The following is a 144179-nucleotide window of genomic DNA, read 5'->3' as shown; positions in this document are numbered from 1 at the left end:
GCATGATTTATGAATTGTCATATGTATCATAACCTAACACCTGTTGATCAGATAAGCAGCACAAAGGACACACTCTCCCCAAAACCTCTCTGGCACCTTAGACTGAATGTACAATGCTCTTGCTGTTTCTAGTAAATGCTTGTGTTTCCTTTCTACAACACCATTCTGTTGTGGAGTATGACTACAGCTAGTTTGAGTCAAAATACCAAGAGTCTGATATAATCTTTTCATGTCACCTTCACAAAACTCTTTAGCATTGTCTGATCTGATGCATTTCACTGTCATTCCAAACTGTGTTTTCACCATGTTTAAGAAATTGCTCATGACAGTAACACAATCACTTTTCTGTTTCAGAAAATGTAACCAAGTAAATCTGGTATAATCATCCACAATTGTCAGAAATTGATTACATCCAGTAGGAGTTTTTACAGAATGAGGGCCCCAAATATCTATGTGTATAAGATCAAAAGGACTAGTTGACTTAATGCTACTAGAACGAAAGCTAAGTCTAGTCTGTTTGGCAGCAGGACATACTTGACAGATAGTATCCTGTAAACAAGGTGTGATCACACAGCTAGGGTTTATTAGTTTCAACCTATTGAAAGGTAAATAACCAAGTCTTAAGTGCCACAACTTGGCATTGTCTACAGTAGAAAGACAAGCTACACTACATGTGTGTGTCTGCACAGAATTAGCTTCTCCCAACTTCTTTTCTGCCAAATTGTATAAGCCTGACTTCACATCACCAAGAGGAATCAACTTCCCTTGCTGACAGCAAACAAAACACTTGTCATGAGTAAAGTGAATCTCACAATCCAAATCTTGACACAATTTGTGCACAGATATTAAGTTGTACTTAAAATCTGGTACATACAGCACATTATTTAGGGTTATGTCATCATTAAGAGTTACTGAACCAATATGAGTGACAGCTATTTTACTCCCTTCAGGTATAGTTATGTAGGTGTTTTGTTTCTTAACAGCTTCATAACTAGTAAATTGTGTCAGGTCATAGCAATAATGGTCAGAAGCACCACTGTCTAAAAGCCACTTAGAGTTTGTGTGAGACAGTAAACAGATATTACCTGCCATCATATCTGAGTTTGTTCCAGTCCCTGCACTCTGCTGTTGCTTAGCCAACATATCCATGAGCTGCTGATATTGTTCCATAGTAATCACTGGATTAGTTTCAGATTGTGGCATTGTTGTTTCTCCTTCATTAGAATCACCTCCAAAAGAAATAGCAGCTGTTTTGTTGTCCCTAGTCTTAAAACCAGGTGGATAACCATGGATCTTGAAGCATCTCTCCACACTGTGACCCTGGATTTGGCAATGAGTGCAATAATAGTTGGATCCTGGTTTACCATATCTTGTATTAGTTCCAGTTTTTTGAAAACCAGATTGAAATCCTGTCTGCTGAGTCTTGTAGCTCTTGTTGTTATTGTTCCAGTGATCTCCATTGAATCTTCTCTTTTCAGCTGCAAATGCCAACGTTTCCACTTGATTACTAGCCTGAGACACCTCTTTGTGTCTTTCTTCTTGAGCAAACAACCTGTAGGCTTCAGAAACTTTTGGCAAAGTAGGCACCATAAGTACATTGCCTCTAATTGTAGCAAACTGATCATTGAGCTTCATCATGAACTGCATGACCATTTTTTCTTGTTGTCTTTGGAAAAATTTCTTGGTCACATTGCAAGTACAATTGTTGCAGGTGCAATATGGCAAGGGATGAGCCTCTTCAATTGCATCCCATATAGACTTGATTTCAGTAAAAAATTCAGACACAGACTTGTTTCCCTGTGCTATCTCAGCTAATTTTTGTTCGAGTGAATAAATTTGTGCCAAAGAAGCAAATCCAAATCTATCCTCTAAATCAAGCCAAACATCTCTTGCAGATTTGAGAAACATAACACTCTTAGCAATTACCTCATTCAGATTGCCTAGGATCAGATAGCATACCAAATCATTGCACCTTTCCCAAGCTTTGCATTCTACTGTTCCAGCATCTGGCTTCATGTAGCTTCCATCAACAAATCCAATTTTGTTCTTTTCTGATAAAGCTAATAGCATCGATCTTTTCCAGCTAGTGAATCCTTCTTCACCATTGAACTTGAATGAAACCAGTTGTACTGAATTAGCATCAGATGGATGTATGTAATATATGCTAGTTGGATCTTGATTTGGTGGAAGATCTTTGTGTGAATTGGTGTTAACATTCTCATCACCAGCAGCCATTTTCAGCAGTTTTGTTCAATATGATCAAGACAAATTCAGAAACCAATGGAAACACAAATCCAGAATCAGAAAGAATACCACAAATTCCAGTGAACAATCACCAGAATCGATTGATCAATTTGACAACAAACAAAGACAGAACTGATAACAGTTTTGTGGAATTTTTCAGAAAAATTGAGCCAAGGATCCTTGATCCTGCTCTGATACCATGAAGAAAAACGAAACAGAATGAAAAGTATTGATTGAGAGAAGAAGAAGAAAGCAGAATCTTATTTCTGATTTTTTGTATTAGATGATCAAATAATTATTACAGCAATGAAGTATATATAGTACAGCTTAGGGATCTAGATTGTTCTAAAGTTTGTTATAACAAACTTATAACTAACTTGCTGACTGTGTGCTGACAAAGCAGCATCAGCAGTAAAACAACAACATTAGGAAAGCAGCAACACTACAGCATTAGGAAAGCAACATCACTAAACTACTAGTATGCATAGAATGATGATGCTATAATCAACAATAAGTGATACAATTAGGTAATTAGGCCTTGTTCTGTTCACCTTATTTCCACTTATTTCAGGAAAAATAAGTTCAGATAAGTTCAGATAAGTTCAGTTAAGTTCAGATCAGTTCAGATAAGATAAGTTCATGAAAAATAAGGGTTGGCCAAGTACAATTTATAACTAAAATAAGTTTTGATAAGTTCTAATAAGTTCAGATAAGTTCAGTTAAGTTTAGATAAGATCAGATAAGTTCAGATAAGATAAGTTCAGAAAAAATAAGTGGAAATCAGGTGAATAGAACGCAGCCTTAGAATGTACCCGATCTAATGCATGTATTGGGTAGTCCTTTCCGATCTTGCACTTTCCCAGGCCCTATACTCCGTTTTTTCTTTTCCAAAATATTTGTCGTATGAAAGAATACATACGGTTATGTGAACTAGAATGTACCTGAGCTGACGCATTTTAGTTAATATGATTGAATTTATCAAGTGGTTTGAATTATATTGTTTTCTTTATTAAACTTGGAAATAAGTTTGTATGCACTTTTCTAAGACCCTAAAATTTCTTCTTTTTTCTAAAATACTTGTCATATGAATGAATAGTTAATGCTGTTATGTAAGTTAGAGTTGAAATATTCTTCTTTAAAACTGAAACTACTCCGTTTAATGTTTGTGGACATGGGGTCTATCAGTGCCGGGGCTACGATTCCAACATGATAATAGGCCCTGTGCAATTTTCCAAAATAGGGCCCTATATTTATTACTTTAATGAATATTCAGTTTTTATTAAACAAAAAACCTTCACTAGATTAATAAAATTTGCGGAAATGATAAACATAAAAAAGAAAAACACTAATGAAAATTTCAACAATAAATTAAGAAAAATATGGATAAAAGCTAATGAAAATTTGCATAATTTAATTAAAATTTTGGCAAAATTAAATTGAAAATACAATGAAATTAGAGAGAGAAACAACTCTATAATATTATCAACATATCAGGGTAACATTAAAAATTTAGTCGTTGAAAACGAGATTTGATAAGCAATTTGAATATGAAAGGTTTTTCGATATTTGGATGAGAAATAATGAAGAATGGATGAATCATGAATGTATTGGTGGTTTTTGTATTCCATTGTACATGGGAATCTTAAAAATAATTTACTGTAAAAAAACCAAAAACAAAAGTAGTCGAAGCAAGCTGTCATATTTGGGAAAATCAAAATAGAATTTATTAGTTATGGGATTCGAACCATAGTTGTTGCCATATTTGCTCATCACCTTAACCAATACTCCAATTTTAGTATTTGTATACATTTAGGAAGCTAAATACCCTATATTTAAAATTTAAATTTGGGGGCCCTGTTCCGTCGCTCACCCCGCACACCCCCAGAACCGGCCCTGGGGTCTATAGAAGATGATCATTTTCAATGTCATATGGAAGGTCAAACTTTACAAAATTCCACATTTTCTTTGAACTAGTATAAAGCTAGTCATAAGACTAAATTGAATTGAGCTGAATTTTATTGACTTGTACATAATTGAATTAAAAAAATAAAAAAAATAAGTCTAAAAAAAGGGTTTATTTCTCGCGGTAAAAGATGAAAAATTACGAGCCAACATCAAAACATTATGTTAATAAAATTTCTTTTAGGGAAAACTATTTTTTTTTTTTTTGACATAGGATAAAGTTACAAAGTAACAAAGTAACAAAGTAAAAACACAAAAAAGAAAAACAAATTAACTATTAAACCCATCACCACTTGCCGAAGAAAATTGCAATCCATATGTAGAAGCCCTCTTTGCCAATTCATGAGCTGGCTGAACCTGGTCACGATGCACTTTGTAGATAATGCAATTCTTAAAACTCTTGCCGATGTCGAGAATCGCCTCTATTGTCCAATGAATCTGAATAATAGGTTTAACTCTTCTCTGCAAGTGGGAAACCAAAATAGCAGAATCAGTGTACACCACAATGTCCTCATACGATGAATCCACATCCCATTGCAAAGCTCGGAGACAAGCCATAACTTCAACATGAAGCGCTGATTGGCCTAAACCATAGTCACAACCTCCAATAATCTCCGTGCCATTTGTATATTGTTGCTGAAGAACCCAACCCATTCCCGCTCTTCGGTTTCTTTTATTCCAAGCTCCATCTATTTGAATGACTGTTTTAGATATTTGCAAACTTTCCACACCTATATTTGCAAAGTAAAATCCTGGAGGGTAATCAGGTGTATGATCTGTCGAATGAATAGATCCCAAATTTCCTTTGTCCTTACCCCTGAACACCTTGTGTTGCTCTAAAGCTAGCTGAAGCTGAATCTGAAACGTACTTAAATCTCCAGTATGAGAATTAAACAGTCTTTCATTTCGTGTAAGCCAAATGGCCCACGAGGTTGCGATAAAAGTAACTATTCTGTCAGTGTTCGTTCCATCCACGCTTTTAAAAAGCTGGATATAATTGAGAATCCAATCTTGCATAGAAAGATTCTCATTAAGATTTGAGAGTATGGCTAGCATACTACTTCTCCACACATCTTGAGCCAATTTACAAAGGCGGAATATATGTTGAGAGTCTTCATCGTGGTCCCCACAAAAGTCACAAGTGATATCCAAATTAACTCCGCGTCTAAACAAGCTTGTTTTGACTGGAATCCCTTCGACAATCAGCTTCCAAATAAACAATTTCCACTTTGGGAGAATTTTTAGCGCCCAAAGTAATTTAAAGAAAGGAAGGAACCTTTTAGTATCCAGGTTATTTAGATGATGTCTTTGGTCATCAATTTCCCGAAGAAAGGCATACCCAGTTTTAAGCGTGAAATTCCCTGTATTATGCTTAGTCCAATATAAGAAATCCGGTGAAGTAGAACACGGCAATTCAGCCGAGAGAATATCAGATGCATCCTTATATTCAAAAGATTTTATAACAAGTGTAGCATTCCATTGAAGTGTTTGGCTTTGTATAAAATGACTAACCTTCCATAACTTAGAATCCATTAGTCGAATGTGGGAAGCAAAAATGGGCACCCTACCATGAACCCATTTATCCTTTGAAGCAACGACATTACTCCCATTCCCAATTTTCCAAGCACACCCAGTTTGTAAAACATTTTCAGCTCGTCGAAGACCTCGCATTCCCCATGAAATAGGACGGTGACAAATGTTAGGGGAACCAACAGATAATGAAAACTTTGATTGGCAGCATAAACTCTTGATATTAAAAGTTGAGGATTCTTATGCATTCTCCAGACTTGTTTCATTACAAAAGCTGTATTAAGCGTAGACAAACAGCGAATTCCCAGACCTCCCATTCCACGAGGTAAATGTAAAATATCTCTACGAACCCAATGCATTCCCTTTTGACCTTGCTTAGCCCAGAAGAAAGTTGCAATCATTGAATTAATCTTATTTGCAATTTCTCCAGGTAGTTCCAAACTCATCATTACATGGGAAACCGTTGCAACAAGGACAAAATTTATCAGAACCAGTTTTTGTACTTGGGATAACAAAACCCCATTCCATGAAGTAATTAATTAACTCAGCAACCTTGTCAACCAAGAAAGTAAAATGTGAACGCTTTGTACCAATAAAATCAATAGGAACCCCCAAATGACACCCAAACTTTGCAACCTGAGGCATGCTTAAGATAGACTTGAAGAGTTGTTGTTGTGGAAGAGAGGTGTTCGGACTGAACTTGATAAAAGACTTTGCAAGGTTCAATTGTTGACCAGAAATTCGACAATAACGATCCAGAATACCCCCAATGCTTGTACATGAATTTCTGTTGAACGGAAAAAAACAATCGCATCATCAGCGAAGAACAGATGTGTAATTTTTGGGGCCATCCTTGTCAGCCTAATACCTTGAAATAGCTTAATATCCTGTCCTAACGTTAGCATGCGTCCTAGGATGTCCATGCAGAAAAGGAATAAATAAGGTGACAACGGATCTCCTTGTCTTAGCCCACACTTAGGTCTAAAAGGCGTTGAAGTTTTCCCATTAATCAAAACCTTGTAGGACACGGTTGAAATACACTGATAAATCAAATGAATCCACTTTGAAGGGAAACCATAAGCTTGAAGGACCCGCAACAGGAAACCCCAGTGTATTCGGTCATAAGCTTTACTCATATCAATCTTAACTGCTGCCAAAGTTGGGCCACTAAACTTCCTTCCATTAATCAAATGCAGAATATCATGACTCAGTAAAATATTATCACTCATATACCTCCCAGGTATAAATGCATGTTGTTTTTCATCAATTAGAGCATTAAGGTTAACCTTCAGCCTATTAACCAGATATTTTGAAATGCATTTGTAAACAGTATTACACAAACTTATAGGACGAAGATGATGTACCTCTTCCGGAGAAGCAAGTTTAGGGATCATTACCAGCAAAGAGTGATTCCACTCTTTAAGCAAATAACCACTGGAAAAGAAACTCTGAATTCCATCAATAACCGAATCACCCACTATGTCCCAGTGCTTCTTGAAAAAGTCAACTGTTATTCCGTCTGGACCAGGAGATTTAGAATCTTTCATTTGAAACATCAAAAATTTAATTTCCGCAACAGAAAAAGGAAGTGAAAGTCTAGAAATGTCTTGAGTAGAAAGCTGAGGAAGATCCATTTCACGTAAGACATTATCCACTTCGTTATAGTCAATATCAGGATCATTCGTCTTGAAAACAATTTTTAAATTGTCCACCACAATTTGTTGAATTTTATCCTGACCTTCCTGAAAAATACCTTGCGAATCTTTCAATGAAATTATTTCATTTCTCTTCTGTCTTTTCTTGACCTTAGAAAAGAGTACTTTCGAAGGGCAATCACCCTTAGACACCCACAATTCCTTCATTCTTTGAGACCAGTACTGAAAATGTAACTGCGCTTGCTCCTTTGACTGGTGAATAACAGAATTGTAATGAATACCACTTTGCAAATTATGAACCCCTACTCCTGCAATTTCAAGATCCTTTGAAAATTGGCGCCAATTAATGCCCCAAAGTTTTTTATTCTTCAAACTCCATTTTCTTAAAACCTTACGAACTGAGTCCATTTTTCGAGACAAAGTATACATAGGTGAACCAAAAATGACCAAGTTCCACACTTCCTCAATCGATTGAACAACCTCAGGGAAGGAAAGGCACCAATTCTCTAACTGGTAAGGTCGGTTCTTATTGAAAGTTGGTTCTTCAGTTTGTAAAACAATGGCTGCATGGTCTGACACTAAAATTGGTTGATTACTAAGTCGAGTGCCTGGGTAATCTGTGAACCAATCATCTGTCATGTAAGAACGGTCTAACCTTTCCATAATTAACTTATTAGACTCTCTTTTATTAGTCCAAGTATAGGGTGGTCCAGAAAAATTAACCTCATGCAAATTGGATGCAACTCACCAATGAACAAATTCATCCCACCCTCTAATAATTGATGACCCTCCTAATTTGTCCGAATACAACTCTACTTGATTAAAATCTCCAATTAATAAACAAGTAGGAGAAGAAATCAAAAGGTTAAGAATTTGAATCCAAACATTATCCCTATCCTCAACATTAGGCGCACCATAAATAAACATTACTTTCCATATTTTTCCATTAGGTTCCACTACTTTACAAAGTACAATATTAGGAGAAACATACAAGCAACTAACGTCAAAAGCTGTCCAACCATAAACAACTAAACCGCCACTCGAACCTACGGCATCTATACCAAAAACAAAATTAGGGTTACAACCCCCTAAGAAATTAGTCATGTTAGCAAGAGTGGTTTTTGTTTCTGAAATAAACATAAACATAGGCAAAAAGTTTTTAAATAACCAAGTAGCATAAGGGCGAACTAAGGAACTTGGACTATTAGCTCCTCTACAATTCCAGGAGATGAACTTCATTTACCACTTGGGAGCTGTGATGGGCCAGCTGCCGAACCTTTTGTATCTTTCACAAAATCATGAGTGACAGACGAACTTGAGTGAGATTTCTGCTTCTTTGAAACTGAGAACACACAGCTGGGTTGAAGACGCTTCTTACCAACATCAAACTGATTCTTAGAATTATTTGCAAACTGATGCAGAAACACGGAAGGAATTTGATGCATAACATCTGAAACAGGAGTGGACAACAGTCTAACATCCTCAAAGCTTCTATGCCTTTTATGAGTCCAAGAGCAACCCGAATATCCTAGCTTAGGCATAACCTCATATGATCTCGAACGCACAAAAGTATTAGGTTGTTTGCGTTTCTTGCACACATGATGAGTTGTTGTTTGTGATGCAAATACCATAACTGGAAAAGTTTTTAGCTCTTCTTGTAAATCATTTTCACCCCGTGGAGACTGAAACTCGTGAACTGAAGGTGTTGATGGATCATTAGATAATCCATTAAGTGAATCTCCAATATTTGAAATTCCTGGAAGTAACAACCTCGAAGGAGGTTTGACTGCAGAAGAACGTTTCAGAAAAGAATCTGAAAAACCTCGAGAAGGTATATAAGTCTTAGCACGATCTGAAATTCCAAATTTCCCACCTGAATAAGCTTCAACATCTCTTAACTCATCATTTATTTTTCCTGAACCAGAAGAATGCACAAAAGCAGAACCAAACAAACCAATCGGATGAACTGGTATGGGTGAGAATTTATTGTCCCTATGCACCTGAGGCCTACCTTCGACAAAAGCACCTGAACTAAGAGGCGCTGCTGCAACAGAATCCACCTGAACAGGCTGGACCGAATTAGAAAACTGTGGTACTGAATGAGATGGTTCCCCTTCTTCACCATTGGACCTAAATTCAGACTGTTTTTCCTTGAACTTGCCACCTAAGTCAGCCTCAGAAATATTGCTTTCACTACTATCACTATGAATTGAAGGAGCTCGCATATAAAAGCTTGGAGTAAAGTGTTGATTGTGAGAAGAGTAATATGGCTGGATTGGGTCTCCATGAAAAGAAGAGTGAACTGATGTGTGCCTGGTCACATTAAAACGCACTGGATGATGATAATTCTCAGGCGTTAGAGGGTCTGATTCTTCAGAAATAGGAACACCATTCCCTAAATCAATTTCATGTTCATCTTCAGTTGAATTATCTTGAGCACTAGCATAACTTCCCGAGCCAGAACTGTCATTGGAATCATCTGTCGAATTATTAGACACAACCTGAATAAAATCATTCTCAAGAGGACCGTTCTGAGCTTCCCCCAAATTCATGTCATTTAACCCATCATTAACATCATTTTGACCATGATCATGAGGGTAATTTACATCTCCATTCTGATACACTACATTCTGCAAATTACCCCCACCTCCATCATTATTATCATCCGAAGAGCTATCACCCGAAGAGCTACCACTACCTTGATTGTCATCACCAACCTCAGGCTCTCCTTCATCATCCTCATCTTCATTCCCTAACTCCGCATCTAACCCAAGTAATAACAAATTAACTCTGACATTCCTATTCCTATATCTGTCTGAAAGACCTTCTATCATGTTCGAGTATAAGGGAGTTTCCATAGGGCCATGAATAACAGATAAACCAGCATATCATATTCAAAACCCTCCATTCTATCATTAATAAGACGAAAAGCATGATATGCTGAATAATCACAGTTACACGTATAATGCCCCACTAAACCACATTTCTTACAGAATTTGTAAATCCCCTCATAACAAAAATAAACCCACACAAGTTGACCCCCAGGAACAGGAACAAAGCAACCAGGAATTAATGGTTTTGTTAAATCCAACCATACCTTTGCTCTGAATTCTGGGGTTGAGGGAAGAACATCACCATTCTGCTCCATTAACTCAACATAGCCAATGAGATTAAGGCATTTCAAAGCCCACTCAGGGTCCAGCAACCCAAGTGGTAGCCCTACAACTCGAATCCATAGCCAAGCCTTGCTGAAATCAATATTGGCCAGAATGGTGCTCACACTTCCTCTTCGGAAAGTGATTACTCTACCGTCAATTATAGTAGAATGGAGCTCAATTAGGGCTTCGACATCAGCCTGATGAGAGCAAACAAAGACATAGAACTCTCCTGTATGGTAAACAGAAATATTTTCTCTTTTCACCCAATTTGAGTCCACCAGATGTTGCACCATGCCTTGACTTGGAGGATTGGTGTCAAAGAAATGTCCCACAACTGATTTATCCCAATTTATTTCCCCCATATTAAACTCATGAGGAGGGTCAACACGGGGACCCGTCCTTTGAGTTTGCCAAGGATACACTTGATTCATGAAGGAGCAAACAAAAGGAAACTTTTGAGAGTAATTTAGAATTTGCAGAAAAGAACGAAAGAAATTAAGAAAAGAACAGAGAAGAGAATAAAGAAAGGTAGTTTGAAAGAGACAGAGAAGAGGAAAAGGTAGAGAAGAGTATCCAAGAAACTAAAACACTGAGGGAGAATTTTAATCGGTTGTTATTAAAAACCTAGGAAAAGACAAGTGTTAAAGAATTAACAAAAGATTAACAACTATCAAGGGTTTTAAAAGGACAAATGTCAAAAAAGAAAATAAATCATGCAAACCAGGTGTTAAAACAAGAATTAATCAAAGGATTTCTTAAAAAGTTAACAGAAGAAACGGTGGATTAAAGAAAATTAATAAAAAGGTAAAGAAAAACTAAGGAGATCATAAGAACAAAAAGAAGAACTGGCGAAGGAAACCCTAATCGCTTAGGGAGAATTTCACTCTCTTTCTTTGAGAGGTTTTGGAGCTGCGTGCTTAAATTTGAGCTGCTTGCTTCTTTCAAATGTAGTTCTAGGGAAAACTATTATTGATTATTAAATGGGGATAAATAGGTAAATTTAAATGTAATTTTACAAGGAAAATGCAACCTCATATCTACCTTATATATTTCTTTGCATTAATTTTCATTACCAATTAATACCAATTACCACCCTCAACTGGTATTTTAATTATATGGAGTAGTAATGAAATTATAAAGGAAAGAACCGGAATATATTTTTTTTTTTTTTTACAAGTATACTTCGTTTATACATAACACTTCCTATTAACGGATTTACCACCATTTATTACTCCTTTTCAGTTTCCACTACAAGAATCTGTATCTTTAACGACAACCTAATTACGACGGGTCAAATATCCCGTCGTAAAAGCCTTTTGCGGCGGGGCTAACAACCAAACAAAGACGGGAACAACCGTCGCAAATGTCTTTTACGACGGGTTAACGACGGAATTTTCCATTAACGACGACCCCCTTTTATGACGAGTTCACGACATGAAATCCCGTCATTAATCAACAATTATAGACCTTTAGCGACGGGATTTCCCGTCGTTAATGGTATAACTTTTTGTAATGTTCCAAACATTGTTTATTTCATAAATTGCAAGCATGCATGGAAAGAACCTATACCTTCTCAAACCAAAAGAACCTATACCCTTCTCAAAAAAAAGAAGTCATCCTATGTATATGGTCTCATTTGGTTCCCTATACTCACTAAATTTCAAAAAAAAATCCTGTTTTTTTTTTTGTTTTTTTTGTTTTTGTTTTTATCATAACTTTCAATTTCATCCTCTTTGACAATGCGCAAGTGCACCATAAAATCCTTTACAAAAAAAAAAAAAAAAAACTAATGTACTACGTATATTAAGAAATTAAGTATTTTTTAACATGTATTTTAAATAAACCAAAAGCATGAAAGCTTGTACACCAAGAAGTTGTCAACAAATTAGAAATAAGAAGAGTGATTAATTATAGATTTTGGTATTATTATTCTTGTAGTAATATCACTTTCAAAGTATTTTGCGCATATTTAATTACGGGACATCTTAACTACTAACCATAAGTGTGATTAGCCATATCTCAAGACTCAATATCCTAAAGATAAGCATACATATCAACAACTTGTTTGTTTTTTTAAAGTATAAGAAAGTTAAATAATGTTATTATAACCAGTCTTCTTCACTTAATTAATTTTGGCAGCCAATTGTGTGTATTAATGGAGAGTTGTTATTCTTGTTAAATATGGGCTTTTGCTATGCCTATAAAAAGTAGAGAGCGGAAAAGTGGGGGAGTACACTTCACAAGACCAAAAGATATTTCGCCTTCTAATTTAAGTTAGAATCTTATAAATAAAAGGAGTAGACGAGTATCAATTGTATGTGTATGATACAAAGTGCTTGTTGAGTACACCCTCCGTATTTATTTAAGAGATATACTTGTCCGGGCACGTGTATTAAGAAAAAGAATTGAATGAATTAAAATAATAAAGCAAGTGGGGTTGGGTAGATATTTTAATAAGTAAACAAGTGGGACTATGTCATTTTGGGGGGTGGGAGGTGGGGTGGGTAAATTAGATGTATTATTTACGGATATTTCATGAAATACCCCCGAGTTTTGCCATAATTCACCAAACGCCCATCAAGTTTCAATAATTCATAAAATACCCCTCACAAATGACTTAATACCCCAAATACCCCTTCATGATGTCATCATCCTCATAATCATCAAATTACGATCTAATTACCCGCCTAATCCCTAATTAATCCCCCTAATCCCTAATTACACACCTAATTCCCCATTAACCCACCCTTTAACCCTTTAACCCACCCATTTCTATTTCTTTTCTCTCTCCCCTTCCTTCTTCCATTAACCCACCACCCACCTCAAAGATTCCACCGGAGTTTGATTTTCCGGCGAGGGAGAGGGCTTTTTTCATGGCTGCCCCCCTTGCTCACTGTCATCCTCGTCTCATTCTCACCTCCCCTACAACCCACCACCGCCCCAATTCCTCTGGTTTAACCCACAGCTCGCTCTCCTCTCTTCCTTTCCTCCTCACCCCTTCTCTTCCTCACCACCGACACCCCACACCCCTTCTCTTCCTCACCACCCCACACACCGCCACTTACCGAAAACCCCCAAATTGCAAAATTAATTAATTACCAATTACATATCAAATTGAATTGAATTGCTAGTTCATCAATTTAGGGAAAATGGAAAGCAAGGGGCTGATTAAAATCAAATTTTCCTCTGATTTTTTGAAGCAAAAACGCCAAAATAGTAGCAACAACAATGGTGGTGATAATTTCATGAATTACCTACCCCACGATGAAGTTGTGGACTTGTGGGTATTGGTTTGGTTCGAAGGAAGTAAAATTGGGGATTTATTTCACTCATTCTCTCTCCTGTAAAAGCTGATCTTAGTTTTTTTTCTTTTTAATTGTGCGGTGGTCACTGGTGCAACAGAAGAGAGGGGAAATGAGCTGGTGGTGCAGCTGTACCCAGAATTTGGGCGGTGCAAGGTGGGTAGCTGTTAGTGTCACAGAGTTCCTCAAGAGGGGGGGTGAATTGATATTTTACGGTTTTACAAAAATTAAACTACTAGGAACAGAAACAGTAAAATATGCAAGCGAGATTTAGCGTGGAAAACTCTCTAGGCCCAATAGAGAGGAAAAAACCACGGCCCCTTTGGGGACTTAAACACATTCACTAATTAGGCAAAACAACTCAGTTTCTTTACAAGCCTAATCTACTCGGGCCACAATCTGTTAGTCGCCTCTGACTATAGATGACCAGGAACAACCCCTCATTGTTCCTTCCCTTACAGAAACAGTCCCTCAACTACTTCTCCTCACAGATCTCTTGTGAGATCTTCTCTCTTGCTCAATTAAGCCTGACTCAGTCTTATCATACAATAACTCAACACTTTAGACTTTAAACAAAGTAATATTAAACTTAATACTAAATACAAGATATAAGACCACGTAACAAATACTGCTCTATATGGGAACAGGAACAGACTCTTTTAAAGATTAAGACTTTAAGGGTAATACCTGAAAGCTTCCGGTTAATGTAAATAAGTCTGATAAAAAACTTTCGCAGAGAACTTAAGGTGTATATATAAGAAACTAAGAGTTTACCCTAGATTCTAATTCAACACAATTTAGGACTCTTTTCAAAAGATATATTTTCGCAAATAACATCTTTAAAACGCGTTTAGATAAAATCAATCTTTACGGATTTGAGAGTTGTGAATTAAATCAAAACGTTTAAGAGTTTAACCTTAAGTAAAATAGTAAAATCGATTTTGTATATCGACACTTATCTTTTATAAAATAAAACTGATTTAGGACTCTATGAAATATTCTGTTCCCATACTAAGCTGTATTTGTATCTACTGATCTTATACCTTTCTGGACTCTAATTGACTTGCTGGGCTTCATACTCCTTGGCCCATGATTCAATCTGTCCATACTCTTTAGACTTGTACTCTTCATAATGTTGGACTTAATTTCCGTGCTGCTTCACAGCTTGCCTCGTTGTGTACTTGTCCTAGCTTATAGTGACTTGCTCCTGTCAATCCTTATTTCAACAATCAGTAGAGTGTAAGCTTGTCATCATCAAAACCCAGGAATCAACAATTTCCCCCTTTTTGATGATGACAACCTTACAGCTTAATAAAACTAAAATATATAAGAATGACTGAGGAATGGAACATGTAACCTGACAGTCAAGTACCAAGATCAATCTTAGCCAGGCACAGAAGAGTCACTGAGGTGTCGAACCTATGTATACCAATAGTTTTGAACACAAGTTGCCCCTCTTAATATCTTCCCCCTTTGGAATTATCAAAAAGGGTGCAAGGGAAAAACGGTTTCTCGAAGGAGAAGAAAGAACATATGTGAATTATGTTACCCTTCCAATCAGATTGACATCATGCAGCTCAAGTCGGTAACGAGTTTGACCGCACCCCTGCAAGCAAAACAAGGAAAACGCAACAAAGAGCACAATACAAGCAAACAATTCTACAAGTCAATGTGGGTCAACTATCAGAACGTAGGAAAAGCGCACTAATGATCATTAGTCATAAACTTGACGCATCAAAACCAACCAAAAAAATTGTTTAGAGAGCAAGCAAAGATAAAATTGTTTGTGAGATAGCAGAAATATAGGGGGTGGGGTAAGGTCTGGTTGTAGCAGGGTCAGGGTTGGGGTGCATCATCATCAGCAGGAGCCACCTCTTCTATCACCATGTCAGCTAGGCGCTCCGTCATGTCATTGAAGAACTCAGCCTGGTCCTGCTGCATCTTGTGTATCAGCTCCTGTAAAGATGTGACAGCAGACAGCAGAACAACATTGTCTAGCTGCAGTTGATCTACCTTGGTCATTAGGAGCTGAATTGAGCCATCTAGTGAGGGAGCAGCAGACTGAGTTTCCCCTTCCTTGTCCGAGTCATAATCCTCAACCCGGTACACCGGAGGTGCGCCCTTGGAGGAACTGGCGAGACGGTTGCTTCGACAAATAGGCTGAGTGGACACAGGGGAGAGATGAGGTTGTTGAATAGGTGAGGCAGATGGTTTTGGACTTTGTTGTTTTGGACCCGCATTGTGAGACACATCCTCGGATTGACCCTCTTCGTCTTGACAGGGAAAGGCTACCTCTCCCTCTTCCTCAGAAAATTCCTCCTCATCATCGACATCTTCTTCTCCCTCTTCTTCCTGAGGTGTAGTATCTCCCACATTCGTCTTACCAACACAGACGACTCCATCAACTACACTCAAGCTAATCCCATTCAAGCAAGCTTTGTTAAGGATATGGGCAGGAGTAAGAGGTTCAGCTGTGTAACGAGTAAGGTCAACTCCAACCTTTCTCATGATGAAGGTAAGAAGAGACCCATACCCAATCATATTGTTCTGGGAGATGGAGTGAGTGAGATGGGAGATAAAAACGACAGGAAAGTTTATTTGGCGTTGGGATTCTAGGAGAAAAATGTAGATCAGATCTAACCTGCTTGCCAAAGCACGTTTGTCATGACGCGGAACAATACCCCTTCGTACCACATTAAAAAGGACCTTTTGAAATGGAGTGAGGACAGACTGGTTGAGATCTTTTGGGTGCTTCCCTTAACCACCAAAATAAGAGTAAACTTCCTTCATTGTTGCACCCCCGAGCTCATTTGGACCCTTACCCTTGTGATAGACTTCCTCTCCTAACACAGGGACTTTGAACCAAGACCCTAATTTCTCAGCATCGAAGCTAAATTGCTTCCCATTAACTTCAGAACTACAAACCCCCTTTTGATTGACAAAGTTTGAGCAAAATTCCCCCATTGCTTCTGGATACATGCAAGCTTTAGAACAAACCTCAAAAAGATAAGTCCAACCTTGAGACTCGATCGACTCCAACAACTCTACAAACCCTACTTCCCGACACCAACCAAAATCTATGCTAAGACCAGGGAGCATACGATCTGGGGGAAAATAGAAAAATTTTGTGGGTTCGAGTTTTACCTTCTTCTCAGCTGGAAGATGAGGTTCCCCCTGAGTCAAAGCAGCGACTTCCTTCTTCAAGACCAGCTTTCGTTTGGTGGTGAGTTTTGCAGTTGATTTTGTGGCTGGTGGTTTGGGAGTTGGTTGTTTGGGAGGCATTGTTTCTGGATGAATGGTTTGAAGAGGTATGACGGTGATGATGGGTGTAGAAGGAGAAGATGAATTTGTAGGGTTTGGGAATTGAAGTTTGTAGAGGGTCATGATTTTATAGGGAAGGCTGTTGCGATTTACTAGGAGAGATAAGTTAATTTTGAATTTTAAAAATTGGGGATTTGATAAGAAGGAGGGGATGTTCCGAGAATTTTATAGGCGGAATGATTGGAATGGGAAGAGTTTTGGTGTTGGGAATCGGAGTGTGGGAAGCGTGTTTGAGTGAATAAAAATGGAATAGTAATGCATGCACCGGGTTTTGTAAGATTCGATGAATCAAATTAAATGCTTTCCATTCATTTTTAGTATTCCCACTTAGACCTCGAATTGAAAGCAAGTATTGGAAACAAGTGCGATTACCTTAATAGTGTGCAGACGTGGCTGTGGTAATGCACACAGCTGGATTTTGCAATCTGAGTCTGATTGTTAGTCCATTCATGAAGAAAAAAATTCATAAATAAAAGCAAAGAAAAAAAAAACGTAATAATAATATATTTTTTTTATTTTTTTTTTTTAATAAAATCCAGTGAAGTTAGAAAGTAAGTAAGGGTAACAGTTATCATTGTATTCGTATCATACCAAGTTCTAACCTTAGCTTGTCGTGTCTGTCCCTGTTAAGTGGTTTGGTCAAGATGTCAGCTATTTGATCTTCTGTGGGACAGAATTCAAGTTTGACCAGTTCCTTTTCCACATAGTCTTTTAGAAAGTGATGTCGAATGTGAATGTGTTTGACTCTTGAGTGGTGGACTGGATCTTTTGATATGCAGATGGCACTAGTGTTGTCACACAGGATAGGAACACATTTTAATTTCATACCAAAGTCTCTAAGTTGTTGCTTGATCCATAACATTTGGGAACAACATGAGGCAGCAGCTACATATTCGGCTTCTGTTGTGGATAATGCCACAGTGTTTTGTTTCTTGGAAGCCCAGGAGACTGCACATGCTCCTAGGAACTGCACCATCCCTGATGTGCTTTTTCTGTTTACTAAATCACCTGCATAGTCAGCATCTGTATATCCTTTGAGATCAAAGTGATCATAGTTAGGGTACCATAGGCATAAGTCATCTGTTCCTTTTAGGTATCTTAGAATTCTTTTGACTGCTGTGAGATGGGATTCCTTTGGATTAGATTGAAAGCGGGCACAGACACCTACACTGAATGCAATGTCTGGTCTGCTTGCTGTGAGATAAAGTAAAGAGCCTATCATACCTCTGTATCTTGTTTGATCAACACTTTTACCTTCTTGATCCTCATCTAGTCTTGTAGTTGTTCCCATTGGTGTGTGGTTGCTTTTAGCAGACTCCATTCCATATTTCTTGATGGGGTCCTTTATGTATTTCTGTTGATGTATCATGATGCCTTGTTCCGTTTGTTTGATTTGAAGACCTATGAAGAAGTTAAGTTCTCCCATCATGCTCATTTGAAATTCTTGCTGCATTAAGTCAGAGAATTCCTTGCAAAGATCTTCGTTAGTAGCACCAAATATAATATCATCAACATAAACTTGAACTATTAGTATGTCTGTATTTCTTGACTTAAGGAACAGGGTTCTATCAACTTTACCTTGATTAAATTTATTGTCTAGTAGGAAGTGAGAAAGTCGTTCATACCATGCTCTTTAAGCTTGTTTTAATCCATATAGTGCTTTGTCCAGCTTGTACACATGTGAGGGGTATTCTGGATCTTCAAATCCTGGCGGTTGTTCCACGTAGACTTCTTCCTTGAGATGTCCGTTTAGGAACGCACATTTTACATCCATTTGATAGAGTTTGAACCCAATGTATGATGCAAACGCTATAAGTATACGTATTGCTTCCATTCTGGCAACTGGAGCAAATGTCTCTTCAAAATCTATCCCTTCTAGCTGATTGTACCCTTTGACGACCAATCTGGGTTTGTTCCTAGTGATGGTTGCATGCTCGTCTTGTTTGTTTCGGAATACCCACTTTAGGCCTATTACTCTGTTGGCTAAAGGTGTGGGCTCAAGATGCCATACTTTATTTCTTTCGAATTCATTGAGTTCCTCCTGCATGGCAATGATCCAATCAGAGTCAGTTAGTGCCTCTTTATAATTTTTAGGTTCAATCATTGATAAATAAGCATAAAAAGCGCAAAAGTTTTTGAGTTGTGATCTCGTTGTTGTTCCTCGTCCAAGATCACTAATTATTTGGTCAAGTGGATGTGAGCTTTGATGTTTCCAAGGTCTGGGTTGGAATGGTGTAGTGGCTTCTTCAGCATGCTGTTCTACTTGAGCATTTGGTTCTTTATGATTCTCAATTTGCGTTTGTTCCACTTCAACTGTGCCTCCTTCGGGTGTTTCAACATCCTGTGTCTGTTCTTCTATTTGAAAAGTCCTTCTTACTTCTTCGTCTTCAGATTTTCTTGTGAGTCCTAGTTCGAAGTTTCCTTCAGGGGTTGTACCTGCAACAGAGTATTGGGAGTCAGTTTCATCAAATATAATATGTATGCTTTCTTCCATGCGTAGGGTCCTTTTGTTGAATACTCGATATGCTTTGCTTTTTGAAGCATATCCCAAGAATATAGCTTCATCACTTCGTGCATCAAATTTTCCCAGTTGATCTTTTCCATTGTTGTGGACGAAGCACTTGCATCCAAAGATTCTGAGATGTGTTATGGAGGGTTTTCTTCCTCTATATAATTCATATGGGGTTTTGTTTTTGATTGCTCTAATCAACACTCGATTGAGCACATAGCATGCTGTGTTTAGAGCTTCGGCCCAGAAACTTTTTGGAAGTCCACTAGCAATCAGCATTGTCCTTGTCATGTCTTCAAGAGTTCGATTCTTTCTTTCTACCACACCATTCTGTTGAGGAGTTCTAGGTGCAGATAAGTTATGATCTATTCCTGATTCTTTACATAGGTCATCAAATTTCTTATTTTGGAATTCAGTACCATGATCTGATCTGATGTGGACCAGTTTGTGATTGCTTTGTCGTTGGACCCTAGAGGCAAATGCTACAAATTCTTCAAATGTTTCTTCCTTGCTAGCTAGGAAAATTACCCATGTGTACCTTGAGAAGTCATCTACAATTACAAGCACATATCTTTTTCCACTTCTGCTTTGAGTTCTCATTGGTCCGCATAAGTCCATGTGGATCAGCTCCAGTGGTCTTGTTGTACTGATTATTCCCTTTGACTTGAAAGAAGTCCTTACTTGTTTTCCTTTGATACAGGCATCACATACTGATAATTTTGCGAACTTGGTATTCGGAAGACCTGTGACTAAATTTTTTGAATTCAACTTGTTCATTAGAGAGAAACTAGCATGACCAAATCTTTTATGCCACAATAATGGATCATCTTCAATAACACTGAGACAGGTCAGATTGGAGTGAGGAACAGAGTTAAGGTTAACCACATATGTGTTCCCTATCCTCTGTCCCTCTAAGATCACTGTATCAGTGTTGCTGTTGATAATCAGACATTTATTCGAGAAGAATTTAGCATAATTTCCTTTGTCACAGAATTGAGAGATGCTTAATAAGCTATGTCCTAGACCTTCAACTAAAAATACATTATCGATGGAGTGAGACTTTGACTTACCGACCTTACCAATTCCAATGATGTTACCTTTTTTATTATCGCCAAAAGTCACAGTTCCACCTTCATAGGTCGTGAGTGAGAGAAATCTGTTTCTGTCTCCTGTCATGTGCTTGGAACAACCGCTGTCTAGGTACCATGTGTTGTTCCCCCTCACTTCGACCTGCATGAGAATTTTTAGTTAGAGTTTTTAGGAACCCAGCATAGCTTGGGTTCCTTGCTTGGAATCAAATCGCTTTTCTTTACCCATTTAGTTCTGGTGTGTTCTATGTTCTTTTCCAAGCCTCTTTGGTTTTTGGGACATGAGATTCTGTAATGACCAATTAGACCACAGAAGGAGCATACTATGTCACTGTAGAGATCTACTCTAGTCTTCCTAGGGTGACGTTTCTTATAATTGAAACCCAGTCCTTCTATGCGTTTGGTTCTAGCTTCTTCTATCCATTTAGGTGTTCCTTCTATTCTGTGTCTAGTCTTTCTAGCTAGTTCATCTTCTAGGTTGGTCTTTTCTTGGTGAATCTTGACTAGTTCCAGTTGAGTTCTTTCTAGTTCACCTTTGTAAAGGCTTTTAGTCTTGGCTACTTCTAGATCAATCAATTCTTGTTTTAGCCAGGTGTTTTCACTTCGTAAGGCTTCACAGATTTCTTTTATGTGGAGGTTCTGATCAAAGAGGTTAAAGAACCGTTTGTCTATATCTATGTTAGTATTTTTTGTCCATTCTAGCTCATTACTAAGTTCCTTTATGGTAGTCTGGTGTTCTTTATCAGAGTCTAACTTTTCTTTTAGGAGATCCTCATAATCACTAGTGAGACAGGAAAGTAGGTCAAACAATTCTAATTTGGAAAGAGATTCAAGTTTATTTTTAATTTGAGCAAGACTTGCCTGGAATTTTTCAGATTCTGAGTCAGATCCATCTTCTTCATGTTCAGCTACAAGGCACAGGTGAGCTGTTCCTGTTCCTCATCCGAAGAAGTGTCTCCCCATGCAGCAATCATGGCCTTTCTCACCTCAGTTTTGGAGAATGAGTTCCTGTTATCTTTGAATCTGTCTCTGGTTGTTTCCTTTCCTTTTCCTCGTTCTTGATCCCAGAGAGGACATTCCCTAATGCGATGTTCCAAGTTTCCACACTTATGGCATCCAATATCAGTTTTGGAGAATTTCCGGTTAGGTTTCCCTCGGTGATCTCCATCTTTATAGTTTCTGAACATTCTTCTGAATCTCCTAGCAAATAGGGCTGTTTCCTCATCCTCTTCAGAGTTTTCGTCATTTTCAGTTTTTAGAGCGAGAGCCCTATTTTTGTTATTCTCTGAAGGTCGTGCATTTAGTTGCAGTTCATGAGTCAGGAGGGATCCAGCTAGTTGTTCCAGGTTAAACTTGGTGAAGTCTTTAGTTTCCTGGAGAGCAGTTACCTTGGCCATCCAGGGATCCTGTGGAAGACTTCTTAGAACTTTTCTAACTTGTTCCCAAATTTGCTTCGCATTCTTGCATCCCATTACTCTATTGTGCTCGTATGGACCTAGTCCACAGTGAAGAATTTTGACAGCCATGGCATTAAGCTCGAGCTTTTCATAGTCGACTTTGTCAAATTCAGCAATCGGTTTAGGAACGGTTTCACCAGAGGTGTTTAGCTTAGTGACTTGGAAGTCTCCAACTTCAATGACTCTCCATACTTGATAGTTCTCAGCCTTGATAAAGATCTCCATCCTATTTCTCCAGTATGAATATTATTTGCCACTAAACATTGGAGGTCGTTGAGTTGAGTATCCCTCTTCGAGTTTCTCAGTGGTGTTCATAGCTTCAGAATCGTTTTTCCCGACAGAATTACCTGTAGTTAAAGGGTTCTGGCTCTGATACCAATTGTTAGTGTCACAGAGTTCCTCAAGAGGGGGGGGGGGGGTGAATTGATATTTTACGGTTTTACAAAAATTAAACTACTAGGAACAGAAACAGTAAAATATGCAAGCGAGATTTAGCGTGGAAAACTCTCTAGGCCCAATAGAGAGGAAAAAACCACGGTCCCTTTGGGGACTTAAACACATTCACTAATTAGGCAAAACAACTCAGTTTCTTTACAAGCCTAATCTACTCGGGCCACAATCTGTTAGTCGCCTCTGACTACAGATGACCAGGAACAACCCCTCGTTGTTCCTTCCCTTACAGAAACAGTCCCTCAACTGCTTCTCCTCACAGATCTCTTGTGAGATCTTCTCTCTTGCTCAAGTAAGCCTGACTCAGTCTTATCATACAATAACTCAACACTTTAGACTTTAGGAAAATTTGGTAATATTAATCCAACCTTTGGCCGATTTTCTTTTATTAATCCTACCTACGACATATTTTTTAATAATCCCACTTTTACCACCCAACGACTTTTATTGAAACTTGATGGGCGTTTGGTGAATTATGGTAAAACTCGGGGGTATTTCATGAAATTTCCGTATTATTTAATTAGATGGTGGAGTTGATAAATTACTAAAAATGGCAAGTGTATCTCTTAAAGAAATACGATCGGAAAAAGCAAGTGTATCTCTTAAATAAATACGGAGGGAGTATATATTATCATACGGAGTATTTCATATCAAGTTTTTAATTGTTGATGACACATACAAGTGTACATTGATACTTGTATATATCATGTTTGTGTGATGTGTGACTGTGTGTGATACACATGCAGGTGGGTAACCAAATATCGGAAAATGTATAAGTGCGATTTCAATGTTTAATGTTGCTAATGTAGACATATTAGTGATAATCATGTTACCAATTCAGCAGACTAGCATTCGAGAGTATATGGGCTCATTGGTGGATATCTTTTTAATACCATAACATTTGGGCTATGTTAGTTGTAATTAATGGGCCATAGTTTGGGGTTATTGGCCTTGTTTGATAGATAGAGTTTTGGAGGAAAATTAGAGGTTTGGATCACTATTAGAGGTTTGACTAGTCAAACCATCTAATAGTGGTGTTTGGTAAAAGGAGGATTGAAAGAGTGGATTGGACTTAATCCTCCAATTTCAAATACGTTGCTATGAGCAGCGTTTTCAAAAGAGGATTGAAGTTGAAAAGTGAAAAGTCACTTTTATCCCCATCTTCATTCTCTTTTCCTCTACCTTGTATCCTCCATTAATAGATCTTGATTTCTTTTTCTTTATCCTTCTTATATATACTTCTCTTAATATGTTTTTGTAAATTTTCTTCAATGTAAGTTTTAATTGTGAGTTTAGATTAATAATTGTTTTTAACATTGAAACAAAGAGGGTATAGATGAACAAAGCGTTGAAGATTGAGAGATAAATTAGATGGTACTTCGTATTAAAAGTGACCTTTAAAAAAAATTGGGTGGAGCAAAGGAGAGGTAGAAGGACGTTGGTTTTTGTCCTTTCGGAGATTTTTTTTTGGAGTTTTTGATATTTTGTTATTTATTTTTCTTTGCTTTCAATTAATACAGAGAAGTACTACTATAAATTACTAAATGCTACAAATACAATTAACTAGTTGCACATCATGTAATCATTTTCTGTATTACCGGTTTTCCACTAGCTTTTTTTTTTGCCCAAAATTACACTCCGTAAATTACAATTCACGAGTAAAATATTTATCTTAATTATTAAGAAAATGTTAATGTTATTGAAAATCAATGTCTATAAATGTCATTTAATACAATAAAATAGTTATCAGCTTTTAGCAATCAGCTAAGTGTTACCAAACATGTTTATACAAATAGCTAGTCAAATCTGCTAAACAAAAAGGTAATCAGCTAACTGCTAATCCAAAGAGTAAACAGCTAACCGCTAAACTCTAATTACCAAACGGTGCCATTACTTATTTAGTACTCGGTAGCAAGTTTGAGTAATCTTTCTTTGTGGGAATACCAATACTACAAAATACATTAAAAAATAAAAAATAAAACTTAGATTTTTTATATGCCCGTATGTATTAGTATGAACATACTTAAAGAAAATAATTTTGATTTTTTGTATATCCGTAAAAAAAAACCAAAAAAAGAACAAAGGAATTTAGATTTTTTGTATGTTTTCTTAAATACATAAAATAAATGTTTGATCATTAGTCTAGTACATATCAGGTGTAGTACCAATTGAGATTGGCATGAGTAAGGGTCTCTTGCTCCTTAACTAAGGTATGGGGTTTGAGCCTTGGATATGGAAAAAATCTCAAATGGGAAGGATGCTGCCCATCGAAGTACTAATGCGAACTCCCGCGGGATATTAGTCCACTCGCAGATCGATTCGTATATAATATTGGCTTATGCAGGCCAGTGTACCTGTATGTATTACATGAGTCAAGTCACTTTTTAGTAGCTCTACTAATAAAAAAAGTGATTATAATGTACACAACCTTAATCCTAGCCTAAATAATTTTATCCTTGACTATTTCACAATTTTTAAACACTCGTACTTCTAAAGATTAATTTAACACCCACTTAGCTAAGAAAAAGAGTTGTTTAACAGCAATTAAAACTCCGGAGCATTTGAAAATTTAGTTTCCAAAAAAAAAATCTACTACTCGGCTTACACCTGTCAATTAATGATTTAATTTTATACCTATCTACTACTCGGCTTACCCTAAAACAAAATTTAATTTCCTAAAATAATCTAATAGAATCAATATTATCCTCTCAAAAAAAATTTAAATAAATAAATAGTAATTGGGAAAAGGATAGTTTTATAAAAGCCCTAAACCTTATAAACACCACTAACACTATTATAAATAATAATTAATAATAATTGAGAAAAGGATAGTTTTATAGAACCCTAAACCTTCCTAAACTCTACTAAATTACAGCTGTTTACTTGTTTTTAGTTTTTACGGGCGATTGAGAAGCCAGAGGTACAGTGGTTTCCTTGTGAAAAGGTTTACTTATCTTTTTATAAGTACCCACATTGCACGGCTCAGAGAGTAATCCCTAGAACATAAACTCAAACAAAAACATAAACTCAAGCAAAGAATTTGTGATGGAAAATCGAGAGAAATCAATGGAAGATGAGAAGAAACTCAAACATCTTCCACAAGTGTTGCAAGACTTGATCAATGCGAATTTCGATTCGACACGCGGTGCCGGTGCCAGAGATGATCATCCCTACTTCTGTGTAGACTGTAAAGGGAGGAGTTTGAGAGAGGCGGAGGTCATCGAAACTTGTCGACCAAAACACCATCGTGTTTTAAGGGCAAGAAAGTGTTCGAACGTATATGGTTTTCGAGTGAAAGAATTGGCTCCGATCAATATAGTAGACCTAAGGGGAGTTGATAGGTATTCAATCAACTCCGAAGATATTGTTTATCCGAGGAGAAGAAACAAACATAACCCTAATTCATCTAAAAGTAAGCGGTGTGTTTATTGTATGGAAAGTTTGAAGAACCCGATTGAGGATGATATTTTATTCTGTTCGATTATGTGTAAGCTTCTTTGTTCTAATGATCAAATAGAACAATATGAGTCGATGGTACAGGATATTCAACTCGGGTTGCAGCCTTTCGCGACGAAGAAGAAGAAGAAGAAGAACAAGAAAAAGAAGGAGAAGAAGAGGAAATTAGTGACAGAGAATGATACGCAGAAGAACAAGAGGCAGAATGTATCAGATGTTAGTAAATTTTTTGAAGAATTGGTTACAATTGCAGAGGTTAGGGTGGAGGAGACTGATCAGATAAACAATTTCAGGAAGAGAAGTAGGAAAGGAGTTGACCGAATTCCTTGCAGAGCTCCTATGTTCTGATTCTGATTATGCCCTAATTAAACCACGTACTAACTTTTTGGTCCAAGAAATTAAGATTGATCAATATGACTACGGAGTATTATGTTGTTTTATTTTCTAACTATTCAATATTTCAATTAGTAGTATAATTCGATCAAGTTATTCTCAATCCAATTTGTATAAACTTTTATTGATCGATATAAAGTACATGTTCTTTCTTCTTTGTTTTGTTTACAATTATATTACAAGTAGATGATTACTAAATAATGAAATTGAGATTTTCAGTAACCTGTTTATTGACAAATCCAACACTCATATCCTTCAGTTCTAAAGTTTCCAGATTCAATTCGAAGCCTAATATCTTATCAATAGAATATTGCTGTAAACCAATCGAGCTACATGGACGTCGATTTTCAGATAATCTAAATCTTTCAGTGTTTACCTCTTTTCGCAGATAAATTAGTCCAAGCTAGCTACCAATCAATATTCATTTAGATACACCATTTTTTTTCTTGTATCATCAATTACAACTCCACTAACTCCTAAATGCATGTAGTATATATTTTACCTAAATGCAGAATAACTTAATTTTATTTAAATACTAGTATTGAAGCCCGTGCGATGCACGGTTTGTCAATTTTCGTACATATTTGTCTTATTATATCATCGTATACAAATAGTTGTTTTTATAAAGTATACGTACAATAGTAAGTTAAAATATGTCCCATTTCAAGTTGGAGTATAAATGTGTTCTTAATATTTAAAATGTTTATGAATAAGACATTTATAGGAAAATTGAGTTATGAAATGGTTAGTTCAATAATGGTAAAACTCGAGTTAGTTATTCATGTGTTCTCTACAAAATTATTACATATACTTTGTATAAGTATAGACTCACTCTGTCCTTATTTTTTTCGCCCCATATTTTGTTTAGTCAATTCCTTAAAGATTGCTTCATTTTTGTATGATATATTAAATTTACCCTATAAACGCCATTTACTTTGCATTCAGTTTCCTTCAATATAACGTCAAAAAAAATATGGGAAAAGTAAAAGTAGGATAAATTTATGTTGAAATCTACTCTCCTTTTCTTTGTTATCATCTTTTTAAATATTTATCTTATCACTATGGGTAATATACATAGAGTATAAAACATGGTAGAGATATTCGTATGGAGTGTTTTAAAGTAATAATAATTCTGTGTTATTTATCATCTTTTTAAAAATTTATCTTATAATTATGGTTAATATATTATAGAGTATAAAACATGAAAATATAGAATATTAAACAATGCAAGTAGAATTCTGTTATAATATAAATTAATCCAAATATCAAAGGTTTAATAAAATAAAACTCTACTATATATTTCAGTAAAAATTTGCAAAAAAGAATAAAATAAATTAGAATAGTGTTTGACTATTTGGTACGGAGTATAACAATCTCAATGATCTTTTTGTGTACGTATTGATATTTTCCATCATTCCATGTTATTTTGTAGCAATTAAAACCATGGCCCTTAATCCTTATCGCATAATGAAAATGATATGTACAAAATATGGGAAAAATAAAAGTAGGATAAATTTACGTTGAAATCTACTATCCTTTTGTTCGTTATCATCTTTTTAAATATTTATCTTAATATGGGAAAAGTAAAAGTAGGATAAATTTACGTTGAAATCTACTATCCTTTTGTTCGTTATCATCTTTTTAAATATTTATCTTATCATTATGGGTAATATACACAGATAAATTTACGTTGAAATCTACTATCCTTTTCTTCGTTATCATCTTTTTTTTAGTATTGCGGCCTAATAAAAGGTCGTAGCTGATCATACAAAGTAATCTTAATATTCATCAAAATGACACTAAAGATTTACTTAATACTTAAATTAGGATGATGAGTTCGATTGGACAATTGAATATTTTCATATGTTAATCATATTATCATATCTTTCAAACTCTAAAGAATTGAGAATAGGTTAGTACTTAATTTGCATTTAGATGGTCTTCGATTTCTTGAGAGATTAGAGTTTGTCTAGTTGGATTTCGTTGCTGACTGTGTTTGTTGGTGGGGGTTGAATATTAAAAGAGAATAAAAAGGGAATGTAATCGTTATTATTAAGGTAATTGAAATTACAATCACCACTAATTTTTTTTAATAACATCTAACTTTCAAAATTCTTGATGCAGGGCGATCTTGCGAGGCTGGTGTAATTTTCACACCTATATTGTGGTTTGTTGTGCCGGATATAAGACAACCTACTGGCACAAAATCGTTTTAAAATCGAACAAATACAAATCGATTCCATAATAGACCTGAATTGAAATTGCCCGATCGAATTAAAACTGACTCGAACCTAAAATGAAAAATGATCAGATTTGACCCGAATTAAAAAGTGATATGAACATAAATAATGGCCCGACATTAACCATTCTCAACATGAACTGACCTGTCCATAATCGATCTGAACCCAAGCCAATGGCCCAATTTAACAACCCTACATATAATTAAGGTTACAATGTGTTATCAATCTGAAATCTCAATTTAACAGATAGTCAACTGTTGCCACTCCAGTTTTGATCCCCAAGCTAAGATAAAGGCGTGCAAAAAACATAAAATACTCCACTTGAATCGTTAAGAAGTACTCCGTACAAATTTCCAACAACCAATTCGATCTCGATCCTCATCCCACCTGTTAGATTACAAAACTCCCGCAAGTAAACATTTAATAAACAAATTTGTTTGATAAGTGCTGGAAACATATTGGAAATAAATATAAAAATTCTAAAGTTAAGCACTTATTCCGGAATTAATGTTGGTGAGTTACTCAATTACGAAAGGTTATGATGCTTTAAGCTATACACCATATTTTTATCCGATAAGAAACGCAAGCAAATTATAGTACTCCGTACATGCTAACAACAACGACATATTAGAGTAATATAAAAAATTCGAAGACTACCTATCACACCGGAATTATTCTATTTTGTTTCGTGAAGTTTATATGTATATATATATACAAAAGGGTAGAATAAGTTTGTGGAATCTATGTTTATCATATTAAGTAGTCAATTATGTCAAGACTCTAATATATTTATCTAATATTATTTATTTAATTAATTAATAATTTAATTATATGCGATGATGTGGAAATCCTACGTGGACGCTCCGAAATCTCTCCAAAAAACTCCCCTATATATATATATATATATATTAGATTATTATTCTTATATTGTCCTTGTTCTAATCTATCCTTTTTTTCCATCCTAAAACTAAATAAACACTTTAATAATCTGATTCAATAACACAAAACTTATAAAATAACTCTCACCTTGTACTAAAAAATCAATGGACAACAATGATGAATTACGCAATTAATTACGACTATTTTACGGTACGTAATTGAATTTATTATGGTCAAATCATAAAGTAGAACGAACACCCTAACAGAACCGTTGTAAAGATGTTGCGGAACCTATATTGGACTACTGGAATAATTAATCGGCACTGTATCTAAAAGGCTAGCTGGAAGGTTATTACGGCAAGTAGACTAGACCGCCGTATAACTTTTCCGGCACATTAATTGTACTGTTAGATAACTTCTCCGACACTTTAACTGTACCGCCGGATAATTTATCCGGCACCTTAACTGTACCGCCGGAATTTGGCCGGAGACGAAGGTCTTGTGTAACCTCCGTTTGTATTTGCCGGCACCACTGTTCTGTATCTGGAAATTAATTCCGGAGCCATGTTGATATGTTTACTTATTATTGTTTTTAGTGGTGCTTGTTTATGCTTTTTTATTATTAATTTAATTATTGATATGTTTTGTTTTTTTAGGGGAAAATCGTTAATATATGTTTACTTATTATTGTTTTTTTGGTCAAATTAAATTGCAAGATTATCATTTTATTCCCGATGAAAACAATCAACAATTTTCTGATTTTTCTTATGTTTTTATGATGAATGCAACATTTGATGATCGCCAAAAATTGTTAGATTGGGTTAAGTATGTTGGTACGGAGAATTACATGTATTTTATTATTCAATTTCTATATGACCCAATGGGTTGAAAAATGGGCAGTGTATATTGGTTGTGAAAAATTTGGTCCATATAGGTATAATGTTCCCCCACCCGAAAAAAAGTTCAAACATCGAAACAATACTAGTACAAAAAAGGATCATTGCCCCTTTCAGCTTGTTAGAGTTGAACAAGTGGGAGGATCTTGGAAACTAATGGTTGATTTGAATAGAAGTGAACACAACCACAAATTGGCGAAATACTAGTAAGGGCATAGACAACCTAGCTTCTAAGTTGAGTGTAGAAGAATTTGATAAAGTTGCACAATATAGACGTAGTAACATGAAGCCAAATCAAATGTTAAAGCAATTGAAAATAGAAAATTCAGAAAATGTGAGCGGAAAGGACATGTCGACAATGCACTACAGAAGATCAAAAGAAAAGAGATGGGCGGTATTACTCCTATGTAGACCTGGTTATTGGACAGGGTAGTCCAATGGATATAGGGTTAGGGTCAAGTTAATAGGGCTTTTATTGGGCAGGGCTCTTATTGGACAGGGCCTTTATTGGACAGGGTCATTGTAGGGTCAAACTTATACTACAATTATTTTGAAAATTAAAATAGTAATGATACAAAAAATTACGTGTATAGCTTCGTATTTACTTGTACTTGCACATGGCTCTTTTGTTTTTCATTTTTCATTGCTCGTTTATTGACCCGCCCACTAATGACCCGCTACTGACCCGCAACCCGATTTTGACCCGCCCATTATCGACCCGCTAAAAATGACCCTTTCAATACCCGGCCCTCTTTTGACCCGCACCGACCCTGACCCGCCCCGCCCGATAACCAGGTCTACTCCTATGCAATATTTCTTTAAATTATTGAAGGATCATGGCTATTACCATTGACATAGAAGAGAAGAAGGGACCGATGTTGTAGGGGATGTGTTATGTGCACATCCTAAAGCAACCGATTTCCGTTTGTTTCCTTATGTTCTATTTGTTAATTATGTTCACATCGTATGGTTGAATCCTTACAAAGAAATGTTTGTATCTACATGGACTAAAAAAACTTCATTTTGGAGGGCGTGCAACAAACATGTACATTTTGAACACTTATATTAATATTTTTATAATAGATATACAATTGTATAATTAAAGTTTTTTCACATTGAAAAGGTGAAATAAAGAGCTAAAAGACATCTTACTTAAACTATATGCAATCCGCCAATTTTTAAAACGGATTTTTCATGAAATGACCCCGAGGTTTGCGTTAATGCACCAAATACCCCTAATGTTTCCCGAATGCACCAAATACCCCTGACGTTTTAAAAAATAACACAAATGTCCTTAATGACCATTTTCCGTCCATTCCGTTAACTTTTCCGTTAACATTATTTATTTATTTATTTATTCCTTTTTTTTTTCTCTCCTCCTCTTCCTCTTCTTCTTCTTCTTCTTCTTCTTCCTCCTCCTCCATTCCGTACCCAACTTCTTGTTCTTCATATTGTTCATCTTCATCCCACAAACTCGTCACAAAAAATTGAAAACTTCCTCATAATTCCCTAATTTCAGCTTCTAATCTCTCCCACCAATGTTACTAACCAAGTAACCAAAACCAACAAACAAACAACATGAATCATAGTTCCCAAATTGGAAATAAAATTCAAATATATCATTATACAAATGGGTTTACACTGAAACAAAAACCATTTAGATTTATCTCAATCAAATAAGTGTAACAAAAACATAATCAAGCAAAATTTTTCCAGAAAAACAAACATTCTAAATAGAAAAATTGGAAAAACCCAAACACAAATTGCATTTCCTAAAATTAATTTAAAAGATTAGACCTTTAATTTGCAGTCACGAAGAGCAACAATGCCAGTGGAACGCCAACGAGAAACTCTCTTAGCTTTAGAATCCGCATTTTTACTGGAAGCACAACCCATTATCTCTCTCCTCCTTTCCTCTTCTCTATCTCATTAACCAATCAAAAGAGTAAGTTTGCAGCAAAAATAAAGAATACCCAGATGACAAAATCGAAAGAAAAATTGAGATGATGATTAATTTATAGCAAAGATGAAAAAATTGAATGTTGAATTTCTGGGTTTTTGAAGAAGATGATACAAGGGGTTTTTTTTAAAGAAATTTCCCTGATTTGGAAAACCCATCTCTCAAATTTCTGTTCTCACGTCGCGATTTCCCTAAACTCACGAATCGGACTCTAACTTGTTCATCGTCGCTGTCCATCAGATCATTATTGTTGTTAATGTTGTGGTTGATATTGTAGTTGTTGTTGGTGTTGTTGTTTGGTGGCGCGATGGCGGAGATGGGAAGAGGGTCGCGCTCGAGCCAATCCATGAGTGAAAAATAGATCCAAGGATGATTGTGGTGAGAGATGAGAAAGAATAAGATGAAGATGAAGATGATGATGAATGATGATGGTGAATTGATGTGAATTGAAGATCAAAAGTGAAGAAGAATTCCCCAGTAAAAGTTTTGGGGTTAATCAATTTTCTTGGGTTAATGGTTATTTTTTGGGTTTAATTACTTAAATTAAGGGTTAATATTATAATTAATAGATAAAATGGTTGATTAGGGGTAAAAGAGTAAACATACGCTAACGGAGACTTAACGTCCGTTAGCCTTAAGGGCATTTTGTGTTATTTTTTAAAACGTCAGGGGTATTTGGTGCATTTGGGAAACATTAGGGGTATTTGGTGCATTAACGCAAACCCCGGGGTCATTTCATGAAAAATCCGTTTTTAAAATTATATACAATTCGTCACTTTGTAAACGAAAGAGTTAGATTATATCACTCATTCAAATTATTTTGTTTAAAACATTAGTACGAATTATAAATTTATAAATCGGTGATATTGTATGGATTCTATACTAGTTTTGTTAATAAAATCATCAATTATTTACGAAAATACTCGTACCATTTAATTGGGAAAAATTTATGAATCACTAGGATTAACTTGGAATACTCCCTCTGTATTTATTTAAGGGATACACTTGTCTTTTCCGGCCGTATTTATTTAAGAGATACACTTGCCATTTTTAGTAACTTATCAACCCCACCATCTAATTAAATGATATATCTACACCCCACCCCCACCCCAACTCCCTAAAATGACATGGTCCCCACTTATTTTTCTTATTAAAATATCTATTCAACCCCACTTATTTTATTACTTTATTTCATTCCATTCTTTTTTTTTAATACCCGTGCCCGACCAAGTGTATCTGTTAAATAAATACGGAGGGAGTAGTTCATATGAAAACGGTGTTCACTTCACGGTAACATAAGTACTGTACATTAACTCCGTAAATAAAGTACTGAGCATAACTTGTTGTAGTGGGCCCACATTAAATTTTCATTTATGAGAGATGAGACCTCGACTGTACGCTCTAAAGAGCATAAACTGAGTTTTGTGAAGACTCGCATCCGCTCTTTCTCTTTTTTTTTCCTAGGGTTTGCTCAAAGTTTCAATGGAATCCCCAATTATAGGCGCCATTTCTTTTCTGAAATCCTGTCTCTCCCCATCCAAGTATGAGGAAGCAAAACAAGCTTTGATCTACGTTGAGTCGAGTTTGAAACGCGATGAGGCGGAAATTACTCGGAAGCTCGACAATGCAATCAAGGAGTCCCACATCCTCTCAAAGCAGCTGAAACATTACAAGGATGACCATGCCGAGTCGCTACTCGCTAGCCGCTACTCTGAGCACGAACTCGATAAGTCCAGAAACGAGTGCGCTCAATTACAAGCTGGACTCCTTGCTGCGAGACAAGAGGTGCAGAGGCTGAAAGATGAGGAGGTGAAATTCGGGAATTTATCGACGGAGGCGAAGATGTTGAAAAAGCAAAACATGTATTTGAGGGAAGAGAATGTGGGTTTGGAGGCGGCCGTGGCGAAGAGTGAAGAAAAACTGAGGGATTGTCGGTTGGTATGTGAGGGTTTGAAAGGGAAAATCAAGGAGTTGGAGGAGGAAATGGCGGAGAAGGTAAAACAAGCAGAAATTGACGGAGCTGAAAATCTTAAGCTTAAGATGAAGAATTCTAAGTTAAAGGCAGATTTAGAGGGTGTTATTGAAGCTGCAACCGCCCGATTTAGGTCGTTTGAGACACGGTTGTTGGACTTGGAGCACAATGTAGCCATTTTGAATCACGACGACGCGGGTTCCGATTCAGGTATATTTAATCTTCTAAAACATGATTTTGGACTTTTTGATATGTTTTTATGTTTCAATGTGGTGTTCATAATTTAATTATAGTTGTAATGAATTGGGGGTTTGTTTGAATTACAAATGTTGGTGTTTTTTACTTCTGAATTCTGTTTTGGTGAGAAAAGTTCAATTTCCTGGGTTTGGATATTACACTTGGTTCTCCCTTTATTTTGTTAGTGTGAGGAACCATAATTTCAGTAGGTATTTGAGTTTCAACACTATGAAAGCAATTGTTCTTGATGTTTTGTTGATTTTTTGGAAAGGAGATTTAATCCAACAGATGGTATTGGGTTGGATTGTTGTTGGGTTTGGATAACACTGTGTTTTTGTTCTTGTTGGTGAGTTTGATTTATGGGTCTTATTCTAGTGCTCTTGGTCAAGTTCCCAGATAGGCAATTGTTGCAGAGAAGCAGTCCTTTAAAATTAAAAACCTGCATTTTTATTTACACTAAGATTATTGCTGTTGTGTTGTTTATATTCTTCTCTTAGTTACAAAATTGTATCAAATTGTTGTATACTTTTGGAATTATTGAGCTGAAGGTAGTTTTGTTCTATATTGATGTTCGGATATAAATAAATAAAGTTAGAATTAAGGAATTGCCCTTTGGTTGAATTGTTGGTGCATTGTATGAATTATGCATTTATGTTTTGCTTGAAATTTTGACATTAAAAAACAGGGACTGAGTTATGGCCCTAGTGTTTCATACATGGTCAGCACTTTGCATAGTGAGCTAGATTAGAGGCTGTATTGCCTCATTGCCTGTATACCCTGCATTGGCTGCATATAACTTTTATAGTTTTATGTTAGTGGGGATTGCATCAATTGCTAGCATACTGCATGCTAGTAAGAGCCGATTCTATCCGATTTTGCAAGCCTGTGGCTGTCTTGTTATGGTGTTTGGTTCACAAGTTTGAGGTGATGTACTATGCAGTTCTATACTTCTATGGTATGGAAGTACTAGGGCATGAACTGTGAAGTTTCCAAAAAGCATCATTCAGTGGAGCTTTACTAAGTAAGAACATAAATAAAACCTAACCCTAAACCTTGACTAGTTATCAATCTCATCAACTGCATTAACACTAACTCGATGCCTCTGATGAGGGTTCCATGTGAGGCAGAAGGAGGAATTCATACTGCATTACTGATTACCCCTATTATTGATCTGAAAAGGAACGCTATTTGCTGTTTCCTTTAGACTGTTGATCTGAAAAGGAACGTTGTTTGCTTCCTTTAGACTGTTGATCTGAAATGGAACAATATATGAGCACAAGCAATTAGTTTGGGTCATTTTATTTTAACAGTGATAATCATAAGCCAATTGTAAGTGGATCATTTAACGGCTCTGGAAATGGACTTGTATAAATCCCTTTGTAAATCTGCTAAACTGTGGCAGTTAACCTTGAAACTTACCAGAAACGAATCTTCCTTGTGCATTGGAAGAGGAGCTTGTCGGAAAGGGGTATTCTTTGAGGAGAGGAAATAAGAGATAAGCTTCAGCTCAATGTAGAATATTTGTCATCATTTATTATAAGTTAACCAATCAGAAACTACTTATTACAACCAAACTTGATGCTGACATGTCAGAGTCTGCTCACTACGGAGTAACTTCCAGCGTTTTATTACGCGATCTCCCATTCTCTGATTGCTGGTGCATGACCTATTGGGTGAATTTGTGTTCAGCCTATCAAGTTTACTTGTCCTTTATTTTACTGAAGTGATGCTTACTCTCTTTTTTTATACTTTTTAGATTCTCAAGTATCTCAACTAGCTGATGCAACTCAAGATGTGCAAGAGCATGGTAGTTTTGGGCTTGAGGCAAAATGTGAAGGGCAATCTGGTCATGAAACAGCAACTGTCGAAGAGAAGAAAGCTACAACATTGCCAAGTATTCTCAATTTCAAATATCTGTTGGCAATATCTGTCTCACTTACTAAGTTTATATTTCTTTTTCTTGGCATTTAAATGATAATTACTCTTTTCTTTTAGGCCAAAAAGCAACCAGTGCAACTTCTGTCCAGGGACATCCTAGTGGGCCTGCAGGAACCCGTTCAGTTTCAGAAACACGCGTTGCTGAGAAGAAATCTGCTCCTACACAATGCGTTCCCAAACCTTCTGTTGTTGACTTGTGTAGTTCTGATGATGATGACGAACTACCTTCGCCAAAGGGACTTAAAAGGAAACTACCATCATCTGAATTTCCCTCGGGCAATAGAACTCATAGCGAGTCAGCAAGTTCTTCTAAGAAAGCCATGGAAGCAGAAGGTCACTAACTAGGGGAGGAAATGTTTGTTGATTTACTCTAACGTAGTAATGTTGATCCCCAAGTATTTTGCACACCTTTTGCTTGATTAACTAACTGCAAGTATTGTAATTTTGTGATGAAATATGCTATTGTAGGGTTGTAGCAGAAGTAACACTAGTTCTAGTACTAAAAATTAACAGTGTGTATTTTAGAGACGGATTAGTAAGGTTCGCAATGATATTTTATATTGTACGATTCTGTGTAAGCTTATTTGTAATAGGAGAAGCTTAACTTGTAGTGCTATGTAGTATTATCGCGTTTTCCACGAATTCCAGCTATTGTATTGTGCATCTGTGTAACAAGCATTGGCTAACATCTGAGAGTATTGGGCTCGTAGATTAATGCTTTTATTTGTTTCTGTTACTCCGTTTGCTTGGGTAGTTTTTTCATGTTCGTGGGCCTTTTTTTTTTTTTGCTTGGATCATAGACATGGACTAGCATATTTGGTCCGGGAGCGGCTACATATTGGGTATAATTGGTTCTTGTTATAGGAGTATTGGGTAATAGTAAAGCGCTCGTTCGGTATTGATCACTGTCAGTTTTTAGTTTTTGATATTTTGATTTTGTAAGTCATGCTTCGTATGATTTATATTGCATAATAAACAAAAAAATAATCTTACTTATAGTAATCATGTAGATTTTGAAAACTGACAACAAAATATTGGAAACTATTTTTTGTGGTTTTCATATTTTGGTTTTTAGTTTTGTAAAAAACCGAAAACGATACCCAACGGACCGTTAATTGAGAGTCTATGTATTTAATATTTTAATTGGAGATATTAAACAATGCATCGACCTAGTAGAAAGGATTGCACATTCCAACAAAAAGGTTGGACTTCGATTCCCACTAGGGGTATTTTATCGATCTCAATCCAATCTAATCTAATCTATTTCCAATTAAAGCGGGCATATATATTTGCTCAGTTATTAAAGCGACACATACGATATCATTAGATTTCGACCAATAAGAAATTAATTTTTAATTTCTTTTAGAATTAAAAAATATAGGTGTCATGTAGATCATAATTAGGTGTCTGTCCAAAATCAATCACTCTAATAATTAAAGAATAAGGGTGATGATAAAGGTCGCAAGTTGCGACAACATTTAGTTGTCGGAATCTTACGTGTCGCAGTATAATTGGTACATATAAGCGCCACGTAGGTTATGCGTCATCATAATATTTTTACTATCAATGCAATATTTTTACTATGAAAATATGTAGATAATATAATCGGTATAAATGAGAAAACAAATTAGAATATTAAGATTTTCCTACCTTTTTTGAAACATGTATAATAGATTATATAAGTTAAATATTTTAGTTTTCGATTTAAATCATGACACATAAGCATGTCATGTCATCATTGTGACACGGCTTAAAGGTCGCATGTTGCGACCTTTATCATTTTCGAAAGAATAAATCTAACAATTAAACTCAACCCATAATAATTTAATTATTTTTGACATAATAACCTAGCATTTATTTAAATAATAAAATATAGATAAATCTTGAATATAATACGATAAAATGATAAGATAATATTGAATACAATATAAAATTTTATCTAATCAAATAACAGAGTTTAACTAAGCTCAACTTCCAATTATAAAACATGCATTATAAATACACGTGATTTTTTGCGTAGGTTAATCATATTTCTCTTTCCCTACGAAGAGAAATTAATGATTCATAGTAGTAATTTTTTAGTTGATATCACTAAATTATAGTGGATGTAATTTATTTATTTTAATACTATATATCTTTGTGTTCTTTAGTAAAAGTCCAATTAATGTAGCAATATAAATCAAGAGAGTAAGGTGAATGACAATTTCAAAATCATAAACATGTCATAGCAAGTTTGTAATATATTTAAATTAAGATGATAACTTTTTTGATTAGTAATTTAGCTAGTGTATACTTCTTTTTATGCGGATGTTTATCAGAAGGTTTCCTGTCAGGCGGCCTGACAGGAACGACCAAATGCTGACGTCATAAAAAACCCACGCGCATCCACGCGCACCTTGTCACGCGCAATCCATTTTACCCGAGTTTTCCCCTTCCCTCTATCCCTGCCTTCTCTCTCTCCTCCAAAAATCTCTGCCCTCTCTCTCTCTCCTCCAAAACTCAAGCCACCTTCTTGCCGCCGTCTCCGTCACCTCACCGCCGTTGATGTGTGTTTCTCATCCTTCTATAGATCGAAGAATGGGCCATCACCTCCTCGTCATTGTCCCCTCTAAAACCCTAGCAACCTTCATTCTCTCTCCTCCTTCCTCAATCTCTCCTCCTCGTCGCCGTTGCAAGATGCGCGATCTAACCCTAGCCTTTTCGTCTCCGCCGCCAGTATACTTGAGGTTTTAAGGTTTTTGATTTTCAGTTTTTGTGTTGTTAGAAGTGGATTTGATTTATTTTTTATGTGATCTAGGTGCGGCTGAGTGGGAGATATTGAGCGGGGAAGGAAGGAGCAAAGGCGGCGTTTTATCTCATTGAGCGCAAGCTTGCCGTCGTCTTCATCGGAGGTTGTCAAAACTTAGTCTACAACCTTTAAATCTCCGGCAAGGCAGACGTGTTTGTGTGGAGAAGACAGGTCCTTATCGGTTTGACGGCGATGTTTCAGAAGCTTTGAAGCATGAGCAGAGAAACAAGTTCTTGAATGAAATTTTTTGGGTCATGGTCGTAAGGGAAACAAACGGTGCAGTGACTGATTTCTCTTTACCAAGGCCCATTTTCTAAGTGTATTTATTGATTTAGTTTAGTAATGATTAAATAGGTTTTAGTTATGTCTTTAGTTAATAATTTTTATTTTTAGTTGTATTTTTGTTATATTTAGTTATGAAATAAAAGGATTTAGTTACATTTGTTTGAATTCTAAATTTTTTTTGTTTTAGTTATAATTTTCTTATATTTAGTTAAGAATGATATAGTTTTAGTTAAGGATAATTTCGTTTTAGTTAAAAATAAGTCGTTTTAACTAAATCTAAGAAAATATTAACTAAAACTAAAAAAATCTTAACTAGAACTCATAATGTGTAACTAAACTTAAAAATTCATGACTCGCCCTAAAAATGTAGCTAAAATTCAAAAATCCTATCTAAAACTTTCAAAACCATAACTTAAACTCGAAAACTCTTAACTAAAACTAACAAAAATTAACTAAAACTCAAAAAGTTTTAACTAAAATTCAAAAAATTATGATGACAAGAAAAGAAAAACAACTTTAACGAAATAGGAACAACATGAGTCAAAACCTTTTTCCAAGGAAATGATGGATCAAAGCCTAAAAAAAATTACACATAGCCCAATATAATGTCACTTTAGGTTCACTAGTGAAGAATTTTCATTAATCGATTTAATCTTAACTAAAACATCACTATTCTTAACTAAACCTTATAAAATCTTAACTAAACTTAGAAACACGTAATTAAAACTTCTGAAATAATAACTAATTGGTTACATTGCTTAACTAGTTGGTTTCGTTGATTAACTAATTGGTTCCGTTGGTTAACTAATTGAATTTCAGGCTTAGCTAATTGGTTCCATGACTTAACTAATGGAATTTCAGGTTTAACAAATACTTTCTTTAAATCTGTAAACTTATTAGTTTCATTGCTTAACTAATTGGTTACATTGTTTAACTAATCGGTTCTAATCTTTAACTATTTAGTTCCATTGCTTAACTAATTAGTTACAATGCTTAACTAATTAATTTTATTGCTAAACTATTTGGTTTCTATGTTTAACTAATTGGATGCATTGCTTAACTAATTGGATTTTTTTGCTTAACTAATTGGTTTCATTGATTAACTAATTAGTTTCAATGCTTAACTAATTGGTTTAATTACTTAACTATTTGGATCCAGTGCTTAACTAATTGATTCCGTTAATTAACTAATCGGTTCTAATGTTTAACTAATTAGTTCCATTGATTAACTAATTAGTTACTATGCTTAACTAATTAGTTACTATGCTTAACTAATTGGTCTCATTGCTTAACTAATTGGATTTCATCGCTTAACTAATTGGTCTCATTGCTTAACTAATTAGTTTCAATGCTTAACTAATTGGTTTAATTACTTAACTATTTGGATCCATTGCTTAACTAATTGATTCCGTTAATTAACTAATCGGTTCTAATGTTTAACTAGTTAGTTCCATTGATTAACTAATTAGTTAATATGCTTAACTAATTAGTTACAATGCTTAACTAATTGATTCTATTGCTTAACTATTTGGTTTTTATGTTTAACTAATTGGCTGCATCGCTTAACTAATTGGATTTCATCGCTTAACAAATTGGATTTCAAGTGTAACAAATACTTTCTTTAAATATGTAAACTTATTAATTTCATTGCATAACTAATTGGTTCTAATCTTTAACTATTTAGTTCCATTGCTTAACTAATTAATTACAATGCTTAACTAATTGATTTTATTGCTTAACTATTTGGTTTCTATGTTTAACTAATTGGCTGCATTAATTAACTAATTGGATTTCTTTGCTTAACTAATTGGTTTCATTGATTAACTAATTAGTTTCAATGCTTAACTAATTGGTTTAATTACTTAACTATTTGGATCCAGTGCTTAACTAATTGATTCCATTAATTAACTAATCGGTTCTAATGTTTAACTAATTAGTTCCATTGATTAACTAATTAGTTCCTATGCTTAACTAATTGATTCTATTGCTTAACTATTTGGTTTCTATGTTTAACTAATTGGTTGCATTGCTTAACTAATTGGATTTCATCGCTTAACTAATTGGTTTTATTGCTTAACTAATTAGTTTCAATGCTTAACTAATTGGTTTAATTACTTAACTATTTGGATCCAGTGCTTAACTAATTGATTCCGTTAATTAACTAATCGGTTCTAATGTTTAACTATTTAGTTCCATTGATTAACTAATTAGTTAAAATGCTTAACTAATTGATCTTATTGCTTAACTATTTGGTTTCTAGGTTTAACTAATTGGCTGCATTGCTTAACTAATTGGATTTCTTTGCTTAACTAATTGGTTTCATTGATTAACTAATTAGTTTCAATGCTTACCTAATTGTTTTAATTACTTAACTAGTTGGATCCAGTGCTTAACTAATTGATTCCGTTAATTAACTAATCGGTTCTAATGTTTTACTAATTAGTTCCATTGATTAACTAATTAGTTACTATGCTTAACTAATTAGTTACAATGCTTAACTAATTGATTCTATTGCTTAACTATTTGGTTTCTATGTTTAACTAATTGGCTGCATTGTTTAACTAATTGGATTTCATCGATTAACTAATTGGTTTCATTGCTTAACTAATTAGGTTAAATGCTTAACTAATTGGTTTCACTAATTAACTATTTGGATCCAGTGCTTACCTAATTGATTCCATTGATTAACTAATAGGTTCTAATATTTAACTAATTAGTTACAATGCTTAACTAATTGATTCTATTACTAGAACTTATGAAATCATAACTAAAACTTCGAAAAGCTTAACTAAAACTTCTTAAATCATAACTAAAAACTCAGAAAATCTTAACTAATTAGTTCCAATGCTTAACTAATTGGTTTGGTTGTTTAACTAATTAGTTTCAATGCTTAACTAATTAGATTCATAGTTTAACTAATTGGTTTTATTGTTTAACTAATTAGTTTCAATGCTTAACTAATTGGTTCGATTGCTTAACTAATTGGTCTCAATGCTTAACTGTTCAGTTACATTATTTAACTAATTAGTTCCGATCCTTAACTAATTGGTTCAACTTCTTAATTAATTGGTATGAATGCTTAATTTGTAAAATTTTAACTAAAACTTAAATTTTTTTAACTAAAACTCAAAAACATATAACTAAAACTCAAAAAATGACAATTATATCAAAAAGATGGCTGTAATGCAAAAAAGTGTAACTAAAACATCAAACTTCATAACTAAATATAACAATATTCTTAACTAATAACAACTTAATCATTACTACATACATGAAATACATTAATATACATAAAACAATACAAATTATCTTGTTGAACTATTTGTCGTTGTTGAATCACAATCTGATTCCAATATCAAAGCAACTAAGTAAAACCAACATCATCAATCCCACTGTAAGCCTACGCAACATTTGTGAGGTGCAGCTGATGTTCTTTCGCAACCCAGCCACCAGCAGGGGATACACCAGGCCACACTGAAGTAACAACTAACAACGCAGCAGCCAAAGTATTTTCCTTCACTGGCGAATTGCAACAGCTACTCCAATTCTTAACTAAAGCTTAAAAATTATTAACTAAACCCTCATCTAACTAAAAACTCAGAAACATGAAACTAAAAGTAAGAAAATCTTAACTATAACTCAGAAATCCATAACTAAACTTCAAAAATATAATCTTAACTATATTAGAAATATTCTTAACTAAAACTAAATTATCCCTAACTAAAACCAATTTATTCATAACAAAATAATAAGTAAACAATTTTTTTTTAATTTTACAATCACGATATATACTGGAAATCAAATTACAAGATGATTTGTCCTCCAATTAACCACCACCGCCACCAGAAAATTAAGATGCGACGCCGGCGGCTTAAAAGATGCTTCCACCTCCGACATCCTCCTCCACCTCTTCTACGACCCCGATTCTCCCTCTTCCGTTGTCGAAACCTACGATTTATCATGAAGAATAGAAAAATAAAAAACCTAAACAGAAATGAAATTTCTAAAATCTAAAAGAATTGAAGAGAGGAGGAAAGAGATGGAAAACTTAGCCGCCGCCGTCCTCGCCGAATCAACCGCATTCCAGCTTCAATGCCGCCGAATTCTTATTCTCGAACCTTGCCGGAGGAAAATTTGAGCGGCGAGGTTGAGGAGAGGGAGGGAGGAAGAGACGGCGGATAGAGTTTGAGGAGAGAGAAAGAAGCAGGGAGTTTAGGAGAGAGGGAGGCAGAGAGCTTGAGGAGAGAGAGGGAGAATTAGGGCTTCGAAATAGGCTAAAAAATAGATATTTATATGACCTGTAAATAAAACCCGCGAATTCTCACGATCCGCGAACGATCCGCGAGAGACCCATGGATAGGTTGGTCTGACGCGTCAGACCGTCTTATTAAAAAATTTGTAGATGTTTATTGTATAATTGTTTAAGTTAGTTTAAACTTCTTGGTTTGGGTTTTGCTAAAATTTGTTAACGTGACTTTTATCTTGTGATTTTACTGATTTATCGATCAATAAGTGTTGATTTATTTGAAATAATTCCATATCAATTCTTCTTTATTTGAAGTTAATACTTCGTATAAATTATGTTATCTAACGAGTCGACTAATATAATTGATGTAATTGTTTCCATTATAAATGATTTATATATCAAAAGTTTTTTAGACACGAATGAGACAAAACAACAATATAAATTAAAGGACGATGATATAGGTCGCAAGTTGCGACAACAAAATGTTGTCGCAATCTTACGTGTCGGCATTTCATTGGTACAAATAAGCACCATGTAGGCTACACGTCATCAATTTATTTTTACTATCAATTCAATATTTTTACTATGAAAATATATAAATAAGGCAGTCGATACAAAGAAGGAAACAAATATTTATTATATTCATAGTAAATATATATTTCCTTTTATCTTATAAATTACAAATTAAAAAAATTAAAATTAAATCTAATAATATATTTTTGTGCAATTTAAAAAATACATCAATTTAATTTAAAAAATACATCAATTTATAATAAAATACGAAGTAATATATTTTATGTAAATACGGAGTAGCAAGGAACTAAAACTACTGACTCTATCAAGAAATATTTCCCTTCGTTTTGTTTTGATAGTCTGTAGTTTTTCGTTTGTTTTGGGTTCCTTTGACTTGTGTTTTCTTTTACTTAGGGGTCTGCCCCTCGATCTTCTTTCACCCAAAAAAATAAATAAATTATTTTATGTAAATAAATATTTATAATTATACATTACTTTAAAATATTGTTTTAATTTTAATGATTAGGTTAGTTTTAATTAGGTTTACACGCAGTTCATCGGCCTACAGGCGCACAGTCATGCATCATCATCTCATTAGATTAGTAATTTCGGAGAGGAAGAACAACACTTCAAGTGCCGTATAAACCCAATAAACAAATAAAGACGAAATTCTTTTCCTAATTTTTTATTTTCTAATGTACTGTATTTTTTATTTTCTAAGTATAAATTAGTAAATTTATTTTTTTATTTTAATTTCCTATATCATATAAATAATTAAAAGTATTTTTTTTCTAATATCCTATACAAATTAGAATTATTTTTCTGAAATAAAAAATTATATTATTCAATTTGTAAATTAGAATATTAAGATTTTCCTACCTTTTTTATGACATGTATAATAGGTTATATAATCTAAATATTTTAGTTTCCAAATACATTTATGACACATAGACGTGCCACGTCACCACTGTGACACGGCTTAAAGGTCGCATGTTGCGACCTTTATCATTTCCGTAAATTAAGAGGGGAGAGGGGGATTCGAAGGTGACTTGCTCTAAATTCTAGTAGAAGAAGCACAGATTAAGTATTTCATGTAATTAGTTAAATGATATATATCCCGTATTGTATTTATGTATTGTAGATTAACTTAACTAGATTCTTTCCTTGTATGGATATTCTAAATTATTATTTGACTAAAACATTTTAATCATTGACGCAGTAATATGCAATATTGTATGACAAAAATATTCTACAATATTATTTGACTAAATATTATCACAAATCATTTAAAACAAAATATACATGAAAAAAAATGAATAAATTAAATACTTTTGGTGCGGAAATTTTGGAAAGGAAGTGACAAGTATCGATCATATAAAGTTATAGAAGAGTCAGGATACTTAAACACAATTATAAAATAAAAAAGAAAATAGCTAAGTAAACATAAACCTTCCAAAACTCTACTTCTCATAGTTGTTTCCATTAAAAAAATAAAAAAGAAAATAGCTAAGTAAACATAAACCTTCCAAAACTCTACTTCTCATAGTTGTTTCTATATATATTTCAACTTTCTATCTAAAATCCGTAATTTCTTTCTTAAACATACTATCAATCAAGAAACAAAGAAATAAAAAGTAATGGAAATGTGGAGAAGGAAAGCTACGCAATTGGTGCAAGACTTGATCGATACAGAATATGTAACGAGTCACGGTAAGGAAACTCCGAGCGATCGCGGCTACTTCTGCGTGAATTGTAAAGGGAGGAGTTTAACAAAGTCGCAGGCTATCAATGATTGTCAGAAAAAACGCAACCACCGAGTTTTGAGAGCGAGGAAGTGTTCTAAACACTTCGCGTATCGATGGGAAGATATAACAAAATTAGTAGACCTTTCTGGGATTTGTAAATATGTCATCAATGGTAAGGATCTTTGTTTTCCAAAGCCTAGGAAGACATCAGATAATAATAATAATAATAATAATAATACTGATAATACTAATAATAATCATAAAGGGAAGAAGCAATGTCTGTGTTGTGGTTATGTTCTGTGTGGTACTAAAAGTTCTGTCGATGATTTATTCTGTTCGATTCTTTGTAAGCTTGATTGCCCTGATGTCAAACTGCAACAACATCATGCCAACAAGAAAGTGAAAAAGAGTGAGAAGAAGAGGAAATCAGTGACAGTTGAACACAATCATGGGATATTTGAGGAATTGGTTACAGTTGCAGTCAGGGTTGAAGAGACGGAGATAATCAATTACATGAAGAGGAGTCGGAAAGGAATTCCTTGTAGATCTCCTTTTTTCTGACGGAAAAGATCGGGTAACTTTGTATTATTCTGTATAGCCAGCCAGGGGATGTCAATATGAGCTGATACGTACATGAACAACTCGTGAACATGCCCGGCTGGTAAAAGCTCGTTCATTAATCAGTAAACGACTCCGAACAAAATCTTGAAGGTTGTTTAATAAATGATACTAACTCGAACACCAATTTGGTGTTCAACTTGTTTAGGTTCGTGGACAACTCGCTCAGTTTCGTTTATAACTTTCTTTAAAATCTCGTTCAAGCTCGTTTATATTTTTTTATTTTTTTTAAATATAACTAAATTTTCTTTATACTACATCCGTTTTAAATGATTCTTATACTTTCCGTTTTAATATGTTTCATAATGTTCTTTACGCTTTGTATTATTCTATTTTTTTACCTGAAAATTTACTACTTTACCCTTCTTACCCCATAGTATTTACAATTTTTCATCACTTTCTCTAGTTTTATTTATTTTTCCATGTCTTTTACTTTATCCATATTTTATTGTATTAAATCAACTTTTCTACTCTTATCTCAATATTTATGCAAATTCTAACGATGAAAAACTTAAACGAGCCTAGCTCGAACAGGTAGGGGAAATGAAAGCTCGGTTAAGCTAGCTGCGCTCAAGCTCAAAATTTTCTTATCAAGCCTAGCTCGAACAACCAAATACTCGCCTCGGCGACATCCCGAAGCATAGGTTTAATTATTTCCTCTATTCCATACCCCTATTATACTATTTTGACTTTTACACTATATATTCACGTTGAATAATCATGTATGATCTTGGTAGATTTATATCTATATATACTTTCTAAATATCCATTTTTTTTTAATTTTTACTTATGAATATATAATTCTAGAGATTGAGAGTGAAAGTCATGTATTGGGGATCATAAAGTCAATATGATGCAATATTCTTTTTTTTTTTTTTTCCACAAACAATATATGATGCAATATTCAAGGAACGTAAAGTCTATCGGTTTGATCTTAAGTTAATTTGATTCTAACGATCAATATTTTGTTGGTTGCAACGTACAGAAGTTACTCGATCAGTTTGATCTTGAGTTAATTTGACTTTAAAGATCAATGAAATGTTATTTAATATCTGTTTGATTCAAATTGTTTCAATATTTAGCCAGCAATATGACTAAAATCAATCAATTCCATGATATAATTTTGGTAATTTTCAATTATTATCTTAAAATCTTAATAGGATAAGTTTATCTTGTAAGTATTTTAGGGTTAGGACGTCTATTATGCATTTTGGAGTATGGTTTTACGGCGGGCGCGATTTAATGGTAGTATACTTGTTATTTGAGTTTAGTAATCTTGGAACTCTCTTATCTCACCATCTGATCTAGTCCTAACTTATTTTTTTAAAATAAAATTAAAATATCTAAAATTATTATTAATCGGTTAGAAATGATTAATATCATAATCAATACTTCTCGTAAAATAAAATCCATTTAAATTTATAATACTCCGTATTGTTATTTCATTATAACACATGCATTATCGATTTGACTTTGCTAATGATCAATTAGATAGACCGTGAGTTGTTTATCAGCATTTTTTTTCATTATTATAAATCATTTTAAACTCAAAAATAAAAACGCATTAACATGAAATATTGTATGAATATTATTTTAATGAACAAAATGAAGAAGACGAAAAAATTACCTATTGTATTAACATGAAACGTTGTATTGCAATATATTATTATTAACATGAAATATTATATCAACATTAATTTACATGAAATATTGTATTAATATTAACGTCAACATGAAATATTGTATTAATATTTAATTTGATTTGGACATAATATTGACAGATCGGTTATGATCTCTACATGATCTGGCCAGATAGATATGTTTTGATCTCTACATGATCTGGACAGATAGATATATTCCAATCTCTATATGGTATGGAGTTCTGGACAGATCAATTCTGATACAGACATGTTTTTTTATTTAGACAAATTGGTTCTAATTTGGAATTTTGGTATTGATCTGGACATATTGGTTTCTGGTCTGGACATACATGATTTGGAACTTTGGAGAGATCTATCCTGATCTGGATATATTGATGTTTATCTGGATATACATGATCTAGATGAATCAATCCTGATGTAGACATGATCTTAAAATATTTATGATCTGAACATAATATGGATAGAACAGTTCGGTTCTCATTTGGACAAGGTTTGGACATATTTATTCCGATCTAATCACAACAATGAGACATCGGTTATGATTTTGACATGATCTAGACAGATCGATTCTGATCGAGACATGATCCGAACAGTTTATGGATATGTATAATTTTTATCGGTTATGATCTAGACATGATTTGGACAGTTTTGTTCTGAGCTAGACATATCGATTGTGATCAAGACATGATCCGAACAAATCTGGTATGAGTTGGACACGATCTATATAGATCCGTTATGAGATGGACATTATTTGGATATATCGATTATGATCTGGATATGATCCGGATAGATCTATCTGATATGGATATGGTTTGGACATATTAGTTCTAATCTAGACAATCGGTTATGATTTGGTCATATTGGTTCTAATCTGGACATATCGGATCCAGCATATCTAGAATTCTTCAGATTTGGACACTGTTCTGATCTGGACATGGTCTTTAGACTCATCATGAGTTGGACATGATCTGGACATATCGGTTCTGATTCGTACACCATCTGAACAAATTAGTTCTAGTTTTCACATGATCTGGATTGTTTGATTTCGATTTGGCTGGATAAATTGGTTATGTTAATTTGAATACAAAGGCGGAGACAGGTGGGCGGGTAGAAGCCCCCCAAGATTATATTAAAAAAAAAAAGAGCAATATGTATTAACAACTGTAAGGACAAACTATCAAATTCCCTTTGCTCTAGTGGTCAAAAGAGCATATTTGAACCCCTAAATACAAGGTTCGACTTCCATCTTCAACAAAACTACCTTTTTTCCCCCTCATACTTATTAAATGTTAAACATTTTGATGTAAATTTCTCGCCCCCCAACCTACAAATTCTGGCTCCGCCACTGTTTGAATATATTGTTAAATTTTATTTTTTGTTAAACAATACTACGCATGTCACAATTAAGTACACCATTTCCCTCATACTTATAAAATGTTAACAATTTCGATGTAAATTTCTCTCCCCTAACCTACAAATCTTGGCTTCGCCACTGTTTGAATATCTTGTTAAATTTTAATTTTTTGTTAAACAATACTACGCATGTCACAATTACGTACACCAACGAAGGCAACAACAAAAACAATAGTAGTAGTACATTAAATTAAACAAGGCCTTATTTGTACGAAAAATAAATCCAACCAAATTATAAAGTAGATCACGAGGGAGCGAAAATTATGTAGTAGTATTAGAATTATTGTAAGGGAAGTCGTTACAATTGCCTGAAACTAGAATACAATCCAAAAACCAAGCTATACACGCACAATTAAGATATTGTCATTAATCGACAAACCTTGTATAATGAAATATAAAGAAAAAAAATAAAGTATATATGGCTAAGAAATTTGATGAACATTAAAATTTTCCAGAAAAAAGAACCCCAAAAATAAAGAACAAACGAATTTACGAGGTTCACACTACACAGTATATATCGAAAAAATTTTACTCTGTGCCAAAGTTACCATTTCTTGATGCTTCAAATTCAACCTATATTAATCAAGTAACCATATTTTTGTGTGTGTTCTGTTTTTATGGGTGATTCCCATTTATATTTAGGAAGATAATTTACCTTCCCTGAAAGTTGGCTATTTGTGAGAATGCAGAAGCACCAACTTCAGTATGATCATCACTAGTTGGTGCACTACTACTTTCTACTCCGTTTATTCCCATAATTGGTGCCGTCTCTAATGGGATCAACAACGAGCTTTTATCTTCAGTTGCCTCGGTTTTTGTGCTTGCTTCTTGTAGTTGCAACGCGTACTCCAAGTTCCATAACACATCTCCCATTGATGGCCTATCAACACCGTACTCTGCCAAACATTTCTCAGCTGCTTCAACATACTTCTTCAATGAACCAGAGGATATTGTTCCTTGTAAATTGGGGTCCACTATTTTCTCAAGAAGCCCTTTTCTGTAATTTGACATAGCCCATTCGGCTAGGTTCACCTGGTCCCTTGGTAGGGCCGGGTTTATGGCGGGTCGGGCTGTTAAGACTTCAAGGAGTACTACTCCAAATGAGTACACATCTGACTTCTCTGTTAACTGTTGTCTTCTGAAGTATTCTGGATCAAGATACCCGAAACTACCCTTAACAGCTGTACTTACATGAGTTTGCTCCATTAAACAAGCTGCTTTGGATAGACCAAAATCACTAACTTTGGCTACGAAATTCTCATCCAAAAGAATGTTGGTTGTTTTAACATCTCTATGGATGATACAATGGGCTGCACCCGTGTGAAGGTAGTGTAACCCACGGGCTGACCCGATACAAATCTCAAGCCTCTGTTTCCATGGCATAGGTGCATTAAGCTTGGACCCGTATAAATGTTCTCGAAGCACACCATTCGACATAAACTCATATACAAGACACATTTCCGCATTTTCATCACAATAACCAATTAAGGAAACAAGATGTCTGTGTCTTAGCTGTGAAAGCATCTGAATTTCTGTCTGAAACTCATTAATCCCTTGTTCAGATTGTGGATTACCTCTCTTAATCGCGACTTTAGTCCCATCATCTAACTTACCCATGTAAACTTTCCCAAACCCACCAACACCAATCACTGCATTCTCGTCGAAATTGTTACTAGCATCTTGCAACTCGTTAAAACTAAAGAATTTCCCAACCCCTTGATTAGTAGAAGCAAACATGTTGCTTTTTCGAGAACCGAACAACGAGCTTTTTCTAGAAGCTGTGATGGAAGCGCTTTTGCTAGAGAGGAAGCTGCTGTGACTTGTTGTTAGAGGAAGAAGCCAAGAGGAGAAGCTGTTGTTTCTTGGGCAGTCTAATGGTCGTTTTTGCCATCTTACGAACATGACTACGACTAGTAGTAATGCTACCATTCCCATTACAAGGCCTACTACTGCTAAGATTTTCATTGTTTTTGATCCTGAGGCTGCTCCCATGTAGTTGCCTTCGACGTCGAATAAGCCGCTTAGGCTGCCGGCGGAGTTGCTCATTTTGATCACCTCTACGCCGTTAAGGATTGCATTTGGGTCGCCTGAACCGCCTGATGCGGGTCCCACTTGGATTATAACTAATCCGTTTGCAATGGTTGTTGAGTTGATCACAAAGTCTCTGTTAAAATCCAATATATTTAAGTCAAGGAAATTCAATACATGTAAATGTTGAATTGAAGCTTCAATGTTATTGAACTCGAATTCAAAATAATGCTTTAGATACTAGCTAGTACATTGCATTTTATACTAGGCATTATAAGTTATAACCACCATTTTTTTTGTTTTTGTAAGCAAGAGGTCAAGGATAACAATTTACAATTGTACAAATGGTAAAATAAAACTCCGCCTGTGGGTGTCACTTTGTGGCATCCACAACCGGTCTTAAGCTTGGATAAAGGACGAGGATTGTGGCGGCCAGTGTAAAACATAGTCACATCTTCTTGACATGAACTGAATGGTTTATGTCAGCCGACCCCAATCATTTTGGGAATAAGGCTTGGAAGATAAATTTTGCTTTTCCGCCCAAATGAACAAAAAAAGTACCATGGATGATTGCAAAAACAATCAATCCATTTCTTCCAAAACATTCCTTATTAGTGATAAAATACCTAAAACACCCTTTGTATAAGCGAGAAGTATATGAGTGCACACCTTCTTATTTCTCACATTATCAAACAGACAAGCTAGCCCAAATGCTCATGTAGATCGAGGGAATGGGTAAGGGGTGCTCCTAATCTCCTATAGCTAGGTGCATATTAAATACTCTCGTACATCTTACATTAAAACATGATATCTAAGACGGGGACACGATCATAGGAAGCTACCACGAAGGCCAATACATGGCTAAACATTTATTACTCTAAAACAGTATTTATATCAACGTATAGTAAAGGCAATTAATCCCATAAATATACCTCAAATATGGATCTTAACTTTTAACAAAATGCCTAACAAATTACTCTAAAAAAATTGCTTTATTAATTATACGGTGATACTGTTACGGAATTAAATAATTACCTGTAATAGGCTGTGGATAGAGCCGAAGTAAGGGTAGACAAGTCGAAACTAGGAGCCCCCATCATACCATTCACATACACATTGAAGTACAACTCATTCAAAGCAATACTCACAACGTCACAAAAATGTAGCCTAATCAGGTAATCATATGAGGGATCAACAGGCATCTTCCATGTAAGGTTAAAGTTAGCCTTAATAGTATCCGCATTCCCCATCTCAGCCGCCGTAGCATACACCCACGACGGCGCAATAAACCGCGTGGCGCCGCCTTCCGGGTACTTAACCTCCCTCGGGTTAACCCCAGTCTTATTAGTTCCCTCAGGGAAAGCGTTAAATTCTTCATCAGGATACCAAGTCCTCCATAATGTATCATTCCTAGGTGTCAAGAGTGGACCACCGACGTTAAGTCGGAGAGCCACCTCGAACGCGTGTTTGGCCACCCCCTCGACGTTCTCTACGGATGGGACGGCGGAGGCGGTGTCGGAGATGAGGTCGTCGGGGACGGAGATGACTTCGATGGCGTTGATGAAAGCGAAGGAGTTTTTTTTAGGGGAGAATTTAAGGGTGAGGGTTTGAGTGGTTAGGTTGAGGAGGTATTCTTTGAAAATGGGGGTAGGGTTAGGGACAGTGAAGTCATGTAGGAGTACGAAGTTTTCGGTTGTGACTCGAAAAACGGCGTTCGAGAGGTTGTAGGTGGTGTGAGGGAGAGGGAAGAAGTAAAGACGGATGAGGTGAAAACCCGGCTGAGAAATCGGGAACTTGTAGGAGGCTGCACTAGGGAAAATCCTAGCGGAATTGTATAGCGGTAGTGGCGGCGGTGGTGGTAGTTTAGACGAAGAAACGTCGTCTTTGGGTGGTGGAGGGAGAGTGTCAACATTGACTTTAACATCCTCCTCGCTACTTAGATTGCTAACCGTTGATGGATCTGACTTAAATGTCCTTCCATCGGGAAGAGAGACGTCTTCTTGGGACCCACAAGCGATTAGGACTTTGTTCTTAGGGTTGAATTTTGGTGTTTTAGGGGAGGAACTGGTGGAAGATGAGGTGGAAGAAGGTGTTTCAATAGGGCCGTCTTGGGCGTGAATAGTGGTGGGTGTAGAAGTAATGAGGAGGAGGAAAGAGAAAATGACGACGACCGGGGAGGAGATCATAGTGTTAAACTTAGACAAACGGTCGTATGGTATATACTACTATACTAGTGGATTTAAGGTGTTACATGGCCGTAATCGTGGTCGTGGCCGTGGCCGTGGTGGAGAACAAGGAAATGAAAAAGGTCTACACAAGTAACACAACCAAAAGAACTTATTTTTTTTTTGGTTTTTTTTGTTTAAGTGGTTTTGGTGTTTTGAGGGGTGTATAGTAAAGGGGGTGTTTGGAAATGGCAAGAAGAGAAAGATGGGGAAAAGAGAAGTTGTGGGAAGCAAGTAAGTTGAGAATGAAGAAAAGGACTTGAAGAACGTGCCACATTGTACTATGAGTTTGATGAATGTTAGTGTCTTTCATGTTTTCTTGAATACATTTTTAATGTTTAATGGGACATATTATAAGACCTAGTAAACGAGAAGGGGGCAAATATTTGTGTTGTGGGACCCTTGGGCAGGCTTAGTTAGCTGTCTACTTATACTATTTTAACTACCAACTAACATTTGAAACTCCAAAACCGCGTAATCTATCTCCTTTGCCACTTTCGATTGTGAGGGAACTTTTGTGGGTTTTATGACTACCCATGTTGTTTATGATCATCGTATCTACTGTGACAAGTTTTTAATGCATTACGATAAGTTTTTAATGCATCGAGGAGGTGTAAACGTTATATAAGAATCGGACTTTTAACCTCTTAGTTCAGGAATGACACTTTTAATTATTAGGTATCTCGTATTATAACTAGTCCTAGTGTCATTATGCTACCTATAATATACAATGACAAGATACACTTTGAAACTAAAAAGCTACATTTATCTCGGGTTAATGTCCTGTTAGTTTTAAAGAACTAAAAACGTTATACTACTAAGTTGGATTATACTACTACCTATGTTCTTCTAAGTTCTACCCATTTTACTATTTACTAGTCAATACTAAAAGAACTTTGACCTTATATCTTTCTGTATGTATAAGAGTAAAAATTATCATGTGGGATTTTGTTGTATTTTTATCGTTATGCATTTTAAAAGATCAAATTTTTATAACCTATTAATACACAATTCAAGATATTAATAAACAAACTAAGGTAGTTGAAACCGCGTAAAATGCAAGTGAATACGGAGTAGAACTCAATAAACAGATGGAATGTTTGTTTACTAGATTACACCCACCTAGTAAACAAAAAGTTCATATTTAAACTAATCTTCCACAACAATTATAACTCTACCCGATTATTAGAAGACAAATTATAGTTTTGACATATAGATTGTCATTATTATGCACCATAAATAATGTTGTGATCACTCCAAAAATTAATTTTGTATGTCTTTTGTTCATTTGACTTGGCAGTCATTATTTTTATGATCCGTTGACACAAAAATGAGGATGTGTGAAGTATAAATCAAACCTCCTTAAATGTCAACTTCTTGTTAGTTGCAACCCACTTCCAAATAATTTCTTCTTTCTTTTTTTTCAACTCAAAACTTTTTGTTAAAATTAAAGAACCTAAAGGATTTAAACTTTTATTGAATAAAATCGGTTTTTAAATTTTGAATAATTTTGTGTTGGGGGACCAAGAATTTCTTTCCAAGCTAGTGGTAGGCTGGTAGTAATGTATATAGGTGCAATAAATATAGATGATTGCATTAATGTGACACCATTCTTGTGAATCTGATACTGTATTGTTTGACTTAACATTTGTTGCACCACATGTGAGGATGATGTGTAGAACCGCGTTTGCAGGAATTATGAGATTAATTGCTTCGTTTCTAATAAACTAATTTAACCAACAATCCAAGGGTTCTTTGAACTTCCATTGATTATGTTTTTCTACCATTTAAATATATCTCAGATTTTCAGATTCAGAGAACGAAATCTCCTGCATGAAAATCGACTTCCCACTCGATCTTGGTTATATACTCTGTCTCTCTCACATTGTAATCCGAAGGATCAAGTAAAAGCCCCGACCAACGCGTGGTTATGATTCCGAAACTAGAATTGAGTACTCCCTCTGTTCCTTAATGTTCTTCCCGTTTGTAAAATGGTGTGGAAATTAAAAAAATGGAATCTTGTAATGATTGGGTGTAAGAGTAATTATTGAATGTAAGAGAAAGTAATAAAGTAGTAAAGGAAAGTAATAAAGAAATGAAGGAGAGAGGAGATATTTTTAATTAAGTAGTAAAAAATCATAAAAGTGTGATTGGGTGGGTAAATAGGGAAATGTGAATGAATTAAATAAGGGATGGTGGGGAATTTTATGATAAAAAGGTATGTCCATAAAAGGAAATGGGAAGAACATATAGGAACGCCTGAAATAGAAACGGGAAGAACAAAAAGGAATGGAGGAGTACTACTTAGGAAATGTGTTTCACATACAAATGGATGCATAACAAGATATCTGATCTCTACCCAGGTGGCATTTGCCAAAATAACATTTACACTGTTTGAAAACCTAGTTAATGTGAAAATGTGGAGAAAAATAAAACTATGAAAATATACAGAAAAGTAAATATGAAGAAATATGTGAAAATTTCTAAATTTGATTTTGTTTGCCTAATTATTATAGAAAACTATACAAAATGTGAAAATGGTATACATTAATAGTGCGACCTTACTAGAGTTACCACCAACATTATTTGGATGACCAATTTACCAGCTCACAAATATGCAATATCCATGAAAATAATTATTGCAAAGAGGCCGTGATAAATTACAAGGAAACACAACTACATAACTATAAGAAAGGTAACATTAGAGGAAGGAAAACATACTCTTCAATGTCCAAGAGGGACTCATAAAATGTTGCTTGTTATACTATATTACAACGAAGTTCTGTTTTGAGGATCCGCAACAATCTGTGGATAAAAAATGTTGGACACTTGAGCAACCTGTAAATGATATTGAATTCTTTCACAATGAATTAATTACAGTTCTCAGTTACAACAATTGCTATTGCAGTCGACAACCTTGCTCTTCTTGTCTAAGGTAAATCAACCCACGACCTAATCTCTGCACACAAATAAGGCACGGAAAGAAAGTTAAGAGTTCGGCCTTACTCTACAGAGTAAAAAAAAAAAGCCCTAAAATCTGTATGTTCAAAGGAAATAGTTTCAATACCTCCTTTGTGTCTTTCAACCGCAGAAGATCTAGTCTCTCCGATGGCCTTCTCCTTGATAACGTGGTTAACTACAATAATAAGCACCACAACAGAAATATTACATTTGAAACTAGATTAGGTCCCGACTCCCGTGCACGCACGGATATTATAAAATTATAATTTGACCATTTTTTTATAAAATATTTGAGTAACAAAGTATAAAAGATTTTGATAGATTTTCGAAGAATTAACAAAATTTTAGTCAAATATAATGAATCTTTTCCATTTTTTATTTTTTTTTGAAATATGAATCTTTTCCATTAAAAGCTATTGAAACCAATAAATGAATAAAATAAAATAAAACATTTTGGCGGGAAAAATTTACACAAGAAAGTGACATGTGTCATAGTATAATGTAATAGATAAGTGACAATAGGGTAGGAGAAAGGGTAAGATGAGCATACCCAAAAGCTGAAGCGCTCAGGATCTTCCTTTGTGGGCATCATTGCTTCAACATTAAGGATTTCGGCAAGCCGTCTTCGATCTGAAAACCGTAAAAGAAGGCACTCAGAAAACCAAAGCAATGCTTAAAAATATGGCTACTAGAACACATGGCTAGCAAATATAACAGATGAGGGCTACTAGAACACATGGCTAACAAATACGGAGTATGACAGAACGCATGGCTGCTCATTGTTGCCTGTTGGGTGTAGCAGGTCTACTTAGCTAGTTCGGCCAAATGATAACATCAGGCCTTTGTATTGGTTGTTTACTAAAACTAACTGCTGGGAGCTATCTCCTAATCAAATGGCTAGCTATCAAGAAAAACAGGCTTTATTTGATATCTTAAAGAATAATGTTGCGGAAAAAAGGGTTCAGAAAGAGCTACTCGTTTAATTCACAACTAAAATAAGCTCTGATATGCTCCAATAAGCTTCCGATAAGTTCTAACCAGTTCTTATAAGTTAGAGAATTCTAAATAATGGTTTCACAGGTGAATGGAACAAAACCATAGAGGTCTGTGGTCATTCTAGTTTATGAAGCCAAAAGCCAAAGAGAAAGCAGCTGCTAAGTACAAACAACTTTTTCAATTCTGCCTTTAAAGCCAACTTCTCTGTCAATGACGAAGCCATTTACCAACCATATTTTTAGCCGTTTGACCACATTAACAAGTTAAAACCAAAAACTCCGAAATCCCAGCTAAAAAGCCATTGGCCAAAGAAGCATTATATTTCTTTATAAAGTTTCTAAAGGATTCATATATAATATCCAGCATAAAATTAATAGAGTTCAAGAGTGGGTACTTTCCAATCCATTTCCCCACAACCCTTCAGTGGAAGAGGGAAATGCAGGTACAGTTTCCTACTTATGTTTGCACTTGTACAAACCTTGACAACAAACAAAAAACACGAGCACCTGGAGCCCATTTTGATTTTCATTGTAGGAGAGAAAACTGAAACAATACAGAGACTTTGAAGAATCATAAACAAACCATGAATCAAAATCAACGGGTGATTGTTTCCAGGACCTCAACTTGATAACTAATAGCAACAAATCATGCAAAAAGAACCAGAAAAATAATTCATCACGAAATTACAAATGATTTTTGTTTCAACTGGGTCACTACTTTAAGAACGAAATAATATAGGAATGTAAGGGTACCTATGGTATAATTTGCACAAAATAATCCTATAGTACAGGGGCATGACTTATGAATCGTTAGGCGGTATCCTAGAAAAGTTCCCTTTTCTCTTGAAAAGAAGCAAGATAGCTATGAAAACACATGCGCAAACTACAGCAGCAAAGGAAGGTTCCCAATGAAGAAACTTGTTTTGTCATTACCTTGTCTTGCTGCTTCTTTTGCCCTCGTTATCCACATTTGAGCATATTCTGCAGCGTTACTCGCCAGTTCCTGCAGCTGTTAATGCTCACAAGTCAAATAAATCAAGACCAACACCTGGTCGATACAAAAATTAATTACTTAATTATGTACCAGTAATAGAAACTCCCAAGTTCCCAAACCCCCAACCTACAAGGAGTAATATCTATTACATTATACTAAAACAGACACCAGGAATGACACGTCATTTTCCTGGTGCAAAATTTTCCCGCCAAAAACCCCTTTCCTAAAAAAATTATTCACTTTATTATTTTATTTTATTTCTCTTTTTGTATAAGTTGTTTATGTGTGAAAGAAAAAGTAGGATTATAGAATATGACAGTATTAGAAGATTTTGGTAACATTTTAGTCAAATCGTCAAATCAATAATAGGAAAAATATTAACTCAATATTTTGGTCAAATTAACATATTAAGCATATCGAATATTTTGGTTTAATTATCATATTAAACATATAAAATATATAATACGTAGTACGACAAAAGTTTCTTATTAGATGATTAAATGAGTACGTTCAAGATTTATTGATTATGCATTAACTTTAAGGAATTAATATTCCAGTTAAATATTTATAAAAACAAATGGAATAATTTTCGAATACTCGTGCGTACACGGGATTTAATCTAGTAAAGGTCTAAATTGAACCCTCAAACTTGAACGCGTATTCTAGACCTTTGATTTCTAATTGGGAATCAAGCGTGCCTAAAGACCCTCAAATTACCCTAGGAAAACTACCAAGGAAGTTCAAAGCTAACTCTAACCTATCAAAAACATATATTGGATATGATTATATGAGTTATGCAATAGAGACATCCAACACTGATAAACCGATTAGCTGCCTTCAAGTGCCTAATATCACAACTAATGTTTCCACATCTAAAGGGAGTCTCGGTCTTACATCTGTTCTCTCTCTTGTTCCTTCTGCTGGATTGACATCTTGTATCCATTCTACTTCTGCAACACGGTACCTGTGGAAAGAAAATGACTAAATATTATTCCGTACATAATAAGATCTATAGAGATCCATAGTTAGCAATAGCAAAACGACTAACCCATCTTGATCCCAGGATCGAAGTATGCGAAATCTTCGGCGTCCTTCAACCTACAAAATAAAGAACCTATATATGACATACTATCTGCTGAACGCTACCTCGTAGAAAACCAGCAGAAATAACGTAGGAAAAAAAAGAGAGAAGAAAGATTACGAAAAGGGGTTGACAAAGGGGGGGAAACAGAGCATGACAAAGGGAAAGGGGAGTTCAAAGCATGGGAAATTCCGAGGAGAAATAGCTACATTATATGAAATTTATTGCATGATACATCATACTCCGTATAAGTACAATAAATCTCCTGATAGCTTTGTGTCTTTTCACCAAACCGTAGGAAACCAAATACAAGTATAACAATACCCATGAAATACTTAGATAATTTTATATGATGAAGTAGTTTTCAACTTTTCATTTTCAGAAGTTCCCCTCGGTCAATGAATTTATTCATAATATTTAACAGGGTTATAAGTTTATAACACAATCCCTCGCATTAATCATTGTCCAATATGTGGGCCTTAGTCCTGACGATGGTGCACGGGTGCACCTTTATCCTGAAAATAGCATCTTTATGTGAAATAAAAAAGGGTTCATAGTAAACCCAAAACAGACTAACTCTCTTTATCTTACCTCTATATAGAAGCGCCCATCCGGAAGTGGCTCACATCTGCATGAATGTAGAAAAAACTCAAATTAGACCAGTACACCAAACAGAAAGACAGAAACACAGAAGCAGAGAGCTATAGCTGACACATACTCTGTTATCTCCACCTCACAAGCAAAGTCAGCTATTTGACCTGTTGTGGAATCGAGTGTAACCTACATCATTCATAGAAAGTGTAAGCCCATAGACTACGAGAATCCTGACTAAGAGAGGTAAACACAAGTCGACAGGTTGCAAGATTCTACCATGCCCATCCGATGATTTCCTTCCATTATTCTCCTAACCTGTTGTTCAAGCAACAAGAGAATAAAACCACCATAATCTGTAATAAGACTAAAAATAACTATTGTTAGTTGCTATTTGCTTATGTTAAATTTAACAGGCTTCAACCACATCTAATGAAGTCTATCAGATGATCAGATGACAATATGACATGGTCCATCTTCTAGTTCATAACAAATTGTAACCGCATACAATTTCTAAAGGAAAGAACAAAGCAGGACCACCAATAAACTTCAACTGCTCCTAGGTCAAGAGTGAATTATCAAACATCTGTTCCAAATTAAGGGACAAGATACAGTTCAGAAACTTCAGTTCTGCTGATAAAGCCAGGAAAGGATATCGACTGAGTTAGAAGATCACTATCACGCCACATACACAAACCAATCAGGATAACAATAAGAAACACACGCGGAGATGCAATTATCCTTCCTAGAAGGTGATTATATTTCTTTTCCTGGGGAAAAATAGGAAAGTGAGGTTTTCTCCTCTGATGAGTTACTAATTCGATCCAGTAAAATATACACAGTTCCTCGGGTATTTTTTAAGCACATTTCACATTTGTATAAACAAAAACTACCCTGCAATCTCAAATAGTGATTGCCTTGAAACTCAATAAATATACCAGTTAGCCAATTTAGGGTCAACAAATTGGACAATCAAAGCTCCAATTTCATTACATCTGTTTTCGTTAACAAATTATGCAGGAAAGTAGAAATAAAGCATGCTTATCAAACACAGAAAGACACGAGCAAACAAATGTGTAGCATCAATGAAAATCAAAGAACGTAAAACATATGACTTCTATCAAGAAATTGAAAAAGAGAGCACATGATGACTACAATCTCATAATAGTACACTAATTTATATTCCCAAAAACTCACCATTAGCCTGTAGCGAGGTTCAAATATGTTGAGTGGCAACTTTTCACAAGGGAGAACAACATCCATCACAAAAAGTGGCATCAAATCAACACCAAGCTTTACCAAATTGTCATTCTCTGATTTCCTTTCAGCATATTCCTCTGGAAAGTTTTTCTGTATAATGTTGTTCAAAGTTACACTGGAAAAAAGAAAAACAAAGAATATAAAAACCAAATATTATAGGTTACATATGTTCACAGGTCAATATCAAATTGGTAAAGGGTCTATTCCCCTAAATGGAATTATCTGCATGGTTTATCAAGCACTTCAAAGTTCAAAGTGATGTTCTCAATTTAATGAAATTTTTTATCATGAAGTCATACTCTCCAGTCTCCACACCTACTGGTTGACATATTTGCTACAGAAGACAACCATTGTCAATAATATATTCCCCAAACAATTCAAATCTAAATCTGTTTGTTTACATAGCAAGCATACACGTAAAATGTCACTCCTACAATAAAATATATTCACAAAAAATAAAATCGTATAAGAGAATATACCTGATTGCACATGTCCTTGGACTGATAAATAGAACAGTTCGACAAAGGGGGCATTTATTACCTGCAATTTCGAACAAAGAGAGAGGAAAGGGCATGAGATGCATGAAGGTTAAAATGTGGAAGAAACCATTGCAAGAAAGCAATCTCACTTCGGTCCATTGACTGAAATAGACATGAGCGGCAAAATGAATGACCGCAAGGAGTGGTAATTGGCTCATATAGTAGCTTCAGGCAAAGGGTACAATCAAATTCATCACTACGTTCTGGTTTCTCGCGGTTTCTTCCACGACCTGAACCAGTACATGTTCTCTCCAGAATTAAAAGAAGAGCCTGTAGGTGGGTACTATGAAACGCAAAAGGAAAAATATTGTGAAGTTAAAACTCATCTAGCAAGAACGAGACAGAAAACATAATGCATAAGCACTTCAACAACAGAGTACAAAAGTAGTTCTTACCAAAGTGGATCTAGCTGCAGGCCAGCAATAACAACATCACGTGCAGGTTCATATCTTTCTAACTGTTCATTATAAGGAGATCAAAATGAGACACGTAAATAATTCAATACAACCCTTTGACTAATTACCAAATAAATGAAACAGGTAAATATGTAATGCCTGTAATATAAGAAACGTTTCGATCTAAAAACTTGAATATATATACCTATTAAAGAGCTAGAGGGACAACAAAAATTTTGAGAAAATAAAATAAAAAGATAGTATGTGCATCTTTTCCTTTACTTGTAAACTTAAACAGTTAAACAGTTATGCATAAACCAGCACATCAACAACTGAAAAATACTTCAGTATATCTAGTAATATAGTTCCAACGGATATCATCCAGTATGTTGTTCCAATAGATATCATCCAGAAAGGTACCTTCCTCATAATCTCGTAGATGCAGATAGCACACAGAATACATAACAATGGGGGTTCAATGCACAAAAAACAATCCAGGTGTCAATATACGTCTGACTCTTACCAAAAATAGAGCATCAGCTTGCAAGATATAAGACTTGACAGAATTGTTTCTGCAGGTCATGACTTTTTCAGCATCCTTCAACGCAAGCTGCATTTACATTAAACAAACATCTTAGGAAATATATGATCTGTTGGTATATACACGTAGGAAATTTAGAACTAGAACTAGCCTTAAATTGTGAAGAGAAAATATTTTAACACACTGAAGGGTCCTCCAACTAAGAAAAAGTTGGCCAACAAATCATACCCCCATCCTTTTGCACTCTCTTCTATGTTCATAGCATGTCATTCTGAAATTATTCGAAAAATTCTTTTGCAGTTACAATGCATAGCATCTTAAAGTTGCTATATGATATCACTAGTTCTCTATGCACACTATGGTTGCTTGTAATTTAAAAATGCATACACGACAACACTTGATTGGTTACTTATTTCTTGCCTTTTAGCTGGTGATTATGGTAGATATATCATAAATTGACTCCCTTCTATGTTGTAATATAGAATGTTCTGAACGGGTTCACGCTCAAATTTTAAAAATTCAAAAAAACTACGACTTATTATTTATAGTTTTATGGCACAATTTCCAAAACTATCTATGTTTAACATTTATTTCCCCCAAAATCCAAAATTATATTTTTCAATCAAGTGTTGAAGTTCAAAAATAGTACTACTAAGTCTAGTACGAAAAAAATCATTTGAAGGTAATTTTTAAAAGTAATACGTAGTATTATGTTTATTAATACTTCGTTTAAATTCAATCTTGCTGGTTTATCAAGGCTTGTTTATCAAGGTTTTTTTAATTTAAAAGCTCGTTTATTGATCTAGCTTGTCTGAAGCTCAATCTCGAACTTAAAAGAGCTACTCGTGAACTAAGCTCGAACAACGAAAAGTTAACGAGCTAAGCTTGAACAAAAAAAATGAAAGCTCGAGCTCGAAATTTCTTATCAAGCCTAGCTCGAATAGTCAAATACTTGGTTAGACTCGGCTTGTTGGTATCCCTATGGGTAGATCAATTAAAGGTGTTTGAGCAAGAACTTGAATTGAGAAAAAATGGAAAAAATTACACATCTTCATTCGAGTATTAAAAAGAGGAATGGGTCAGAGCAAGCAGGTATAAGGCGGGCGGATGGGGATGGGGCGGGTTCGATATAAAATCAACACCCGCCCCATCACCCATGAAGCGTACAAATTCTATATATATCCCCACCCCATCACCCAACAAACTTCCCCCAATTAACGCCTACTTTGGGGCAGATGTGTTAGGGGAGATAACCTGACATAATTCTGAAATCAGTTAGTCTCAAGTAGTTAGATAAGCTGTTACTTTGATCTGTTAGTGTAGTATATAAAAACAATGTAATCAGTCATTGTATTGCTCATTCAATAACCTTTACAATTTTCCTAATCTCAATCTCATTCTCTCTCTCTATTGTTGTCTTCTATGATCTTTCTCTTCTTCCCCAATTCATTTCCTATCTTCTATCTTTTCTAACTACCAATCTTCACCATTGAAGACTACCCTGCAGTCAACAGGATGCGGACCAGGTCTCCCATAAAACCCAGACCCGGCCCATTGACATCCGACCTTATTGGCATTAATCAACGAGTAGAAAATTTTTGGCTTCATTGTTGTAGTTTGAGTAATTCTTATAATAGTTTTGCATTAGGCTTGACCGCTTGACAATATTATCCAACATCTTCGTATTATTGATAAGAAATGAAAAGTTCTAAAATTGTGTCACCACTCACCACTGGCTGTGTAATGCTCATACATAAAAAAAAAGGTCACCCATCAATTCTACACCCGTGATACATATTAGCCCAAATAAGCAGGCCTACCCTGTGGACCGATCCTTTCCCTAACCCCCTCCCCCCTCCCCACTTGCTCTTCCCCATCCTTCCAAATTCAGAATATTGTTCCTCCGCATAGAGATAGTAAATGAGCGCAAAAATGTTTAATCTTGGGGATCTTGTTTTAATTATAAAATTAGTCCTCTAAAAAAAATACTCATATATCTCTAAGATAATTCAATAGTGAATGTTATTTAGAATTGTTTTTTTCTCAAATTAGTCCTCCAAAAATAAATATTCAAATATATCTGAAATTTAGAGATTTAACATTCTGGTATTAAAATTTAAAAAAATTCGATATAATACATACAAGTATGATAAATTATATAAGTCATATAAGGGGGAAAATACCGGAAATATACTTTTTCAGTTTTTCTTTTATTAAACGTGTGAAAAAGCCAGTAGAATATAAAAGGAGAAGTTTCCACCCAAAAAAAATTGCAGTTTTCATCAAGGAAAAAATTGGAAGGAAGGAAGATTAAGCAATAAGAAATACACTTCGCGGAGATCAAACCCAGACCTTGGACTGCTTGGAAACAACTGAAGTCCCTCTGGCCTTAGGTTTCCCACTAGTACCAACAAGCCACATTTTACACAGTTGAAACCTTATACAGGTTGTAGTTGTATACTGTTTTTATGTAGTTCGGGGCCTTTTTGCCCTGTGGTATTGGCCTGTTTGCACAGGTCAATAGCCGGGCCTGCAAGCCATTTACAAGTGAGGAAAGCAATAGTGGAGTGATTCAAGACTAAGCTGTCAAAAAACATATTTAATGTCTGTAATCCTGTATCCTAGTTGTAAGTGTGCCATACAAATTCAGGAACTTTTTTTAAAGAGCAGCACATATGATTTCATATACAGAGAGAAGGAATAATGATGCATACTTCAGCATGTGTTGTAGGATCCAGCCCGTACAATGGATTGTATTCAGAAGCAGACGGTGCCCGGCCTTTTAAAAATTGGCTTAACCTGAAAGTAGCCATAGGGAGCACAAAATTGGAAAACCGTAACACATAAAATCTTCAAGTAGAACTTCAGAAATTAAAAGGGAGGGGGTAACTTAACCAGATGTCAGTTTCCATGCAAATTACCTTATATAAGCAGCACATCTATTGCTCAGAATAATAGGATCACCCGGTTTGACGAGAATGGCTTTTGAGTAACAATTGATTGCCTGAATAACCAAACATTAATCAGCCAAATTCCGATATATAATGATCCAACGGAAAGACATCTTAATCTCATTCAAAGCGTATGCAAAAGTATTTCAAACTAAGTTCGAAACTTAAAGCATAACACCATGAAGTATAGACACCAAACCTCAATTCCAAAGCTTCCCAAAAAAGATTTTGCTTCACAGGTATTTCAAATTTAGTCACTTGATCAGTACGCCACTTATCATATGAAATTATGAATGCATGAAAGCCAGCTATGCATGATGCCACATGTTAAGCACAGAACTTGGTATTTACGTATCAATTGATGGCCCGTCATTAGCAAGAAAATTTAAAATCTATGCTGGTAAAAATATAGCACACTACCAAGCACCTCTCAAGAAAATTGAAATCCAGATGTCAGGATATGGCTTAAGTTTAAGGGCTGCAAGTATCTCTGCTTTTGAAATAATTAAAATAAAGGATAATCGGATCCTAAAATGTTCTGGCAACGCCATACTGTTCTGCAGGAAACTTTAACTCTTTTACTCAACATACACATCAACCAATAGGGGTAAAACCATTTGCCAGAGGAATACATCAGTGTATTGCTATCTGCTCTTCTTCTTCTTTTTGAATAAGGTGTTGTCATATGATTTTCTAAGATCCAGTTTGGTCTGGCCTGAATTCAAATGGTTTGGTGATTTGGTTTGGTCTTATTTGATCTCCTAGTTTGACTAAACTTAGAACGTATCTGTAGGCCTTGTTCTTTTATTCTTAACTTCTTTCACTGATTTGATTGGAACTTATTTTTTACTCAATAAATTTTAAAGTTTACTCTTTATTACTTATTGAAACTCATTTTTGTTTAATATTTTCTACAAGCTGAAGAGAACGGAGCGTACTGTCACGGGGTTGTCTCTCTCACCGTCGCATGGGCCATTTGGTGGGCCAAACGATATCCGTTTGGGCTGTAACTTCGGGGTCCAACCAGTTTTGGGCCATTGAAGATAATGGTCGGGCCAGATTTTCTAGATCAGGCCAGGAAAGGCCCGCACACAACAAAACAGTAGCGGATGGGCCAAGAAGCTTCTAGAATGCTCTGCGTGTTCTTGGCCATTCTAGCATGGGGTAGAGGCGTGGAGCTTGAAGGTTCTAGATAGGGAAATTCTAGAACACTCTTCTGTATTTGTGAAGGGTCTAAGTACCTCCTTATATAGGAAGTGCTCTTGGAGGTGGGAACGTTTTAGAAACTGGTAGGAATTGTATTGAATATTCTAGAGTGGGAATATTCTAGACCTAGGAGATGATGGCCTATAAATAGGCACCAAGGCTCATTTATACATTCAAGTTGAGAGTCCAATACAAGAAAGCATTCTCAAAAGCACTTGTGTTCTAAGGCACAAGGTGTGCCAAGTGAAGGGAGTGTGCATGGCTAATCAGACGTATAACACTGAGAAATCATGCTACGGGATAAACTTAGGCACTAGGAGTTGTGTCATTGTTGGGGAAAGCCTGACTCATCTAAGCATCAACGCTTGAAGAGTAGCGCACGTTGCGTGACTAACCCAAGGGACTAGGAAAAAAAGTAAGCACGTGACAGTATGCTAAAATATTAGGGATAAATTATCAAGTGTAATCTTGTTAGATTTATTTTGATGTGTCCTTTTCAAATATCTCATGTTATATTTTTGTAAGGATATTTGGCAATAAGAAAATATAGTTCAGAAGATATGGTATGAACTTTTCTAGTCTAACTTTTAGTAAAAATAAGTGATTAGTTCTTGAAATAAAGTAATAGACAGCATAGCTTAAGTGATGGGTATCCAAGAACGATTAAAGGTCTTCATATCTTTAAGTTGTTTTACTAGTTGGCAATAAGAAATCATAAATCATAATTCAGAAGATATGGTATATACTTTTCTAGTCTGCTTTTAAATAAAAATAAGTGATCAGTTCTTGAGATAAGGTAAAAAGAGCATAGCTTAAGTGATGGGCCATTGTACTGACCATGAATATAAGCACATTGACTAGCCAATAAGTGTTTGTGGCATTTCAATGAATTCGTTATTTTCTAACGTTGCACCACCTCAATTCTACCGCACAGCCTCACAAAACAAAAGGAGTCGCTTAACAAAAGAGAGGATGAGGAAATATTTCCAAGTAATTGCAACTCTTGCGAGGCACCGACGAACAACTTAACAAATGCTTCCTTTGTCCGAAAATACATAGAAAATCGTCCTAACCTAACCAAACCTAGGTAATTAACGATTCACAACAATTTCAACCAAATACCTTAATATATATAATTTACTTCCCATATTTTACTTCCCATATGCTACGTAATTTACTTCCCATATTTTGTAGAAATTCAAACTTCTCATGAATTCCAACTTCCCATAAATGTCGACTTCCTTTATTTTTACATTTTTATGTCAACCAAACAAACTAGCCAATCTATATTTTCGTTTTTTTTTTTCTAATAATCCCACTTTTATCATGGATGAAAAATTAAAGAAGTTAGTTGAAGGGAGCTCACATAAAGTGGTGAATACAAAACTTTTCAATAAAAAATCCGTTAAAAAGTGGTGAATACGAAACTTTTCATAAAATTAAGGTGGTAAATATGAAATTATATTTTATAAAGCGTTCAATACAAAAATCTGAAACTTAAGAGGTGGTACATATGAAAAATTCTAACTTTTACCGAATGGAGACAACTCTTCTAGGACAACGTAGTATAAATCTGACCGTAAAGGAAATTATAATCACAACTTAGAGTAATCTTAAATTAAAGAACAAAAAAATCAGATATTGAAACAGTTGAATTTTAACATGCAACCTTAAAACTTCGTATAGAACTACTTAAATTCCCAGAAAACACTAATTGTTTTGAAAATCATGTAAGTATGTAACCATATTATAATCATCCGAATTGTGTTGTCCACTGGACAAATGCCTAAATTTTGGATGCATCAATATTAGAAACAGTTACAAAACTCATTAAATTATACAATTAAACCGCAAATTAGACCAAAATGAAGATGAATTCAGTTGATTACCTCCTCAAATCTTTTTCGGCGAAACGCTTGATTTCCAGTCTGCACAAACTCAAACACCTGTTGAAATCTCTCGTTCGTCATCGACGATTCTCCCTCATTCGCCTGCAATTCCACATCAATCACTTCAAAATCACTTCACAGGAGAAACACTGAAAACTGTAGAAATTGAAAGAAATTGGAAGAAATCTGACTAACAAAGACGAATTCTTCAACATCATCAATTCCGTCGGAGAAACTTCCGATCGCCGGTGAATTCTCGTTCTCCGACATCTTCTACTCTTTGTCTCTCTTCAATTGCACACTAGAATTTCTCTCTCTAAAATTATGTTGCTCTGTTACAAAATAATATCAGTGACTATCAGTAAAGTTTGGAGAAGAAGAAGGGGAAAAAGGAGAAGACTCAGAAGAGAGCTTCGTGTACATATTAGAGTCGTACATTGTACGCACGGACCATATTCGCTTACGTGGTCTACCCATTCCGGGTAATCGGGTAATCCATATCCCCTCCTTGGAATTTCTCTATCATTCTGTCTTTATCACTTGTTTGCGCCTACAATTCTTTACGAGCACGAGTCATTTCAAAGTTTGGCCGTTTTACCACCACCAATTAAGAGTTCTAGTTCGGTGGTCATGGTTGGGGTTCCGTCTCGAGACCATAAAGAGTCGTCTCGGGTTATCGACTTTCCGTGGTGGGTCGGATTTTGGGCTAAATAGTTATCTTAAACCTATTAAATATTAGTTGGAGCGATTTATTAATGGCTTATTATTTAATTATAGTGGTCGCAAATGAATCGTTTGAATTAGATACGAGTCTGGTCATAAAAAGTTTTTTCCTTTGTGTTTTGAGTTGCATTGAGACAGTTTTGTCGGATCAGTTTTGATCCCATTTGAGTCATTCGCTCGTTTATGGAAATTAATTAATAACACAAAGATTTAACGTGGTTCACTAAAATATATGTGTTACTAAGGTTTCCAAAGACACAAGAGAGGAGAGTCTTATTGTTCTTGAGGAATTACATAATGAGGTTAGGTTATGAGTTATGACTTAGAGAGAGTAGTCTTGGAGGTACAGGTGTCAATTCTCAATCCGATCCAATAAACACGATGGTTTTGTCCGACCGTTTAGAATCTGAACCGTTTAGAACCCGCGAGCTAAGATCTGAAATCTGATCCGGTCCGATTATATTCAACCCGAATCCGACACAACCCGTTAATATTGATCTGATTAAGATCTGAATCCGATAACAGCCCGATATGCGACAATCCGAATCCATTTGATATGAACTAAAGCGATCCGAAACCCGTTTATGATCCGATCCGTTTGAACCCGAATCCGTTCCAACCCGAGGAAAATCCGTATAATCCGATCCGTTTATACACTAGTAGAAAAAACCCCTGTTGCAACCCCCTTGTTGCAGCGTACATGTGTTAATACGCTTCAACAACCAGTCGGTCAACGCGGGTCAAACCCTTTAAAGGGTTATTGCAGCGTACAATTTAATTGTTCCCTGCAAAAAAGTTTGTTGCAGCGTACATTTTAAAAGCCCGCTGCAATAGCTCGTTTTTGTTGCAGCGTACTTGTTAAAGCCCCCTGCAATAACCCGGGTAAAAAAAAATTCGCTGCAATATTCGTTGAAACTAATTCAAAACAAATTAAGCATCTCTCACTCTCAACTCCCTTCTTCTCCCTTAACTTTCCCTGCGTCATCCCCTCAAAAAAAAACCCTTTCTCTTCGTCGGTGGTTCTAGCCTCCTCGCCAGAGGCCACCTATTAGCTTGCTCGGCCGTTTTGATTCTGCCTATCATTCTGCCTTTTGATTTCGATTCCAATTTCACAACTAGGTTTTGGTATTGTAGATGTCGAGTTGCAATTTCTAATCAATTGGAATTGCGGAACTTGATTTTGGTGGATTCATACATTTAATTTTTTTTGTTTGTTTGAGTCCTATTCTTGATGTGCGGAAAAGGAAGGCGGTTCGATTGAGCAAAGATGTCGACTCCAAACGTCGCCAAATTAACAATGGGTAAAATTTTCTCTTAAGCACCTTAATTTATGCACAATTTCAGTTTTCTTTGTTGTTGTTGCTGCGAATTTGAACATCATTAACTGGGTTTTTCCATTAAGTAATGATAAAGTGTGAGCTACTGTATAATTGAGTTGGTTATGCTTGTGAATTTGTTTGTTTTGATTGAATTTAAAGCCTTTTATGTGGGGGGGATTGGCAAAGGAACCATGGGTCAGCTTTTAATTGGGGATTCAGTTCATAGATTCGATTGTATGGTTTGGTTAATAGAGGATCTCATTTTCATGTGTTATTTTTCCTATGCTAAGAAACTCCTGAGCAAAGATAATTACATGTTGCAACCAGTTACTGTGTAGAAAAGCAAGGAATTCTGGAAATCAAATATATACAAAATTTTTGTAATTGGTTCCATTAGATAGTTGGATTTCATTGTTCTGCATTCTAATGCCAATCTTTTCCTCCATTTATGTGATATTTTTGTTTATTTGGTAGTCTGTGTATCATGAATGTAATCATTGTTTATTATAAGACGACTAGTAATTTGATTTCTTCCACAAGTATATTTGGTGTGGTCTTATTAGATGTGGGATTGGATAATGAAACATGAGCCGGTGGTTTCAAGAAAGAAAGTTGCTAGCGTCCTATTTTCCGTCAACCTCTTCGCCGCGGCTACCTGTCCCCTCTTTTAGGTTTGCTCGATTCGTTTACCTGATTTTTGTTTTAAGAATTAGGGTTTTTCAATTCGTTTTTAGGGTTCTTTGCGTTTGTTCAATTCTTTTTTAGGGTTTGTTCAATTCGTTTCTTCAATTCATTTTTTCAATTCGTTTTTAGGGTTCAATTCGTTTGTTCAATTCGTTTTTAGGGTTTGTTCAATTTGTTTTTGCGGTTTGTTTAATTTGTTTGTTCAATTCGTTTGTCCAGTCACTATAGCTAGGCCTAACATGGTAGGAGTATGTGAGAGACACTGACAAAATAAATCAATGTAACAATGCAACTATTTTCTATGCGCATCCTCTGCTAGATTTTCCTGTATATAGACTTAGTGAGGTAGTGTACAGTTGTTGTCACTGACTCATTGGTTTGGCTTAACTTCCCTTGCTTTATTCCAAATCATGTTTTGATGACGAGTTCTGGTCTTCCCGTTATGATTATATTTTGGCCTTCATCTCTGTTCCACATTACAAGCTTTTTGCTTAAAAGACATCCTAATTTGAAAGTGTAACAATTTTTTTCATGAAAGTACTATTCTTAGAGGTCGTACCCAGTTATTCTCATAAAGTTGTGAGATCTCGGTAGAGTCCAAGAAGTCAATGATCTCTTTGCAGCTACCATTTTTCAATATGATATGTAAGGTCGGTTATTAGTTTGTTGTAGTGTAGATTCCGGGTGATAATCATTCTGGCTTGTGAGTATAATTTTTAGGTCAGCATAGCTTCTTCATCCCTGAAAATAAATCATTCGTGATAGCCTCAATCTCAAAATAGTATAATCCCCCCCCCCCCCCCCCATTTGTATATATGTTTTAAGTTTTTAACAGAAGATTGATTAGTTAATTCGGCTTTGGTAGGCTGTCGTTCATAGAGCTAAGAACTCAAAATATTCAGCTGATGAGGATATGGAGGAGACAGATGTTAAAGATCCAAATTTAAAGCAATCTCTGGAGTCTGCTACTTCTCAGATTAGCCAGCTAGCTCTTTCTAATAGTCCTACTGGTAAATCTTCACTGAATTCTATTGTGGGATCAGATACGGCCAATGCAGGTGTAGATATTGACTTTTTGACTTTTTATGTCTGTACATTGATGATTTGGTTTCTTAGCAAGAGAGTAATATTATTACCTCCAAAATTTGGAGATCTGAAGTTTGGGGTCTATTTAAAATCTGGTGAGTGTCAGAGAAATGTTTATGGTTATTTTCTGTTTTTGATTCTTTATCCAACACATTGATTTTAATAACCTTCTACTTAATAATCACCATTACAAACTTCTTAAATTAGTCTGCTTAAGTGGCCATTGTTTGTACCTACTTAAAGTGTTACTCGTACATGTTTGGATTGCCGTCTGTTTCCTTATGTTTACCTTTTTTCCAGGTGGATTTCTGATTGGAAGAACTGTGGCTGTTTTGATAACTATGACGATTGGGACCTCGATGGCTGCTCGTCAAGGTCCTCTAGCTATGGCTGCTCATCAAATCTGTATGCAAGTGTGGTTGGCTGTCTCTCTTTTAACTGATGGATTGGCCGCATCTGGTCAGGTATGAGCTTTCATCTAACTAGGAGGTTCGATATCCAGGCTATAGGTTTTTCAGGCATCTAGACTACCTCTATTCTACAGTGCTTGTCCATTATGATTTATGATTATCACAAAAGTTGAAGATTGTGAATAATGTGTGGGTTTTAACCAAATAGGAAAAGCTTCTTGGATTAATAAGCATTTGTTGTTGTCCAAAGATCCTGATTTGTGAACAATAAACCAAATAGGAAAAGCTACATATTTTCTCAGAGTATTACACTTATTACATGTTTAATATGAATAGTTTTAACTTTCTAACACTCATTCCAATCTACTTATGCAAATTTAAGGCTTGTTTGGTCGTTATAGGTCATATTAGGCTAAAATGAGGCTTTTTTGCTCCCAAATATGAAATAAAGAACCTTAGGACTCATTTTAAACATATTAAATGTTTTATATGATTAGTTTTAACTTTACAAGACTTAATCCAATCTATTTATGCACATTCATGACTTCTTTGGCCGTTATAGGTCATATTTAGGCTAAAATGACATTTTCGCTCCCAACTTTGATCTAACGAACTTAAAAACTAATTTCAAACTTATTACATGATTCATATGATTATTTTTAACTTTTCAAGACTCAATCCTATCTATTATACACATTTGAGACTTGTTTGGTCGTTATAGGTCCCAACTATGAACCAAAGAACCTAAGGACTCATTTTAAACTTACTAAATGTTTTATATGCTTATTTTTAACTTTCTAGGACTCATTCCAATCCATTTATGCACATTTAAGGCTCATTGTGTCGTTATGGGTCATATTTAGGCTAAAATGACATTTTCGCTCCCAACTTTGAACTTAAGAACCTAATGACTCATTTTAAACTTATTATATGATAAATATGCTTAGTTTTAAGTTTCTAAGACTTATTCTAATCTACTTATACCCATTTAATGCTTGTTTGATCGTTATAGGTCATATTTAGGATAAAATAAGGCATTTTCGATCCCAACTTTAAAATAAAGAACCTAAGGACTTATTTTAAAATTATTACATGTTTAATATGCTTAGTTTTAAGTTTCTAAGACTTATTCTAACTACTTATACACATTTAAGGCTTGTTTGGTCGTTATAGGACATATTTAGGCTAAAATGACATTTTCGCTCCCAACTATGAACCAAAGAACCTAAGGACTCATTTTAAACTTACTAAATGTTTTATATGCTTATTTTTAACTTTCTAGGACTCATTCCAATCCATTTATGCACATTTAAGGCTCATTGTGTCGTTTTAGGTCATATTTAGGCTAAAATGACATTTTCGCTCCCAACTTTGAACTTAAGAACCTAAGGACTCATTTTTAAATTATTATATGATTAATAAGCTTAGTTTTGAGTTTCTAGGACTTATTCTAATCTACTTATACCCATTTAATGCTTGTTTGATCGTTCTAGGTCATATCTAGGCTAAAATAAGGCATTTTCGCTCCCAACTTTAAAATAAAGAACCTAAGGACTCATTTAAAACTTATTACATGTTTAATATGCATAATTTTAACGATCTAAGACTCGTTCCAATCTATTTATGCACCTATAGGCTCATTGGGTCGTTATAGGTCATATTTAGGCTAAAATGAGCATTTTCTCTCCCAAATTTGAAATAAAGAACCTAAGGACTCATTTTAAACCTTTTAAATGATTAATATACTTAGCTTTAAGTTTCCAAGACTCGTTCCAATCTATTTATGCACATTTAAGGTTCATTGGGTCGTTATAGGTCTTATTTAGGCTGGATTGACATTTTCGCTCCCAACTTTGAACTAAAGAACCTAATGACTCATTTTAAACTTTTTACATGTTTAATATGCATAGTTTTAACTTTCTAAGACTCATTCGAATCTATTAATGCACATTTAAGGCTCATTGGTTCGTTATAGGTCATATTTAGGCTAAAATGATATTTTCGCTCCCAAATTTGAACTCAAGAACCTAAGGACTTATTTTAAACTTTGTACATGATTAATATGCTTAGTTTGAAGTTTCCAAGACTTATTCCAATCTATTTATGCACATTTAAGGTTTGTTTGGTCGTTATTGGCCATATTTAGGCTAAAATGAGCATTTTCTCTCCCAAATTTGAAATAAAGAACCTAAGAACTCATTTTAAACCTTTTAAATGATTAATATACTTAGCTTTAAGTTTCCAAGACTCGTTCCAATCTATTTATGCACATTTAAGGTTCATTGGGTCGTTATAGGTCTTATTTAGGCTGGATTGACATTTTCGCTCCCAACTTTGAACTAAAGAACCTAATGACTCATTTTAAACTTTTTACATGTTTAATATGCATAGTTTTAACTTTCTAAGACTCATTCCAATCTATTTACGCACATTTAAGGCTCATTGGGTCGTTATAGGTTTTATTTAGGCTAAAATGACATTTTCGCTCCCAAATTTGAGCTACATAACCTAAGAATTCATTTTATACCTTTTACATGATTAATATGCTTAGCTTTAAGTTTCCAAGACTATTAGGACATTGTTATTAGTTGCTTGAATGTTAAAGTGTGATATTTAATTTGAATTTAATCTAATGCTTAGTTGAAATTTCTGTTTTTGTAAAGGTCTACACTCCGAGGAATGCGCCTACTAGTGAGGAAATTGATGTGGTTCGTGAGCAACGGGCTAAGTGTTTTACCCGCAAGTATTTACTATTGGCTTGAGCGCGCTTGATCGAGGTGGTTTAGTTGTTATAGAACAATCGTTCCATTAAAATGTATGCGTACATTGAAATTGGAACGTATATTTGAATGTAGTACGTGCACTTTGGTTTTGGGATATATATATATGTATACAAAACACCAGTTATTATTTTTTATATTTGTTCTACAGGTTGCGATATTTTATTTATTGTTGTTGACAGGTTCCTATATTTGGTGCAAGACACCCTAGCTATAGATAAATAAAACTAAAATTTTCCCGCCAAAAGCACATCTTTGTTGCAGGGGGCATATACTTGTTCGCTGCAACAAGTGTGTAAAATTAGGCAAAAATCAAGACTTGTTGCAGCGTACAAAATGATGTACGCTGCAACAGACTGGTTTGTTGCAGCGTACAAATAAAAGCCCGCTGCAACAAACCAGTCTGTTGCAGCGTACATCATTTTGTACGCTGCAACAAGTCTTGATTTTTGCCTAATTTTACACACTTGTTGCAGCGTACATGCACATGTACGCTGCAAAAAAGTACTTTTCGCAGCGTACATTGTACGCTGCAACAAGTCAATACTTATTGCAGGCCCCCCAGTTGCAGCATACGATGTACGCTGCAACAGGGGTCTAAAAGCCCGCTGCAACAAGGGTTTTTTCTACTAGTGATAAACCGTGACCCGTTTAATCAGAACCGTTTCAACCCATGACCCGTTTAATCCGAATTGTTTCAACCCATGACCCGTTTAATCCGAACCAATTTCGATTCGAACCCGTTTAACCCAAACCGTTCACGACCCATAAGAGAACATTAATTATGTTGCACTACCAATTAAGCGTATGACTATTAGTTATACAGTGTACTTCATTCTCCCTCTATATACTCTACTAAAATGAAACTTGTAATTGATGTAGATTCAAGGCGTAAAGAACTGTCAGGAACGGATGTAGTATTAAGCTAAGTTATATACTATGTACTCAATAACTTATATTACTGATCTTAAAATCTTATTACTTTTAAAAGTTAGTTATCGTTTTCCCCTAATTAAGTCATCGATATTATAATTATATAATTTGGAACCAAATGGAACCGACTCGGATTCCAACCCGCTACTGAATAACCGGAACCGATATGAAACTGAATCTGATGGAACCCGGCTAAATCCGTTTCAATCCGACCCATGGTAGTCCGTTACCCGATTAATCTGATCCGATATGAATCCGACCCAATTTGAATCCGAACCGATATGAATCTGACCCGATATGAATCTGAACCATTTATAGTCCGGCTAAACTCTTTAACAATCCGGCATGTTCCAATCCGATCCGACCCAACCCGACTACAATCCGACCCGTTTACAACCCGATCCGATATGAACTCGTGCATAAAAAATCCGACCTAATCTGATCTGTTAAGCTTTCAATCCGATCCGATCCGACCCGTTAGTCAAATTAATCTGTTCCAATCCGATATGTTTCAACCTGAATCCGATGAGTCCGATCCAAACCTGATCCGTTGATCTGATTTGACACCCCTACTTGGGAGTATATAAAAATTAAAAATTGTGTTATTACAACTAAAAACAAAAAAATAATAGGGCTAGGCAAGAAAAATATTTACAAAGTTCCTCTAAAGAAAAATTAGTTATATCATGAATTAAACATCTAAATAGTGAAACAATGTAATACTCTTGTACGTCCTTACATGACGAAAAATCTAAAGCGTAGTACCAAAATAAGAAATTAAACATATAAAATTGTGTGTTTCATTTTTAATAAAGTATTTTAATTCAAGGTACTATTTGACAAAATAAGAAAGTTAAGGTACTATTTTCCTAATTGAGACAAAAACAAGGTACTTTTTGACAATTTTGCCTAAAAACAATATGTATTTATGGTTTAAGCTTTAATTGTTTTATAGTTTGGGCTTTAATTGTAATTCAATATTTATATTTTCAAAAATTAGCTTGGTTGTTTTATGTTTTGGGCATATGAAACATTTTTATATGGCCAAATCCCTTATTTAGGGTACCCATCACTCCATCAGGGTACCCATTCTGAAAAATTGAGAACGGGAACTGAAACCTGTTGCAACAAGTTCCTAATTTCGTTACTCAAAACCGAAACCTCGGGTTCCTAATAGGTTTCAATTCCGATTCTTGATACCCTAACTTTTTGGTCACCCCTAGAACTATTGCCTCCATTTTAAAATTATCTTTAACAAAATAGTCAAGTTTTTAATATTTGAACCAAAAAATTTCTATTGCGTACTTCGTATGAGTATAAACCATTCTTAATTAGTAATGTTGCTTGACTTTTTCAGGCATAACAAGAAGGGATCATCCCCCCATGTTTTTGCATGTGGAACTTCTGTTTCCCAGATTTATATTTGCTGAAGATCTTTTTCATCCCTTTGTTTATTCTATTAATCGGTCACGAATCTTAGCTTAATTTGTTATTTGTGTTCGTTGTTTCTTTTTTATTGCATTTTAATTAATAAGTTGTACGGTTTAAGTTCAATAGTTAGGGGCAAAAACTTGACTACCTCTCAACTCCATTTTCATCCAACTTTCTCCCAAAATCTTCAATAATTTCGATAGTTTCATCATAGTAATACGTAGTAAAGTATAGTATAGCCATTCATTCTTTGCATCACTATTTCGCTTATTCATTTGATGGGTTATGTGAACACTTCAAATAGCATAAAGATCATCATCTTATGCAGTTTCGTCGTCATCGTCGTGCTTAGGGGCACTATTGGAATTGGAAACCTCGATAGATCTATATCTGGAGTAGAGAATCGAGCCCTCAATAACGAGACAAATCAAGTCCTTGTAGACACAAATTTCAACAAGAACACACTGGATCAAAATGGTAAGAATGAACCACCCGTTAACCCTAATGTGACCTACACATTGGGTCCAATGGGTCAAGATTTCGACAAGGATTTATCAGATCCTAATCACCAGGACAAGCCACCTATCGACCTCAATGTTACCTATACGTTGGGGCCAAAGATAGACAATTGGGATTCCCTACGCCAAGAATGGATCAAGCAAAACCCGAACTTTCCTAACATAGTAGGTGGGAAAGGCCGGGTTTTGCTTGTGACGGGTTCACCACCCGACCCTTGTGAAAACCCATTTGGGGATCACTATTTGGTGAAGGGGATTAAGAACAAGATTGACTATTGTAGGTTACATGGGATTGAGATTATGTACAACATGGCACATCTAGATGAAGAAATGTCCGGGTTTTGGTCAAAACTACCCTTGATTAGGAGACTAATGATTTCACACCCAGAAGTTGAGTGGTTTTGGTGGTTGGATAGTGATGCACTTTTCACCGATATGGTATTTGAAGTTCCACTACAAAAGTACAAAGACCACAACCTTGTGATCCATGGGTATCCGGGTTTGTTAGAGGAGAAATCATGGATATCACTCAACACCGGAAGCTTTCTCCTACGAAATAGTCAATGGTCATTAGACTTGCTAGACGCTTGGGCCCCCATGGGCCCAAAGGGTACGATAAGGGATGAGGCCGGGAAGATCCTAGCCGCGAATTTAAAAGGAAGGCCCGTTTTTGAGGCAGACGATCAATCCGCATTGATATACTTGTTGATCACTCAAAAGGAGAAATGGATGGAGAAGGTGTTTATTGAGAATTCTTACTATTTGCACGGGTTTTGGTTGGGTTTAGTTGACAAATATGAAGAAAATGTTGAGAAGTACCATTCTGGATTAGGGGATGAAAGGTGGCCTTTTGTGACACATTTTGTGGGGTGTAAGCCTTGTAATAGTTTCCGGGATTACCCGTTTGAGAAATGTTTTAAGAGTATGGAAAGAGCGTTTAATTTTGCCGACGATCAAGTTCTTAAGCTATATGGGTTAAGGCATGGAAGCTTATTGAATCCTAATGTTAAGAGGTTTAGAAATGAAAGTGATAAACCTCTCAAGTTTGTAGATGAATTTGATATCCGAAGACATATAGTCATTGGTTCATCAAATTAAAGTGTTTGTAATAACGCGTATTTTTTGTTGATGAATGTCGATTCAATTATATACTTCGTACTACGTATGTAATTATGCATTGTATAGCAGAATGTCACAAAATATTTTTGGCTCGATGATATTAGTTAAGGAGTATAGACTTATACGTAGTTCCATAGCGATGTTGATTTTTATAGACTTGTAGCCGCATAGTCATATTGATCTACGGAATAATATTAATTTATTCGTACTTTAAATTTATGTGTTTTGATAAACATAATACAATTGTTTTTTTTTTTTTTGGCATAAGTAGCTAGATTATGTACAATGTACTCCGTAATTTTTATTTCTTAATGAGCAATTAGCTAGCACCAAAAAAAATTAATTCAAGCTAGGACTATTGTTAAGAATAGTATCTTTCAACCTCAAAGTTGACTAGGGTTATTTTGGGGGTGAGGATCACTTTTCCTTCCCCCACCTTTAAAGTTTAAAGGACCTAACTCGTTAACTGAGATTGTTTAACCCATGTTGAGATTTCATCGATTAGGTAGAACATTTCTTTTTACCTACCAAATTAAAACTAACTTTCACCAGAAATAAAACGAGTAATTAGTTGACATATATTATTAGATAATTATGCCTTGTTCTCGACTTGTTATAAGTTAAAATAACTTAAAATGTGTATTCTGACTTATTTCACTAATCTACGCCGTCCAAAACACATTATACATGTATTATCATGATCCTACAAACAAAGAAATTGCCTCATATAAACTATAAACTCAGTGCATGTTGATATCTGAAGAAATTGCCAACACGTGACATTTAAGGGGTGTTCTATTCACTTAAAAGAAGGTTTCAGGTATATTAAGAGTGCATTTTTTTTCACTTTGACACTGTAACTTTTAATCAACTCCGACCAATTAAAAGTTTAATGAGTTCTAATTGGGTGTAATAAATTTAATCCCTCAATTTACTTTATTGCAATCAAGTGAATCAAATTCAGGCTCTGCTATTTTTTATTTTACAAAATACACAAATTCTTATTTACAATTTAAAAGTTAACTCAAAATGCTTACAAGTTAAGTTTATATGTGTAAAAGTTATCTATTTTTAAGTGAATTTTTTTTTCATTTTAATAAAACTTATTTTTTTTAAAATCACTAATAATGTATAAAATTAATCATTTAACCCTTTAAAATATTTATCTATCAAAGTTTTTACTAATATAAAATTTAATCAAAACTAGGTTAAAGTTACAAAAAAAAAGGGTTAAAGTTATCTTGGTGTACAATAAATTTATTGTACACCTTGTGCGCGCAAAACTTTTTGTACAAAATAAGTCCAGATAAGTTCAATTAATTTCAGATAATATAAATTTAGAAAAAATAATTTTTTTTTTACATAAATAATTTTATTTGAAATATTTCTTTTTTCAGATAAAATAAATCGAATAGAACGAAATAATGTGAAATAATGTTTTTCGATCAACTCAATGGTTTAATCAGTTTAATAGATCTGAGTTAGGTTTCAATAAGCTAGATAAATTCAATTCAAGTAAAGTTCTTTCAAAGGCTGGACCTTTTTCAATTTAGGATGACGGAGTGCGAAATGGTAGAACCACAAGTCCACAATCACTTGTACAGTGACTAGATGAGAAATTAGAACATGGAGGAGCTAGAAGAGGAAGGATCAAATGGATTCAACGATTGGGAGTCTCTTCCCTCCACCCACAACCGCCACAACCACCACCCTCCATCTTCTTCCGCCTCCTCTCATAAACGCCCTCCTCTTCAAACCACCCTTTCTCACCACCATCACAACCACGACCATCATCGCCATCTTGCTATCTTCCCGCCAATCAATCACGAAGGGCTCCCCATCCCACCACTACCCCCACCGCACGCGCCGCTCTCTCTCTCCAATTGCAACTCGGACACCGATTCTCCCTCCTCATCCCCTTCTCCTCCCCCACCAAAGCCCCAGAATTCCCAGTTGATTAAATGGTTTGATTTCGCCCTTCATCTCTGGAATTTCAAGCTCCGTTCCTCCCTTAACCAACTTCGTTCTCGTCGGTTGTTTTCTTCAATTCTTCCGGTGGCTACCACGGCGTCGGTTTTGGCTGTTTTATGGTTCTGGGTCCGACGGCGGCGGAGGCAGCCGTTACGCAGACATGGTGGAACGGAGAGTATTGAGCATTTGAAGCTTGTAATTAAGGAAAAAGACGAGGTGAGTTTATTTTGTTTTACTTGTTTCCTTTGAATTGTTTGTTGATTTCTCAAATTTTGGCATTGTGTTTGAATTGTTTGTTGATTTCTCAAATTTTGGCATCTGCTATGCAATGTGGTTCTTTTACACTGGCTTATAATGAAGTGTAGAGCACTTATGCTATGATTTTATGACAATGGGTGCTGCTTTTGCAAATTACTTGGAATTTCTCTGCTTTTCTTGGAGTGCGATAATTTTTGTGAGAAATGAGTGAACTTTTCACAATGCAGTGTTCCAAACTTCCAAATATACTTGCAATAATTTTGATGAACATCTAGATACTACATGTATGATATGATATAGTCGAACTCATATAGTTTCTTTGTGTAAGGGGTGAGGAGGTTGGGGTGAAGATTAAAGTGTGTTAGGAGTGGTTTGTGTGGCATTTTGGATTGCCAAGGTGCAATTGTGTGGTTAGATATTGGCGATTTGGCGTACAACTTAATAGTTCTTAGTATTTCTTGGACTTATTGGCTCCTATCTGAATTTATTTTTCCCGAAACTTATTCTTTAAGAACTGATAAAGTGACAAGGGTTTCCCAAGTTTAATTCACAAACAAACTTTTAACAAAGTCCAGGTGAGGCCGTGAGGGCCAATATGTGTAGATAAAAAATAAGTTAGTCCAAATTAGGGATAATAAGTTCAGATGAGAGGAAATAAGGTGAAAAGAACAAAGGTTTAGTCTAAGAAGTTATGCATGTTCTTGCATTTCACCATGACATCTGGTGGCATTTGATCGTCTCCTAATAGATAATTTTACTTGTTATGAACTATGAAGGAAGAGAGGAAATGTGGAATTGAGGTATGCTAGTGTAGGAGTGAGAATAAACTGCTGATTTACCTTCTGTTTCATGGCGTTCTTTCTGTAAACGAAGCAGCTAGCTAATTTGCGATATTCAACAATAATCCCCTTCTACTTGGTTATGTTGGCAAGATTTATGGCTAATATTGTTCAAGGATGATAGTTTTCATAACGTATTTGCTAGAATCTATAATGAAAGGTCCCAGAAATTTTTTATACAAATTTCCATGCAATGCTTCACAACATAGTTGAATATCAGTAGTACTCAGTAGATTTCAATCTAAACCATTTTAGTATAGATGTTCAATTTTTTTAAAGGCAATGGAGTAATGGACATGTAGTCGCACTTTCAGGGTTAGGATAATATACTGACACTTGAACAGAATGTATAAGGACCAGTTTCAAATGGTCTGGCAGAAAAAAAAATCTAGCTTCAGGATCAGCGCTGTAAATATCCATTTAACCAATTCTGTTAGTACTGTTAGTGACGGTTACCTCTGAAAAATGGAATCTGATTTGTTTGTGATTGTTTATTTTCGAGTCATACTATTTTCTTAGGTAATAGACATTGCTAGTTTGCTACAGCGGACTTGCTATCACGAGATATCTCTGTGAGTCACTTTTGAACATGCTATGTAGCATAATGCTAAATATGCGACGATGTACTCACCCTGTTCAAGAAACAGGGAGGCTGTTTATTGCCTTTGAGGTTAGAGCCTTAGAGGGAGCCATGAATTGTTCCAATCCTTGAAAGGCTGAGAACATGATGTAGCCATCCTTCTATGTTGTGAAATAATCATGTCGATAACTCTAGTGGTAATTTGTTTCTGAGTGTTAGTACACCTATTTAAAATGCTTTGAGCAGCCACTGTCTTGGATGATGTAAAGTGAATTTGGTAGTTCTTGTTCATACCAAGAATATTTTTGACATGGAAACCTTCAATCATCTCATACGGGTTGTACATCTCATGCTAGGATGGCTTTTTCAACGTAGTTACTTGCTCTGAGGTCACTCTTTGTGCGATGGAAAGTGACAACATGTGTTCTCCTTGTTGTAGCTTGTAGGACTCTTTTGAAAGCCTTGCTCATAGAGATTAAACTAGGATTCCTGTTCTTATGAAGTCTTGATGACATGTGATTTCTTAGTTGTACAATGTAGTTAGGATTTTCCGGTGAGGAACTTTTCTAAGCTTTGGCCCTTGCTCATGGAAATTAGTTTATGAGTTTATGTGATCTCTTGTTGGGCTCTTTCAAAGAAATATATTGTTGTAGAAGGATTTTGGTCACCATTTGGTTGCAAATTGGTCAACCTAAACTTCCTCATGAAGATTAGTAGATCACCATAGGCTTAAAGTTTGTTCCTTATATGCCCCTATCCTAAAAAGTTCATTTGCTGTCAACTCGAAAATTGTTACCCCTCTCCAATCTCTCTCCTTTAGTAATTGTGAATTCATGGAGGGGAAAAGGTAACAACATTTAATAGAATATCACCACCACTTTTTGTTACTTACCTCCATCCCAGTGTTTAAAAAAGCGCAAAGCGTACTAAAGCGATATGAGTCCTACAGCTTAAGCGTAAAGCGCAAGCGCAAAGCGCGAGCTTCATCGAAGTGAAGCATACTTTTAAGAATTCAAGGTTTCTTTACCATTATGGATATATATCTTACTAAAATAACCACAAAAACACATAAACATCAGATTTTCTTCCCTATTGCTCCTTGTTTTAACAAAGTAAAGCATATAACATAGTGTTTATCATGTAATATCCACTAGGAAACAAATATACTATGCTATTTTCAAAAGGATATGTCATCTTCTTTTTTTGTTCTTTTTTCTTTTCTTTTGGACTCTTGGCCCACTTTCTATTGTTAAGGATTAATAGGATTAATCTGAAAGTTCTTATATCCCTCTTGCATGAAACTGGTAAATTAAGCTTGTAGCTGGTAAGTAAAGTTTAAAGGTTCCAGGCTCTTCCAGATTTATCAGTTAAGTTTTCATGTATGTAAATAATACATTCTCCTCATGTGGGTTGTACATATTGTACCCGTGTTCTGATGCTTTATCTATCTTGGCATATGAAACTCTTGCCCTCTTATTTCAAGTATGGAAGTTTTTTTTACTGCATTAAGTTTTTGCGGAATTTGGGGGCGAGGAACAAACTAGGCATCACATGTAAAAGTGGTTAACTAGTGTTCTTGGTGCATCGTGGTATACTGGTATGCCATGGACTTGAAATTCGAATTTGTTCCACAACTAAATTGATCAAGAGAACGAGAGATAACTTTTTTTATTCTTTTGATTCTGACACTTATATTCCAATTGGTTTTGCTACTTTGAATTCTGCATTTTTTCGTGAATTGCGATGTTTGTTCTATCATGCCTTCATGTGTTTAATCTACAGTGTATTATGTTAACAGTGTTCCTTTTGATATATGTTATTTGTGGAATGGATCATTCATTTGCTACAATTATCATCTCATTTTGTTTTGTTACTTACTTATTGTACTAAAAGCTGTATGCGTTCATATGCAGAAGATTATTCAGCTCTTAGAGCAGATTGCTCTAATGAATAAGGTGTTGCTAACACGATACAAAATTCCTGTTTCAAGGGCTAGCTGATTATTCTAAGAATAAACATTACTGCAATTAGGAATGTGGCTGGCTCATCAGGACCACCAATCAGGTGTGCAACTGTGCTATTTGTTTTCTATTCATTTATTTACCTTATACATATACGTAGTAATACAAATTGGCCAAAGTATATTATAAGCCTAATACGTACATAAAGTTTTGTTTTACAGTTTAGTTTGAGTTTTTTTTTTGTGCGCCTATGCTTGTAATACCATTGTTGATAACAGTATCGTCTCTTTGTAGAAGTAGTCTCCTCAATCTTGGCTTAATATATGCCTACAGTATGTTCATGTTTTTCAGAGTCACACTTCTTGTACTGCATAATTTTTAGTGGAACTGCCGCTTTTGGCTAAATATCTGCAGTTCGGTTACATCAGGAAAATTTTGGGTGCATAATTTTATTTTTGCTAAATGATTTACACCTGGTTTTGCTTATTTTAAACTTTACTTATTTTTTATTATCTCTTACAATATTTCTTCTATAATATATAAATACATTTTTCTCTTATCTTACTTTCATTAATTCCACTTTCTCTTCAGTTTTTTCTTTTTTTACTTCCTGCTCCTTTCTGGATTGATTGGTGAAAATAACGATCTCCTACGACGATTCATGTTAGCCGACCCCAAATCATTTTGGGACTAAGGCTTTGTTGTTGTTGTTCATTTACACCTGGTTTTGCAACGGCATCTTATTCGGACTTCTAAATCTTATCATCGCCCTTTATGGGCCTGGCCGATCCCCATTTCTCTGTTACATACGTTCAAAATGTTGCATTTAACAGTTAGTTCTGATGAGTCAGAGTGAACGTCTTCAAAGGTTTCCCCCTACTTGCATAATTGCATTTCACAAGTTTCTTTGCTGAAGTTGACAATTTAGCTAAGTTATGATTATAAAATAAAGCTGGAATTGTGTGGTACTCCGTAGTATATAGAAAGGTCATATTCAATTACATCCTTTTGTTAATTGTAGAATTTACGTTGAATGCAGACACGTTTGAACTGGCATAATTATATGCATGAAACTGCACGACTGCAGGTATTAGTCTACAGCTAAATAAACTTGTCAATCTACGGTGTTATCTATTTTTATGAATTACAATCCGCAGACTGCATCTTTAACGTATATTTTTAGCCTTTTAGGTTAATTTGGGCGAGTATTTGGACCTATGTTTCTTGACACCGAAAACAACAGCAATACTTAGCCCCTGAGATGGAAATTCAGGACAGAAATCTACAGCATATAAATAACATTAGAATTCTTCATTGCAGTATAATTTCTGTATGTATAAGTATACAACAAACATTACTATGAAGCTATGAACATATATAAATTATACCAAAAATCCTCGTTATACGGGATACAAATCGGTTTTCATTAACCGAAAATGGTGAACCAGCAACTTTGATGAACCAGCAACTATATGTCTCCGTATATCAAGTTCATCCACAATCTTGAGAGGTTTGTCAGTTTCATTTCTGAATCTCTTGATGTTAGGACTCAACAACCCCTTATGTCTAAACCCATAAAGCTTAAGAACTTGATTATCGGCGAAGTTGAATGCCCTCTCCATACTCTTCAAGCATTTCTCAGCTGGATAATCCCCGTAACTACCACAAGGCTTACACCCTACAAAATGAGTCACAAAAGGCCACCTTTCGTCCCCTAATCCAGGATGATATTTCTCAGCCATTTCTTCGTATTTGTCAACTAAACCCAACCAAAATCCGTGCAAATAGTAAGAATTCTCAACAAACACCTTATTCATCCACTTTTCTTTCTGGGAAATCAACAAGTATATCAATGCGGATTGATCATCCGCTTCAAAAGCTGGCCTTCCCTTCAAATTCGCGGTCAGAAGTTTACCGGCCTCATCCCTAACTACGCCCTTAGGACCCATGGGTGCCCAAATATCAAGCAAGTCCAACGACCACTGAGAGTTTCGAAGGAGAAAGCTTCCGGTGTTTAGCGCAATCCATGATTTCTGCTCGAATAACAAATCGGGGTACCCGTGGATCACAAGGTTATGTTCTTTGTACTTCTCTAATGGAACCTCAAACACCATGTCAGTGAAAAGTGCATCACTATCCAACCACCAAATCCACTCGACCTCTGGGTGAGAAAGCATCAACTTCCTGATCAACGGCAGTTTCGCCCAATACCCTGCCATTTCCTTGTCTAAATGAGCCATGTTATACATAATCTCAATCCCATGTAACCTACAATAGTCAATCTTATTCTTCACCCCCTTTAACAAGTAGTGATCCCCAATTGAGTTATCACAAGGGTTAGGTGGTGAACCCGTCACAAGCAAAACCCGGCCTTTCCCACCTACTATATTAGGAAAGTCCGGGTTTTGCTCGAGCCACTTCCAACGTTGAGTATCCCAGTTGTCAATCTTCGGCCCCAAAGTGTATGTCACATTGGGGTTAAAGTGTAGCTCATTCTGATCATCAGGATCAGACAAGTCCTTATCTGACCGAATCTCAGCAAGTATCCGGTTGGTCTCCTTAACGAGATCTTGATCCTCGGCCTCAGACAAGAAGCCAGTTAGGTCACCGATTCCGATAGTGCCCCTGAGCACAAGGATGGTTATGAGCCCACATAAGATGGTGATCCTTATATTACTGATGGTTTTCTGCGTCTGTCGCCCTCTCGTAGGTTTCCCGTTCATACTGTCATTATGACCCATGTAACAAATGAAATAATGAACGAATAAATGTTTGTTTAAAGGGATGAAATAATGAATGAATAAAATGGCCAATTTCTGGTTCTTGAATTTAAAAGCTTGTTAAATTTGTGCACTATTTAAGAACATGGTTTGTAGAAGTCGGAGGGTTGAGAATTTGATTTGTTTTTGTTTTGAGTTGTCAATAGATCATGGTTAGCTTTGACAATTGACGCGTAGTGGGTGTTTAGTTGATTGTTTTCAAGATTGAGGCTCTTGTAACTTGTAACCAATTAAGTAGTAGTTGAAAGAAAGTTGGGTACCATCATTTTCCAATCCTTGTATGTTATGTTGCCAAAATAAATAAACAAGTAAACTCTTCCGTTTTTAAATGAGCTTGAAAAGTATGGGTCGATAGGAAAAGTGGTGGATCTTAGCAAAAAATAAAATAAAATATGAGGGTCAAGGTCTGAAACTTCAACCTCTTGTTAAATGCAGGTGCATTGAATCTATATGTCACGGTATTTTATATGCATATTTCAGCTTGTATAACTAATAACTTTTTAAAATATATTAAGGGACGCGCCTCGTATGGTTTTGGTGGAAGATCCCCCCTGCTAATCTCACAGAACCTCATGGTTAAAGTTGTAAGACATTATGGTTAAAGTTTATCTTCTTTAACCAAGTTATTTAGAAAACGGTGGAGTAATTGGAAAATTTTCATGTGAGTTGGCGCAAGAAATTAAGTCATCTAATCTAATCAATCTTTTAAAAGAGAAAAAAATAAAGCTTGACTAGTAAGATATCATGATGTTTTCTTTTCTACGCGTTGGAGTTAGCAGCTACGAGTAGCATTTTTTTCTTGTAATCTTGTTACTTCGTGTTTTGCTGTTAAGAAAATGTCATTAGTGGCTAATCTAATTAGGTTAAGGTTTCTTAATTCTAACTAGCTTTTGAGCCCGTTCATAGAACAGGCGGTTGTATAGTGGTTATTCAGATGTCTTTTGAAGTTTTAATTAGCGAATACTTCTGATTTTTGGTAATATATGAATTAAATAGAGGTGTAATTTGAAGGTTGGAAAAATATAAAAATTATTTGTGGAATAAATATTGGATGTTAAATGGGTGGAGTGGAAGAGACTAATGAGTATATTAGCCTATTAATAACTTGATGTTGAATAAGGAAAATGGAGTGAAAGAGGCATTAGAATTTGTAAATCTTAGAAACAATAAAGAAAAATTGAAAAAAAATAAAATAAAATGATGGATGAAAGGAGAGATGTCATGACTTCTAATAATAAGATGCCACATGACTTCTAATAATAAGATGCCACATGACTTCTAATAATTTATGGTGTTTCTTTTTAAATACTAAGTATAGATGTGTCAATTATTCTATGGGAGCGAGGAAAGAAAAAAGAAGAAAAACCAATACGATCTTCATGACTGTAAAATTTTGTTAAACTAAGAACCAGAACAAAGTTTAATGGAGTTATGCTAAATTGCCTATCATTCATAATATCATCACTTTCAAAGAGTCAGATAAGTGGGGAATTCTAGTGTAGCAAAAAAGTTAAGTTGGAAAAGCTTTCTAATACACAAGTTGTTTACGTGTTCTAAATGGACGCTCGCTGTTCTTGATTTAGCCAACCTCTCATACGCTCCATGAAATGCTAGTGAGAGCTCATAGATAGAACCAATGTGTCTATTATTCTTAAACATTATTTGCCCTACTTTCTAATTTGGTTGTACGACGTACAAGAGTTAAAAGGCGTTACAAATTACAAACCGGGGAAGAAAATTCGAACTTAAAACCTATTGTACATAGATCTTTGGTCTTTGCTACTAAGCTAAGACATTATTGACGCATTATTTTTCCATGATTATGCTAAGTTGCAGATTTGGAGTTACAAAGATAGTCACTAAATTTATCAATATAGCTTTCATGCAAACTTTTATCAGCAAAGATGACACTCAACTTCTGTGCCTCATCTTTAAACATCTTACCAGCTTCATCTTGGAGCACAAGTGTGAGTGACTCAGCCACTGAGTTTCTTGTAAACGATCCATCTTCGTCGTTCCGTGGTATCTCAACCCCAACCCTTTTGTCGCGGCTCATTAATCTTGCATACAACCCATGATCAATAGCCAATGGCAGCATTATCAGCGGCTTCCCAAACTGAAGCGCTTCTATAATCGAACTCCATCCACAATGCGTTAAAAACCCTCCTATCGACTCATGACTAAGTATCCTGAGTTGAGGTGCCCAGCTAGTCCAAATCATACCACGACCTCGTGTTCGCTCCTCAAACCCCTCGGGTAGTTCCAGTGGAGACGTTGCAGACCTCCGAAACACCCAGAAGAATGGTGATTCGGATAGCTCCAACCCGAGTGCCAACTCCGTAAGCTGGTCTTGATTCAGTTCAAACTCACTCCCGAATGCTACATACACAACAGAACCCTTTGTTTGTTTTTCCTGCCAACCAGTAATCAACTTCCAAGTGTCTTCTTCTTCTTCTTCTCCTAGGCCGTCTTCCAAAGAGGGAGGCAGTAACCCCAAGGGAAACACAATCTTCTCATCAAGATCTTCTAGAAGCTGCAGATATTCAGCTTCTAGCTCTGCGCAACTGCGCACTGCAAGCAAATCACACCCCTTAACACTACCCTGCAGTCGAAAGATGTCAGAAACACCAGAAGATGATATCTGGTTTGAACTGTGTAATATACTTGTCGCTTCGTGCGGGAGAAAATAGACGGAGCTGTTAGGGAAGGGAATCCACGGTGGAGGGCTACCGAGGTCGGTCCAAGCACCCGAACTCCCTTCCATTTGTTTAGTTGGGAAAACTGAAAGTGTCCTAGCAAAATATATGGAGAAGAACACTTTTCGGATGCCGAGTTTATCAGCAATAGGTGGAAGCCAGTAGCAGCAGAAGTCATAGATGATCCAGTCTAAAGAACATGATTCAAGAAATTTGGTCATGGGTTCTTGTAGACCGTCAAAGGCTTTCTTAAGAAGATCAGTTCCTATCTCAAACCCGACATCGGAAGTTGCCTCGGCGTCGAATGGTAGGTTTTCGACTCGAGGCAACGGAAGAGGGACTAGTGTGATCAAAGGGGATAAGTTATCGGAGATTTTAGGAAGGCGTTGGAGGTTTCGAGGGGTCGAAACGAAGAAAATGTGGTGTCCCTTTGTAGCTAACTGTTTGGAAAGCTCTAGGTAAGGTATTATGTGACCAAATGCTAGCCATGGGAACATAACTATGTTGAGCTTCTTACTGTCTTCCATGGTTTTTTCAAGAGAGATAGAATAATGTTGTATTGCTTAATTGTGCAGTGTACGTTTACCTTATCATCATATAATGGGAGGAGGCAAGTGACTCTATTCTCACCCCACTTACGCCAAATAAATGAGTTAGCTAGACAATTAAGAAATAGCGATCAATGTGGTACGTATATTGTCCCTAGCTTCTTGACTATAGCAAATAGGGATGTCAGTGGGCGGGTTTCGCGGGAGACCCGCCCCGCATCCGTCCCAAGTAGGCGGGGATGGAGGTAGGTTTGGTGGGTGATGGGGTGGGGATGGGTATAAAAATCGTACCCGCCATGGGTGATGGGGCGGGTGTGGATTTTGTGTTGAACCCGCCCCATCCCCGCCCGCCCCGCCCCATCCCCACTCGCCCCGCTTCATACCCGCCATGGGTGATGGGGTGGGTTTGGATTTATTTGCATCTTTAGGTGATAATATAAGTTTAGGTGAGATTTTTATGTTTTTTGTTTGAATTTTTTTATGACGAGTATTTTTTGATTATATAGGTTACTTTAGTCATTAGTATTTTTTTTTTTTCTATAGTTAACTTTGACTAATCCGTATATATAGCAAATATTTGCTAAATAAGAAAAATTAGGTGGGTATTAGCGCGGGTATGAAGCGGGGATAAGACGGGGATGGATACCCAGTTGGATGGCGGGGCGGGGATGGATTTTAGCTTACACCCGTTGGGGCGGGGATGGGGATGAATTTTGTACCCGCCATGGGTGATGGGGCGGGGATGGGGATGAAAATTTTAGGTGGGGATGGGGATGAAGGGACCTACATCCGCATCCGCCCCGCCCCATTGACATCCCTAATAGCAAATGGTGAAGTACTACCAACCACCGCGTGCATTCTAAGACCAACGCGTGCATATCATACGTCAGGACATGAAGTTAATGTCGTAATTAGCTTGTTTTTTGGTGTTAGCATTCGGTTCACCCTTAGGGCTAATCTGGATTCGGAGCGAGTTTTGGGTAGTTAGGTTTCAGTCCCCTCCCAATTGTTGTTGCGGGGGATCGAACACGGATTTTCCCTACTAAGTCCAGTTCCAATCACCACTAAACCAATAAGCAATTGGTATGTCGTAATTAGCTTGTGAATTAATTATAATCGTTACATAACATATGCAATCGGGGTGTATGTATTGGTTGTCGAACGTGCCCCTAGTAGTTCCAGATTTGTCACCCTAGTAGTTCCAGATTCGTCATAAAGAAACTTTTGCCATGTAAAGTAAGAGTTAAAATCTCTATTATATGATTAACATACAACGGCTTTTTATTAATATCAACAAATTCAATAAGAGAAAATAACACGTATGGAGCACAAATTGTGGAATAGAAGATCCAGACTGCGTTAATATTTACAACAATTAACACGTGATGATGCAATTGCTGATTTATGGCTAGTAGTTATAGTGGACCAGAATGGGTTTTTGGTTGTCAATTCATCCAATAACTTAATTATCTACTACCTACATGAAAGATAATTAATGTTGTTAATTTATCCAAATACCTTATTATTACCTAAAACCTATACTGCGTGGGAATGTGGGATTAAACACAAAATAAATTACGATAACAAGATGATGCTTCATCTTAATATTAGAACATATTGGGTGCACGGTGTACCCTCTCACATTTTCCCTTATATGTGAGGAGAACATATGAAAGGGACCACCCATGGATATAAACCCTTGGATGCACCCGAGTGCACCTAATAATTCTCAATGTATTTCATCATAAAAATAAAGATATTTCGTAATACTTTGTTGTTAATTAGATCTGTCAAACGGGTTGGTCGGGTTGTAAAAAAAATCGGATTCGGATTGAATCGGGTCGGTCAATTTAAATTCGGGTTTACAAATACTTGTTCAAGACCTGTCACGATCACTCGTGGGGTTGGTGTTAGAGTTGGTGATGGAGGGGAATTGAAGTTCCATCTTCCAGTGGGGTATGTGAAGTGGAATGTTGTTAGAATATGTATACGAAGTATAATTTGTGATTGATCGCACAATCCTTTTGATTGACCGTAATTTTTGGTGATTGATTGTAAGTTTATTATTATTTTATTTTATTGACAAAGGTTTCATATAATGAAAAGCGAATACAACCTAAAAACTAAAGAAAACTACATTACATCGCACTACAAATTATTAGGGAAGAACACTAGCATACACACAAAATACACAAAACAGAAATGATCGATGAACGTGCCTGAGGAAAAGCCTTGATTTAAAACAGAAGCTCGTAGCCTGGAAAACCACATGGGACTGGGCCTAGCCAGAGCTAGAACTTGAACCCACACCACATACATTACAAGGGAATTGAAGTGTGAATTTGACGATGATTGGAAAATGACACCGGAAAAGAGGTCTTTATATTGCAGAAACAAAGAAGCTCTTTGGTGATGGAAGATGATGAGAAGTGAAGAAAACCCCTGACAGAGAATGCATCCTGTTGAACAACACACACAAACACAGAACACCACTCCACTCCCAGAGATCAAACGACAAAACGACCGCCTAGAAGTCTGAAACCACTACTCGGGGTGACATTTTTCTTGGTGACTCTACCGTGAGAAACCTTACATTTAAATGCATGCCCTCTTTTTGCATCTCCTTCAAAGAAAGTAGCAAGAACCTGTAGGACATTTCTTGCCCCACACAAAGTTGGGGATTTGTTGGGGAGCCTCCTTCAATAGATAGATTACCAGCGATGACCGACGAAATTATCACCAACAAACTAACAACGAACACAACAAGAATAACAATCCCGTACGCAGACGTAAATCCCCTACTCCCATCAAAATCAGAGACAAACTCTTCCATCCAATAACCTCCTAAAGGATACCTAAATCTAACATCCTTAGGAATGGAACTACACTGGATTTCCTCCCCCACATAGGAGAGGTCCAACACCCTGATCAAACACGTTGAGCAAGGTGAAACTTCCTCCTGCAAACCCCAAATAACCAGCACAACCCCTTGACTCACCCAAATCCACAAACCAACAATCCCCCAAGATGACAAACTAATCCAAAACAAACCATGCCAACACAATACAGTACATAAACTACTAACAAGGCAAATTGAGCTCAAGCAACCCCACAAGACTACAAGGATAAAAATCCAAAGAAAACCAATATTCTGACCCTCTTCCAAGCCAACCAGAAGCCCAAGCAAACCAGACAACAAAAAGTGAAAATAAAACATCATGAAACTAATAAACAAGGTTATACAACTTACACCTTTTATTGAAACCGACAGGAAGCAATTGACAAGAAAAACCCTGACAATCGATGATCAACCAAACTCAAGGACCGGAGGAGAACAACGACAAATATAATCGGCCCAAGAAACCCACAAGCCACCACACCCGGTGGTGATGAGTTACTGGGAACTCCGAATAGACTACTACTCCGTATAACATTATTGAGAAACACCCAATCAACACCAAAGCCGATTACACTAGCTAAACACCGACTAAAACAAACAACTGGCCGCCGACGATGGTAGGTGAAACCGGGCTTGAAAACCTTCGAGAGCACCGATCTGCCAATTAAAGCGAGGATAACCCTAGAAAATAAGGAAGACAAAGAAATTAACACATATCTATCGCCGACGATGGCATCTATCACCAATCGTCAGCGGTGGAAGTAGGCGGTGGGTAAAGAGATACGATAGAGAAAAGTTGATTGATTATAATTGGTAAAGTAAATATTTCTTAGTCATATGTACCTAGATTAGCACTACCTTGTAGTTTGTATATATACATATTCAAGGAATAATAAACACTCACGGATTACCTTCCTTTATGGTCGAGTGCGGAGGTCGGATATAGAGGTGTTGCAAATGTCGTTTCTGAATCTTGTTTGATTCAAAACTTACTACTGGAGCTTCTTTGTCCTGTTAGTAAGGATATCTTGGTCTATTGCGGTAATGTAAGTGTGGTGTATTTCCCCAGCCAGTAATCCATTTTAACATCAACGCACGAAACATATCGAGATGGATCTTCATTTCGTACGCGAAAAGGTTGCAAAAGGACATGTGCATGTCCTACATGTTCCTTCCCATTACCAAATTGCTGAAATTTTTACAAAAGGACTTTCGCTCGTAATCTTTGATGATTTTCGGGACAGTCTCAGCGTACGCAAACCTCCCGCTTTAACTACGGGTGTGTGTTAGAATATGTATATAATTTGTGATTGATTGTAAAACGACTAAAAAATGCTTGCATATCAACTCAAGAATGTTGGTGCACCGGTCACCAACAACCGCCTAGTTCTTCAAATGGTGGTTGGCCTAACTGAAGATTATGCACACATGGGGGCAATTATCAAGCATATCAAGCCTCTTCCTTATTTCACAGAGGCTCGTTCCATTCTAGTGTTGGAAGAAGACGGAAAGGAGCAGCGACGCCTGCTTCAACTACACTACTCATTGGCGCCGTGAACCCACTAGGTGATGATGACCGTGATCGAGACAAGTTGTCGTCCCAAAATCCACCCTCTCATGGTAATTCTCGTGGCAATAATTCTGGCCACAAGAACAAAGGACACGACGGGCATGGCAAAGGAAAATACCACGGAGGCGGATAAGGTCGTGGTGGTGGTGGCTCCGGCCGTGGGAACATACAACTAGCATGCCCATCCTCGGACCGGTTGCTGGCAACCACCTGCACGAGTTGGTCCGTGACAATGGTCTCTATGGGGTCTTGTATCTTGGACTCCCCCTCCTTGCCCTGACCCAACAACACATTGGGATAAAACTGAACAAAAGCACCATGGGCTTGAAAACAATGCAGGAATTCTTGGGCCTCATCCAAATCAGTAGGCCTACTCAGCTTGTGTAGGAAATCAATGTGGGTATGCCCCGACTAATATAAACGCGGCTATGCACACAATGTCGCTCAATGTCCTTGATGATAATTGGTACATGGATATGGGTGCCACCTCACACATGACATCCAATCAAGGTACACTCTCGTCTTATTTCAATTTGGGCAAAAATTATCATATTACTGTTGGCAACGGTCATAAAATTTCAATTAATGGGTGTGGTCATGCATACTTTCCCCCTCCATGTCCCCTTTATCCCTTAAAAATATTTTTCACGCTCCTAAACTCATTAAATACTTGGTGTCTGTTCGAAAATTTACTATTGACAATGGTGTTTCAGTTGAATTTGACACCCTTGATTTTTATGTGAAGGATAATCGGACGGGAATGCATCTCATGAGATGTAACAGCAAGGGAGACCTTATACCCTCTCACCTCTGCCCTCTCAAATCAAATCTACATTCAACCTTTGCCGCCATCTCGTCCTCTACTTGGCATGATCGTCTTAGCCACCCCGAAGACGCTATTTTGAATATTCTTAGAAAATCTAATTCCATTGAATGTGATAAGACTATTATTTCTTCCATATTTCATTCTTGTGAGCTTGGTAAACATGTTAAGTGTGTTATCCATCAAACTCTATTGTTATTGCACCATTTGATATCGTGCATAGTGATATATTTACTTCCTCTATTTCGACTAATAATGGGCATAAATATTATGTTTTTTTTGGATGATTACACTAATTACTTATGGGCTATTCCTATTCACAAGAAATCACATGTTTTCCCTATTTTTTTTAAATTCTGTACCTATGTGTGTACTCAATTGGAGCGGAATATTAAGACATTTCAATGTGATAATGAGAGAGAATATAATATCGGACCTTTCTTAAAGCAAATTGAACTTCATGGCATGCTTTTTTCGTTCTCTTGTCCACATACATCCTCACAAAATGGGAAGGCCGAACGAAAAATTCGGTCCATCAATAACATAATTTTGACTCTCCTAGTGCACAAAATGCATCATGATCTATCTTTTGCAACTTATCTTCATAATATTTTACCAAGCAAAGTCCTAAATTATATACATATTCTAACAGTTGTTGTAAGTAAGGTGTTAGTTTGTGTGCATGGTGGGCAAAATAATAGGTTTGCGTACCGGCCTTCCATTGTCATCAGGGTTTGTAGAGAATAACAGTGGTTAGTTCTCGACTTAGCTTAGCAATGATCATCTTCATTACTTTGAAAAATCTTGGGGGTTTCATAGCACTCCACACTATGTTTCTCCTTCCGGGACAAAGAGTAGCACCCATGGTTTTGGGCACGGTGGGTCATAAGGATATGTGACTTTGTTTGAAGTTACGAACAAAGAATCCCAAGTGTTTTCTGGTCATTAAGATTGCTCGTGGAGCGAGTTCCGCATCTTGCCAAAGGCTTATGATCAATCGAAGTCTTGCCTTTCTTTTTTATTGTACCTTTCCTCACTCCATTTTCATATGTTCATAGAAGTTAGGTTTGAAATCCACCAATCTCATTACTGCACTCTTTTTGTTCTCGCTCAAGTGGCACCCTATGCTCAATTGGCCTTGGGGGGAAAAGGTAAAAGTTGTACATTCCTGCAGGTTTGATGAAATGCTCGTGAAGGAAACCTCACTCAGCCATGGCTCCCAAATTTGAAGATTGCAATGCAAACCAACTAAATATAGTGTTAGTTATTACTTTCTCTAGTTTGTAATAATGTTCGTTTTATCCTATGCTAAAAAAAACGTTATAGACAGTTACAGTTATAAAATTAGAAATCATATTGTTTTTTTCGTGAATGGGCCACCAATTAACTAAGGCTCTGTTCTGTTCGACTTATTTTGACTTGTTTCAGACAAACTAAGTTCAGATAAGTTAAGATAAGTTTAGATAAGTTCAGTTAAGTTCAGATAAGTTCATATAATATAAGATCAGCAAAATAACTTTTTTTCGAGATAATTTCACACTCAAATAAGTTTATTTCAGACAAAATTAGTTTTTTCAAATAAATTATTTTCCGATAAGTTAATATAAGTTCAGATAAGTTTAGATAACATAAGTTCAGTCAACATAAGTCCAATAGAACTGAGTCTAAGAAACACATTACAAATTAGTACTTGAAACTAATTAAAGGTGAGGAGGGGAAATTTGAACATGTAACATATTGTACTTTGGGTACACATGTCCTCAATCTTTTCACTCGACCAATATATCATTATAATTTTATTGCATTAGGTACATCACTAACAAAAAAACGCTAGGTAAAGCTACATTAATCGATCCTGAATATGAGATGTATTGTTGTTCCCTAATGGGTTTGATGTTAAAAGGAAAACTAAAAGGCAAACTATAATACTAACAAAGAACTTAAGTTTATGGGTTTGATCACCCGAACACGCGTCTACATTGACTTTGGAATTAGTAGTAGTTGTTAAGACCCCGATTTGTTTTGTTGATTATGTCAATTGTAATGGCTCATAGTGATGTTTTGTTCCTGTATTTTTGCAACAATGAAGTAATGAACAAGCATTTGTTTGCACCAATTAAATGATTTCAATTTCCCCATTGGAAAGCATACGATTAATGTTTAATGTTGAAAATCACTATCTGTTACAACAACAAGAAACCAAATGGAGGGCACAATGTTTTGAATCCAAAATATCAGGGTTTAGTGAACACCTTAACCAAAATTCCACTACTGTTTTGGCATAGACAAAATTTGTCAATCTAAACATGCTATTGAGTTGTCATTCCACTGAAGTGTAGTGTACTCTTCAGCTAAATATGCTACTGAGTTGCTTGGTACAATGTCGAGGCTTGGCTTGATTGTGTTGCTTGGTTATCCACTGCTCTAGGCTGTGAAGAACTACTGCCACCTTGCTGCAAATACAAACAGAGGTAAGAATGAGTGAATGTAACACATAAGGCATGTTGAAAGCCAATGAAAAGTACTGAACAGAAACACTAACATTGGTATATGCTGACCCATCTGATGCAATGTACATCCCAACACCAACTAGAACCTGCAATGTAAACACAAAGAATGGACACACACAATCAGACAATGACAAACCATAACCTAGATGATCACCATAACCCAGATGATTACAGAATCAGACCTAAAAGGACAACAACAACAACAACAACAATAACAACAACAAATTCAAACCAAAACCTAGATATGACTGTCAGTGTTCGTATGGAAAACCCGAGTACGCGTTTACGTGTCTAAGTGTAAAACAAATTGGGGAATAAATAAAACAACACAACTTCCTACAAACTCACTTGGTTTCTGCCCCTTCCTCTTGCTGAAGTTGTCCTCCCTCCCCTTGACCCTCTGCCCCTTCCTCTTGCTGAAGTTGTTCTTCCTCCCCTTGAACCTGCTCCACCTCGACACATTCTACCACCTCTTCCAAGTTAGGTTGGTTGTGCAGTTGCATTGTGGTGTTTAGTTGATGGTTGTGGGCCAGTTGATGTCACTTGTGAGTGTGAGATATGAGTTTGTCCATCTTTCCTCGGTCTACCTATTGGCCTCTTTGGTTGTGGTTCAGTTGGGGCAGCTGGAGCAGTGTCCCTGTTGGGGCATCGTTGTTTGTTGTGGCCCTTAACATGGCATGTACTGCATGTCATTTCCATGCCAGTTCTTGTCAAAGTTCCAGGCTTCTTCGGTTCCTCTGTTGGACCCTTGATCCTTTTGGTTGTAGGTCTCCCCGGTCCAATTTTGATTGGGGGGGATCTAAAGCATGTTCCACCCTAGGCCAATACCTTTCACCTTCAATAGCTAGTATTGAACCTGTACAAACAAATCACAAATGTCAAACTCAAACCACGAGTAGAACATAATTTACGTGTCTAAGTGTTACGTGTCTAAGCGAGAACGTGAAAAGTTAGAACATAAATTACGTGTCTAAGTGTTACGTGTCTAAGTGAGAACATGCTTCCAATTGTTGTGCACTGAAATAAATGAACCAAATCAGAAACTAAAACAGAAATGTACCTACATATGCTTTCAAGTATATTTCCTTTTTGTAGCAGTCTTCTACAAAGTCTTCGGCTTCTTTGTTGAGGAAGTATATGCATGCAATAGCATGACAGCAAGGGATACCAAGCATATTCCACATTCTACAACTGCATGTCCTCGCTTCCAAATCAACTACCAACTGGTCCAGGTAGTAGTTCACATTGAACACACTGTCAATAGATGGAATGACATCATACTTTGCAACTTTAGTCTTCTCCTTCTCAAGTTTCCACTGAATTTTAGGACACAAAACAAAACCCGACTTCTCCATCTCATGCCTTTTTAAAACAAGCCTCTGCATCAAAGCCAATCTGATGTCTTCTAACATGTACAACAAGTGATTCGTCCTCGCATTTATGATATATCCGTTGAATGTTTCCGCCATGTTGCTTGTGATGGCATCTGTCTTCATAGAGCAATCGAGGTAAGCTCTACAGAACAATTTAGGGTTATTGAGTTGAATTTAGTCATTGCATCCTCGTTCATCTCACTAAGTTCATCCAGTACATCATTGAAGTCTGCCATGTTGTATGCTTTGTGATTTTCCAAAACTGCAACTTCATTTCGATCATCCCCTCTAAATTCCTTGTGCCAGCGAGAAAAATTGTCTCTCGCACAAGGCCTATGCTCAGCTTTGGGGAATACAACAGCTACACCATGGAGTATACCCTGTGATGTAGCACAAACAACCCAGAAAATATGACTAACACAATAACTAAACTACTGAAATCACTGCCTACAATCAGACATCAATATTGAAAAGCAAACTGAAATTACTACCCGTTATTCAAGCTAAATAGAAAACAAGAAGTAAACTTAAAAGTATGAAAAGAAGAAGTAAACTGAAAAGTGAGAACAAGAAGTGAACTGAAAACAAGAAGAATAAATACAATAAACTAGCAGTAAACTGAAAACATATTTAAATACGTACCACGTGTTCATCAGAAATAAAAGCAATGCATGCACCATCTCCTAGGTCAAGACATTTCTGAAGATGCTTCAAGAACCATTCCCAAGAATCGTTGTTCTCACCCTCAGCAACTGCCCAGGCAATGGGAAACATCTGATTGTTCCCGTCTCGACCAACAACAACCAACAACTGACCACCAAGGAAAGTCTTCAAAAAGCAAGCATCGACACATATAACTTTCCTGCACCCCTCTTTCCACCCCTTCCGAAACCCTTCAAAACATGTGAATAACCTTTGAAAAACAGGTGGGATACACTCTTTGGTTGGGTTTGTGGCCAACTTGTGGCCAACTCAATCTCCGTTCGAGGGCTAGTTGACTTCAGTGCTTCAATATAACCACCAACTTTCTTGTAATGATCATGCATTGAGCCATGTAGAAAAGTGTGGGCAGCATACTTGATCTTATACGTAAGTGTCCTCCTAATCAACACTTTGAAAGCCCTCCTCATTGCCTCCCTAATTTCTTTAACTGGCCAATGAAATATAGTCTTGAAAACTTCCAGAAACCTTTTAGCTACCCACTTAGCCTACAACTGCATGTTCTTCTTCATATTCCTATGGCAAGTATGCTCTCCTACCACCCTTTTAACAACCAGAACATCTCTTTTTGTATCCCAAGAAGCATATATATAAAATGGGCACCCTGTCACATACTTAACACCCAATCTCTGCTGCCTTTTTTCGTCACTTACTTGAAAATACACATTTCTTCCTTGTAAAACCCCATACATTGCCACTGCATCCTTAAATGCCTTCTTGGTTGGAAATCTCTGTCCAACAGCCCATGTAAACTTAGAACAGTCAGTTTCAGCACCAACAAGAACCCCTCTCCTTTTCTTCCTATCCACAAAACTCAGATCCTCATCCCCTGACTCTGGTGGTGTGTGTATCTCATCTTCACTATCTTCATACTTACTCTGAAAACCACCCTCTTCATTTTCTACAACTTCCTGTACATCATGCTCAACATACCTACCATTTAGTTCAATTTGCCTTTGGACTTGTAGGGTTATTTTTGTTAGCCTATTATTCACCTCATTAACTTTGTTCCTAGCTGCTTGATATTCATCATCACTACAATCAGACAGAAAACCAGATTCATCTTCAATCTGATGTTCAGTTTATATCTCATACTCCACATTGTCAGCTTCTAGATATGGGTCAGAATATCCAAAACTATTCTCATCATCAGTGTACTCAGCATCATCAGTACCCTCACCCACAGTACCCTCACCTTGTGCTACACCCTTGCCTTTGTCTTTATAAGGATCATACAGGGGATCAACATCATCATCACCATCACTGTCAGTGTAGTAATAATCATTGAGGTTCAAAGGGCTATTAGGTCTAGGGTCTTCCCATTCATAAGACATGAGAAAATCATTCTCATTTTCAACTTCAAATTCAGTTGGATCTGCTTGTATTTCAGAAATAGGGTTTCTGTGTTTCTGGGATGGTTTTGGATCAGGAATGGAGGAAGAATGAAGTGGTTGGGGGGTTATTTGTTTCCCTTTATTGTTGTTTTAGTCACAAATTTTTTTAGGGGTGGGAGTTTTTGTGGGACCATTCAACAACAAAGAAGCATCTTTTGGGGTGGATGGTTTTTTGGCAGTTTGTGTGCTTTTCTGTTAGGATGCAGTTGGTTTTCTAGGACTACATCTCAAAGAATCTAATTGAGGTGGAGGTGGGTCCCTTTTAGGTTATAATTTCTGCACTTTCCCAGGAAGTTCAACCCCATGATTTACATAAACCTCAATGGACCTATGCTTCAATGCTAATTTAGTCAACTCCAACACCTGACTATCTTCATAAACCTTTCTTAACCCATTTTGCCATAGTTTTCCCTGGGACCAGCACAACCCCTCAACGGTGGAGTAATTCCCAGTGTGCTTCGCTAAATCTAGTAAATCCCACAAACACATAACATCTGAATCAATTTGGCAAGTCTTCTCCTTTCCACCCACGTATACTAATTGTCCATTATTAACGCTCTTAAAGATCCCACCATGCCAAAATTTCAAAGTGACAACACCCATCCTAGCCAAATTTAACGACAATTAACTAATTTAGTCAAACCTTCCCGACAAATCAACAATTCAAAAAAGATACAACAACACATTGCTAAATTCAAACCACATCGCATACAATAGTTACCGTTAGACCAAATTAGGGTTTTTAACGAAATTAGGGTTTTATTTTTAACTAGGATTTTTTTGGTATTTACTACCTTAAAAATACACCAAGTTTGTATTAACTCCCTTTTGAAATTTTATTTTAAATTACTACCTTAAAGTTCCAACTTTTTTGTATCTACTACCACTTTACAGTTTTCTCATTTTAAAATTGAGAAATTTCTTTCGTTTCTTAATCATTTTAAGTGAATCAAAACTCATTCTTCTCATTTATGTGTAAGGATTACATAGGGATCTTGTTTTTAACATTTTGTAAAAGATAAAATGAATTAAATATTTTTTGTAAAATTTTAAAATATTTGTGAATTATCAAACGATTTTTTTTGAAATGTCGTTATCAATGAAATCCCTGTAGTAAAAGGAAAATAATGAACTTTGAATCACTTTAAACGATTAAGAAACGAAAGAGATATCTTAATTTTAAAATGGAAAATCGTAAAGTGGTAGTAAATAAAAAAAAATATGGAAGTTTAAGGTAGTAATTTAAAATAAAAATTTTATAAGGTTGTTGATATATGCGTTTTATATAGAATTTTTGCCCCCGTCCCTTAGTACTTTTATGTATCAAACGTGCTCTTAGGAGCCGTTTCTAGTACTAATGTGTGTTATTGAGTGTGCCTTGAGTTTCAGGTTTGATTATGAGAAATTGGTCGTTTTAGACCCGTTTCATTGTTGATCAAGGCCACTATATGAGTCCGAGAAGTTCGGGACCTCCATCGTCGACTTTCGGGAGCCTGAGATGCTTATGGTTGAGCCCCGGGAGTTAGACTTGGTGATACGGGCGAGATACATTGAAGATTGCAAATCGCCCTGGAAGCTGAGGGCGAAATGCAACCATCGGGCGGAAGTATAAGCAAGCCAAGTTCATCAACGCGCGCCCGATCGGGCGCAGCTCGCCCGATCCGGATCGGGCGGTCAATCTGGAGGTTTTGTGGAGATTTCGCAACCCGCCCGATCGGGCGGATTTTGGCCCGATCGGGCCGACTATCGAGTGATTAGCCCGATCGGGCGAAGCGTCGCCCGATCGGGCGACGCCAACCTCCAGCAGTTTTTCGCGTTTTTAATTCCGTTTTTAAGCCTTATTTTGGCAAAACTATATAAGCAAACTTGTTTTATTTTTGACGGACATCTTATTTTTCCAGCACAAAACCCTTAGTTTATTTTTCTAAGTTTTATTTTTCTCTCTACATCAATTCAAACACTTAGTTTATTTTCAATCAAAGAAAAATCGAAGCTTTCATTTTGCCATTGTCCTTCAATTAGGTATTATTCCTTATTTCAATTCTTTGTTTAAGCTTTAATTATGTTTTCAATCATGCCAATTGCTTTGCTTATTGTTAATATGTGTGAGTAGTTGATTTTCTAGGGTTTTGGGAATCCATGAACGAATGTGAAAGGATGATTAATTGTTGTTGATTGTTGGTTTAGCTGTTAATTCCTATTGATTGCCCTTATTTACTTTGCAATTAGATTTGCGCAGGTTTGATTGTATTAGTTTCGCAATATCAAATTAAGATTCGAGAGATGCAATTTGATGTTTAGGCTTGTTTCAATAGGTAGAATTGGGATTAATACGTAGCGAGAGCCCGTTAATTCTAAGTCTATGATTAGTATCGATTCGAGAGAGCATGCTGGTCTAATTAACTGTTATATTGATTGTTATCGATTGTTGTCGTCCTGGAATGTTGTTCATCGGTGAACCTATGCCCTAGACCTTTTAATATCTGATTTCTTCCTATTTTATTATCATCCTAGTTATATTATACAAATCAATCCATATTCTTGTTACCAGTAGTCTAGATTAATAATTTAATAGTAGAAAGAACATTGTTTCCCTGTGGATACGATCCCTGCTTCCCTTGCTATATTTTTAGTTGGTGAACGTTAGGTTTATCTTTGATAGGAGTGCGATTTAGCCTGTCAAATTTTGGCGCCGTTGCCGGGGAAACGGTTTTATTTTCTGTTGTTGATTGATTATCCTAGACTATTGTTTGTTACTACTCAAGGAACTCACGTTCCTTGAGACCGGATCTCACATTGTTTTGTAGTCTTTGTCTATGCCCAGGACCGTAGGTACTAGTAATCTGACTCCATTCGATCCTGAGCCCGAAAGAACCTTTCGTAGACGAAGAACTTTCATTGCACAGTGTGGGAATTACTCTGATTCTGATCATAATATTGGCGATCTTTTTCCTTCAGATACAGATTCAGTTTCAGAGATAGAGATGGGTGACGAAAATCTGATACCGCCACCTACCCCAAGGCTTACGGACTATTCTAAGCCAAGTCTGTCCGTACTACCAAAGGCGATCATGCCTTCTATTGCAGCTGAGACCTTCAAGATTGAGCCCGCATTGATTAACATGATCGAGAGACGCCAGTACGGTGGGGAACCAGGTGAAGATCCGAATCTTCACATTCAGTCCTTTATCCAATATTGCTCCACCATCAAGCAAAAGGGATTGACTCCGGAGCAGACTATGGAGATACTTTTCCCGTTCTCTTTGAGTGGGAAAGCTAAACTGTGGATTAATGGGTTGAATCGGGCGGCTTTGAAAATCAATAATTGGGAATCCTTGGCTCTTGCTTTTTATGTTAAATATTTTCCACCTGAGAAAACGGCTCGTCTGAGGGGTCAGATATTAGGTATCTCACAACAAGCGGATGAGAGTTTGTTCGAGGTTTGGGAGAGATTCAAGGATTTGCAAAGAGAATGCCCGCACCATGGTTTGGAAGATTGGTTCTTGATTCAGCAGTTTTATAATGGTCTGGGCAATGAGTCTAGATGTTTGTTGGATTCAGCTGCCAGTGGGAGGTTCATGCAACTTGAGGTGCCTAGAGCTATGGAGGTGATTGAGGAGATAGCCATTCACAATGCCCAGTATGGAAATCCTAGAGGTCTATCTAAGAGGGGTGGTAAGCATGATCTAAATTCTATTGAACAATTAACTGCCCAATTGACTGCTTTACATTATAAATTCGATAATATGCAAGCGGCCAATGCTCAATCTGCCCAACCTGTTAGTGTAGCTGCTATGAGTGCCCAACCTACTACTATTTGTGAAAGTTGTGGAATGTCTGGTCATTATGCACAGGAATGTAGAAGCTCTATTGAACAATGTAACGCTTTTCAATCCTACAAACAAAACAACCCATTCTCCAACTCTTACAATGAGGGCTACAAAAATAACCCTCTGCTTTCCTACAGAAGCAACAACATCCAAAACCCTCACCAAGTTCAACATCCACCACCACAACCATATCAACCCCCACACCAACAATCTTACCAACCCCGAAACAACTACAACCAACAGTCTAGTGGGCCACCTGGGTTCTCTAGACAACACACATCACCCCCACAACCACAACCTCAAGCCACACAGCCTGACCCTATGCTAGTAGAGATGAGAAACATGATGCTACAAATGCAAAAATCTCTAAGTGAAAAGGATGCAAAAATCGATGCTCTTACTGCTCATAACAAGATCATTGATACACAGCTAGCACAGATGGCTACTACTATTGCAGGGAGGCCACCAGGCCAACTTCCTTCACAGCCCGAAAATAGGGAGTCTGCTAATGCAATTACATTGAGGAGTGGTAGGGATTATGATGGTCCTTCTATGCCGGTTGAGGTTGATTCCGGGGTGTCTGCTAGTGATCTGGTCAGTGAGGAAATCCCGAAGATAGTTATGGGTGAAAAGGAACCAGCTGAAAAGATAGTCAATGAAAATGAGGCTACAACTGCGGTTAAGAAGGGAGCGGATATACAAGTACCACCTATTGCACTCCCCTTCCCAAACCGACAACTCAAGAATAAGCTAGACAAGCAGTTTGGCAGATTCTTGGAAGTGGTCAAAAATTTGCAGGTAACGGTTCCTTTTACTGAGTTAATTTTACAAGTTCCTGCTTATGCTAAATTCATGAAGGATATTTTGACCAGAAAACGTGCCTTTTGTGAGGTAGAGACTGTAGCTTTCACTGAGGAATGTAGTGCTTATTTGCAAAACAAGTCTCCACCTAAACTTAAGGACCCCGGGAGTTTTTCCATCCCATGTAACATTGGCACCGTATTTATTGATAAAGCTTTATGTGATCTAGGTGCTAGTGTGTCTGTCATGCCTTTGTCTGTCTGTACTAAACTGAATATGGGTGAGCTTAAGGTTACCAATATCACTCTACAAATGGCCGACCGTTCTGTCAAATACCCCTTAGGTGTTTTAGAGGACGTCCCTGTTAGAGTAGGTAAATTCTATATACCTGTGGACTTTGTAGTATTAGACATGCAGGAGGATTCTCAAATTCCCATAATCTTGGGTAGGCCCTTCCTTCATACGGCGGGGGCGGTAATTGATGTTAAAAGTGGGAAATTGACATTGTCTGTTGGGGATGATAAGGTGACCTTTAATCTGAATAGTGCCTTAAAAAGTCCCATGCTAGAGGAGGAACAATGCTATCGCATAGATGTAGTCGATTTTATTACTCGTGATAACGTCTCCCAAGTTCTCGAAAGAGACCCTTTGGAGGCAGTGCTTTGTTGTGAGTCTTCTGCAGGTGATAGCAGTTCTTGGAGTGCTGATGTGGATGCTCTGGAATTGGCTCTTAATGGTGGAGAATCTGAGCCGGAGGGCATCAAATTGAAGAGGTTAGTTCGGCCGGTTTGTTCTGTTAAAGAGGTAAAGAAACCCGAACTTAAACCTCTTCCTGCTAACCTTAAGTATGCGTTTTTAGATAATGAACAACTTTGCCCTGTGATCGTCAGTACTGCACTTGATGCAGGCCAGCTATCCCAACTTCTTATTGTGTTGAAAAGGCACAAAAAGGCCATCGGGTACAGTATTGATGATTTAAAGGGTATTAGCCCTGACTTTTGTATGCATAGGATACATCTAGATGAAAATCATAAACCATGCATTCAGCCCCAGCGTCGTTTGAACCCTGTCATGCAAGATGTTGTAAAAGCTGAAGTTATGAAATTGCTTGATGCGGGTATAGTGTATGCTGTGTCTGATTCTAAGTGGGTGAGTCCCGTTCAGGTAGTGCCTAAGAAAGGGGGGACAACTGTGGTGAGAAATGAAAAAAATGAGTTGATACCAACTAGGGTAGTCACAGGTTGGCGCATGTGCATTGATTATAGGCGTCTTAATGTTGCTACTAAAAAGGACCATTTTCCCCTTCCCTTCATTGATCAAATGTTAGAAAGGTTAGCCTGTCACAAGTTTTTCTGTTATCTGGATGGTTATTCTGGTTTCTTTCAAATTCCCATACATCCGGACGACCAGGAAAAGACCACCTTCACCTGCCCCTATGGTACCTTTGCATATCGTAGGATGCCTTTTGGTCTGTGTAATGCGCCTGCTACTTTCCAACGTTGCATGATGAGTATTTTTTCTGATTTTATTGAGTCTATCATGGAAGTGTTTATGGATGATTTTAGCGTCTACGGTACTTCTTTTGATTCTTGCTTGCTAAATCTGACTAAAGTTTTGAAAAGATGCGAAGAGTGCAATTTAGTCTTGAACTGGGAAAAGTGTCATTTCATGGTTACTGAAGGGGTGGTTTTGGGACATTTGATATCTGATAAGGGCATTCAGGTGGATCGAGCTAAGGTCCAAGTGATTGAACAATTACCCCCTCCAGTTAATGTGAAGGGTGTTAGAAGTTTTCTTGGTCATGCGGGGTTTTATCGCCGCTTTATCAAGGATTTCTCTAAAATTGTTAAACCACTTACCCAGCTCCTTCTCAAGGACGCCCCGTTTGTGTTTACTGATGCTTGTCTTGAAGCCTTTGACAGGATTAAACAGGCACTGATTTCGGCTCCCATCATCCGTTCTCCCGAATGGGATATTCCGTTTGAGATAATGTGCGATGCAAGTGATTATGCAGTTGGGGCAGTGCTGGGTCAGAGAAAGGAGAAGGTTTTACATGCCATCTATTATGCAAGTAAGACCTTGGATGAAGCTCAAGTTAATTATGCAACTACTGAGAAAGAGCTTCTAGCTATAGTCTATGCCTTGGATAAATTCCGCACCTATCTGATTGGATCCAAGGTGATAGTCTATACTGACCATGCGGCCCTTAAATATCTGCTCTCTAAGAAGGAAGCCAAGCCTAGGCTTATTCGATGGATATTACTGCTACAGGAGTTCGATCTAGAGATCCGCGACAAGAAAGGAGCTGAGAATGTGGTTGCAGATCACTTGTCGAGATTGAGGTATGACGATGGTAAGGGATCTACACCGATTGATGATTCATTTCCGGATGATCATTTACTTGCACTTGCCAGTCAGTCACCATGGTTCGCAGATTTTGCTAACTACATTGTAGGTAGAATCCTTCCGGCCGATCTTTCTTATCAACAGAAGAAGAAATTCCTACATGATGTCCGGTTTTACTTTTGGGACGATCCTTACTTGTTTCGTGAGACTGCTGAAGGGTTATACAAGCGTTGTATTCCAGAATGGGAAGTTCAAGGTGTTATCAGTAGGTGTCATTCTTCACCTTATGGTGGCCACCATGGACCGTCGAAAACAAACGCTAAGCTGTCGCAATGTGGCTTTTACTGGCCTACTATGTTCAAAGATGCACAGGCTTTTATTATGGCTTGTGATGCGTGCCAGAGGGCCGGCACTATTTCGAGGAGGTATGAGATGCCACAGAACGGGATCCTTGAGGTTGAGATTTTCGATGTGTGGGGAATTGATTATATGGGACCATTCCCATCGTCCAAGGGTAACTTGTATATCCTTGTTGCTGTAGATTATGTGTCAAAATGGGTGGAAGCCGTTGCCTCACCTACTAACGATGCTAAGACAGTCATCTCCCTGTTCAAGAAGATCATTTTTCCTAGATTTGGGGTTCCGCGCGCTTTGATCAGTGATGGAGGGTCACACTTTCATGAGAAGCATCTGGATGCGCTCCTGCGCAAGTATGGAGTTTATCACCGCACTGGACTAGCCTACCACCCTCAGACGAGTGGTCAAGTTGAGGTCTCCAACCGAGAGATCAAATCTATCCTTGAGAAAGTGGTGGCAAAGTCTAGGAAGGATTGGAGCGATAAGCTAGATGATACTCTATGGGCATACAGAACCGCCTTTAAGACACCTATTGGTACCTCCCCGTATCGGTTGGTGTATGGCAAGGCGTGTCACCTACCAGTAGAAATGGAGTACAAGGCTTATTGGGCAATCAAACAGCTCAACATGGATGCAAAGCTAGCCGGTGAGAAGCGGTTACTTCAATTATGTGAGCTCGATGAATTCCGACTACAAGCCTATGATAGTGCCCGGATTTACAAGGAAAAGACCAAGAAGTGGCACGACAATCACATTTTGCATAGAGAGTTCGCGGTGGGCGACAAGGTTCTACTTTTTAACTCTAGGCTTAAGTTATTTCCTGGAAAACTTAAATCTAGGTGGTCTGGGCCGTTCACTGTGATTATGGTAAGCAAGTTTGGGTCTGTTGAAGTAGAGAATGGGAATGGTGAACGATTCAAGGTCAACGGGCAACGTCTGAAGTTGTACCATGATGGGGCTACTGTAGGAGTGGTTGAGGTCCATCACCTCCATCCCTCCGCCTCATAAGCTGCATATTCAAGGTAACAAGGTCGAGCGGGACCTAGAAATAAACCAGCGCTTTGCGGGAGGCAACCCGTATTTTATCGCTTTAAGTAGTATAAGTTTGATTTTTGTCATTTTCCATTCTATTTTTGTGAGTTTAGTTAGTATTTCCATACCTAAGTGTGTTTAAGTATTGGTGAGGCGAGAAGAGGGCATTACGCTGTTTGGGTGTTTAATAATGTGCAGGCCTAAAGCTCCAAGTTCGAGAAAGTGAAATTACGCACAAGGCCAAGCACGCTGCAAATCGCCCGATCCGTATCGGGCGAGGTGCGCCCGATCGGGCGCGCACGGATGAATTTCTTGCAGTTTATTTCCGCCCGATCGGGCGCAGAATGCCCGATCGGGCGATCCAGCGAGTGGAATGCCCGATCGGGCGAAATAATTTTGCCCGATCGGGCGCTTTGGCGAGTGGAACGCCCGAGTCGGGCGATTGTTTGCCCGATCGAGCGCAAAAGACGAGTGGAATGCCCGATCGGGCGAAATTATTTTGCCCGATCGGGCGGTTGATGAAATTTTCGAGGAAAAGTCAAGGATGATTCTGGGCAGGGAAAAGTCAAGAAAATAAGCTTTCGCAAATCGCCCGATTCGGATCGGGCGTGGTGCGCCCGATCGGGCGCGCACGCATGAAAAGAAAAGGATCGCATCCCGCCCGATCGGGCGGAATGTCGCCCGATCGGGCGAGACGCGATTTCAGCGATAAACTCACGTTTTCCCCAATCTTTCTTCACTTCCTCTTCATCTTCAACCTAACTTTCTCTCACTCCTCCATTAAACCCCAACTTCCAAAAACTTCAAACCACCATATCTCCCTCAAATCTCCACCAAATTCAACAATTCTTTCATCAAAATCATCCTCTCATCATCCTCTACAACCTACACCTAATCGATTTAAGTTTTCACTCATCCCCACAAAATCCCCAAATTCACCCAAAAAAAAACTCAAAAAGCTCAAAAATTCAGATTTTTCATCAATGGCAAATAGACCACAAAGAAAATGCACGAGGGTACCAAGAAATCAACATGAGGCTTCCACAAGCCGAGCTCGGGAACCGACACCACCACCTCCACCACCGCAATTCGAGCCCGACACGGATTTTCCGGATGTCATCTCTATTACGGAGGAGCAACGAGCACGATTCATGCACCTCAAATTGAGGGAGGTAATCCCTACTCGCTTTATATGTCAAAAATCATTGCATGAAATGGGAATTGAGCGTGATGTAAAACGTGTTTTTGTTGGTGTTGGTATGAGTAGCATGTATTGTATGCTCCGTCTCACATTTAGGCGGTTGACTCTAGAATTTTTGAGTAGTTTTAATATTCGTAGGGATGGTTATCGAACCGTGTCATCGGTTCAATTTCGTGTCATGAACCGAACCTACACCATGAGCTTATCTGATTTTGGTAGAATTTTTGGATTGTCTACCACATATAGTAGGAAACCCAAGGAGACTCACAATAACTGTACCATGTGGGGAAAGCTTACGGGCAATGATAATCCCGGGAGTATGCAACATTTGCATGCTTCCAAGATTCAACACCCGGTACCCATTGTCTTTTACAGGTTCCTAGGATTTACTATCTTTGGTAGGGATGAGACCCAGAACATTAGAAGTACGGAGCTAGAGATCCTAGGTGGCTACGTTTCCGAAGGAGAGGAGAGCTACAAAATGAACCTTGCACATCACATGGCCTCTCAATTTTACTCCATAGCCACCTCCACACATACTACCAAGATTACCATTGGTGGGTTGATCACCCACATAGCCATGGCCACGGCCAATTTTACTGAGGCTAACCAGATCCCAGTTCTGGGTAGCAACTTGCTTGATTTGGCTTATTTTGCTGGACTCCGTAGGCTGCAGGGGGAGCACGGGTTATTTAGGCCGGGAGCCATGTACTGGATTTTCGAGGGAAACAGGCTTTTCACCTTGCCTGACCCTCAGGGCCGCACTAGTTTCAGACCCGGTCAGGCTCATTATCTATTTGTTGGATTTGAGCGAGAGCCTCAGCCTGACCCCCAGCCTCAGCCTGACCCTCAGCCAGAGCCCCATCAGTACCAGCCAGAGCCTCGCACCTACTTCAGGAGGGGGCGTCGAGACACGGGGAGGCCCCAGAGTGGCCCGGTAGTTCATGAGGATCAGGGGTCCATTGATGAGAGGTTGAGCAGACTTGAGCTCGGGTTCCGGGAGTTCGCAGCTGATCACCAGAGGACCATGTTCCCATTTTATGATCAGTATGCCAGGCAGGGCTATATTGCCCCAGATTACGAGCACCCTACCTGGTTTACCTATCCCGCGGAGGGATATGGAGCTCCGGGTTCTATGGGCACCTTCACACCCACCCAGTACGGAGGGTGGGGAGCGGGTCCTAGTGGACATGCTGGCCGAGATGATGGTGATGATGCTGGTAATGATGGCCAAGGCCATCAGTGATGCCGAGATGATGTTGATGATGAGGTTCGATACCCTTGAGCCAATGAGGACATTGTCTGATTTGGTTTGGGGGGGGGTTTCACACTACTTGTACATTGTAGGTATGTCTTTCTTTTAGTATTGCATTTCTTTATTTTGGTGTGTTTACTTTGGTGTGTTTAATGCATTCTAGATTAGTTTATTGCTTTGAAAAAAAAAAAAAAAAAAAAAAAAAAAAAAAAATATACAAAAATACGTTCCGATGAATACAAAACCATGCTTCCCTGTGCCCCTTGATTGTAAACTGTTTTGATTCTTGGTTTTTGATGGCGAGCATTGTTGATTTGTTAACCATGATTTGAGATCCGATTACTTTGATGCCTTGACTTGAGTCAACTCTGACCAACTACTTGTGGACTTGGTGCTTGACTAGTTGACTTGGTTAGGATGTGTGATAGCTTCCTGGTGTGCCATTGATTTTGAGTATTGGTTTGCAACTATTAGTAATGTTTTATGACTCATATACATGCACGTTGTGGAGGACGAAGGCATTTTTCTATTTAGGTAGCCTTCAGATGAAATTAGATACGTTTGTTCCCTCTTGTTCTACCCATGTTGTGCCTGTGCCATTTATTCGGTGACTAACCACATTACAAGCCCGTAAATTCCCCATTGGTTACTAGTCCCAAGCCTAGCTTGGGGGAGCTAATAGTAGTGAGGTGAGGGAGTTGCAGTGTGGTACATTTTGAGCATATCGAGTATTGAAAAGGGAAATTCTTCTTATCATGATTGTTGTTGAAAAAAAAAAAAAAAAATGAATGAGATGAGGAGAATAAAAGAAAAAAAAAATCGTGTGAAGGTTCCAAAAAAAAAAAAAAAAAAAAAAAAAAAAAAAAAAAAAAAAAAAAAGAAGAAAAAGAAGGAAAGATCGTTATTCTCAAGAAATTTCAAAGCATTGTTTCACTCAAGTATTGTAATTTCTTATCCTTATGAGTGATTGATTTTAATTGTGAAAGAAAGGCTAGAAAATATAGTGTGGTTTGTTTGTTGTTTCATCATGTGTTGAGTGGGAAGTTGTGGTTGTGGTCATCATTTGTGGTTGACCATGGTTTTGCTAGGATTTATGCTCCCCAAAGCCAAGGCTTTAAGCTCACATTGTTCCCAAATTTACCGCACCCTTACCTAAGCCTAACATTACAAGCTTGAAAGACCTTCCGACCTTTGTGCATAGAGTTGTATTAATGTGAAAGTAGTTGTTTATCAATGCAAGTTATGACATGACACATTTCGAGTCGACTATTAGGTTGAGTGTATGTTTTTCTAGACACACGAGTGTTGTGAGTTTGGGAGGGCATTGTTCACTCATATGTTGGGAGGAGAGCGAACGGGTACATCTTTTATCCGCCACATAAATGAGTGACGAGTATGTGAGCACTAGTCTTGAATTCCAATGTGCATTTTTGGTTCGCTTTGCGTGACGATTGTTAAGGCGGATTAGCGGTTGGATGGATTTGATTGGTTGACATTGATGCATGCTTGTTGGATTTTGCCTTGAATCGTATCCATTGTTTTAAGATGTGTTTGGGGTGAAGTTGATTTATGTATTCATCGATGATTTCTTTGCTTAGGGGCAAGCAAAGATCTAGCTTGGGGGAGTTTGATATATGCGTTTTATATAGAATTTTTGCCCCCGTCCCTTAGTACTTTTATGTATCAAACGTGCTCTTAGGAGCCGTTTCTAGTACTAATGTGTGTTATTGAGTGTGCCTTGAGTTTCAGGTTTGATTATGAGAAATTGGTCGTTTTAGACCCGTTTCATTGTTGATCAAGGCCACTATATGAGTCCGAGAAGTTCGGGACCTCCATCGTCGACTTTCGGGAGCCTGAGATGCTTATGGTTGAGCCCCGGGAGTTAGACTTGGTGATACGGGCGAGATACATTGAAGATTGCAAATCGCCCTGGAAGCTGAGGGCGAAATGCAACCATCGGGCGGAAGTATAAGCAAGCCAAGTTCATCAACGCGCGCCCGATCGGGCGCAGCTCGCCCGATCCGGATCGGGCGGTCAATCTGGAGGTTTTGTGGAGATTTCGCAACCCGCCCGATCGGGCGGATTTTGGCCCGATCGGGCCGACTATCGAGTGATTAGCCCGATCGGGCGAAGCGTCGCCCGATCGGGCGACGCCAACCTCCAGCAGTTTTTCGCGTTTTTAATTCCGTTTTTAAGCCTTATTTTGGCAAAACTATATAAGCAAACTTGTTTTATTTTTGACGGACATCTTATTTTTCCAGCACAAAACCCTTAGTTTATTTTTCTAAGTTTTATTTTTCTCTCTACATCAATTCAAACACTTAGTTTATTTTCAATCAAAGAAAAATCGAAGCTTTCATTTTGCCATTGTCCTTCAATTAGGTATTATTCCTTATTTCAATTCTTTGTTTAAGCTTTAATTATGTTTTCAATCATGCCAATTGCTTTGCTTATTGTTAATATGTGTGAGTAGTTGATTTTCTAGGGTTTTGGGAATCCATGAACGAATGTGAAAGGATGATTAATTGTTGTTGATTGTTGGTTTAGCTGTTAATTCCTATTGATTGCCCTTATTTACTTTGCAATTAGATTTGCGCAGGTTTGATTGTATTAGTTTCGCAATATCAAATTAAGATTCGAGAGATGCAATTTGATGTTTAGGCTTGTTTCAATAGGTAGAATTGGGATTAATACGTAGCGAGAGCCCGTTAATTCTAAGTCTATGATTAGTATCGATTCGAGAGAGCATGCTGGTCTAATTAACTGTTATATTGATTGTTATCGATTGTTGTCGTCCTGGAATGTTGTTCATCGGTGAACCTATGCCCTAGACCTTTTAATATCTGATTTCTTCCTATTTTATTATCATCCTAGTTATATTATACAAATCAATCCATATTCTTGTTACCAGTAGTCTAGATTAATAATTTAATAGTAGAAAGAACATTGTTTCCCTGTGGATACGATCCCTGCTTCCCTTGCTATATTTTTAGTTGGTGAACGTTAGGTTTATCTTTGATAGGAGTGCGATTTAGCCTGTCAGTTGTAAATATAAAAGTGGTGTATTTTTAAGGTAGTAAATACCAAAATTTCATTTTCACTATCAAGTAACGAATTTTATGCCCTAAATAATTACAAAACTAACCGAATTAATTAATTTAGCCAACAACTACTTAATTAATTACTTCAATTAGTTGTTCCTATAATCAAATCGCAAAATTAGGGTAAACACATAATCTATGGTAAGAGGCAAAATTTAACTCGTACGAACAACATCAAGGTATAATACAACATAATTAACAAAAATTGTCAACAAACACTCGTCAAGAATCAAAGTTTAATGAAAATTGAGAACGAAATTCAGGTTTGAAACTTACCGGAATTGTGCGAATTTAATGCTAATGGCAGAGTAAAAGTTTCCTTTTTTTCTTCAAATGGCGAAGGATGTCATCAAGGACAATGACGTGTCACTTTGCAAGTACAGATTTAGGTTGGAGATGTTGATTGCAGTAACGGCGTGGAGAGAGAATGAGAGTAGTGAAGCAGAAGGTTGAAGAAGGTGGTTGGAATAACGTTAATGTTTTTGGGTTTTGGAGGGAAATCAGAGAAAACCAAAGGTCAACAAAACAAACAATGTTTCGTAGACTTGGTTAGCAGGTTCTCAGTTTTTGGGAGCACTACAGGTTAAAAGGGTATAAAGGTTAGATTAATAGATAATAATAAAAAGGTTGGATTAATTTTGGGAAATGGCTTAAAGGTTGGATTATTTAAAGTAAATAATCCTTATGTATATTGGTGTTTAATTAGTGTCAGGGAACTCTAGTAAAAGCGGAAGGTTAGAGCCAAAGTATTGCGTTATGGCCGTTCGGTATCGTTTTTTGTTTTTTTACAAAACTAAAAACCAAAATATGAAAATCAAAATAGTATCCAGTTTTTTGTTGTCAGTTTTCAAAATCAATATGATACTATAAGTATGGTTATTTTTTAGTTCATTATTCAATCTAAATTAAAAACCAAAAATTTAAAACTGAAAAAATGATAGTGATAGTAGGGGTGAGCAAAAAGTTAGGGTACCCTGAATCGAAACCGGAACCTGTTAGGAACCTGCAGTTTCGAAATGGAACTTGTTGTGCAGGTTCCGGTTCCGGGTAACAAAATTGGGAACATGTTGCAACAGGTTCTGGTTCTCAATTTTTTGAAACGGGTACCTTGCTAGGTACCATCTACACACCAATTCTTATATGAAATACCCAAAATAGGGGACCAAGCCATATAAAAATTCTTCATATACCCAAAATATAAAACAATCCAAGCTAATTTTTAGAAAATATAAATACAAAATTACAATTTAAGCACAAACTATAAAACAATCAAAACTCAAACCATAAATTAGTTTTTTTTTTTCAACAAATTAATAATAATTTATTTAAAATTTTAAAATGACACGAGGTTCCGGATCCGATTTCGGTTCTCATTTCCAGAAACATGTTGCAACAGATTCTGGTCCCGGTTTCTGAAAATTTGACAGGATACCCTATTGTTAGAGATGACCAGTGGGTCGGGTTTGACCCAGCCCACCCTGACACATCCCACAGCAGGTCACGTGGGTCGGAAACACTTATGATCCATGACACAACCCGTCCAACCCAGATATTTTTTTGATGTTTTGTGGGTCGAATTTTTTCAACACAGCCCATTTCGATCCACCCCATCGGACCCGATACAACTCGACACGGCACACCCGACCCACCCAACCTAACACACGAACCCAACACACCCAACACACGAACCCAACTCGCGAAACTCATGCTGATTTAAACAATTTTGTATGTTAAAATGCTAATAAATTCTAATTTTATTGTGTAAATATACATTAACCACATTTATGTGAGTAAGTGAATAACATAAAATTTAATTAATTTAAGTTCATACGAAATTTGTAACATTTTAACGCTTTATCAATCGTCCAAACTCACCTGACCCAAATCAGTTCCTAAAACTCATGTAAACCCACCAAACCCATCTGACCCATCGGAATCACATTTATCGTAACCCACGAAACCCATCAGACCCACCCGACTCGCACAACCCACCTCGACCCACAATCCACATAAACCCACGACCCATCAAGTACTGTGTCCATTTTTTCCGACACAATCCACGACTCGATCCACCCTGGTTTAACTGAGGCGGGTCATGACCCATCAAACCCAGCCACGACCCACTGTTGTGCTTATCCGGAGTAAGGTTTTAAATTAAGTCAAAAAATTCTAAATTTAAAACCATTTTTGGGAATTGCTGCCTTCTCCCATACAGAAATACAAGAACGCGGCCCTAATTACATTAGCAAATTCTGCCAAAAAAATAAATAAATTACATTAGCAAAAGCTTCTCTCTCCACCGGCAAAGCAATGGCGGGAAATCAAATCTCCGGCGACGGTCTGGCGTCGAATCTCGCCGGAATGTCCAAAACCCAACTTTACGACATAATGTGTCAAATGAAGGCAAGAAATTTCTCTCCTTCTCTCAGTTTCTTTCGAATTTTCTCAACTTTTCCCTCTTTCTTTATTTTCGTTGCTGGAATGATACAAAACTAATTAATTAGCACTATTTTATTTGTGAGATTTATTAAATGATGATAATTGTGGTAATTTTGATGTTTTACAGTCACTAATTGAGCAAAATCAGCAGCAAGCGAGGAAGATTTTAGTACAAAACCCTCTTTTAACAAGAGCCCTCTTTCAGGTTTGAATTAGGGTTTTTAATTTTTTTTGTCCGTAGTTTTTGTCAATTTATTTATTAGTAGTTTATCTGAATGTGAAGCTGAACAATGATTTAATTTAAATTTCTTGCAAGCTTGATGTGACCAAATTATAAGCATGTTAGCTTTGATATATCTGGATTTGAATATAGTAGTATTTTGAATTTTCTGGGGATATAGGGGAACAGATAATATTCTCTGAATTTGAATATTGGAGTATTTGAATTAGCTGGGAAGGTTTTATCCGTCCGCTAGGAAATTTTACTATATAATTCCGGGTGAAATACAATCTTATAGGTCATTAATGGCCTCTCTCCGTTGGAAAATCAGTAATTCTTACAAGTTCATCTCTGATTATATGGCAAGTAGTGTAGTGTACTGTTGCTTTATGAGAGTGATCCTTTTCTACTTAAAACAGGTTGCCTTGAAGATATTGAGCTTATTCCGATGTTTATGTCACATGTTGAAGTCCTTAAGGATTTAAGGAAGGCAGCGATACAGCCTTGTATTGTGCAATCTTTCCATTGTTATGAAAGAAAACCATGTTACTTCCTTATTTCATTTTGAGGCCTTGACAATTGGGATATTCAAATGATATAGGTCTTTTGTAGTGTGTTGCTATTGGCAAATGGAAATTTCGAGATGATGTAGTCACAAGTAATTCCATGCATGGTTACACAAATTTACCCATCATCCCTGCAAACAACATTCTGAGTTATGTATTATCCTTACTATTCTCCATTTTCCCGAGGACCAAATTTTCTAGGTACATTATTGCTGAGGATCAAATGTAAAGAGCCCAAAATTCTGTTAAGATGGTACCCTTATGTTGGATGACTACAACAGAAAGAGTAGTGCTGGAAAATCTCTTGGAAAACTTTAAGGTAAATCCCAAAACTCCGTCGTAAAAGAGAGGAGATGGATCGAAGGATTAGAGGATTCAACTGGAAGCCAGTTAATCTTATTGAACGTTAATTGAATGAATTGAAATTTATGGCAAATCAAGAAGCCCTACATTTGAAGTGAAAAGCATCAAATGATACATAGAAACCCACAACTGTTAAGTCTTTTAGTCATTTTATACAGGATTGGTTGAATGGTTTAGTTGGAATTTTGGAGAAAGTAAAATGATGAGGAAAAATGAGAGAAGAAGCTTTACAGTTGTTGTTCAACACGATATCCAGTTGCTCTTGAACATTGGCCTTTTCTTAAGCTAGTAGACCTTTGTTTTTTCAATCGCAGTGTCTTTTATTTCTTGGCTTATATTATTGTTGTAGACATTTACATACAAACATATGCCCACACACATATCCCAAATCTTGTGAACTGGTTTCCCCTTAGGGCATGCTTAGATTGAGGATAATATATTAAGGGGTAATAAAAGTCAAACTAAGAAAACAAATGTCAATGAAGATGATGCTAAAGAGGATGAGGTGGTGGTATGAGGGAAAGATGGAGAGATTTACCTCATGATAAGGTAGTAGTTACCCGCCACCATACTAGGATAACAATTACCACCAAAATGAGGGTCATAGGTTCCCCTCCCTCCCTTATCATCACACCATCACTGTCTTATTCCTCTTGCAATCACACCATCACTACCTTATTTTGCCTTACAACCACCTATATTCATCTTGATTTTCTTTAGTTGACTTTATTAACCTCTTAATGTATTACCCTCATGGTCCCATCCCAAGGATGCCCTTAATTGAAACTGTGGACTTTCAGATGAAGTTACTAAACACTAATCAGTTAATGGGACAATACTGGTTACTAGGATATGAGATCGATTGACCTGAGCATGGGGTGATTCTATGTACACTGTAGAAAAGTATCAGCTAGAAGGACTCAAGAAGACCTAGTCGACATGTTTTTGTTGTACATTTGAGGTTCTCTATCCTTCACATACGTCATATTTATCATGATTGATATGCTCTTTTTGAGTGTTATCATTATTCATTTGCGCTCTTTGCAATATTCTTGGGCCTACATTTTTTTCTTACAGAATTTCTTTATCCAAATGTAGAGAGGGGGGGGGGGGGGGGGAGAGAGACTAGACTCAGTAAGAAGAATATTGATGAACCTTTGGTAACTTACCAAAAAAATGAACCCTCTCTGGTGTTCTTTCATGCAAATTCTATTAGAAGTGTGATTATGTGAATTCGGTAAATATATTTTCTTTCTTATTAACTTTATAGGATGGTATTCAACTGGGTAATGATGTAATCTGTACATTTTATCTTATTTCATACACTTCGATATACTTGCTATACATTGTCTTCAGATATTGTGGGGTAATTCAATTGGTTTTGGTGCCAGTATGAACTCCTATGCCTTGCTTTTTAAACGTAATTAGAGAATGTCAGTGGCAGAGTTTTAGAAGGAATCATGTTTACTCTTCTAAGAATTGCTTACAAGTTGAATTACATCAAGTAGTCTTTATTAGCAACCTTTATTGGACTGATTTTTTTTCTTTTTTCTTTTCTTACTTCTAGTAGTCTTTATTAGCCGACCCCAAATCATTTTGGGACTAAGGCTTTGTTGTTGTTGTTGTAGTAGTCTTTATTAGCAACCTTTGTGCGGCTGCTGATATTTTTTTTCTTCCTTTGCATTGCCCAACAGGCACAAATTATGCTAGGTATGGTGCAGGCGCCGCAAGTGGTAGTATTTTCTCCACTTACAATTTTTTTTCTTCCCATTTTTAGCTTTTAAATCTTTAGCATAGCTAATAAACTTTGATTCAGGTCCAGAGCAATCAGCCTCAGGCTTCATCGCAACCCTCACATCCTGTTCAGCAGACGAATGTCCATGTAGCCCACTCAACACCTAAGCAAGTTACTTTGCCGGACCAAGCAAATATATCACAGGCACAATTGCCTGTGAGAAAGCAACAACAGAATCAATCTTCATTGCCAATCATGTCCACTCCTACGGCGCAGGGTATCCATTCTCAGCCAATGCCTCCACAAGCAATTGAGCAGCCTAGGGGTCCCCTGAATACCCAGGCTAGCCAAATGTCACATACGCAGTCTTCTCAAGTTCCCAATATGCCCTCACTACCAATGCATTCTGGATCACAGCCTCCTCCTGTTCATCAACCTCCCATGTCATCTGTGCCTAGCCATTTTCAGCAACCAATGCAAACAACTGGTGTTTCCCATCATCAGCTACAGCCTCCAGTACCTCCACAGCCAAGGCCTCCGATGCAGATGCAGTATCAACCACCAATTGGCGCAAATATGAACTTTCAAAATTCTGGCACCCCTCAAATGCACCATTCACAACCTATGTATCATGTAAGCTGTATTTTACGGGGCCACATGTAAAATGTTGGTTACTATGTTTTCGTGTTTTCTTTTCTTGGGGTTGGATTGGCATGTTCCGTATGTTATCATCTTTTAATGTTGATATGATTCTACTTTATTTTAATTGTTTTTTGTTAACATCTCTAGACAAGTAGCAGGCCTCCTGTTGGAACAGGACCATTTCCCCAAGGGCAACTGCCTCCTCTCCCTCATCAGCCACCTCATCAATCTCTGTATCAGGTATGTGTAAAGCTCACTTATAGGTTTGCACAATGGGGAACCTTTTAAGCAAGTAATTGTTGTTGCAATCAGTCGTGTTTATCTTGCTTTCCTTGGTCATTACATGTTTTTAAAAATAAATTTTATGTAAACTGTAAAGACACTAAGTGCGTGCATATAATTGCAATTGACTTTTTTTGGTCATAAACAACAATACCTGATATGTCTATAGCAGTGTAGCTTTTTTATTACTGTCTAGCCCATGTGTGTCCCTTTTCTTCTCTCTGGGCCATTGGGGTCATGGAGTACGATGCTGCACTGAGAAGGGAATACTATGTGGAAAAGAAATTTGCTAGGTGGTGTGTATATTGACATGCAAGTCGAAATTCTTATCACTCGGAAGATACAGGACACAGTTGTACAAAGTGGCATGCATTTGTTTTTTGTATACACGGAAAATACAGTAGTGAAGCATAATAATGAGGTTCTTATAAAAGAATGTTTTTGTCCAGATTTCTTTTAACTTGACTCATTAGTCATTACCAAGTTTGAAGTAGTAGAACCAAGCTAAGGGTCCGTTTGCTTTTAAGTAATTGGGAAAGCAAAGGGAATCTTGAGGCTTCATTAGTTCATTCCCTTTGCTGGTGTTTGTTTTAGTATTTTCTTCAATTTCCCAACTGCCCTAATATAATTTCCCTTAAACTCCTTTTGCTGATTTCAATTCCCCAGTTAGGGTTTCATGGATTCCCTCGACTATAACCTGCAACTCCACTTACCAGTTACCGCTGCTACCTTAAGTCGTCACCACCATTCCTGCACCACGACTATCATCATTGTATTCCCAGAACCTCACCATCTTCTCCAGTACAACCCACCAAGCTGCTGATTGAGCCGACGTGCAGCTTTGTTATCCCTTTTTCAGTGCAAGCACCACCTATTCTACTTGAACCACCAGTTACTACCCGGATTTGTGTCCTTTCTCACCAAGACCACATCACAGCAGGTCAGCAGCTAGCCAAGCTACCCCCTAGGCTGCTACCACCACCTATCAATGCCAGAAAAGTAGATTCGCAGAAAAGGAGAAGTGCACTGGCAGTTCCCCTCTCCTCTACTGCTAAATGAAATTTTGTTATTTGATGGTTGAACCATTCCTTAGTGGTCTGATCTTAACATCAGATGTCGAGGTCGAAGGCCTTTGCTCTTCTATGTTTGGGACTTGGGAAAGACAGTGGATGACAAGGCAGATAGAATGAGGATAGGGACGTGAAAAAGTGCACTGGCAGTAACTGAAAGTTGAAAGAGGAGACAGTTGTGGGTCTTGGCTTTCGGCGCCATGGTGGAGGTTGTTAGAGGATGATGTATATTGGGGCTTACAGGCCACTTCTAGAAGTTTTGTACTTCCTAAGTGAACTATCCACTAAACAGTAGATAATAAAAAGAAAATCCTTCATCTCCACCAATAAGTTTTGTTGCCAATGGAGTTTGATTTATGTCCTCATGCTTTGGCTTTTATTTTCATCAGGTGTAGACTTGCTTAATTAGTGCTTGTGGTTAGGAAATCAGACTGGTGAGGGCGGACTCCTGGCTCTTAAAAAAGAGGATCCCCGAGCGCTTAATGTCGGAATGCTCATCCCCCCTCCCTACCTCCCCCCAAACAGACCTTAAAAGATACAACTATACAAGCGAATAAGAGATACGAATAAAGGTTTATAATAGTTGTGAGATGCATTGAGGTGATAAGCATAGGCATAAACGAGAGAAGTGCAGGTGGGCACTTTAACAAAGTGAGACTCAGTTAGCCCTCTTTTTTAACTCTTAATTTGTTTTTTAGATTTCAGAGTCTCATTTATTTAAAACAAGCTATTGAAGTTACTGATTTTTTCATAGTAAATAATTACGCATCAAAATATCATACCCAAATCCCGGATGGTGGTTGGGTTCAAATTGCAAGTTTGAAACCCTTCCAAATTCAACTTAGTACCTGTTCTCTTCTACCCCAAAAATATTAACATTTATGCTGATAAACATGTGGATCCATGATTTATTTATTAATGAGCATTGTAGCGCTAGTGCATGTTACAAATTGGATTTTCTGTCTAGAGCTTAGATGAACTAGTTTACTATGGGGGGAATTTCCAGAACTTATGCCAATTCCTATTCTAGCTCTTCGTCATTATGAATTTATCTCGGCTAATTAAGAAAATTTTCGTGGTGGTTTTGGATATTTACGTGCACCAAAGCCTGTCAGTGGATAATATCCTAGAAGATACATATGCAGACCTGTAGGAAAGTTGCCTCCAATTATAATGTGATAATACAAAGCCGAATTGAGTGGATGATGTCTGTAACTATTCTGGTAACACGAAAGAAGCTGCTTGCAGTTACTGTGTTGGAAACATCATTTTTGGCAATATGTTTTTACCATGACATGCTTTGATAAGACTTTTGCAGGGATCTTGAAACTTTCCACTGTTTAAACTATGAAGATTAATCTAACACTAAGTGCATACATCGATGCTTTTTACAATTACTTAATCAAGTGCATGTAAGAGTAGACCTTAACCTCTGTTTTGTCAAACCAGTTTAAGAATTCTCCGGCATTGTGGTGATTTATTTGATCAATTCAAGGCTCAATACATGTAATTATATGATATTAATTCTTGCAAAAATAATTTTGGACCGTTTGGTTTAGCAGAGATTATGATCGAGACTCAAACCTGAAAAAGAAGCAGTGAACTTTTTATCTTAATTGGTGCATTTTCTATGCTGTTTTCAGTATTTTTTTCCAGAATTTCCTTAAAATTATTATTTTTCTTGGGTAAACAAATAACGACAATTACTCTGTATATCTGTTTGATGACCAACTACTATGGTTAAACTTATACCAATTGCTTGTTGGTTCAGTGGTGATTGGGGCTGAACTTGGTAGGGAGAACCCGTGTTCGATCCCCCGCAACAGCAATTGGGAGGGGATTGGAACCTAACCACCCAGAACTCGCCCCGAATCCGGATTAGCCCTAAAGGTGAACCGGGTGCTACCACCAAAAAAAATTATGGTTAAACTTATACATTGTATTTGACAGCTTAACCAATAAAGTTGAGAGGTGAACTTTTATTGAAAATTTTGGCTCAAGTATTTGTATTCAAATTTAGAAGCAAAAATCTTACCATATTATTTGAATAGAGGACATTTGGGTATTGTTTTCTTTTTTTGGGTCTGTGAGGGAAGTCTTTGCCAAGCTAGGTTCTTATCCTATGTTAACCGGAATCGGATACCCATATCGGGCGCGGGTGTGTGTCCAAGTGTCCGACACGGCTATTTTTGTGGAAAAAGTTGCATGATTTTGGTCCAAAACGAAGTGTCGCAGTGTCCATACCCATGTCCGAGTTCTTTATCTAAAAATGATGTAGCCTGAGAACTACTTAATGTGATGCACTCATGCAACCAGTCTGAGCTTGATCTATCCAAAATCTCATAATTGCCTGTTTTTGATATTAATCAGTTCCTTGTCATTGTGTGTAATAACATGTTAGGTTTACGTAATATTCACGAAACAAGAATTCCCACCCCTTCCCCCTCTCTAATGCTTATTGTTTTTGGATTTGCTTGTATGGGCAGCTTTCAGCCTCCCCCTAGACAAATGTTGTTCAAATAATAAGCATTCTTGTACTGAGTCTAGGGCAAAGTGGCTCTATTTTTGTAAACCTCTCAATTTGTCAGTATTTTTTTTTCAGGTAGGAGGCTCACATATGAGCGTAGATTTTAATCATCAAAATTCAAACAAAATGCAAATGGAAAGGCCATCCCCTTGGCCACCTGTTTCTCGAGAAAATACGTCTGGATCACAGCTCCCTGCCCCACCTTTGGGTCCAGGTGGCAATCAGCCTCCTCGTCCACCTCCTGTAAGTAATTTGCAATCTATGCCTTGTACTGTTCAAAGTTTGATGATTTAGACTTTTAGGTATAGAATCTTGAAAAGTAATTTGGGTTTATGAACCTGCAGTTAACCCCTGAAGTGGAGCAACAATTGCTTCAGCAAGTCATGAGTCTGACGCCAGAGCAGATCAATCTGTTGCCTCCAGAACAGAGGCATCAAGTCCTTCAGTTGCAGCAGATGCTTCGTCAATGATCTAGTCACTAACTCATTTCAATTATTTAGTTTTCCTCTGTTGTAAGAGTAAATGACAGAAATAGATGGCTACTATCACTTCTTTAATCCAAGATGAGTCTTTTGTTCTACATTGTTCTGTTATATTGCTTTAGTTGAAGCTTTTGCCTGCGGGGTTGATCTTATGTCTTTCGTAACTTAAAAGAGAACGCAAGCTCTATTAAATACTCGACAGCGAAGAATTAACAATTGCAGAATTCCAGATGCTGGAGACCCTTTTTCCCCCTCCATGGAATGTATAAATTGAACTGGTTGCCCTTGATTAATGTCACTGATGAAGCACTAAGTGTTGTATAGACTTATAGTCGTGTCCCATATTGTATTGATGGCATCTGCTTTCAGTTGCTTAAAAAGGAATAATGGTACATTGGTACTTCATCCGTTCTCTTTTAGTTGCAACGTTTTCACCTTTACGCTATTTATATATTCTCTTTTGACTAGTTTCGATGATTTATGCATAAAATTAAACATAGTTATGTGACTTATGTGTGATCTTGTTATATTCATTTTGATTTATATTTTCGCAATATCAACTTTTTAGAACTTATTTACATTTAGAGATATTAATAGTCAAAGATGTGCAACTAAAAAAGAACAGATGAAGTATCTAGTTTACGTGCTAAAACAAGTAGATTTTCATGATCAGTTTCACCTGATGGTTTTTACGTCACCGTAATGCTCCAAACGTCCTTTATACAGAAACATCTTGGTAATAGATCATGTCATCAACTTTTACTTTGCTCAATCCCAACTACAGAGGATAAATCCGCACAAGAAACATTGTCTTAAAAAAAACCGCACAAGAAACTCTCTTAGTCTCTTCTCATCAAGCTTTTCTATAAGTTGAAGATATAAATCCTGAACCCTTTCCTGTTAAACCTCGGAACACCATCCTCGCTTCCTAGGGTAGACAGTAGATGTACAGGGATGATACTCTGCAGAATCTATAGCATTCACAATAAACCCTTCTGCAATGATCATGCTTTCGGTTTTTCAAATCAATTTACGGCTTAACTCTGAGGTGTCGAAGATCACCAAAAGATCCATTCACACAGAATAAGGGTTCAAGCACACTGAAGGAACACAAATATCCACAGCTACAGACAGAAACAAGATCCATTTTATAAATCTCCATCAGAAATCATTTGTGGCCGCAATGTGCCTATTCCATGAATTACACACAAAAGACTTATCAAATGCTTATTCATAAGAAACCCTCAATATTACAGAAGCATCATAAAGTTGAATGTACTCAACCATTTGAAACAAATCAAGTTGATGCTGCTTTTCTTTTAATGAACCAAACAAAGGAAAACTAGTTTGGAATTGTGTTTTCCCTTGGAAAATGTTTTCCATGGAAAATCATTTTGCACTGAAAACGTTTTACCCCAAACCAAACAAAGCCTCAGACTCATTTGAAACACATCAAGTTGATGCTGCTTTCTTCTTAGACTTGCCTCTCCGCTTTTTCCTATTATGAAAAATTTCTTTCTTTGTGATCTGCACAGGCTGTTTACCCTTGCTGGTTTGAGTATTCAGTTCTATTGTGTCACCAGGTTTCAGATAGTTCTCCTTCCTATTAGCCTGAAAAACTTGAGTTATTGAAGGATCCAACACATCTCTTGAACATCTAAGAGGAATACCCATTCTCTCTGCCTCATCCCAAAGCTCTCTTCCCTTCTCAAAATCACCACCTCTACAAAGTTTTGGTATCAAAACATCATATACTGGACCATAATCACCACCTGAGCTTTTCTTCATGCAACCAAACAGCTCAAGAGCATAGTTCACTCTCTCAACCCCACAAAGAACACCAACTAGATCATAATAAAACTTTGCTGGTGGCTCGATCCCTTCTTTTATCATCGTATCCACAATCTGATTACCTTTTCCAAACCTTCCTGTCAAGTATAAAACCCGAGTAATAAGATAATAAGTCACCCAATCAGGAGCACAACCTGATTTCCTCATGGTATCAAGTATTCCAAGTGATTCCTTCACTCTTCTTGTTCTACCTAAACAAGAAAGCAAAACATTGTAACTTATCGAATTTGGAATGATCTTGTATGTTCTCATCTCCATGAACACATTCAGAGCTTCTGGCACAAGCCCAGATGGGTTATTATCAAGGTTATGTTCACAAAGACACCTTAGATACGTGTTGAAGCAATAAAGATCAAGCGTAATTTTCTTCGATTTCATTTCCTGAAGAACTCTGCGAGTTTCCTTTACATTTCCCTGCATAGACCAACCATATAATATACTCCTATAAATGCAAGACTCTATACCTGATATCTTATCCCTATGATGATATACAACCCCTTCTGCCCTTCTTGCATACCCTTTGGCACAGAGTGCGTTTACAATAGCAGTGACAGTGATTCTGTCCTGTGCACACTTGAACAAGTTCAAGTTTTTAAAGATGCCCAATGCATCACCTTCTCTACCCAGTTTAACAAAGATTTCAGCCACAGTGCTGAAAGTCTGTGGTTCCATAGCTCTCTGATCCTTACAAAGATTCGCCAGCAAAATGTCGACTGCCCTGTGATCCTTCCTCTCAGCAAAAACCCGAATTGCATGGTTAAAATCCTTATCCCCCAAAACCGAACCCAAACTCTTACATGACCATGTGAAGAAACGAAGCAACCGTCTTGTGGGTGCTTCCTCTTTGCAATGATTCACCACTTCCACAACGATTGAAGGGGTTAAGTGAACTTCACATTTCTTAAGGCTGGATTCCAAGTCATCTAGACCACCACTAGGAGTCGAAACAAGGCTGCATAGCTCTTGAAATCCAGGGAGAGTACTACGAAAAGGAGGAGTTTCCAATGTGGTATATGGAGAAAATGGAAGGAAATTCAACTTCTGGGTATGTATTCTTTTAAGCATAATGTTGTTTTAGGCAATTCATCGAACAGTTGGTGAGCATGAACAATACGCACCAATTGAACCTAAGACCACACTTTAATCAAACATTCAGGCATAATAGTAGCTAATCCTTAAATTCCCAATTGTTATTGAAGATTGGATGACATTAATCACAACATAAAAGTCCCCTTTTCGAAAAAATGAGTTCGAAGCTGAAATGAAGATAATATGACTATCTGAGGATTGTTGGATCGAATGTACGCTAATGAATACAGTACTCTATACTTGCTTAGGTTCACAAATACTAACACTTATAAAGCTTCATACTTTGATTATTATTCACCTAATAGTGCATTTACGTGCATGTCCCTCATTTCCTTCTTTGTTTTATTTTGTCTTATTCTTAACAATAGAGCATTTACGGTTTCACCCTTTCATTGCTATACAAAATGTATTGTTTTCTTTGGGTATAATTTCCTATATATTGTACCTTCGAACTATCAATTAAAACACATATGGTTTCTATTTCCTGTTACATGCAAATCCAACATCTAACTTTAACATATCATTTCTAGCATTTACCATAAATTGTAAGTTCCTAACTTTTAAGTAACATTTTTACAAAAATAATTTTGTATACCTTGGGGGATCGTGCGCGCTAGCGCACGATCCAACAACTAGTTAAGAGCAAATTGCCAAACTGCTTAATCCCTATAAGACTATAAGTGAACATGAGTTTTAGGATTTCCCCAATCTTTCGAAACAGAAGGAGTTTATTGTATACTTCAATAACTTAGTTTAATCTACCCCTTACTTAAAAGTTATTTACGCCTTGAAATATGGAGTTTTCGAGGAGAACAAGTTGTACTTTGAACACAAACCATGAACCCTAAACACTTATCAAAATAGTAATATAATACTCCTTCCATACCACATTATTTGTTACACTTGTCTTTGCATAAAGTTCTAGGTGATAAATGTTTGTTTGGTTACCAATTGCTATTTTATTAACAAATTCAATATGATAGGAGTTAATGGAGATTTTTTTAATTGAATGAGAGGATTGGGGACCAAACTTTTTTTAGTGGGAAGCTAAAGACAATATAATAATTTTGGGGTCATTTCTAATTTAAAGGGTAACAAGTAATGTGGTACGGGGGATTAATTGTTTGGGTGTCCAAGTGGCTCCCAATTTGACCTGAAGTCCAAAAGCCTATCAAGGCTAAATACACATGTCCACTCCTTAAAGGATCTTATCTTTCCTTTGGCCCAAGGCCCATTATAACAAGGCCCAACAACATTTGTTATACAAATAACATTTTCCATTGTACTGAAAGGGGTGATCTCGTAGTTCTTGGTCTGTGAAGATGCGTTGTTAGGTGCTCCAATTCCATTGAGGCCGAACCTAAACCTGTGCTCGAGAGATAGCTGTCCATACACTGATAAGGGATGTATGAATTCTCGATAAGAGAGGAGCCGTAGTGGTCCCCCTCCGGAGCTCATTTATTGCCTTTGCACACATAACCTAGTAAGAGCTTTCTTACTCTCGGATACCTACTGACTTAGGCATCGGATGGGCTTTCCTCGTTTCCACCCCGAGGCAAGTTAACCCACTTTGTGTGCAGGTACACTTGAGCCAATCACATTACATGCAAGGTCTTTCTAGTCCAACCGACTAATCAACCGAGGTGACTTGTTTCATACCCGGAACAATTTGGCGCCATCTATGGAGAAAATATTATAAAGCCTTGAAAGATCCTCTCTTTTTTCAAACATGATGAATATCTCTTATTCGGACTCCGGCTCATCTACATCGTCCAAACGATAACTCTACACACAGAGCATAACAACTCAAACCCACACCGACGAGGGGAATGAGGGTAGCACAACTTAGGCACACTCAGAGGGGAATGAGGGTAGCACAACAAAGCGCAGGTGGAGGCGGCGATGACAATAACAACAGAGCGCATGCGGAGGCAGCGATGGCAATAACAACAGAGCGCATGCGGAGGCAGCGATGGCAATAACAACAGAGCGCGGGTGGAGGCGGCGATGGAAATAACAACATAACCTAGGTGGAGGCGGCAATGGAAATAACAATAGAGCGCATGTGGAGGCAGCGATGGAAATAATGCATAGCTATATTGCACAAGCCAACTCCCTGAAGCTAGAAGAGGACCACAGAGACAGACCGAGGTCACGAGAAAAGAGGGACCAGACCTTGATCAAGACGAAGGTTGGACCAAGAGGAACCTCATCCCAACATGAAACACACCCGATTACGCAACTCTACTCCAGTGAGATCTGGAACTCAATTGACGACCGACAGGATGAAGAGCAGTTGGAATTCCGAGGAAGAAGCCTAGAAACATCCAGACTGGTCCAAAGAGCCTACTCCTCGAACTTTCCGAAGTAACCAAACGAAATCAAGCAATGTTCAATCTATCTGAAGCAACGTACACAACAGATTATGAAAGTCAGTGCAGGATAGGGAACTCAACCATCCCAAGGGACGAACCTGAAACTAGAAGCAAAACCCCTAGGTGGGAAAAAATAAGATATCAAACCCCGAGCCCCGAAGGTGCTCGCGAGAATTCCCATTTGGATGCCTTGGGAAGTAGAGGAATCGTGCGTAGCTAGGGAAGAAATTGATGATGTCGACATCATTCCCATTCGTCCCATGGTTGGTGGAGGAGAGCATACCCAGGGTCAGTTATGTGCTTGTAATTTGCACATCTTTTTTTTTTGTTAAGAGTAAAGTAGATTAGTAAAGCTCAATAAACAAGACACCCCATAGGTTAGCTCTTACAAAACGAACCCTCTAGGAGGGACCCCAAAGAAGAGCTTGGGGAAAAAACACAAACAAGCCAAAAACTCTATAGGGAGTTAGTCCACTCCCTATCTACACGACTAATCTTCTTTCCTAGGGTATGAATGCATCTATTTTTAACAAGGAACTGAATATGCTTTACAGTTTTATCAATTCTACAAATTGTGTGCTCCCAGTAACCTTTGTTCCTCACTTGCCAAATCATGTACACTGTGGCAACAACATCATCAAGTAGAACATGCCTTCTCCATAGTGAAGCTTTGTAACCATTTCTAATCCACCTGCATAAAGAGTCAAGGCCTACAGTTCTGTAAGGAACCTGTAACCACTACATGACAGCAGAGAAGCAACCAACAGCATAGGTACAGAAGCCAAAATATGGTCTTGAGTTTCTGATGCATTTCCACAAATCACACAAGCATCAGTATCAGTGATACCAATAAGAACCAATCTGGCACAGGTGGGAAGTCTATGCAACATTGTCAACCATATAATAAATATATGTTTAGGAATCAGATTCCTTGTCCAGATGAGGGTGGACCAGTAAGGGGGCATACCCTTTGGAAGTAAATTTTTGTACACTTGAGAGATGGAGTAGGTTTGATCAGCAGGCCAACTATTACACCCCACAGCTTGCACAAGTTCAGCTTTCACCTTGCATACACATTTGAAATTCCAACTTGCAGATTTAGGAGCTTCAAATCCCCACCAATCCCCATTCTTCACATACACCTCATGAACCCACTTAACCCACAAAGAGTCCTGTTTCTAAGCAACATTCCACACTAACTTCCCTATTGTTGCTTTGTTCCATTGTGTAATGATCCTAAGACCAAGCCCACATGCTTTCTTTGTCTCACACATCTTCTCCCAACTCACATATCCATATCTTGAACTGTTGGCATCACCTGACCAAAGAAAAGCGCCGCAGATAGAGATGATCTGTTTAAAAACAGCTTTGGGGAGGAGAAAAATTTGCCCCCAATAGACATGGATACTCATTAACACAACATTGATTAGTACCAATCTTCCAGCATAAGAAATATGCCTAGACTTCCACACTTTGATTCTTGCAGTGATCTTATCCACCAGTTGTTCACAATCTGTGTAATCCCCCGTAATTTTATACATTTCAGTTATATATTTTAACGTATATTTAATATATTTAAATAAGGATTTATGAATTTTGGAAATGAATATATAGTTAACATATATTTAGTTATTACATTTTAATATTTTCAACGATTTACGAAATCGAAAATGATTTTAGAATTTTAAGTTGAAAAGAATTTGAATTAAGAAAATTGATTGAATTTAGAAAACGATCCTATTCAGTTTTGGACTCGAATCATAAAAGCTAAATCCTAAGTCTAGCCCACTTGAAAAGCCCAAACCATTAAAACCCAAAAGAACTCAAACCCTCACCCAAAACTAATTCACGTAAAAAGAAAAATCAAAGCCTCCTCTCCCTCCTTCAACTTCACGTACAGCATCCTCACTGCAGTTTTCTCTCCTCCCTTCGTCCGCCGCTTCTGCCAAGCCGCCGGACAACCATCACCGCCGGTAACTTCTTTCTTCTTCTTCTTCTTCCTTTTCCTTCCCTGTTTCTTTCTTTCTTCCTTGCGATTTCTCCCCTCCTTAATGTTATGTCTTCGCGCAGCCACCGCAAACAGCACCATCGTGTGTCGCCGTCGCACAGCCCAGCCGCAAGCCACCTCCGTGCGCCGGCCAACTCCCTCTCCTCCTTCTTGAATTGGTTACTTTCTTAAACCCTAAGTAACTAATTGTTTTAAATTAAAGTTTGCTAATTTAGATTATGTTCTTAAATTAAATTTATAATTTTTATGGTAAATACGATTTTCAGAATTTATGTTGAGATTAAAAACGAATTAATTTTCAGTTTTGATTAATTAAAATTAAATTAGGGCTTAATCATGATTTATTAGTTTGAATTATGTTTTCTTGAATTAAAGCTATGGGTTTTATGATGTAAATTATGAATTTAAGATTATATGAATTTTATAATAAAGTTATTGATTTTCAGATTATCTAATGACATTGAAATATTGGTTTTGATGGTTTAAAGTACGAAATTCAAGGTTTTTATGAGTTTTAATCATGATAGGTTGAGTATGGATTATTGAATTGGTTGTTTTGAGATACTAGGAACGTAGATTGACCTTGGTGAAGCTTTTAAATGAATTAATACTGCTGAAAATTTAAAGTACGATGTTTGCAAAAGTTTTCAACGAATTGCAATCACTGGTTCAATAATTATGATGCTAGGAAAGCAAATGTTCAAGTTTTGATATTGGGGAAAGTTCTAAATCTATTTAGGATGCATTTAGAATGCTTTATTATGGTTGTCAATGATTAGAAATTGATTGAGGTTACTTGTTGGTTGTTTTAGGCGGAGAATTCTCTTTAGGCGACTTTTGAAAGTGTTAAAGTGGCCTATCAGTTTGTTTACACAAGGTACGTACATACCTGTGTGCTTGGAATGTGTGCTAATTGTTGAAACCATGTTGAATTGTTGATGAACTTGGTTATGTTAATGTTGTTGATGAACTTAGTCAGGTCGAAATTGCATGTTTGATAATGTTGGATGAACATATTAAACCTTTATTGCATTTTGAGGATTATAACATGTTAGTCTGGAAGATTGATGCAAATATGTTTGATTGGGAACACTAGATTCTTCAGTATATAATTCAGATCAGTTAATTGTTGTTCCCTTTTTAGCTTTTCACTACTTTATGAGGGCGGAGGACCTTATTTAGTAAGTTGAAACCTTATACCCATATTCAGGGGTTGATCAGTATTAAAGAAAAGATTGGAGTTAATTGGAATGAGTCTTGTTTGATGCCTTTGTGATCACTTACTCAATTCCAAGATAAAAACAGTTATAAATAAATGTGAGTTGCATGCCTTATGTGATTGTTGAGTCATAACAGGGTGTCAATTTGTAAATCATGTAAAGTGAAACTAAGTAGCAATAGCTTTAGACTGTGCACGTCTAAAGTGACGGACAAACAGGAGTTGGGGTTCATGGTGGTAGCCCATGGCCTTTCATTCGGACCGGATTGATCACCGCGTCCTATTTTCAGTCAAACGTTCCTCGATATCGCAGGTCACTGAGGTTACGGAGTCGCGCCCGTACCTCGCCTAGCTAGAAAACTCGGTCCATTGCCTATTTCAATTAAAATAATATTATTGTTATAAAAGTCTGGTCCAGTCTAGCCTAGTCTAGTTAAGTATGGTCGTCAGATTATCATGCTTTGTCTGCCCTTAATTATGTTTAATAGTATCATGTTAGGATTATTATTGCTTTAGTATGTAGTACTCAGCTTTGCTGATTACGTGCTTGTTTGTGTGTGTTGATCATGGCTATGCCTTATTGATCCTGTGATGACCCATCTTTGGTGAGCAGTCTCTAAGGATCAATAAGCATTGCCCATCTACAGGTTTGAAGATGATGCATCATTGGGATCGGGATTAGAGAGCTTGTAGTTCTATTGTTTAATTAAGTGATTCAATTTGTTAACTTGGATTTGAAACTTGTCGTACTATTCGTATTTCCTTATTTCAGTTAATTGTTTTGGACCTAATATGTAATAGATTAATTATGAACCCAAAAGTTAGTTTTATGTTTTCCGCTGCAAAATTCTGAATAAGCCGTACGTTTTTACACGGGCGATAATACTTTGATAATTCCCTACAGTTATATTTAAAAAAGGGGTTATTTTAGAAAATGGGAATTGTCGGGGTGTTACAAAGTGGTATTTTTGAGCTAAAGGTTTTACTGAGATTTCGTGTCTACCTTTTATATCTTAGGCGCTTAACCAACTAATTAGTTACGTAAAAGTAATTTCACACTAGTGAATAAATTGAAAGTTATTAGCTAGAAATGTTTGAATTTATTTTAATATTGACTCTTGAAACGTGCTTTGAAATACGTTCTTGTTTATGTGAATTAATGTATTTCGATTCTTTTGAAATTCAAATTAATATTTCCAAAAAAAAAAAAAAAAAAAAAAAAAAAAAAATTTACTGCTGCTGCTGCTACAGTACCGTAAAAAAAAAAAAAAAAAAAAAAAAAAAAAAAAAAAAAAAATTATTTATCGTTTAATAATTATTCTTTTAATCAATCAAATTCTTATAAATCATTCGTGTTTTATTCTTTTATGCTTCAATGTTTGATATACTATGATTATTTTGAGAGTTGGGTAGTATAGGAAAGGGCATATAGAATAGAAGCATTGTGTCTGCATTATGTCAACATGATTGTAATTTCTCTACCTGCTAACTGTCGTGTCTTTCCTACGCATTGCGATTGATATATATTCTTACTTATTGTGTATTGTGGGATCATACGGTAAGTGAGAGTACTAATTACTAACATAGAAACTATGTTTAATTGTTATAGATCACTAATCATGTCTGGCATACAAGGAAATAGAATAGGGAGCAATTCTAACCCTATTGTTCTAAGCGATGATGAAAATGAAATGGATTACGAGTCTGACATTAACAGTTACACCAGCCATGAACTTGTTCTGCGTCGAGCTTTAAGAGCAGGAGAACCTGATAGTGATGATGAAGCCCTTCGTGAATTTGATCGTGCTAGAGGGAAAACTAGGGTCGATATTTATCAAGCTGTTTTGAGACCTGAAAGCGATTCGGAGCCTGAGTTTGAGCATGAATTTGGGTATGAGTTCGAACAAGAATTTGAGTTTGAGTTCGAGCATGAATTGGAGGTTGAACCTGAGTTTGAGTTTGAGCCTGAACATGAACCTGAACCTGAACCTGAGCCTGAGCCAGAGGAAGCTAATCATCAACTTCAAGGTCTACGAAGATCCTCTAGGCCAAGAAAAGAAGCTTATTATTTTGATATGGATGACGATGATGAACTTAAATATGAGTTATTCACCCTAGAAGGTTATAGCGAATCAAAGGACAAGTCTGATGATGTTTCCCTTTAGCTTTGCTTACATATTTAGTTGTGTGTGAGAAAAATGTTGGACAATCCGCCCAACCATAGTTTATGTTTATATCGTAGAACCTTTTTACGTTATTTTGAGAACAGGTGTGTGTTAATATTTAGGATTGTTATTGACATTCTTCTGAGGAATAAAAGTTAGATTATTGACTATCTAAAGGATCAAAGTTTTACGGGCACGCAAGGGGAATGTTTTCTTCTTTTATTCTAACTTATTATTCGTGATGATTGAAGTTATTCCTCGTCTCTCAGTTGAATGTTTTGCATGATTGTTCATTTCGTGTGCATTTTGAATGTTAATGTGATATTGCATTGCTAGAGGATAATGTAAGTAAAGTTTTGAACCTGAATTAGAGCATATTAATTTCAGGTCGCGCTCTAGGATGGCCAATAATAGTGACCTAGCTGCTGCTATTCGCCTCTTGGCGGAAAAACTAACCCAGGAAAGAACTGAGCGTCCCGATTCTGCAGGGGACATGTTTGAAAGGCTTGCGAAAGTTAAGCCACCATACTTTAAGGGGCAGGCAGACCCCACCTTCCTTGAAAACTGGATCAGGGAATTTGAGAAACTATTTGGGGCGGTAAACTGTCCTGAGCATATGAAAGTAGGCCAAGCTGTCCTCTACCTGAAAGATGAGGCCGACCTTTGGTGGAGGGAAAATGGGACTAGACTAAGTGCTGCTGAGGGATTCAATTGGGATTCTTTTATTGTTGCTTTGAGGGGGAAGTTTTATCCTCCTTTTATGAGGAAGCAGAAAGCCCAGGAATTTATCAACCTTATGATGGGGAATTTGACCATCGCTGAATACTACAGTAAGTTTATAGCTTTGTCGAGGTTTGCACCTGAGGTGGTAGCTACTGAGGAACTAAAGGCTCAGAGGTTTGAACAGGGGTTAACCGATGAGATCCAATTGGGATTAGGCGGGGAAACCTTTACGTCCTTAGACATTGTGTATGGAAGAGCTGCCCATATTTATGGCCTGCAGACCAGGAGGGACAAAAAGAATATTGTTGTTGGGGATAAAAGGAAAGAGTTTAATGCTGGGGGAAGTCAGGGGAACTTCAAAAGGAATAGAAATGGAAATGGGAATGGTAATGGTAATGGTAACTTTCAGGGAAGGAATAACCAGGGGAATAACTACACCAACAAAAACCAGCCTAACAGAGTGCATCACTGTAAGATGTGCAACAACAATCACCCTGGGAAGGACTGTAAGGGGGAATTGGTAACTTGCAACTATTGTCGTAAGAAGGGGCATAGAGAGTATGAGTGCTTTACAAAGCAGAAGAGAGAGCAGAATGGTAGTGGGAGTAGTAACCAAGGGAAACCAGGGTTTAACCATTCGGGGAACCAAGGTTCGAAGCCTGCTGGGGCACCAAACAACCAGGGAAACCAAAACAAACCTGCCAATGGAAACAACAATAACAACAAGGCTCCCGGAAAGCTGTTCGTAATGAGTAGAAATGAAGCTGAACGTTCTGCAGACGTAGTTTCGGGTACTTTCTCTATCAACTCCTTACCTGTTAAAACATTGTTTGATTCAGGGGCAACATATTCTTTTATTTCGACCTCTATTGTTAAAAATTTGAAGTTAGTAGATTTTGAGGCAATTGATTTACCTGTTAGTATGCCTAATGGTGCAACAATAAAGTGTACGAAATTATTTAAGAACTTGCCTTTGAAGATAAAAGATTGCACTTTTCCATCTAATTTGATAGAATTTAGTTTGGGGGACCTAGATGTGATTCTGGGGATGGATTGGCTAAGCTTATACAAGGCCAGGATAGATTGCGAGATTCAGAAAGTAAGCCTAAAGAACCCTACTGGGAAATCAATATCATATAGACGTTTTGGGAAGTCTGGGAACTTTGGGGTGATCTCCGCATTACAAGTGAGGAAACTGGTCAATAAAGGGTGTGAACTATTTTTCTGTAGTGTCCAAGATGTGAGTAAGAAAGTTGGGGTAAAGATAGGGGATGTCCCAATCGTAAGAGAATTTGTAGATGTATTTCCGGATGAGATTCCGGGTATGCCACCGGCTAGAACCCTTGAATTTACCATAGAGTTAAATCCCGGAACTGCACCTATATCCAAAGCACCTTATAGGATGGCACCCCCAGAAATGAGTGAGTTAAAAATACAATTGCAGGACTTGTTCGACAAGGGGTACATTAGGCCTAGTGCATCACCGTGGGGAGCTCCAGTATTGTTTGTCAAAAAGAAAGATGGGAGTATGCGGCTATGTATTGATTATAGGGAGTTGAACAACGTAACAATCAAAAACAAATATCCTTTGCCTAGGATAGATGACCTGTTTGACCAGTTGAACGGGGCAAGTGTATTCTCAAAGATTGATTTGCGTTCGGGATATCACCAATTGAGGGTAGCTGAAAAAGACATTCCTAAGACTGCATTTAGGACTCGTTATGGCCATTATGAGTTTACAGTAATGCCTTTTGGGTTAACCAATGCACCCGCCATATTTATGGATCTGATGAATAGGATTTTCCATGAGTTCCTAGATAAGTTTGTGGTGGTATTCATTGATGATATTCTGATCTATTCGAGGAATGAAAAGGAACACGATGATCATTTGAGGGTTATCTTGGAGACGCTTAGGAAGAACCAGTTGTATGCAAAGTTCTCTAAGTGTAAATTCCGCCTGGAAAAGGTAGCATTTTTGGGGCATTATGTGTCAAAAGAAGGGGTCTCTGTGGATCCTGCCAAAATTCAAGCTGTGAGTGAGTGGCCTACTCCAAAGAATGTGTCGGATATTCGGAGTTTCTTAGGTCTAGCTGGGTATTATAGGAGATTTGTGAGAGATTTCTCAAAGATAGTAAGACCCATGACCAACTTGATGAAGAAAGAATCAAAATTTGAGTGGAGCGAAAAATGTGAGGAAGCCTTCCAAATTCTCAAAGAGCGTTTAACCTCAGCACCTGTTTTAACCTTGCCTGATGGGAATGAAGGGTTTGAGGTATATAGTGATGCGTCGAAGAATGGGTTGGGGTGTGTATTACAGCAAAATGGGAAGGTGATTGCGTATGCGTCGCGTCAATTAAAACCATATGAGGCTAATTACCCTACCCACGATCTAGAGCTAGCTGCGATTGTTTTCGCTTTGAAAATTTGGAGACATTACCTCTATGGGGCAACATGTAAGATCTTCACAGACCACAAAAGCCTAAAATACATTTTCACCCAGAAAGATCTCAACATGAGACAAAGAAGATGGTTAGAGTTGATCAAGGACTATGATTTGAACATCCAGTACCATGAGGGGAAAGCAAACGTCGTTGCCGATGCATTGAGTAGGAAATCTAGCCATAGTATGAATGTCTTGATAGTGCCTGAAGAGTTGTGTCGAGACATGCAGAGACTTAGCCTGGAAATAGTAAACCCTGGGGAAACCAAAGCAAAACTGAGTGCATTATCATTGGGGTTGTCTATATTCGAGGAGATTAGAGAAAGTCAAGCTGGGGATGAGTGCCTAGAGAGAATCAAAGAAAAGATGGGTCAAGGGAAAGAAGTGGATTTCAAGATTCATGAAGATGGTAGTTTAAGGTTCAAAGGGAGATGGTGCGTACTACAAAAGTGTGAAGAACTCAAGAGACGTCTTATGGATGAGGGGCATAATACTCCATATTCTGTGCACCCTGGGGGTGACAAGTTGTACAAAGACCTGAAACAAATCTATTGGTGGCCTAATATGAAACGGGAAGTTGCTGAGTTTGTGTCTAGATGCCTAACCTGCCAAAAAGTCAAAATAGACCACAAAAGACCCATGGGGAAAGTTCAACCTTTAGAAGTGCCTGGATGGAAGTGGGATTCCATTTCTATGGATTTTGTTACTGCCTTGCCTAGATCAAAGAACGGAAATGATACCATTTGGGTGATTGTGGATCGTCTAACAAAATCAGCCGTGTTTATTCCGATTAAAGAGACTTGGAAAAAGAAACAGCTTGCAAGGACATACATTAAGCATGTAGTGAGGTTGCATGGGGTCCCAACCGATATTATCTCAGACCGTGACTCAAGATTCCTCTCGAAATTTTGGCAAAAAGTCCAGTTGAACCTTGGGACAACTTTAAAAATGAGCACTGCTTTCCACCCTACAACCGATGGTCAGACTGAGAGAACTAACCAGACTATGGAAGATATGTTGAGGGCTTGTGCAATTGACTTTAAGGGTAGTTGGGAAGACCATCTAGACTTGATCGAATTTTCATACAACAATAGCTACCACGCAAGCATTAAGATGGCACCTTTTGAGGCACTATATGGGAGAAAATGTAGAAGTCCCACCTGCTTGAATGATTTCAGTGAAAATATAGTCTTGGGAACGGAATTCATTGAGGAGACTGTCAGGAATGTGAAAATAATTCAGGCTAGAATTCAAGCTGCCCAGGATAGGCAAAAGAGTTATGCTGATTTGAAAAGAAGAGATGATGAATTTGCAGTAGGTGATAAAGTGTTCTTGAAAGTATCACCAACCAAGGGTGTGATGAGATTTGGGAAGAAGGGCAAGCTAAGTGCCAAGTATGTAGGCCCATATGAGATTCTGCAACGAATAGGGAAAGTAGCATACAAGTTAGCCTTGCCAATGGAGTTCGAAAAGATGCACGACGTGTTTCACATTTCCCAACTAAAGCGATATATCCCTGATGAGCGTCATATCTTAGAGCCTGAGAGAATTCAGATTGATAGTAGCCTCACATACGAAGAAAGGCCTGTGAAAATCCTTGACAGAAAAGTGCGTAGTACACGCAATAAGGACGTCAGCATAGTGAAAGTGCTTTGGTCGAACCACGAGTACGAAGAGGCAACGTGGGAAGCCGAAGCTGAAATGAAGATCAAGTATCCAGAGTTATTTTCTGAGGTGAGTTACGAGGGCGTAACTCGTTTTCTTTAAGGGGGTAGAATGCGATAGAAATTCGCGCTTTTTACCTATTTTTATGATATTTTATGCATTTTATGCTTACTTCTAGCAACCTTTACATGTTGATGCAAGTAAATAGATCCTCCGCATAAGAAAATGTGTTATTGAGTATTGCAAATAACTCTTAGTTGGCAAAATAATGCACAAGAGTGGCACAAAGTACTTCTACAATAAGAGTAAGTTGAAAAGTTTGGAAAAATATGTGAATTTTCGTGTCAAGTTTCGGGACGAAGCTTCTTTTAAGAGGGGTAGATTGTAATCCCCAGTAATTTTATACATTTCAGTTATATATTTTAACGTATATTTAATATATTTAAATAAGGATTTATGAATTTTGGAAATGAATATATAGTTAACATATATTTAGTTATTACATTTTAATATTTTCAACGATTTACGAAATCGAAAATGATTTTAGAATTTTAAGTTGAAAAGAATTTGAATTAAGAAAATTGATTGAATTTAGAAAACGATCCTATTCAGTTTTGGACTCGAATCATAAAAGCTAAATCCTAAGTCTAGCCCACTTGAAAAGCCCAAACCATTAAAACCCAAAAGAACTCAAACCCTCACCCAAAACTAATTCACGTAAAAAGAAAAATCAAAGCCTCCTCTCCCTCCTTCAACTTCACGTACAGCATCCTCACTGCAGTTTTCTCTCCTCCCTTCGTCCGCCGCTTCTGCCAAGCCGCCGGACAACCATCACCGCCGGTAACTTCTTTCTTCTTCTTCTTCTTCCTTTTCCTTCCCTGTTTCTTTCTTTCTTCCT

The 144179-nt window shown here is 36.9% G+C and overlaps 11 protein-coding genes, 1 long non-coding RNA gene and 1 other non-coding gene across 18 annotated transcripts; 6 read left to right on the top strand and 7 right to left on the bottom strand.

The window, feature by feature from the left end:
- Positions 1-4476: 4476 nt before the first annotated feature.
- On the bottom strand, positions 4477-5877 carry LOC130461314 (uncharacterized). The gene has a single exon (XM_056829361.1). The coding sequence runs from the start codon at positions 5875-5877 to the stop codon at positions 4477-4479; it is 1401 nt and encodes a 466-aa protein (XP_056685339.1).
- A 27984-nt stretch (positions 5878-33861) lies between these two features.
- LOC110799766 (uncharacterized) lies at positions 33862-37263 on the top strand. The gene is made up of 3 exons (XM_022005036.2): positions 33862-34682; positions 36466-36603; positions 36705-37263. The coding sequence occupies exons 1-3, from the start codon at positions 33983-33985 to the stop codon at positions 36986-36988; spliced, it is 1122 nt and encodes a 373-aa protein (XP_021860728.2). The 5' UTR covers positions 33862-33982; the 3' UTR covers positions 36989-37263.
- Positions 37264-38819: 1556 nt separating this feature from the next.
- On the top strand, positions 38820-39885 carry LOC130461131 (uncharacterized). Its single transcript, XR_008921507.1, has 2 exons — positions 38820-39373; positions 39445-39885. It is a non-coding gene; the product is annotated as an uncharacterized lncRNA (long non-coding RNA).
- A 10282-nt stretch (positions 39886-50167) lies between these two features.
- On the bottom strand, positions 50168-54602 carry LOC110799747 (probable receptor-like protein kinase At5g61350). The gene is made up of 2 exons (XM_022005023.2): positions 52980-54602; positions 50168-52080 (listed from the first exon to the last, which is right to left on the bottom strand). The coding sequence occupies exons 1-2, from the start codon at positions 54128-54130 to the stop codon at positions 50568-50570; spliced, it is 2664 nt and encodes an 887-aa protein (XP_021860715.2). The 5' UTR covers positions 54131-54602; the 3' UTR covers positions 50168-50567.
- Positions 54603-56827: 2225 nt separating this feature from the next.
- Positions 56828-69969, bottom strand: LOC110799756 (uncharacterized). Its single transcript, XM_022005029.2, has 18 exons — positions 69768-69969; positions 69573-69674; positions 66448-66530; positions 66241-66325; positions 63509-63595; positions 62986-63047; positions 62680-62873; positions 62531-62591; positions 61989-62166; positions 61071-61109; positions 60919-60980; positions 60792-60828; positions 60168-60217; positions 60014-60083; positions 59059-59134; positions 57681-57760; positions 57237-57305; positions 56828-57128 (listed from the first exon to the last, which is right to left on the bottom strand). The coding sequence occupies exons 1-18, from the start codon at positions 69840-69842 to the stop codon at positions 57069-57071; spliced, it is 1470 nt and encodes a 489-aa protein (XP_021860721.2). The 5' UTR covers positions 69843-69969; the 3' UTR covers positions 56828-57068.
- Positions 69970-70014: 45 nt separating this feature from the next.
- LOC130460633 (protein DETOXIFICATION 45, chloroplastic-like) lies at positions 70015-76650 on the top strand. Its single transcript, XM_056827964.1, has 4 exons — positions 70015-71596; positions 73164-73479; positions 73685-73848; positions 76458-76650. The coding sequence occupies exons 2-4, from the start codon at positions 73212-73214 to the stop codon at positions 76554-76556; spliced, it is 531 nt and encodes a 176-aa protein (XP_056683942.1). The 5' UTR covers positions 70015-71596; positions 73164-73211; the 3' UTR covers positions 76557-76650.
- Positions 76651-78904: 2254 nt separating this feature from the next.
- On the top strand, positions 78905-80784 carry LOC110798785 (probable xyloglucan 6-xylosyltransferase 3). Its single transcript, XM_022003982.2, has one exon. The coding sequence runs from the start codon at positions 79217-79219 to the stop codon at positions 80552-80554; it is 1338 nt and encodes a 445-aa protein (XP_021859674.2). The 5' UTR covers positions 78905-79216; the 3' UTR covers positions 80555-80784.
- Positions 80785-82082: 1298 nt separating this feature from the next.
- LOC110799728 (uncharacterized) lies at positions 82083-87848 on the top strand. 5 transcript variants are annotated; one of them, XR_008920555.1, is made up of 4 exons: positions 82104-82762; positions 86137-86287; positions 87224-87271; positions 87376-87847. XR_008920555.1 is itself a non-coding variant. In XM_022005008.2 (2 exons), exons 1-2 carry the CDS (start codon positions 82202-82204, stop codon positions 86221-86223), a joined length of 648 nt encoding a protein of 215 aa, XP_021860700.2. In that variant the 5' UTR covers positions 82083-82201; the 3' UTR covers positions 86224-86540. The 5 variants fall into 5 exon arrangements, 2 of the variants coding, with proteins under 2 accessions (XP_021860700.2, XP_021860707.2); XR_008920556.1 differs by having other exon boundaries at positions 87368-87847; XR_008920554.1 differs by having other exon boundaries at positions 87224-87848.
- On the bottom strand, positions 87585-89029 carry LOC110799720 (probable xyloglucan 6-xylosyltransferase 5). The gene has a single exon (XM_022005001.2). The coding sequence runs from the start codon at positions 88923-88925 to the stop codon at positions 87585-87587; it is 1341 nt and encodes a 446-aa protein (XP_021860693.2). The 5' UTR covers positions 88926-89029.
- A 1561-nt stretch (positions 89030-90590) lies between these two features.
- Positions 90591-92304, bottom strand: LOC110799713 (putative UDP-rhamnose:rhamnosyltransferase 1). Its single transcript, XM_022004991.2, has one exon. The coding sequence runs from the start codon at positions 92185-92187 to the stop codon at positions 90790-90792; it is 1398 nt and encodes a 465-aa protein (XP_021860683.2). The 5' UTR covers positions 92188-92304; the 3' UTR covers positions 90591-90789.
- Positions 92305-106880: 14576 nt separating this feature from the next.
- On the bottom strand, positions 106881-106987 carry LOC130462344 (small nucleolar RNA R71). Its single transcript, XR_008922439.1, has one exon. It is a non-coding gene; the product is annotated as a small nucleolar RNA R71 (small nucleolar RNA).
- A 12615-nt stretch (positions 106988-119602) lies between these two features.
- Positions 119603-127844, top strand: LOC110799705 (uncharacterized). Of its 2 annotated transcripts, XM_022004982.2 has the most exons (7): positions 119603-119823; positions 119987-120064; positions 122703-122741; positions 122825-123376; positions 123533-123625; positions 127340-127507; positions 127609-127844. In XM_022004982.2, the coding sequence occupies exons 1-7, from the start codon at positions 119731-119733 to the stop codon at positions 127732-127734; spliced, it is 1149 nt and encodes a 382-aa protein (XP_021860674.1). In that variant the 5' UTR covers positions 119603-119730; the 3' UTR covers positions 127735-127844. The 2 variants fall into 2 exon arrangements, with proteins under 2 accessions (XP_021860674.1, XP_056684141.1); XM_056828163.1 differs by lacking the exons at positions 119603-119823; positions 119987-120064 and adding an exon at positions 120810-120964.
- Positions 127845-128873: 1029 nt separating this feature from the next.
- LOC110798775 (pentatricopeptide repeat-containing protein At5g61370, mitochondrial) lies at positions 128874-131188 on the bottom strand. The gene has a single exon (XM_022003975.2). It carries the CDS (start codon positions 130660-130662, stop codon positions 129199-129201), a length of 1464 nt encoding a protein of 487 aa, XP_021859667.2. The 5' UTR covers positions 130663-131188; the 3' UTR covers positions 128874-129198.
- Between the last annotated feature and the right edge of the window lie 12991 nt (positions 131189-144179).

Source organism: Spinacia oleracea, chromosome 5, assembly GCF_020520425.1.
Source record: "Spinacia oleracea cultivar Varoflay chromosome 5, BTI_SOV_V1, whole genome shotgun sequence".
NCBI lineage: Eukaryota > Viridiplantae > Streptophyta > Magnoliopsida > Caryophyllales > Amaranthaceae > Spinacia > Spinacia oleracea.
The sequence above is the reverse complement of the archived record's forward strand: the minus strand, read 5'-3'. Positions and strand labels throughout refer to the sequence as shown.

What these genes read in the sequence shown, in the direction of transcription:
- LOC130461314 (XM_056829361.1), bottom strand. Translation starts at nt 5,877, where the DNA reads ATGCGAGGTCTTCGACGAGCTGAAAATGTTTTACAAACTGGGTGTGCT.
- LOC110799766 (XM_022005036.2), top strand. Translation starts at nt 33,983, where the DNA reads ATGGAATCCCCAATTATAGGCGCCATTTCTTTTCTGAAATCCTGTCTC. An exon ending in CGACGCGGGTTCCGATTCAG is followed by an intron (nt 34,683 to 36,465) that starts GTATATTTAATC and finishes TATACTTTTTAG; the next exon opens with ATTCTCAAGTATCTCAACTA. An exon ending in GAAAGCTACAACATTGCCAA is followed by an intron (nt 36,604 to 36,704) that starts GTATTCTCAATT and finishes CTTTTCTTTTAG; the next exon opens with GCCAAAAAGCAACCAGTGCA.
- LOC110799747 (XM_022005023.2), bottom strand. Translation starts at nt 54,130, where the DNA reads ATGATCTCCTCCCCGGTCGTCGTCATTTTCTCTTTCCTCCTCCTCATT. An exon ending in CTATCCACAGCCTATTACAG is followed by an intron (nt 52,081 to 52,979) that starts GTAATTATTTAA and finishes GGATTTTAACAG; the next exon opens with AGACTTTGTGATCAACTCAA.
- LOC110799756 (XM_022005029.2), bottom strand. Translation starts at nt 69,842, where the DNA reads ATGTCGGAGAACGAGAATTCACCGGCGATCGGAAGTTTCTCCGACGGA. An exon ending in AGATGTGCTGCTTATATAAG is followed by an intron (nt 66,326 to 66,447) that starts GTAATTTGCATG and finishes GGCTACTTTCAG; the next exon opens with GTTAAGCCAATTTTTAAAAG. An exon ending in TGTGAGGTGGAGATAACAGA is followed by an intron (nt 60,829 to 60,918) that starts GTATGTGTCAGC and finishes ACATTCATGCAG; the next exon opens with ATGTGAGCCACTTCCGGATG.
- LOC130460633 (XM_056827964.1), top strand. Translation starts at nt 73,212, where the DNA reads ATGGAGGAGACAGATGTTAAAGATCCAAATTTAAAGCAATCTCTGGAG. An exon ending in TGGGGTCTATTTAAAATCTG is followed by an intron (nt 73,480 to 73,684) that starts GTGAGTGTCAGA and finishes CCTTTTTTCCAG; the next exon opens with GTGGATTTCTGATTGGAAGA. An exon ending in GATTGGCCGCATCTGGTCAG is followed by an intron (nt 73,849 to 76,457) that starts GTATGAGCTTTC and finishes GTTTTTGTAAAG; the next exon opens with GTCTACACTCCGAGGAATGC.
- LOC110798785 (XM_022003982.2), top strand. Translation starts at nt 79,217, where the DNA reads ATGGGTTATGTGAACACTTCAAATAGCATAAAGATCATCATCTTATGC.
- LOC110799728 (XM_022005008.2), top strand. Translation starts at nt 82,202, where the DNA reads ATGGAGGAGCTAGAAGAGGAAGGATCAAATGGATTCAACGATTGGGAG. An exon ending in TAATTAAGGAAAAAGACGAG is followed by an intron (nt 82,763 to 86,136) that starts GTGAGTTTATTT and finishes GTTCATATGCAG; the next exon opens with AAGATTATTCAGCTCTTAGA.
- LOC110799720 (XM_022005001.2), bottom strand. Translation starts at nt 88,925, where the DNA reads ATGGGTCATAATGACAGTATGAACGGGAAACCTACGAGAGGGCGACAG.
- LOC110799713 (XM_022004991.2), bottom strand. Translation starts at nt 92,187, where the DNA reads ATGGAAGACAGTAAGAAGCTCAACATAGTTATGTTCCCATGGCTAGCA.
- LOC110799705 (XM_022004982.2), top strand. Translation starts at nt 119,731, where the DNA reads ATGGCGGGAAATCAAATCTCCGGCGACGGTCTGGCGTCGAATCTCGCC. An exon ending in TAACAAGAGCCCTCTTTCAG is followed by an intron (nt 120,065 to 122,702) that starts GTTTGAATTAGG and finishes ATTGCCCAACAG; the next exon opens with GCACAAATTATGCTAGGTAT. An exon ending in CTCATCAATCTCTGTATCAG is followed by an intron (nt 123,626 to 127,339) that starts GTATGTGTAAAG and finishes TTTTTTTTTCAG; the next exon opens with GTAGGAGGCTCACATATGAG.
- LOC110798775 (XM_022003975.2), bottom strand. Translation starts at nt 130,662, where the DNA reads ATGCTTAAAAGAATACATACCCAGAAGTTGAATTTCCTTCCATTTTCT.